The sequence below is a fragment of the Epinephelus moara genome, chromosome 4 (genome assembly GCF_006386435.1).
Source record: "Epinephelus moara isolate mb chromosome 4, YSFRI_EMoa_1.0, whole genome shotgun sequence".
Classification (NCBI taxonomy): Eukaryota; Metazoa; Chordata; class Actinopteri; order Perciformes; family Serranidae; genus Epinephelus; species Epinephelus moara.
Window position 1 is genome coordinate 15,855,421 of NC_065509.1, and position 101,963 is coordinate 15,957,383.

The following is a 101,963-nucleotide window of genomic DNA, read 5'->3' on the forward strand; positions in this document are numbered from 1 at the left end:
TCTAATGAATCTAATTCATTAATGCATTACTGATGGCATAGTGAACATGGTTAGCCTGACAAGTTTCCTCCTAAACATATTAGTTAATGATGATTCCAAGGTTATTAATTGCGAACGCACCAGCCCACCATAATTGAGTCATCATTTGCATACCCGGTCATCAGCAGAAAATTAATTTCTTTTTTATTTTTTGCATATCTAATTTAGGGGCCTGCGATTGGATTAGCTTGTGAAAATAGCGGATCCCAGGATTCTGCTGACCTCAAAGTGTTCCAGGGTCTCCACGGTAACTGGAGGCTTCCGCAATGCCGAGGGGGGGAGAGAGCAAGACGACCTGGAAGTACTGATGAAATGAGGACTCGTAAACAGCGTGCGTGCTCGTGTGTGTTTGCCTCCTTAATTGCCCAAAGGTTCCCAACTGCAGCGGGCTTTTTCTCCTGTATATCTAATAACAGAGTTGATAGTTTGCTGACAAACAGTAAAGTGGGCTGTATAGTGTGCACGATTTAGCAGTAAGAGGTGGGATATTGAATTATGGAGGTTACACACTCAGTGCCGGAGAAAATGAGTCCTGGAGCCTAATGTTTTTGATTAGCGAGCCGAGCACCGCTGCCATGTTGCACCACGCAGCTCCAGGGATTCCGCTTCCCCAAATGCGGCTTGCAGAGCAACACACACACACATTCAAACACGCACACTCATAAATCATAAATACACATAGACAAAAGGTGAACCCACTTTGCTCTTTATTTCCAGCAGCTTTTCAGGCCCAGATAGACTGGTCAGTGTGGGAGGAGGACAATAGGAGTGGGAGGCCGAGGGCAGCGCGGAGCCAGCAGACCTCAGCCCTCTGGAGACATAACATTAGACACTATTCCTGGAGAACTGCTCCTCTGGATACAGACGGCAGAGCCTCCGCACATCAAGAGAGGTGCTGTTCAGGAGCTTCTGTGCTACGAGTATCCTAATGAAATATATTAATGCACATATTCCTCACCATCCCGCTCTCCTCCTCCTTCTTTTTCTCATTCTCCTCCCTGCATGGACGCATGAAGGGAGGAAGAGCGGAGAGGCATGTTTGAAAGAAAAACAGGAGTCCCCATGGGGATCCCGGATAAAGAAAGGAAAGGAAAGAAATGGAGAGGAGAGGGGGGGGGGGGGGGGGGGGGGGGGGGGGTATTCAGAATGGAGGCAGACCTAGACAGTGAGCAAAAGACAAGGAGAGGAGGAATGAATATTAATAATATTCTATGTTGGAAAATAGTCACAATGGACATCATAAAAAGATGAAGAGAGGCAATGGGAAGCAAGTTCCATTCCCGGGCCTTGCTCAGTATATGGGTGTGTGTGTGTGTGTGTGTGTGTGTGTGTGTGTGTGTGTGTGTGTGTGTGTGTGTGTGTGGTTGCAGGTGCACACTTTCTGCATCTGCATGAACACGCCTGCCAGCAAGACAGAGCATATTTGAGTGCAGGCATACCTAGTGTGCACTCACATTCAGGTTTGTGCTCTCGCTTACGAGGGTGTGTGGTCGTTTCCCACAGTAATTATCCACGACGACTGTGGGTGTCTGTCTATGATCTGTGTGGTACCTGTCAGAGGGAGCCCGGCAGAGCCCGTGCTTTATATTCCCTGTAATTGCTGCTGCTAATTTACTGTGCGTTGGCCTAATGAGTAGGGAGGTGAGGGGCTGGGGTATGTAATGGATGTTAGAGAGATAGCGATAGAGAGATGGATTTCACCACTGCCGGCAGAGAGAGGGAGAAGGGGAGGAGGCCGGCGAACTGTGTGTGTTAAGCAAGCATGTAGAACACTTATCTTTATTGTTCTACTAAAATGAAAAAAAAAAAAAAAAACACAAAAGATAAGCTATTTGCCCCCCCTTCTACTTTCCCTCTCTCTCTCTCTCTTCCTCCCCCTCCATCCTCCCCTCAGCTGACAGTACAGTGGCGACTGCAGCGAGCACATTAGACAAGCTTTTTGTTATGTTGATTAATGATAAAAGCAAATCCATAAATAATATAGATTATTTATTCCATTCATTCACATGCTAATTAGTGCTAGAAGCAGATACCTCAGAGAGATGGCCTTTTTTTTCTCCTCCTCATCTGTTCCAGTGCAGCCGGATAGACCGACTGACATTCAGACAGAGGCAGAGACATTCACATATTAATGTCATTCACACTTTGAAGCACCAATGGTATCTTGTGATGGGGACACGTCCACCCTTCATTTCTCCCTAATGAGGTCATGATAGAGGCCAGTGGTTTTCTGCACACACACACACCCTGTGTCTTTACTCTCTTCGCGCTCTTGACGAGCGCTGGATTGACAGGGTCGCCTTTGATTGATGCACCGCGGTTCTTCCACATGTTCTACAGCTCAGTCATTTAATTATGTTTCCTAAGCATCATTAAGTACCATTATATTCTATCATATTCTAATGAGAGAGGTGGCCAGTCGCAGGACAAGCTAATTGGTGATTAATGTTGTGTATCAGTGAGAGACAATGCAAGATTGGCCGTTTAATGACACAACACTGTATTTAAGTGCTGAATATGTAAAAACACAAACAGAGAGGGGGGGAATTAGAGAGGCCGTGATTGAAATCAAAACAGATATATTGGCTCTTAAAGGTCTAATCTCTCTTGGCCTCGCACACAACCTGCCTGTCTCCCACACACACACACACACACACACACACACACAGACTTCCTGCATCATTCCGAATTGTTCACCTCTTAGCCGCATTACACACACTTACTCAGATAATGCTGGAAACCGTCTCTGCAGGCATAACTCACCTGCTCCTCGAGGTTATCCGCTAACTCAGTATTGATGCACTGCTTCGCAGGTACGTCCAAGAGCACACACACACACACACACACACACACACACACACACACACACATACACACAACACACAGACACAAACATCCTCATCTGGTATTGACATGCCGCGCGGCTGTAGGTGTTTCCATTTAAGGTCAGTCGATTGCCTTAAGTATGTAATGTTAGGAGGGGGGTCCGTAAACATGTCAAATTAGCAGTAATGAATGACCAGGCACAGGCAGGGGGAACTGTCAGGGTGCACGCCCAGCACAATACATTACCCTGAGTTATCCTAGTCTGCCCTCCTCGAAACACACACACACACACACACACACACACACAAACTAGTGGGACCCATTCAACAGTCACACAGTCTGCTTTAATGGGCTGTGCGGCTGATTGGTGTCCGAGAGATGAAAAAAGAAAAGGCTTGAAGTAGACGATGTTAGAGTATGGAAAGTTCAGAGGAAAAAAATATACTATATAAGTCGAAAAGATTGACGGACAAGACCGTGATGATAGAAAAAAAAACAGAGCAAAAAATGTATGAAAATAGATAGAGGGAGAGATAGAGGACCAAGCTAGAGGGAGAGAAAACAAACTGTGGTATTTATTTTTTCTTCTCAGTGTTGAAACAGGAAAAGGACCTCTGGTTTAATAAACCATGAATCCTTTCACAGAGGGTTTGTATGTTATTCTTCGGAGAAACAGATACGTGGGGAGGGAAGGGGAGACAGAGGGAGAAAGAGAAGCAGAGAGCAGCAGGGGTGAAAAAAAAGAGAGAGAGAGAGATGCTCTGCAACCATATGAATTCTGCTCTCACCAACACACATACATACATACATACCCCTCAGCCCACTTCCAGGCTGTATGTTAGTTTTGGGTTGGAAGTGTGTGGGATGAGGAGGAAGAGGGGGGCCACACATCCTCCTCAGTCCAGCCTGACAGAGAATGAGCATAAATGAGAGGTAAAAGATATACTTCCCATCTGTAAATGATTAAATCCTTCTCCTCTTCCCCTCAGCGCTTTTTAACAGTTTGTGAAAATAGCTCTCTAACGTATTCGCTCCACACAAAATCCCCCCACAACAATGCATGTACACCGCTATGTGCCGCATGCATAAGCAAGGCGAAACTGTCCACTTGAATTCTAAAGCGTTTTACTGCGTGCACTGTGGATATAGTGATAAATAAACATGTACACAAACATGAACCTACTGTCTCTGTATGTTGTCTCCTCGCCTCCCACTCTCCTCCCCCTCTCCCCTCTCTCTCTCTCTCTCTTTCTCCCTCTCCTTCCTGTAACAAAGGTTACATTGATCATGTTTCTAAAAGAGACTCTGTATTTCCACATGGCCCTGCCTCTGATATGTTTTTCTTGGCAGGTCGGACTTCTACTTTTGTCATTCACTCAGCATATTTTAACAAATTAGAAACATTAGAAACCAGGATCGCGGCAATGTTTTGGTTTGGTTTCGAAACTCTTACGGTCCCCACAATTATATTTCAAAACACGGGAGAATTGTTTGACAGCCGGGCGGAATAAAACCCTAAAACAACTTTTTCATTAGAAACACATGCTCCAGCAATTAGAGCCCAGCATTATGTTAATGTGTGTTTGCACTGGTTCATTTGTTGTCGTGTGAACGGTGACGCCGCAGCAGTGTGTGCATCTGCGTGCACACGTATGTGCTCTTATATACGTGTGAGGGTGTGTGAGTGACTGTGTGGTTGCCTGCGTGTGTGTGTGTGTGTGTGTGTAAGGGACAAAGGGACACAGTGCTCCACATAACAGCATTACAGATGGCTGTTGTGAGTGGTTGTGACAGTGAAAGCGAGTGAGTTCCCACTCCATACAGATGTACTCTGAGTGACCTTACAAACACAGTGGAACTAAAACAGGCCCCCTACCTCTTGCTCTAACTCTGGCACACACTGTCAATTCTCACTCAGCCCTTGCGGGGCACTAAAAGTTGTTTCCTGAGCCAGGAATACATCAAGGGCCAAGAATATATAAGCAGGGAGCAGGAGAGATGCATAGCTAGGGTCCAGGAAAGCATAACTTGGACTAAGTAAATATTGGACTGAAGGATTAGTAGCTTTTGCCACCTATAAAAGCAAGACAGGTATGCCAGCCTGACTTAACGACCACACGCTCTGACTTTACCCTGGATTGTTTTACCAATGAGCTGCTGTGGACAAAGAGGACATTTCAACAAGTTCGCTTTATGGAGAAAAAGTGGGAAAAACTAGAAATGACTTTTCTTAGCTGAACAATTGGCCCCTTCCCTTCACCGACTCAGGGACTGTACGAAAATGAGTGGAGTGGGGGCGTCGGGGTTGGGGTGGACTTTATGTTTTACTTTACTAAAAAGCATGGCCCTGCCCAGCATTCATTCAAATGTTTTTCTTGCAACCTCCCCTTAGGTAAAAGAAGCAATTCAGCAAACTACCCTGATGTCTCAAAATAATGTGACAGTACTAAATTTGTACAATTCATGTTGCCATTAATAACTTAAATAATTTAAAGGTGTAGTGTGGAGAATTTAGTGGCATCTAGCGGTGAACTGAAACTCCTACCATGTGCTAAACATGTTGGAGAACTATGGTGGCCGATAGCCAGTATGTGATTTGTCCATTCTGGGCTACTGTAGAAACAATATGGCAGACTCTGTGGAAGAGGACCCTCTTCATCTGTAGATATAAAAGGCTCATTCTATGGTAAGAAAAGCACATTTTTTTAGTTTCAGGTGATTATGGACTAACGAAAACATAGTCATGAATATTATATACCATCTCTGCCAATAGATGCCCCTAAATCCTACACACTGGAGCTTTCACACAGTGTAACTAAATTAAAGTTTAGTATTTTAAAGTGGAACTCTGATATTGTGGCTCTAGATGGAGCTGTGCAAAGTCTGATCAAGTGATGTCACTTAAGGCAGTGAAAGTTAGGGCTGAAGGCTAAAACTCTAGCAGCTCGAGACTACATTAGCTGCTACTAGAATAACACAGCTGATCTGTTGATGGTTGCATTGCATTGTGGGCAATGTAGGCCCCAGGTTTTTACAAGGACGAACAATGAAATAAAGAAATTGTCTATCATGAGTCCCACAATGTTCTCGGAGTGCAATGCTAACCTGGTGAAATGTTTTAATGGAATGATAATATTCACAAGGCCACCAACCTTATCTCCTGTACCCTGGCTTCCTTTTACAGTCCAAAGAGCATGTGTGTGGACTGTGGCAGAGAGCCAGAAGAAGGTAAGGTTAATTGTTGGCTCTAAATTGCTCATAAGTGTGAATGTGGGTGAGAATAGTTGTCTGTCTCTTTTGTCTGCATGGTTCAGCTTAACTCTGCACAACTCACTTTTGGTACCAGTTGCTTTTCTCTGTTTTGTTTATCACTGCAGATAGTACCTGGTCAGTGTAGGCAAGACTCTTTACTGACCGTCATGGTGATACTGTGTGAAAGTGCAATGACATCATCTTCAGCGTGACATACTGTAGCTCATGTTGCTCCATTCGGCTCTCACTGGATCTTTTCATCGGCAACCAAACAGAGGAATGTTTGCACTTTGTCTATTAACCAGTCCCTCCTGGGTTTCACAGGCTTTTTTGGGGATTGCTGACAGCAGCTTTTTAGAAAATTGCGATACATGTTGTGATTTTTTTAGGTGTTCTTTTGCAATGACATTGCCACAGCAAATGTTTTTTCTGAAAGGAGAAGAGATTGAAGGCAACTTGTTACAGTGAGGAAAAAACTGCATTACTCTGAGTTGGTGATTTATACTACACTAATGTTACCATAAACCATGTGTATTTTATCTTACTCACCTTGATTCTGTGTCAGTCAATGACTTTCCTTTGTGTTTAACCACAACGCTGCACATAGTGCAAAACAGTTTACTCTACTTTCATGCAGAAAAACAGGGAATTGCCTTGAAATGTCTTTAGCAGTACTTTTTGTTGGTAAATCTAAGATGATGATGATGATGATGCACATGTCTGCATCTTCACAACCAGAAACAAGAAAGTGAGTTTGGTCTCATCAATGGGAAGATTGCTGTGATTGGTGAAACTCACAAAAAACTATGATGATGGGTAAAATTTGTGGAAAAGGTGCAGTTATTGGACAAAGTTGCAAAGTCGCGCAGATTCCACAAAGATTTATTGAATTTGCATTAATTGTTGCGATGGCACCATCACAACAAGCTGACTTACCATGGTATGGTTTTGCGGGCTGCCATTTAAAAAGAAATAACTTGGCAATTTAAAAATGAGGAGTTTATGCAGGATGCATGCAGGACTCGTGACAGTTCTCTCTGACCTGCAATGTTTTAATTCCACCTTCTTGTATCAGCTCAGCTTGCTTGGAACCTTGACTGCGATACCGTAAAACTTCAATTAATATCCTGGGCTATTATTTGCTTAAATCACTGAAATCAACAGGCCTATGTTTTAGAGCTTAGATCAGGCCCAAAAAATCCAGCCCGACCCCACCCGAGCCCGTGCATGTTCTGTCCAAGCCCGATCTAACTGTAATTATTTTTTAAGGATACGAACGTGGACATTGAAGGCTGACTCTCGTCTTTCTTTCCATGGCAAGCCTTCGTCATGTGCCTCTTAAGTGTCGAGGTCCCCGTCTTTTTGCTGTCATATACCAGCATCGTGCTGCACTCGGTACACTTGACAAAGCCGACACACACGTTGTCACCATTGACAACTCACATGTGCGCAGCCAGTGGCGCCGTAAAGGGGGGGTTCCATAGCTTAGGTCTATTATGAGGAGCCTGACCCGTCCGAGCCTGAGGATAGTGGCGGGAAATTACGGCCCGACCCGGCCCTGACCTGGCCCCGACCCAGCTCTGACCCGACCCAGCTCCGGCAGAGAATCTAAGCTCTACTATGTTTGGGACAGGCCTTTGATTCCTTTCACACAAAAATGAACTACTTGCCAATCAGACCAGGCGTCTAATTGAGATAGGTGTTTATTTGTTAAAATGTGTTGTGCCACACTGAGCTAGTAAAAGGGAATGACGTTTTACAGTAATACCAAAAAAGTATCAGGTACCATGTAATACCCACAAGTTTTGCCACAGTTCTAACTGAGTTGAGTCAAGCCGTGCCAGTACCACGCAGTGGAAATGAGGCTCATGTATCAGCCCTGTAACTGTCTTGCAACCTCTTCAGAGTGTTACCCTGCCTCTCACCCTATGTCAGCTGGGAACTGTGGTGCAAACAAAAGCCATGTAACTAAAAAAAAAACACACAGTAAATCTGACAACAGATTTGAAGTGAGATGAAATATAACTCTGGAATTGGAAAAAGTTAAAAGACCCTCCCATACTGTCGACCCTCTCTTCAGCTGAAAGATAATATATATAACCCTCCACATTTCTGACCCCCCTAATAATTTTCGTACAGTCCCTTGTTATGCTTGTCTCTTTTTCAAATACAAATATATCTTAAAAGGGTCTGTCTCGGAGCATTCCTCTGCCTCCTGTGATGTTAAAGCTGATTTTGATTTTTGTCTTTGCTTGCTCATTCTTTTATTCCTCCTCTGAGCCAGCTCTTTTCTGGTGGTGGATTGTGAAACAACAAGAATGTTTTTTATTCTCGTGCGGTCTCACCCACAACATTTGTTTCCAATTTGACAGATTTTGGAAGAGAAATTCTTGGGAGAGAAAATGATGGTTGCATGATGGTTCAAAAATAAGCTCTTTACAAAAACCCTCCACCTATCCCTCAAATCTCTCTCCCACTGCTCTAAGGCTCTCTCCCCTTTACTTCCTTCACCTCCTCTCCTTTTTTCCTCTGTTGGTTTAAGTCCAAACAAAGTCACCTCATCTTGTATTGTGGGAGAGATTGTAAAGTTTTCATTGAGCCCATGTGGAAGTGATTTAGCTGTAATCTCCAGTAATTGTGACTGTAACACAGAAACAGGCTGGAACAGATTGGCCTCATATTTTTCTTCAGGGTCACTACGGGCTTATCTCAATATTTAGCGTCTTGCTTGATTGAGTTATCATATCACATTTGCTGTTAAGAGCTGAGTGATGTCAACAAATGTAACCAGAGAGCACAAAATGTTGCTTTAAATCACAAAGAGGAAGGTTCCTGTTTGAAGAAAGCACACACATCAATGTCAGCGCAACCCGCCGAGACCTGACTTTTTAAAATGCATGACATTTAAGAGCGCTGTAGAGATGTGAAACAAAAGTGCTGTTAAAAAAACCCACACCATTACAGTGTGACCTATCCTACATCTGAACCCAGTTTCCCCCGACCCATGTCACACACACTCTCTCTCTTTCACACACACACACATAGAAGTCAAGAGCACTCTGCTCAGTTGCTGCTGAGGTGCAAATGGTTTGTCTCTACGCATCACTGACCCAACGCTGCTCCTTTACCTCCTCTCTCCTCTGTCTGCTCCTTCTTGACTCTGTGCATCAGTGCTCCACCTCAGTCACCCCTCTCTCCTTTGCACTTTTGTCTCTGTGCCCTCTTCCCCCGTCTCTCCCCCCATACCATAATTTGTCTCTTTGTCCTCTGCTCATCATACTGTAGTTTCCATTTTTTTTTTGACTCACGATTTGTTTTCTCTTCGCCTCCCCAGCCCCGTGGCCCTCACTCACACATCCTGATGAATGAGTAATCTTGTTGCATTGTACTCAGCCATCCTTGTCCATGTTCGATAATGGCTCATTTGATTCTTTCCTACCAGTGTTCAGACGATGGCGGAGACTGAGAGCTGGAAGCCACGCAGTTATCATAAAGAGCATGTCAACTGCGAAGCCACAAAGCCTACAAGTGATTAAAACCCTTCAACTCAGGGTTACTTCATCACAATCATTAGTCTTTTCTTGTCCTACCTTCTGGCTGTAAAATCCACAGAGCCTCACCCTCCCCGTCCGTTAATAATATTCACTCTGCCTCTGATACATTAGCCAGTGAATGATAGGGCAAAGCCCTGGCCTAATTGCTTTCTTCTTGTAAAGTCTCAATTCATTTTTGCTGAGGAGACACAGAAGATGTGTGCCTATAGTGCGCACACACATGAGCCGACACACATGAGACGCACACACAGAGCCTGGCGCGCACACTTTCACACACTCGCACTTACACTTACACGCAACCCCACCTTCCCACTGCCGTTTTATGATGGATGGGGCTGAGGATGCACAGAGGAGGAGGGGAGAGAGACTATAAGACTGCGTGTGTGTGTGTGTGTGTGTGTGTGTGTGTGCACGATGCAAGTGTGTGTGTGTTGGTTGGAAAGAAAGAAAAAGGGAGAGGGAAGGAGAGAGAGAGAAGCTGAGCTGAGAAGCTCTGATTAACGACACAGAGAAGGGGTCCCAGAGGAGCTGGGGGAAGAGCAAAACTATCTAGGGCCAGCTGAGAGAGAGCGCGAGAGAAAGAGTGTGTGTGTGAGAGAGGGAGAGAGAGGGCACAAAAAACAGAGGTAGAAAATGGGGGGGGGGGGGGATGTTTTCTTTTCATATGTTTCATTAAAACAGACTCACAAACACATGAAACTCTGCATATCCATCTTCATCATCTGCAAAGAGGAGTATGAGCTTTATCCCTGTTAGCCTCGCTGCTGCACAAATGCATTCCTTCTCCTCTACCTACCAGATACGACACACACCCTTCAGATTAAATCTCCTTGCCTTACAATCCTGGAGCCCCACGTCTTGGGCTTCTGTCCACAGCGCTGTCAGAAGGGGAAACAGGGTGTGTGTTGCCAGAGCGCAGGCCATCACCTCTCCCTGATTGCACATGAGAGTAGAGGTAATGGGAGTGTAATAGCACCTTAAGTACCCTGCTCTCACTGACACTGGCTGTATAGCATTACCCCTTGGTCTGACTGTGTGGCAAAGTGTGTAGATGTGTGTGTATGAGGAGGTGTATCCATTGGAATATGTGCAAAGTTTTTTTATGTGTCAATCTGTTTGTCTGCGGTGGATAAGTGTGTGTGTGTGTATCTGCTGAAAAGACCGTGGTTTGAGTGTGTTGTGTTTTCCCTGAGGGTCGTCTGAGCCGCGGCGATCAAAGAGAGAGATGGAGGTTAACTGACCAGACCCGAGAACCTCCACAGAAGGACCTGAGGGACTCCGCTCTGTTAGCCCAGGTACCAATCATCTGACACACGCACACAAACACACACAATCAGCGGAGCGGTGAGTGTAGAAGGGGGCAGTTTGAGTGATCCAGGGGGATTTAAAGATCTGTAAGGCCCAAACTAACTTTGTCACTTCACTCACGCAGCCATAGCCTTTCACACAGTATCCATTACCTCAGATACGTTCTCTACAAAACATCAAATAGCTTTATCCCCACTCCTACCTCAGTGCTTTCACAGAGAGATGCCTTCCACTGATATGGAAGTCCTGTAAAGTGAGTATAAGTTATATAGCAAGGGTCCCCAGAGAGAGACTCAATGACTAGTCTTGTACTAGAAAGTTAGACTGTATTCCCGAGTAGCTCAAAGTAACGACTCCCGCTGAAGGACTGAGAGTGGCGCGCTCCTGCTGGAAGTTAAGCTGGAAGTTGTGTTGTCAAAAAGGGAAAGGGAGAAAAAGAACAAGCATGTTCGAGCGTGTGAACGTGTGCGAGTGTGCAAATGTGGAAGTGCGCGAGATGCAAGAGTGGGTGTGTAAACGTGCGTGGGTCTGAGTGTGAGTGTGTGTGTGTGTGTGTGTGTGTGTGTGTGTGTGTGTGGCTGTTTGAAAATGAATGAGAGATAACCATCACAGGCAGCTGCCGTGGTGAAGAGAGACGACCAGCACCAGCTAGATGCTGCGGGGAAGTTTCCTTGAAAACAACACTGAGTACTTGTTGATTCCACGGGTGCTTACATCTATGACATATTATTGCGGAAATCAAAAGATCGTGGGTGCTTTAATTCCAAACAGCCAGTCATATAGAAACTCACATCACAGTGCGGTGGTGGAAGACGTATTCAGATCATCTGTAGCAATATAACAATGTAAAAATACTGCATTATAAAATAGAGACATTCTTGCAGCAAAATATTTTAAAGTATCAAAAAGAAAAGTGCTTATAATGCAAAATGCCCCTTTTTGTTGTACATATATTACAACACAGAATTATTATTCCTGATGCCTTAACATCTTGACAGTATATTACATTGTTCTTATTGTCAACATATCCCATGAAACAACCAAAATCAACAATATATCCTGCAAACAAGTATCACTTATAGCCAAAGCCTGATACATCTTACGTCTCGGTGCCATAGACGTCCATTGTTGACCAAAAATGAATCAGTGAGCCACACCGCTGCACCGGGTGACATCTTCCTTCATTACTATAAACACACACTGCAGTTTATTTTGAGTCGATCCACATACACCGTCCTGCTGCTGGAAATACTCACAAGAGCATCAAATATGTATTAATCCCCAGCTGAAAATAGTCCCCAACAAGTGCACTATTTTATCCTGCTAGAGAAGCATTTGCAAAAGAAAAACTACAGTGCGCACCTGTTTTAGGAGATTACTTAGTCCATTAAAAAAATTTAATTACATTTTTGTGACCTGTTTTTTAAGGTGTCTTCAGTAGGAACAATGGTCAGTGTCGTTTTGTGGCATTTATTGACAACAACAACAAAAAAACATCTAGCTTCTGATTACTATTCTAGGTGTTACACAGTTACACACTGTGTCACCTCACATGCACTACTGGTTCAAATGCAGCACTGGTTGTACTGTAGCCTTATTGCTCTTGTATAGTTTCTATTTTATTTCTATTTTGTATACTTGTAATCATTTATGGGATTTATTTATTACATTTTTCTGTTTCAATTTATCTGTACTTTCCTCTGTCCATGTGCTGCTTCAACACCTGAATTTCCTCTCTTGGGATCAATACAGGTTTATCTTTTCTTATCACAATGCTAGCTCTATGGATTCAGTATGTTTAAAACAAGCTAGGCTGTAAAACGTGGCTGTCAACCATGTGTAATAAAAATGTTTATTTTTAATTATTTCAAATGGCCACACTTGAAGGCTGCGTGAAAAGCCTTCTATCGTAGCCTCCTCCTGGCTGGATACCACCAAACCTTTCTCCAAGAACTCAAAACAAAGATTTTGTTTCTGTAACTTTGTAGTTTCGGTGTAATGAATCGTACAAATGGGGATAACGGTGCAGATTCTGTACTTGAAAACTGATGGGAGTAGTTGTATGAGACAACTTTTCTGACACACTTCTGCACACCTGGCCAAATGCTGCAGAAAGTGTTGTACTGTTACCAGAAAGTTACAAAAATGTACACAGCACCCCATGTTCAAAAGTGTCAGCATAGAAGGTATCAGACGTTGTCAGATCATCTAACAGGCAGACTGATGCCCTTGTGCTAAATGCTGGTCAAGGCTGGCTAATTTTAACTTTGTTTACTGTTGGATAGTTTAAACAGGGGTGTCAAAGTCATTTTGGTTCATGTGCCACATACAGCTTAATTGGATCTCAAGTGGGCCGCACCAGTAAAACCATTGAATCATAACCCATAAATAACAACACCTCCAAATTGTTCCTCTTCTTTTGGTGTAAAGAGGTATAGCAACATTCTGAAAATGTTTTTTAGTTTATTCTTTACTGAAAATCTTGGGGTGGCACACCAAAACCAAAAGCCGTAACTGAATTTCAGGATTTTGATTCTGCTGCCTTGGCATATAGGCTTGTTGAAAACTATAGCTATGTTTCCATCCAAAAGTGATTTGAATCATTGGGAAATGCGCATTAAAAGAAATACGTTTCCATTAAATGTACAGACTTTGGTGAAAACTATGAACTCGCGCGAGTTTTCCACAGAACTGGAAACAAAACATTATTCTTCTACGTTTTCTGGCGGTTGGCAACCAGCTTGTAAATGCATTACCGCCTTCCCGACCCGGAGTGTGGATAGCACCATGGAGAGAGGTGTGCTACGTCAGACTTAATTTGAACATAACTTTCCATCCCCCGTTTTGTGAATCAACCAAAACCCAGCTAAAGCGAGCGTATTTTAGTTTGTGCGAATCAGGGGATTTTAATTCGAATTTTGGTATTTCCATCATAATTTTCCGATGCCATACTTCTAGATGCGCATCTAAACAGGCTGATAGAAACATAATGATTGCAAGAATTTTATTTTTTTTTACTGGAAACAAGCCTTCTCAGTTTAGGTGAGACTCGTGGCTAACCATAGAACTTCATTCAGATATCTTGAGGTGAGAGTTCAAGGGACCACTTTGAAAATTGCCATGTCAGTTGTTCCCTCACCAAAATTCTGCCACTACTACTACTACTACTAACTTTGCCATACCACTACTGTGCTGTCTTTAAAAGTTAAATGAATAATCTAAATAAGTGAGTGACTGAATAAGTAAAATAAATTAGTTAAAAATTTGTTAAAAAGTAAAAAGAAACAGCGACAAAGAAAATGCTCTCACCGCCCTGTCAGCCTATCTGCGTATTTTCTCCGTGTACTTTGCTAACGTAACATTAGCCTCTCCTCAGTTGAACACAGTCAGTGAAGGACAAAGCATTCAGCTTTGTCCTTCATGATGTTGATAAATGTTTTTCTGATACGCTTCTGCCTTGGAGATTATTTGTTTGTAAGTAATATGTGTACACAAGCATCAACCACACACATTTTTAGCGAAAGTCATTGAACTTTTCTGTTGTTTTGATGTTCTGTAGGTGTTAGCTTACATTGGTAGCTTTTAGCCGTTAGCTTATTACAGTAGCTAATTCTGTTAAGTATTTCAGTTAAGTTGTAGCTGTTTTGCAGTCAAACAATGTGTATACAGTATACTGACGCTATATGTTGGCAGAAATTTGATATACATCTTCTCATAGTATAAGTGTAATACTTACCTTACTGTTTGTATTAATTAGTAAATGCTTGTGCACTGATTTGTTTTATTTTCTCTGTAATGTTTCAGCTTTAAAACAAAACCTACTAAATGAAGACTTCAGTAAAATACAAGAAAGGCAAGCCTTGTGTGTTTGTTCGTGAACTTGGAGATGTTAACTGGCTGTCTAGCCTCATACAAGATTACGCGCTGCAAGGGGAACTGCCCATTGGTCCGACAGCCCATTGGTCCGACATCCCATTGTTCCGACCATATTAAACCCACTGTTCCGAAGTCCCGTTGTTTCGAAATCATCATGATGCCCTGTGGTTAAGGTCTGGTTAGGTTTAGGCACAAAAACCACTTGGTTAGGGTTAGGAAAAGATCATGGTGTGGGTTAAAATGAAAAAGAAAGTGGCAAACACATAAGCCGTGAGTCTGCTTCGCCTCAAGCCTTTCCCAGCTGACCCAGAGCCGGTCGCGGCGCACCATCAAGGCAAAAATACACCCGCCGGGAGCCGTTCAGCACCGCGGACCGTCGGACTAATGGGATGTCGGACCAATGGGCTGTCGGACCAATGACATGGACCCGCTGCAAGAGCAGTACAACAACCTTCACGCTAGCTAAAAAAATGAGTTTTCAATGTCTTTAAATATAACCACGATATGTATTCATTGTTTGTATTCTGGTCTGCATTTTACATGAAGTAGTCTACTCACTGGCTAGCCTGCTCCTGAAACCTGACACATCTTAGCCTTCACAAGCGCCTCAATATTAGGTGTCCCAAGTATTCAGTGGGCCAGATTCGACCCCTTGGCAGACCTATCCTAGCTCACTGGCCATATGTTTGACACCCTTTCTTTAAGCTATATAAAACATGTCTCATCATATGTTCTGTACGTACAATCTCAATCTGCAAAGTACAGCTGTTAATAGGAAATGATTTGGGGTAAAAAGCAGAGATGTGGTCACATGACTTGGACTCGAGTCCGGCTTGAGTCACAGATTTGATAACTTTACACTGGACTTCACAAAATTGTAAAAAAGAATTGCAACTCGCTTTTGATTGTAACACCACTGACTCATGACTTCACTTGGACTTAAACCTTTTGACCTAAAAATACTTGACACCTTCCCCCAAGTCAATTTATGATTAAGTTGCACCTGTTTTAACAACCTTGTTTTAACAAATACAAATTTTAAAAAGCATTTATGATTTTTGTAAATGTAATATATTATTACTATCGTAAAAGTGGCATTAAATTTGATGAAGAGTGCATTATGACTTGTTAAGAGCTCAAAACTCCGGTCTAGGACTTTGGATTTGGACTGGAGTGCAGTGACTTGAGACCTATTTGTGACTTGCAAAAACATGACTTGTTCCCTGATAAAAGTACAAAATTTCATTTTAAAATGTAGTGGAGTAGTAGTATAAAATATAAAGTAAATACATGTAACTCAGAATGTGCTTCAGCACAGTGCTTGTTAGAGTAATACTTTCCATCACTGCAGCAGTGTAGTGTGACTGTTGTTGTCCTGTACAGTTTGCTGCATTTCCTGTATGTGAGGAATGGTCAACTGTCCTTTCCGTGATATAAACAAAGTATATCCTCTTCTCTCAAGTTAAACATGACCCAAGCGATGACATTGAGAGCGAGGCTGTTTGGGTAGGTGATGGTGGTGTGTGTATGTGTGTGTGCACGGGGAAAGGGTGGGGGCAGTGCTGCAGGGTAACATCTCTGTCAGGACGGCTCTGCTCCATCAGCACCCCGCCACCGCGCACACACACGCACACACTCCATCAGCACCCGCTCAGGGCTCATCAGTCGCAGCGGAGCACATGTGGCCGGAGTATTCTAAACAAAGCTTTATAAAGAGCTCAACTAAGACGAACCGGTGTGACAGTCAGAGTACTAATGACGCCTGGAGACCGCTAAATACGCCACTGACAGACCAACGGCCTGCATGCCATCCACACACACACACACACACACACACACACACCCTCACATCAGTTTTCATTTTGGCATGCACCGACAAACTCTCACAATCACTATGGCAGGATGGAACACATGCTCGCAGTGGCAAACACACAGATGCACACAAACACACACACACCTTGTGCCCAAGGGCATCTGTCCGCAGCCTAAGAGCTCCCAACTGTTGAGGAAAAACAGCTCAATTAGCTCAGTGGAGGAACTAACGAAATACATCTATACATGCACACACACATCACCCACCCACACACACACACACACACTCAGAATCGCATTGATCCTTTCCCAGTCTGTGGCTCTAATTGGTGTGTTGATGATACTGTGAGAGTGTGGGATCCTTCAGGCAACCATAGAATGACTTCCAGCTCTTTATTTCTCATTTAAAGTTGAAATACACCCACAAACCTTTCGCAGTCGCAACACTGCAAACTATATTCCACCTGATGTTTCTTTTGAGAATCTTTTTCTTATGTCTGGGTTTAATCTAATTTTTTCTGGTATGTGGTAATGCCATGCCTGAGATCACTCTAGGATCACACAAAAAAAAAGGCACACTCTGCAGCCTTAAAATCAGAGCATTCCACTGCCATAAATATCTAATAGCTTGATGATTTTGTTACTCCCAGTAGATTGAACAGTTGTAAAAACCATCTATCCATTATGTGCATGTCCATTAAAACTACGCACGCAAATGCTCAATGAGCACCTTCAATTCAAATACACACAAACCTCCACTTGCACACACACACTCAAAAAATGTTACAGCAAGTTATTGAGAGCAAATGGGGTAGAGTTATTTCCATAAAGGGTCTCAGTGGGTCTCAAGGATCTCTACTCCCGCCGACTGGGAGCGATTTAGCGAAGCACACACTGGTATATTAGTAACTGAAGACGTCTGGGGACAAAGCTGCTCTCTCTAAAACCCTATCCCTCCACTGTGACCTCTAGAGCATTCACAACTGGGACTGGGAGGCACTCTCCATCTTTTGCCTTCGCTCTTTCGCTGACTATCTCAGTTTGTTCTCCTTTTCTCTTTGACTTCTGGTTCTCTTCTTTTTTTTTAACTCTATCTTGAGAGGAGGGTTATCTTTTTTTATCCATATTATATTTTTTCCTTCTCTCTTTCCATTCCACCCATATTCTACCCTATTTTTCCACATTTCTCTCACTCTCTCGTACATCCATCCTCTGTCTCTCTCCCTCTCCCTCTTTCTCTCCATCCCTCCCTCCCTCCCTCCCTCCTTGGCCCCAGGGACGGACTGCTGATAGACTGTGTACACCAGCTGCCCAGGGGCTATTTTTAAGGAGCATTTGTCCTTCTCCTTCCCTCTGGAGACTGACTCAACCCAACAACATCTCGTGCGCACACACTTGCATGTGCGCACAAACACACACAGGCATTAACACATGCACTCATTAGCCCATGAGCATGCATGCCCCACACTTTCTCTCTCACACACATCCTCCGTCCAAGGGCATTCTGTAAATGTAGGGGCAGCTTGTAGCGCCGGAGCCCACTGCTTAACTGCACAGGAGCCCAGGCGCTCCCCAGCCAGCCTCAGAGGGCTCATAAAGCTACCCTCCTCCCAGGGCCTGGCTAATACTCTCCCTTGTTCTAACCCTGCCTTACAATAGTTTGTAAAACAATACTGTAAAACACTGTTGCCGTGTATTGCGTCAGGCTGCTTTCATCACTAAACCCACAGCAGCCAATAGGGGCCCTTGAATAATACATACAGGAAGTCGGAAGATTCGAGTTCCGTGGCACCCTGCAAGCTGCAGCTTAACACTGTTGTAGTCTGTCTGATTTGACCCTGCTTTCCCATCATGTTGTATAAATATAAAACAGACAGAAATAGACACCTAAAGCCTAAAAATACTGCAAAGAGAGTGGTTAAATGTGTGGAAACAGAGAGGGAACATGTCATGAATAATGCAATTAGTCTGCTCCCTGCTAACACAATCCTGAAAAATTCAGAAATTATTTCAATTTTCATTTGTAACCTTGGTAATAATTGTAAAGGAATTTGTTAACAAGCTACTAAATTATGTTCAAAGCGTAAAAATCTAGGCTGTGAACCTCACTTTTGTGTTGTGTTCAACCGCCGCTGCTCAAAGCAAATGTAAAATATAAAATGAATCCTCAAACAACTGCTCCAGCAACCTCGTTAAGACATTATTTACTTTCATCGTTAGCCAAGGAAGAGGACACTAAAAATCTGTCAGCAGCCTGAAACGCCTGCTCGAGTGTCTGAGCACTGTTTAATTGTGCCATTTATCAGCCAAAAAAGCCTACACGCTCATAAATAAACACAATGCCCGTGCAAAGGAATTATAAAAATGTCACAGCGAACCCACAAGTAAGGCCAGTGTTGATGCATATTAAGCGATTTAGTCAGTGAAGGAGTGGAGCAAAAATATGATGGTTAATTTAAGAGTCATTAAAATTGTATGAATGTGCATTGCGCTTGCTTAGAGTGGGATTTTCTCTGATCGGTAACGAAGAGGGAGAAAGAGCAATACAAGCTGCCACACATTGTGGTCTATAAACTCACTGATTGATCATGGTAGAGGCGAGCAGACCTGAGAGGGAGGCCCAATCAATGTTTCTGAGACTGGGGAGGTAGTGTGTGTTTGTGTGCGTGCGTAGGTGCAAGTATGTGTGTGCATTTATGTGTACTTACATTCAAGGGTGCACTATTTTGTCCGTGCGTGTTTACAACCTTGTGAGTTTCATGCATATTGAAGTGTGCGTGCGTGTCCGTGTGTGTGTTTGTGGATATGTTTGTGTGATTGTGTGCTTCCCTCATTTGAGGAAAGACAATGTTCTACATTCCACAGGGGAACAGAGTCATTACCGAAGCAGGAACTCGAGCCTGGAGGCCACGGCTCTGCATGTAGCGTGAATAGATCGAGCTAGTTTCTCGCCGAGACGTGCTGTAGAACACACACTCCGCCATTACCAGTGCCCTGCAGTTCAAGCCTCACTCCTACCTTATTTCAGCTGGGGAAAAATAGGTAAAGTTGACAAAAACAAACAAGTATCTCAGCTCCAAGGTGAAGCCATCATTGGTTTAGGCACACACACTGCAACTCATTCAATAATTTTAAACGAAATATAAAGTGAGTAGACATTTGTGAGGTGATATGTAGATGTAAACAATTCTCTATGAGTCTGAGGCTGAGCTTTTTGACCGGCCTCTGAGGGGGACATGTCAGCTCTGAAGCCCTCTGCTGCCCTCTGTTGGCGGCTGAACCTCACCCACCAGTTCCCACGCAGTGCAGGTGTGGACATATGGCAGCTGTCTATCACTACATAACAGGTGTGTGAGTGATTCTTCCTTCTCCCACTCCCGCTCCTCTCCTTTTGTCAATTTCCCTCCTGACATAAAGCAGACAAAGTATGGCTTGGGTTAATTTCCCCAGTTGCTGACAAACACAGGTCGTTAGCATGGCCCACAGGAAACTATTGTTCCATCATAATAGATGGCAATCAGAGGTGAGGTCTGATAACGCCTGCTGTCACCTGATGCTCCGTCTGTTTGCCGCTCTGTCTTTCTTTCCCACTACAGCTCTCTTCTCCTATGTGTTGAAGCACAAGTGCAGTTGCGTTGTGATGTACTCATACTTGCAGATATATTGTACATTTTACAGTAATTTGTACTTTTTTCTCCCCTTTTTCTCTTGTACTCTTAGCCACTAAATTAAGCATGACATATCTGGGTTGCGATAGCCCTATAACACAATAGTTAATGCCTCCATACTGCACTGAATCTCTTTTGATAACACAAATGCACACATATTGAGCACACACACACACACACCAGCCCTAACCCACTCACAAAGCTACTTCCTTTAATAACCTCCATCTGTGCCTCCGTCAGAGACTCTTTCTTTCTACATACATCCATGAAGTTACTTCATTCGTTTCAGCCATCTTCAGCCATTTTCAGTCCAGATTTCTTTTTGCATTTTTTGGCATCCTTCTAGTACCAACAATGGGTTTCCAGGACCTGCAGTCATAAACATTGTTATAGACTCCCCGTGTGCACACAGTATGGCACAATAGTGTTGATTTTGATTGACACCACTGGTGATGTGTGAAAAAAATATATGAATATTTACAGTATTAGTATTAGTCATGGTAAAAATTCCAGTCACATCACATACATACGCTTAAACCACCCTTGATCTATAAACAGACTGAGAATGAAGGGCCTTGATTGGCTGAGAGAATGATTGACAGCTGAACGAGTGGAACCTTTGAATGTGAAACTCAAAGGAAAGATGGGAAGCGTGTTTGTGCAGGTCCCAAGGGGGGAAAAGCCTGGGTTTCACACGCGCACAAATGCACGCACGTACACACACACACGCACACACACACACAGACACACATTGTGATCTTGCTCTACTTTGGGCTGTGCTCCACATGAAAGCGTCGATGCTTCCTGCTGTTTGAGACGAGCTGTGTGTTGCGCTGCAAAGGAACGCACAGGTCTGTATATACGTGTAGACGGACAGGTCTGTGTGGAGACCAGAGCAGGTGAGATTGTATCCATCTACAGTGCCTTGGCCTTTGTGGAATATCTTTATCTCTCTTTTTCCCTCCCTGCCTCATTTCCTCTTTCTCTCATCCTCTGTCTCTTTCTTTTTTCTGTCTTTTTATATTTCTTTTTTCTCCTCTTTTCCTCTCCTCTTCTTCTGTCTCTTTCCTTTTTGTCTTCTTCTTGTCCCCAGAGAGAGAAATGAATGAGTTTCATTCACATCCTCAGATACACACAGGTAACACAAAAACAGCAAAATAACATTTTCCCCCATTCAGTTTTTGGCACGCATGCTGTTCATTCCTATCTTTACCATTCCAGATCATACAGATTTAAATTACATACAAAACTGCAAGTATAATTACAATCATATTTCTTTCTGTCAGCCCGCTACTGACTCATCACTCCCTCAAAATAATATTTAATATAGAAAGTGAACGTATCACCGTGTTCTACAAATGGCACTCCACAAATGTGGAGGCACTGTGCCCTTGACTATCCCCCTGCTGAAAGTAAGTCTTAGCCAATTAACAACGTCTTCCACTACATCTACACACACACACGCAAACACACATGTGCGTGCACTCACACACACCCAAACCTCACAGCTCATGGGACTAAACCTCATTAACTGCTCTGAGACAGACACTCTCTCTTTAATCAATCCTTTTCTAAGACTGCGCGCACATGGAGGAATGGTGACAATACAACACAAACACACACACACACACATATATAGGGGGAGAGAGAGAGAGAAAGAGAGAGAGGAGCTTAGATACATTCACACACAGATCTCCCAGAGAGAAAAACATGGTCATTTGCCAGGGTGATTCAACTCTAAAACACCCTAATTACATCGACAAAGCCACTTTGTTTTGGTGCTGGATAAAATGTGAATGATTTAGCATATTATTATTATGCCTCTGAAATATTAACCAACCCCGAGGGACTTTATCTGCTCTTTTAAATATATGCAAATTATTTTATTTTGGTTTGGTTTGTTTCCAGTGACTTTTGTGAATTGTGTTTGGATAATTAAATGAGTGCGTGCAGATGTAGAATCGCAGGCAGTGCCTACGCGATATGATGATCTGCCAGATTAGCATACAAAGTAGGAACGTCGCACCTCGACTGCTAATCGACTAACTTTTGTTTTCATGTCAACCTTGACCTATTTGAAGCATCCACCCAGTGTCTGGCCTTGGAGTGGGAATGTAAACGGACTTTTAATTGATAAGACTCATTTGATATTGTCCTTCATTGCAAACACTTCTCATTTCGCTTGTGTCAGGCTCTTTCAATTATGACTCTCACTCTATGTGCTTTTTCATGCAGCTCCACTGGATTGATGTTGTACTGGAGATCTATTACAGCTGTGGCTCTACACTGACTTAGCACCCTCAACATCGCCAGATTAGTGGGTGAAACAGTCTACTTCAGGTACAATCATCTCCTATCCAAGGTCGAGAAGTTCTTTCAGATGACGTAGTGGACCTGGAACAGTTGATGTGCAGAGCGCCAACATTTCAGCTCTGCCTTACTTCACTGATTGCCTTGTGAATCCCTGATGGGTTCCGCTTCGTACATAATCATTTCCCTAACATGGGATAATTTGATTCTATTACTCTAACAACAGCGCAAACAAATTGCCTACGTAATTTATTGTGCCAATAATAGCAAAAACAGATGTGGTAATGGTGCTGCGGCTCTCCACCCTCACATTTATATGGACTTAAACCAAACTGGATGTAATCATTAAAATACATTTATGAACACCCAGCTTCACGTTTACTTTAAGCAGTTTTCTGTGTCCAAACATGCATAATTATGGTCTGGCAAAGTGGTGATCCCCAGTCCCTGTTTCTTAATTCGACACTCTTAGGAATAAGGGCTCCAAAAGGGTTCCTACTGAGGAACCAAGGTTATACCCAGAAACACTCACTTCTGAAGAATCCCTTTTTTATTAAAGGGTCTTTTATGGGTTCATCTCTGAGACTAAGGGTTCCATTAAGCAACCTTCTTGGAAGAAAGAGAAATTATAGGTGTTTAAATATCCTCGCCCTTAAGTATTAAAACATCCACCCATGTCTCAATTGGTATTTTTGAAATGTAGATGTATCTGGAATCCCATCAATTAATTCATCTTACTTGTGTTTGCCATAGTAGATTTTTTTTTATCATCATTTCATTCCATACAAAAGTTAATAGCTTATCTGTATTTGAACAGACACTAGAATTGCTTAATGAATGGAGATACTGTCCTCTCTGCCAGTGAGCATCCTGGTAGAGTTGGGATCCACTGCGCCACTGTTATAGTAAAGGCTGCAGTAGTAGTAGTGATATCACAAGAAATATGCCCCCTAAAAACATGATTGTGATCCATGATTGTGGTGGATTTGGCTGAGCCCCATCAGCCCTGGCCCTCTAGGAGCATAATGGATGTGGTTCCCTTGGCCCCAGGCTAAAGTATTATATTAAACTATGATTAGTAGAATACAACTCAGTTTTCCGTAAACCCCCCTGGGTGGTTTTTAGATTTAACCCTTGTCATATAAAAGGGTTCTCAGTAGGATCGTCTGGGTGGGTTCTAGATGAATCTCTTAGGGTCTGTTCAGACCTGGTATTAACATGCATTTTGATGATCCGAACACAAGTGGACAGCCAAAACACATCGCTGTTAACACATGTCTATCATGCATCTCCAGCAGACCTCTTGTATTCAGACTTCATCATTGCCTACATCACTTACCTCAGAAGGTAAAAAAGCCCAGTGCACCATAATGACATCCACACTGAACTGGAGATATTGCTTTCAGCAGAAATCAACGTGTCTCATTCCATAGGGCAAAACGATGGACGGTCATGCAACACTTCGTCCAACTCATCAATGGGCAAGCTATAGAGCATTAGCCCCTTGTCACCGACACAACCACCATGGCCAGCATTGATGATGTCGTCCTTGTTGGGGACACATCAGGACGCATTAGACTAGAAAACTTACGTGGTCAAATGCATCCCAGACTACCTCAGCAAGTGGTTTGAGTGGTTGGACCACAGTGCGTCTTGGTAGTTGTTCATGCCTGTATTTAACGCTGTCCACTTGTGATCGGATCACTCAAGATGCATGCTAATACCACATATAAACAGGCTCTTTTAATATAAAAGTGTTCCCAGTAGCTAGGTTTTTGTTAGCACTCTTAGAGGGCGAAAACAATCTGTATAGAACTCCACAGAGGGTCCTGGGTGGAAACATGACACTATAGAAGGGTTCTCTGTAGGCCCTCTCATCGGGGGCTCTAGGTGTATATATTTCCAGGTATAACCCTTTTTATTGGGTTTTAGGTACAGCACTCTAAATTGTTTTCAGGTGGAACCTTTATAAAAGGGTTCTCTTATAGGAACAAGCTGGAGAACCCTATGGTTCTAGTTAGCACCTTTATTTCTAAGAGTGTAACACCCACACAGCTCCAGTTTTTTTTCCCCAAAAAAAGAAAGAATAACTGACTTTTTTCACAACTTCCCCTCAGCTTTTCCACAGATTTCTGTCTGCTTATCGTTTCCTGCGAGGAGGTTCAAGACACAAACAACGTCTATGTATCTCCCCAGTTGTGTTATCTTTGCTAATACTGCATTTCACTCCCCTACAGTATCTCATCGGCCCTCTCCTGTGCTCCCCCCCGTACGCTCTACCTCTCCATTCACTGGTGTTCCATATGCCCTCTAAAGCCCTCTGCTCTGTCCCATTTCTCCCATTGCCTCGGGTCCTTTTTGACACCCCTGGCATGTTAATGGGCCAATCAGAGACACTGTCCTTGAGAATCTCACTTTGGCTCATTTTCATATGCCCCCACCCCTTCTCTCTCAGATTTATAACCTCTGCTGCTTACAGCTCCAGATGTTTTGTTCTGTTTTTTACTCTCTGTAATTGCTAATTCAATCTGGTTGTAAAGGAGCAGATGCTCTCAGGACTTGAGCATACCTGTGTGGGACTCTCTGCATGCACATGTATGCTTTCTCGCCCATGTACAAAGCAACAGGATTTACTGTAACATCCTGACTCATAAACATAAGCCTCCACAATTACACCAGACTCATTTCCTCATGTAGGGGAATAAGACAACCGCAGTTTTAAGTTGCAAAGTATTGCACACTAGCATCAACTTCCATTATGCATTGAATTACTGTCACCTTTAAATCAACGCCGCTGAGGTTCGCTGGTTTAGCAAGACTGACAGTTGGCTTAGGAGCTCTAAACTGTGGTGGGAGCCTCTCTCATCAGCCTCTCCGTACTTTTTTTTATCATCTCCCGTCCTTTTTCTCACCAGGAAAAGTGGCGATCCAGTCCAGTTTAGAGAGAAAAATAAACAGACTGGTTATCCACAGGAATGTGAATGCTACTTTAGTCCCATTAGGAACATCTGCGTGTGTGGTTTGAGATCACAGCGGGTTGTCTTTGCAACTTTGAACATGTGACAAGTGGCCTCATTGTTTTAGCATATTCAATATCTACACACTGTGCCAGATATGCTCCGTGCACATACTCACATATCCATGCTGTACAAGCACATATTTACTACACATTTACATGAAAGCACACATAAATGCACACATCAGTCCTCGCTCACATGCCCACATGCACGCACCGCAGTGGACCTGTCATGTGTCATGGAGACAGGGGTCAGATACTGTGTGATGTGTGTGGGGGTTATATCGCTTGGGAAAAGGACTAAAGATCTTACCGGGGCTGCGAGAGGGCCAACAATAACAGCCTGAAATATAACAGCAGTGAAGGAACCCTCACTCTGACAGGAGGAAAGCTGGGCCCCATGCGAGTGACTCCACAGATCAGAACCTCTTCTGTGGGCACAGAGATGGGCGGGATCGTTAATTCATAGCTAATGTGCAAAACAAAGAACATTGTTTTCTAATGACATTGTAAAACTGCAAAGAAAAAAACGTGCAGAGTGTTTCAAGAGATTGGAAGCACATGTTCGCAGAGAAAGAATAATAGCGGAGTTGTAGAAGTCTTTTTTGTGCACATTCCCAAGTCGAGATGATGTTTCTGACCACATTTGTCATGGGAACTTCTGCCATGTAAACACACAGCCTCGACCCCCAGCGGTCAAACTGACTGACACACACACACACACACACACACACGCACTCGCTTGTGTGCAGACACTGAACACACTCACCCCCATGTGCAACGCTCCATTACCAGAGAAGTCAGAGTGCCCCCTAGTGCTGCTTTTGTCACAATTACATCATGTTTATCTGGCTTACTTTTTCATCTCCTTCAACTCAAAAGTTGTTAGTGACAACTTGGTCTCAGTAGACCAAATTGACGATCAACCGAAGAGCAAGATGATGAATGGATCGCAGTTATAAAATATGAAGTATCAAGGAAAGGCTGACATTTTTTTCCATATCTAAAGAGAGAATATGGGTCTACATGATTTCCTACAGAGAATGTTTTTGCCTCTTTCTTTCTGAATATTTAAACCGTGCAAAACAAAAACAAACTCAAAAGCTTTGACACCACAGTTTAACTGCATAAATATTGTTTGAGATTATATTTTTACAATTAAATTTCTGCCAGCTCCATTTTTTCTGGACTGCATAGTATGCCATATTGTATTTAAAACACACACACACATATACACACACCCCTGCATTCACACACACACGTGTATCCTATACATCAGTGTACAGAATTCTGATCTTTAAGGACACAGGGGTTTTTCAATCAAAGCTTTGATTGAATACTTTGCCATCCTCAGCACTCACACACTCACAAATACACACACATTGTTGACAGAGAGTGTCTTGAGCAACATCATTTACCACTTAGGCCCCTCCCAGAGGACCGTGCCATTCTTAATGCGTGGCAGATAGGTTGATAGCTCTGGTTTCTGTCGAGAAGTGCATGTCAATCAACAGCTCGCGTCAACGTCACTGAGGCAAAGTGTTTCTGAAAGATCTTTTTACTGAGTGCCTTTCTATCCATCCTCCTCCAACCCACACACTCGCACAGAAACACACTCACACATGCACAAACACACACACACATACACTCACAGCCATTTCCATCTCAGCAATCACTTCTCCCGGAGTTCTCCTCTTCGGACGTGTAACAGTAATTGAGGTTGCTCCCTTGGGTGCAGTGCATTCTGGGCTGTTAAGTGCTGTTTCTTGTTGTTTTTTTCTCAAATGGGTTGTATTTTGGCTATTGTGTTGTTTCTTCCTGCTCTCCTATAGAAGTGTAAGCCGTGGGCCATATTTACACGTATCATTAGAGAATAGAGACCCTGTTGGATGTAGGGCATCTGAGGGCGTATCTTGCCCACTGGAATATGAATCAATACGACAAACAGTCTTAATACTTTTTGTTTACGCCCAGTCACAGGAGAATTAAAAAAAAATTCAAGGTGGAAAAAAATCGTTCAATTCTTCCTTTACAGAAATTAACAATGGATTACCAATTTCTTCTCACTCATAAGTCGACTGTGCCTATTTAAGATGATGCTCAGGCAGTCAAGGGTGTTCAGTTGTTACGCTGACCTCCCTGCTCACCACATCAGGCCTGGCTTGAGTACACCCTACGACCTTTCTGCGCGTTGATGACGTTGTCCGTCCAGAAGAGGGAGTGATTGATCTGGATTGACACAAACAGCCAGTGCCTTGCCTGGCCTGTCACACAGCATCACTGGGTCACTGTAGCATGCCTGAATGCCAGATGAGGAGGGATGGAGAACACACAGGGTGGTGACCTGCTGATGAGGATGTAGGCCACAGTTTTGAGGAAGCTGGAATACATTTGGACAAAAGGAACAGGTTTCACAATAGAGTACTGTTAGCAATGTGAAGTGTGAAGTGAAAGCCAAAAATGTCATTTCAAAACGGAAACGAATATAAGTGAGGGTAAAACATCGGAAAAGTGTTTGTTTTGGATAATAAAGCCCAACCAATTAGATTTTTAAACACATTACATACATTGAATGGGATCCTGTAAAAAAAAAATTCCAAGAAAAAAAGTCAGGTACCAACAAGAAAAAGAAACAAAATGATTACAAAAAATGACAAAAAAAAGGGCACACTGACCCACCCACAGATCTACCTTAACAAAACAACTAAGAGGAGACATAAAATTACTATGAAAAGGGGAAGAACAACCAAAAAGAGACTCAAATTGACCAAAAAAGACACAAAATGACTCCAGAAACACACAAAATAATCACAAAATGATGCAGAACAAACAAAAGGGGCAACAAAATGATTACAGTGATACAAAATGACCAAAAAAGACAAATTACATTTTTTTTAAAACACATAATTTAGGCAAAAACATGAAATAACTACAACAAAAAGAAACCACAAAGTCTGTGTGTGTGTTTCCAATCCTATGTAGAAGAGGAGGTGGGGCCTTTTATATGTCTGTGCCCAGGGGCCCATTGTCTCATAATACGCCCATTAATATCAGTCATACTCAACTGAATACATGGACACTAGAAACAACAATATGTATCAAGATATATATATGCAAAACTACATTTTGACTGCCTCTTGGCTCAGAGAGAGGTAGTATTGTTGGACCACTTTTTCCAACAAGGATACATATTGGCTGTATGAACTGGGCTCTCAGGATATCTAAGTTTTTAAATCCTTAAAATCTACTTTTTTTCTAACCCAGTCGACCCCCATGGATCCTGGATGGGATTGTAGTGGTTTTGGAAATGAAGAACAGTTTAATCACACTGTTAACTGTTGGATAGCCTATTTGTGTACCGAGTTGAAAGCTGTTTGTTTCTCCGTTGAGTGTACTTACATTATCAAAGGTGGTGCCCGGTCACTAATTAGAAACTACAACTCCAATGCTGCTTTACGCAATTCTGTGACGTGACAGCGGCATTTCCCGTAGTAACCTTGCCTGTCCGCCTGCTGGTGCGTTTGCGCCTCCTGTCTTGAGAGTGAGGTGAAGAAGAGTTTACTTTCAGAGAGTTCAAGGTTTGGTTTCGGTGTTCGTGTGGAGTAAAGGGTTTTGTCGAGGCAGAAAGCCCATTTTCACGGAGCCAAGATGTTGAACATGTGGAAGGTTAGGGAGTTGGTTGACAAAGCGTAAGTATCACACAGCTGCATTACGTCTATTTCGTGTTATTTGTGCTCGTAGTTTACCTGTTTGAAAGAGACACGTACCCAAAACTTTGACGTCACGTCACTCGAACAAGTTAGCTAGCCCGTATGCTACTAGCAAGATAGTTAGCTGACTTTGACAAATACTGTTTGTCTCAAGTATGAATGCCTCTTCTTTGTCACCGTTGTTTTGCGAAGGCTTTCGGTTAGCGTGGGATAACGTTAGCAGTGTACTGAGGTCACTTTAGCTTGTTGTTTGTGCGGTTTGTCCGACAGTGCAAGCTAACTCACTTAGCAGACAAGCTAGCTAATTACCTAGCCTGCTGGCTAGGCAGCTAGCCGAGCCAGCTAAGCTAGTTTGACAGCTCCTGAGCTGAATAATCTGCGGGGAATGTTTATCTAATGATAAAAGCTAACCGTTATACGTTAACGCACATAATCGTACAGCCGTTTTTAGCTACGACTGTGTGGAAGTAAATACAGAACTTCATTGTAGAAATGTGTTACTCCCCGGCATGATTGTTATGGCACTTGTAGCTAAGTTACACCTAGTGTTACAGTAGCCAGACTGTACATTAATTCAGTTGTTAAACTTCAAGCTAAACCACGTGGCTGGATTACTTCACAGCCAAATTGTTTTGTTTGTCTTACACCCTAGACCGCTTGTCAGGTGGAACTAGTCAACGTTAGAAGGACAAAATAAAGTAAGAGTTGTCAAAGTGTCTGACGTACTGTTTCACAATACTGTCAAATATAAACACATCTGTTGGCTGCTATTTCTTTAATCAACTGCTGCAGCAACTATCAAGCCTTCAAATCTTTATTATATCACTACACACGGTAAAACTGTAACAGCAAAGAACAACAACATAAACAACAGTGCTACAACAGTGCACTTAATAATCAGTGACTAGTGATCCTGTAGTGTTTTGCAACTTGTTGGTGGATGTCCAGCTGCTAGATAAAGTTCAAGGATTTTATTTTACTTCAATTTTACACATTGGTTACTGTTTACCTTCCCACCAGGTTTGACTGGGAAGAAGAGGGAGTTTGGCAGGCAGAATGTAAAGAAAGTGACCATAAGCATGTAACATATGTACACTGCTTGTGCATGTGTCAGATGTGCGAGTCTTTGCATACTTTAATGGCTGTGTCAGTCCGTTACTGCATGGCCGGCAGCAGTAATGTAGTGCCTGAAATTATCTACCAGCCAGCACTCAACTTGAGCAACACCTTGGGGATAGTGTGTCTTTTGTTCTGCTTTGGACTCTGGTTTACTTTTAGCCACTAACTAAATGTGAGCATGCTGCTCTGTACTGTAGGGTTGTGGTAGGCTATTGCTCAATTATTCCTCCCGTCAAGGCTTTCATGGCTAATTTTGCAGACCCAAACAACAGGGTGTTTTTTTAAGTTCACCCAAGAAGGCATTCCTGCTGAATGCACTTGTCTCCCTGGAGTGTGACCTCTTGGAACATGGATTACTTTCATGAGAGAGAGAGAGAGAGAGAGAGAGAGAGAGAGACAGAGAGGGGAGCAAACCAAGAGCGAGAAAGAAGGAAGGGTTTGCGTTTTTAAGATTAAAGGGATGGGAGTTTCCATGTTTCTTTTCCTCCTGGTTTCTTTGAAATCAAGGGTGATGAAAGCGCTTGTGTTTTGTGACATTCAGATATCGTCACTTTCTGTATCAACTTAAATTGTAAATGATTTACATTAAGGGTTAACTTAGTTGTGAGTCATTCACACTAACATTGTGGCATAATGCACCATTTCCTGTTGTATGATTAAGGTGAGGTTTTTGCTAAGGCAGGATATGCAAGCAAATGTTTCAAATAGCTCTTGCAACGATTGAAAGCAACATGTATTGTATGAAGAATAAGATACAATTGGGTTAATGAGTAACAGACAGCAAGGGAAAATTTCTGACATGCAGCACTACAGCAGTCTAACGGAAATCTGCTATAGTCTGGCACTGTGAGAGAGTATCACAACTTCCGTTTTATCTGGCCGATATCTAGGACAGGATCCACGAACAGATAAGATGTTGCATCACTACATTATATCCTCTTGTGTTTTGAGTGTCATTCATGCAAGCATGAAACACTGTGCACTATTGGTAGCTAGAGAGACTCAGGATACTTACATTTAGGAACACAGCACACAAAATGATCAAAGAGACTAAAAACTACATGAACCCTCATCTAAAAATGATGAATACTTTATTAAACAAAGTAGTTTTTGGAACTAAAGTGTTTAATATGAAGAATATTGCCATCAGAATTCAGTTTGATAGAGGACGAGGCTTGATGTCTGTCCAGGATCTTTTACGTTAAGTTAATGTAACCCATCATCCAACTTCGAGCTGATTTTATCAGGTTCGAAAAAGCACCTGGCATGGTCATTTTCAAATAATTTTTTTGGCACAGACTACATTTTTACAAAAGAGAGTATGTTGTCAGAGTGGTAACCATACCCTGCAGCTTGCAGTAGTAGCACAGCCTTTCTCCATAACCACAGAGAGGGTGTATCTCCACCCATCAATTCAATGCTACTTTTTCAGGCCCTGTACATTTTATTGCTGATGTGGCAGTAGCGAGGGAGGGATGACGAGGCGCAGGGTTCAAATGTTTTGCCTCACTTCGTTTTGGCCAAAGCTGTGACAGGGCTCACTTAATTATTTAATGTTTTTTTAAATGTAGATTATATTTTTGTAGTTCTTAAAGAAACTTTTCATATTCACGCTAATAGACTAAAAATGAAAATGCCCCAAGGTCATTGGGCACAGAAAATGTTGTGGCTATATATGCTACACATACTCTTAGATCACGGCATTGGATGTAAACATACTGCTCCCCAAGCAGCAAGAATTTTCCAGATAAGCAGTTTGTCCAGTCATTGCTAAATATATATACACCAGATAACAGATTTATTAAATCTCTTTTCACAAATAATAGATAGTCCAATTGAGATTCAAAGTCTCTTTTACAATGGCGCCCTGTAGCGAAAATAATGTATCATAAATGGTCATATATCCTTTTTCTTTCTAGAATATCCTTTGCCTTGGAGATCCTTTGTTTTTTCTTTACACCTTTTATGACATACCCCCATTGTTTGCTGGCTGTGACAATTGTAGACCCACAAACAGAAGCTTACATTTATGTAGTCTGATCTGAACAGAATAGATACAGGCCAAAGTTTGGGTTTCCTTAGTTTGTTGTATATAATCATTTTCAATGTGTTCACAGGCTGCAAAACCCACTAACCTTGTTGAACAAGCTCTCTAGTTAGTCTGCCTGATATTATTAGAGAGCCACCTTATGTATTGTCAGTTTCTTCCCATTTTAGTTCCCTTTTTCTTTTCTAGTTTCTGACAGTGTCAACAAGCAAGAGCTCACACACAGTGAGCGGAGCCCTGTGTCACGCAGTGCCATTTGAGGTCTCCATTGTTGTGTTCATATTGAACGCAGAACTGCATTTGCTTGTTTAGTATCCTATTTTTGGTTTTGACGAGTGGTTAGATTCAGAGCACACACACACGCACACACACACAAGCACTCCCTATTGTCCCATTCTCATTCTGTTTAGCCTCTACAAGGACAAGTGGATGGGCGTGGCTGTAATAAGAGTAGTTTTCATCTATTGTTGCCTATGTTGTTAGTTGCCATTGAGGCCACATATTTTGAACTGAAATGCCAAATGCCATGTAGACATGAATAATGGAGTTATTTTGTTTTATTATCCTCCTGTATAGAACCAACGTGGTGATGAACTACTCAGAGGTGGAGTCTAAAGTCAGAGAGGCTACCAATGATGATCCCTGGGGACCTTCAGGACAGCTGATGAGTGAAATCTCAAGGTAAGGATAATTTGTAGTGTTGTGCATTATGTCCTGCTGAAAGCAACAAGGTTATTTGTACCTAAAATCAAACCATAGACAGATGATCTTAAAGCCCTTTTCAATTGCAGGGACTTTTGCAGGGACATTTTTTAGGAAATATACCTCCATTTTGACCATAGGAACATATTTTAAGCTTTGGTTTTCGGGCCCTGCCCACAAAAGTCTCTGTTTCCAAGGTAGTAGTTTTTCTGCCAGCCAGAAACTACTACTGTACCACTGTTGGCAGTACTGAACACAAGCCTCACAACTGCTACAAGACATACAGCACTCATTCAGACTGCTGCAATCAGTATTCAGGCAGAAATAGGAATCTTAAAATGTTCTGTTGTTGACATTTAAACGCTATTGTCTTTTGATGCCGACAAGAGACAGTGTGAAACTAAGTGTGAGATTAAAACATAACTTTGTAATTGTGGTTACATACTTCAGCAGAAAAGGAACTAGACAAACAGACAAGATCTTTGCTGCTTTGGAAATAGTCCCGACCTTTAGGTGTTTTTTAGATTTCCTTTCCACCTCAGCGCATCTCTTTCCCTTCTTTAATTCAGACATGACAGTAAAGTACAGTAAATTACAAACAAAACAATGACTGAACCTGCTCTAAATTTACAGTGTTGTTGTCTTGTTGCATGCAAAGTGACATATGGTGATGAACGCCACTTTTAGATCTTTTATTGGTCTGATTTGCTTAATTCTTGCAGTTCTTTGGACTCAGGGGATGCACAAACAGAAATATACTAAGGGAACCTGTAGCTCCTGCAATACTTATGAGTTTAGTTCCTGGGGCTCTCTAGTACAAAGGTTGAAACAGACTAACTGGTCCGATTTTTGGTTGCCATGCATTGGGATTTTAAACTCTTGTTGCCAAAAGGACGGTTTCTCCCTCTTTCTAATTTGTTTGTGAATGTTTCTGTAATCAGAGCCACCTTCATGTATGAGCAGTTTCCAGAGGTGATGAACATGCTGTGGACCCGCATGCTGAGGGATAACAAGAAGAATTGGCGGAGAGTCTACAAGGTCTGCCACAGTACTGTTGCAACATCATACATACATACATGCACACACAGATGCTTAATTATGACACAGGGCTGAACACCTAAACATTAAATACAGTTTTGATTTGACCTAAAACTTCGGACCAGACCCAACTCAAACAAACATGGCTTCAAATTGGAGCCCTTACAAAATAAGCTATCTTTTAATTTTAATGTCAAACGTTTTGCTCATTACTTACAGACAGGAATAATATATTTAAATAATTCACATAACAAAAATATTTGGCCTTGAATGGAAACACTTAGATACCTCACATTGTTACCATGTGATCCCGTTCATGGAAGAGAAATCACAGCTTGAACAGGTCAGCTTGACTCCATCAAGATTCTGTTGATAATTCAAGTCTCAGACATTCTTTGCTCTGTTGTGTGTCTCTATCTCAGTCCCTGTTACTGCTGGCCCATCTAATCAGGAATGGATCAGAGAGGGTTGTTACCAGTGCCAGAGAACATCTGTATGACCTCAGATCATTAGAAAGCTACCACTTTGTAGGTAAGTTGTCATTCTGGTCTTCCCTCTTTATCTATTCTGTCCTGTATACCATATTTTTCTTCACATGTCAGACGAGTAGTACCTAAGAATACTTGCTAAAGAAAAAACACTTTGCCTTTTCCATTTTGCTTTGATGCTGTGAGGCGCTCTCTACACCTTAGTATTGTAGTGTTTAATATTTATTCACAATAGCTTCAGTGTGAGCTGTAATGAAGGGACAGAGGCCCTAAGCACTGCTTAGTCCACAAACCCTTAAACCACACACTGCTCTAAAGCTGCTTTCACTCTTCCCAACCATGTGTGTATTTCAGATGTAGCTCACAAACTAAAAAAGGTATTGCCGGTGTGTGCCTGTGTGTGTTTGTGTGTGCATGTGTGGTTTCATTACGTTGTTAACACAAGAAGTTGCTAATTCAATAATTATATTAATGTCAATGTTTCTGTGTCTCCTCACTGTCTCTAGATGAGAATGGGAAGGACCAAGGTGTGAATGTGCGTCACAAGGTGAAGGAGCTGGTAGACTTTGTCCAGGATGACGACAGGCTTAGGGAAGAAAGGAAAAAGTCCAAGAAGATGAAAGATAAATACATCGGAGTATCCTCAGACAGTATGGGATACAGGGGTTACTGTAAGTCATTGGTTGAGTTATATAAATGGACTGATAATAAACAAAAACATTTGGGCTTAATTCATGTCCTCTTTTTCTTCCTTCTATTTGCTTTTCCACCTCCTTCAATTCCTCCCCTCCAGCGGGAGACAGGTACGACTCCAGCGACAGCCGGGGAAAGTGGGACGACGACTGGGAGAGAAATAAAGGACAATTCCCCTTCAGCGAGAAACTGGGAGAGATCAGCGACAAAATCGGCAGCACAATTGACGATACTATAAACAGATTCAGGAAGAAGGACAGAGACGACTCACCAGATCGATTCAGGTTGGAGACAGCAGTTGTCTCAAATGTTAATTAAAAGGCGCAAACCATGTTCCAAATATTAAGAAATGAGAAGCCCCCAGCACCAAAAGTCAAAATAGTGATATGAATCTTGCCTTCACTCTAAATCGGTTTTCTGAACCTGTCAAAGGCCCTTTATTCACAACGAATATATCTGTAGATAAAAACAATCCTTCCTTCAGAATATGGTTTGCATCTTATTGATTTATTTATTTATTTATTTGTCCCTTGACAGATGTTAGTAGTATGTTCAAAGAAATCCTTATCCGTATCCCCACATAAGTAGTTGTCTTACCTGAGTTCTCCTGTCTCCGTAGTGACAACGAAGAGGATCGGGGTCGCTCGTCTCACAATGGCCAGTCAGGGAAAGAATTCAAAGATGAAGAGGAGACTGTAACCACCAAGAGTGTACACATAGTCCAAGCAACAGAGACCACAGCAACACGGAAGAGAGGAGGGGTCCCGTCTAAGAAAGTAGACTTGGGGGCTGCAGCCAACTACACAGGAGATAGTAGCCCATCCACTACCACCAAACAGGTAGTAAGAGCATATCTAAACATATAAGATCAAACTTTATTGATAAGCGTACCGTTAGGCATGGACTGAGTCCTGATCTTTCTGTAAATGCTCTTTGTTCCAGCCCCAGCCAGCAGCCTCCCAGCCCAGCACCGCCCTAGCTGACCTACTAATGGTGGACACAACACCGAGCCAGCCTGCTGCTACAGGTATAATGTCACTAACTTCATGTAATACCCCGACACTTTGTGAACTGCACTTGTTGTTGCTGTTTTACAAGAAGTTGGCTGAGAAGATTTGGATCAATTTCTATGCTGAAACCACAAAAACGCAACTGATACCAGACATGTTCTGCATAGCTTAGCACCTTAGGGAAACAGCTGGTCTCTGCCCAAACTGAAAAACACACCTTCCAATAGCCTGTAATATGTTTTATTTACATGTTGTATATTCTTAGCAAACAAGCGAGGCACCAGCAAATCAAGAATAACCTTTTTGTTCCACGTTACAACACTGTAGAAAACAGGAAAGTCCACAGTGACTGCAGGACTAGAGTCTGCAGTGAGGCTGCCCACCTGCTGATGCTAGCTTCAGATTTTGGGGACAGCAGGGGGAGGGAGTTGATGTATAGGAACTAAGTGCACCAGATGTTTTTGGAGCAGTCCCTGGTGAATGGAGAGGGCGGGAGCGTTGAACAGATGTTGGTCTTCTCCACCTATCCACTGCCACCACCCCTCCCCTCCCTCCTACACGTCTGACACTGAAGGAATGCTAACTATGGTGGAATGACACCTGGAGCTCACTTGTTTAAAATTGATGTGTTTATGTCTATTTCTTAATGCAGACCTGATGAGTGGATTTGCTGACTTTTCCTCACCTGCTGCCTCCGTCGGCCTCTCCTCTGGATCGGGTTGGTTTCAAGACTTTTTTTTTTTCTTCTTTTTGTTAGTGTGTGCATGTGTGTGCTGTGCTGTTGCAGCCATACTGCTAGAATATTCAGAGAGATGCTGGGAGGAAGCCCTGGCCATATGGAGCCTGCTACCTGCTCTGCATAACAAGAACAGACACACATCAACTCCTGTTATGGATGACAAGGAGACAGGGACAGAGGAAGAAGTTGGGTGGGGGTGGAGGGAGCTGAGAGAGATTGAGAGGAGGGATAGAGACAACAAGCAGGGCCAGTTCAATGAAAATTTAAAACGTGGCACCAGTGGTCACTGAGAATGCCCTGGATAAAGCCAGACTGGCCTCACTGAAGACTCGACTGCTTATTCTTGATTGCTATGACAGGTTCAAATTTGCTTGAGTGACTTTTGTTTGTAGCATCCTGCAATTATTTACACAGCTCACAATACAAACATCACTGTTTGGATGGCAAATACAGACATTCACGCAACTGTCTTTTTTGCAGCAGCAGCACCTTCCTCGAGCAGCAATGGAGACTTCGGAGAGTGGAATGCCTTCCCTGGAGGTCAGATACCAGCATCCGCTCAGACTGTTGACACCAGTGGAAGTGACCTTTTTGGAGCCATGACAGGTCCTGCCGCTGCTCCCGCCCCCGCCCCAGTCGCAGCTTCAGGCCCAGGTCCTGCCTCTGCAGACCTGTTTGACTTGATGGGGCCAGCTCAGTCCCTCACCTCCTCCCAGAGCCTTAACTTTAGCATGAGCAGCACACAGAGCATGAGCACCACAATCCTGCCCCAGTCTGTGTCACAGGTATGCATGATTGCACTCATACCCACACGCATCCTTTCTTAATAATTTATTGATATACATATCATTACAAGACTCTTGAAGGGGGCTTAAATTATACAGGTGGAGACAAAATATCCTCTGGAAAATAACGATACACTTCATGACAGAACGATGCATTTTAGTGATTTTTAACACTTAAGGATAGAAATCTGTCTTACTTTTGATACATTTACAGTCACATATTAGTAAAAATAAAAGCAATGACTTCCAGCATACTTAATATAGAAGTCCATGGTATAGGTTGGCAGTCTGAAAAGCATCCGAGGCACTCTCACTGGTGGTGAACATCCTTTGTTAATAAATGGATAACCAAGAGAATCGATATAAAATGCACTGGGGACAGGTGCTTACTTTAAGAGGTCATGTGACATGAGTCACATGGCACATTAGCACCACTTGAAAGACATGACAGTGAAAATAACAGAGACAATAGCTGTGTCTCAATTCAGGGACTGCAGCCTTTGAAGCCTTAGCGGTCAACGACAGCCACATCCGTTGAAGACTGCATCAGCCAAACACAACGGTTTCCGAAATGGGACAGTCTGCGAAGGATTTCCTAATTGCATCATCAGTTGTTGTCGCTCTAACCTGTTGGCATTCCATAACAATTATAACAATATAATTTCAATAACATTTCATAACACCTAGCAACCAGCTGCACTGGATGAAAGAAGGAGTAAGCTAGTAAGTTATTTATCCCTAAATCATGGACCCAGAGATTGTTGTTATATTTCTTTTCTTAATTTAATACTTGAGGAGGTGATTTGATTTAATATATTTCAGGCTGATGGAGGAACATTTTCAGATAAACTTACTAGATTAAGATTGTTTAGCTGTGTGCTTTTAGCTAATAGTAATGTTAACAACAGTTAACTGTTAGCTAGTTAACAACTGCTAATCTTCACCGGTGCGGGATGCATCATGGGATAGGGTGGGCCACGAAGGACTCATCTGTTGCATCCTCCAAATTCTGGAGGATTTGAAGGAGCCTTCGCGCTTTTTTGACGCAATCGGTCTTCAAATGCAGCCTTCCAAGACTGCAGACACGGGTTATGTGAACATATACAGTGACTGACTGACATATATAATTTTTAAAAAAAAATAGAATTGCAAAAATCAAATTAACGTCACAATGACAATGAAAGTGAAACACAGTGATAATGAATTAAGAGCTAATATATACTTTAACATGTATTGGATTTTTTTGTCAGATTGTCCTTTAATTTTATTTAGATTTTTTTTTTTTTTTTTGTTTCTTTCTTTGTTACAGTATATGTTAGCTCTTATTTCATTTATGCTCTTTCAGTTTGACCATAATTTCACTGTTTGTGATTCAGCTTCTTTTTCTGCTATCATATACTGTATGTCAGTCAGTCAGTCACGGTACATGTTTACATTTTTTCTGTGTATCTTCACCGTCATGTCTTTCAAGGTTTTTTCTGCAAGTGGGCACTACTAACATGCCATATGACTCATGTCACCTCTTGATGAGCTTTCTCTTGATGATTTGTACTTAGAAATCAGAGTGTCTCAGCTGCTTTTCAGACTGCCAACCCACACCATGGACCTTTACATTAAGTAAGCTTAATGTAAGCTTGACAGTCATTCTTAAAAAAAAATCTCATTTGTCTACTTGCCCTATCCTTGAAGAGCATCTGATTTATTTATTTTTTTACAGTCACCAACACCTAGATTGTTGACCGTGTTGATCCAGTGCAGCACTCCCTATTTTCTGTCCAGCCAAATATCAGTATTGGCCCAAGAAAATTACTCTGGTTCTAGATACAAATTGTACTGTCATCAATTTAGAATATTGTTTAAGCCAATGTTGGGTGCCATTTTTACATTAAAATTGATGTTTATAATCTTCTCACCCCAGGCTTGTTAATTTGGCCTTGGCCATTGAATGTGAATGCTATGAGTAATATACTGGCATATCCAAGTAAAGACAAAAACCCTTTAACCATTTTATGCCTATGCGTAGGCTGCAAATATATTGGCGAACAATGAGAGTAATTTAATACTTAGAGTAGCGTTCCAGTCCAGAATTTAAAAGACTTGACACGTTTACTCCTGCTTTGTGCTGCTTCTGGACCACATGAGTCAGTATGCCTGTGTGATAAAGACATACCTCGTGTGATTGAAAGATGGAGGACAGGCATGATGGTGGAGGGTTAACATGCAGCCTCACCAGATGCTCATCTCCCCCAGAGACCGCCCACTAACCACCCACTCCTCCTGTTACTGACACACAGAATGAGAAGAATCAGTTTTGAGTTACAAAAACATTAAAAACCCAACAAGAGCCTGTGGATGTCTACTGTATTTCCATGTTAAAAGGTTGTTGACCTAAAAAAACTCATTCTTTGTTGCACTGGGAAGACGCCCACCGCTCCCTTTTACTCTAGTTACTTTAGATGGTAGGTTTTAATGAGCTCAGAAAGAGACAGTAGCAGATTTCTCTAACGGTATCGAGGTTAAGTGGGGGTTTAAGGCCTTGAATCAGAAAAGGAACTGTATCTTTTCATCATGCATTTCAGTATTGGAGCTGTTACGTATCTCATCACTGCATATTTCCGTGATTTTTAGCGTGGCTCATCTCCTTCTCTAAAATTGTATCTGTGCTTGTCTTTGTCTTTGCCAGCCGCTCCCGAACATGGGGGGTCCTCTACAACCGCAGTCTGTGCAGCCCCTCCAGCCTGTGCAGCAGGGAGTGGCCTCTCAGGGTGCCGGAGCCAAAGCAGCCCTCCCCTCCACTTGGTCTGACCCCTCAGTTAACATCAGCCTGGACTTTCTGGGCCCAGGCATGCAGCCACCCAAGCAAAACCAGCCCACCCTCAATACCCTCCAACACGGTGAGAGTAATGGTAGCTCTCCGTCAAAGCACCCCATCAATCAAAAATGATTTAAAATTTGGCATGTTTATTTATTTCATTTGTTCTGTCATTTCCAGGCAACCCGGCACCTGCCAACATGCTCTCCCAGGGATTTTCCGGTATGAGCCTTGGACCTACAACAGTCAGACCGCCTGCAAATCCTATGATGCACCCTGGTGCTGGCATGGGAATGGGAATGGGAATGGGCATGGGAATGGGGATGGCCCCCAACCCGGGCATGATGGGCATGGGCATGAACATGGGGATGCCACAGCCAGGTATGACCATGGGGATGCCCAGTGCTATGGGAATGGGAATGGCAATGAACCCTTCAATGGTCGCACAGCCCAAACTCGACGCATTTGCTGACTTCGGCAACTTTGGAAAGTGATAGAGCGGGAGAGCAAAGATCATCTGGTGGAGTGGTGTTGGTCTCTCTCTCTCTATCTCTCCGTCCATTGGTGAAGGATTGTTACGAGCTGCAAACAAAGAGTACTTGAATAATGTCAACTATCACAATACCAACACCCTGCAATCTCATCTTCTTCTTTTTTTTTTTTTATAAAAGAAATGCCGTGTACTGATATGGATCTAAATGAATGAATGTGTTGTTTGAACCAATGGTCTGTCTGGTCTTGGGTGACGGTCCGACACACACTGATGTCAGTGTGCCCTGTTGGTTTCGTATGACTCAGTGAGAAGAAGGAAGAGTGTGCCACCAAGAGAATGTCAGAGGGGATGTGCTTTTTATAACCTCAATCAAGTGAAATCACCAGAATAGCAAAAAAAAAAAATCAGTAGCTGCATTTTTTTTTTTTTTTTTTTGTGAAGATTATTTTGCTGAATAAGTTTGAATAACATGATCAGCCATTTTAACTTTCTAATGTACATTTAAGAATGTTGTTACCTCTTTTTTTGTCATTGCTCTTCCTTTGACCTGTAAATAGAAATCTGGAGCCCTTTACAAATAAGTTATGAAGTTCCTATATGAGAGGCAGTGACAGTGTGTATCATACAGACCAAATCTGATATGAATCAAGACCCACAACAACAAAGCACATTGACACCTTCTATTTGTACATAAGCGTCCACACGCTCCAGATGTGACCTGTCAGTGCTATAGTTAAAGTAATGAACGAGTGTTTGGAGTGAAGGCTGTTAATTAATTTGAGGGGTTTCTTCCCTCAACAGACCATCATTTGTGGCCTTTCTTATTGCTATATATATAAATATATCTATATATTTTACTTATGAAGAATATTATAATCAGTTTGCATCCAAATGAGATAATCAGTAGGTAGAAAAAGCCTCGCACAGGGGTCGTGGGTTCTTTATTACAGCAGAGTGCCTGAAAGACGTTTGCCTTTTCTCTTCAGTTAACCTCTTTGAAGGAACCAATGTGACTGTGCAGTGTTGGACAGCTACCAAAACGGAGCTTCTCTACCATGTACAAACATCTTGTGTTTGTAATAATGCCTCAAGCCAAGCGTACTGTCTGTGATATCAGATGCAATCGTTAAAAATCACTTCACTTCTGTGTTGTTTGTCCCACGCACACTTTTATGGTTCCGCTCTATTCAGGTCAGTGATAACTTCAGGGCTCAGAAAAACACACAGGATGAAAACATACTGAGCTCAACTTTAACTCAACACCTTCAAGTGTTGATGCAGACTGTTATTGCATCATGCATCCATCTGTTATGTGTTAAATATCCAGCAGTGCATTTCAGTAAATGCTGCCCTTTCACCTTCCATCTTTTTTTTTGTTTTTGCATATTAAAAACAGCAACTTTGAAAAATAGTGTTTCTGTCATAGCCGTCATCAGTGAAAGTATGTTTTGCAACTTATCAGGAATATTGTAAGAGGAAGCACTTTTACCAGTTGGGATGCAGTTTATACACACCCAGTACTTTATGGTGGTTGGATGAAGACGTGTTGTAATGAACAATTCCATTCAGCTGTACGCCCGCTAACTGATCAGTTAGATGTACAAAACATTGCTCTTCTGTGGTTCAAGTGCCTGCCCGTGGTTGCCTCCTGACCCTTGTAATGAGCGATAAGTAAATCTCGGCTGCCTGGCATTTTTGTCATGTCAACGATTAAATAAATAATTCACTGACCAGAGGAGAAGGCAGTGGATGCTGCAGCCCCCCTGAGAGGATTGAAGTTGTGCTTTCCTGCTCTCCCAAGGGCTCAAGAGGCGGAGCACACTAACACATAGTAGCCTTGTGTCGGAGTCTGAAGCATTAAAATGACCAAAATCTGTTTGCTGTTTTTTTTGTTTTTTTTTTCTAAAATATATCAGTAGAGGTTGTTTTATTCATTTCGTTTTCTACTTCAGATTGTTTTGATCTTCTCTAAAAAAATGGGATTGTTACTGAAACACTAGCATATGCAAATGTACAAAAAAAAAGGAAATCCTTTGAGAAAATTAAATTTTGCATTATTCCCATTTTGATTTGATTTACACATCGATTCTTTATCTACAACATTAAACAGTTGATTGAAATTTGTTAATGGTGTGTGTTATTTGGTGCGCTGTGTCATTAGCCTCATTCAAAAGAGCTTCAAGCAGCAAAAGTGGAGCCACCGCGCTCGACTTTGAAATTGCATTTAGCTAATGCGAGTTTGTTAACTTCATTGTTTGGGGTAATAAAGAGAGGTCTTTGATAAACACGCATATTGACAATTTATTAATAAGGCAGGGAGCCAGGAGAATAAATGGAGGGAAACTAACAATACAGCCAATAAATGAGTATGATGGATACCAAATCCATAAGTTGCAAGCATCTAATATATATCACAGTGCATGTTAGGGCGGCAGCTAACAATTACTTTCTTTGTAGATTAATCTGTAAATTGTTTTCTTGTTGAGTTGTTCGGTCTATAAAATGTCAGAAAATGGTCAATCAGTGTTTCCAAAAGCCCAGGATGATGTCCACAAACCAAAGATTTTCAGTTTACTGTCACAGGGGAGCAAAGAAACCAGGAACATTTAAGCTGGCTGGAATCAGAATATTTTGACTTTTTTTTTCTTTAAAAAAATTACTTGCCAAATAATAGTTGACAACTAATCAATCATTGGTTGCAGCTCTATGGCATGTTGACATACAGGAGTAGAAACTAGATCACATTATGGGCAGCAGATGTAACAGCAAACAAGTAAACTGCTATAAAACACTGTTGGAATATGGCAATATCTGACACTTCCTGTGACAGGTGCAGCAGTGAACGCAACAGATGCTTCGAAATGTCAACCCTTCATTGCTTTAAGCTTTTGTGTGATAACAGTTGAATTCTGGGTGATAACACAAAGAACTGTTGATACTTTTTGCCCTTTAATATCCATTTCACTAATGAAATTTACAGTTTGCCCTAATGAGATGGATGGCCTGATTACTGTGGTATAATACACTCAAGAGAAAGATCGTGTAGTCTAATTGTGGCCCGCCTCTTTACCACCAGTGCTGCCTGCGCCCTTCTCATACTGTATCAGGGTTTGTTGGAACACACTGGTGTGACAAACACAACGAAAACACAGCTCGCATTAAACAATTGACCCCATTTTCACTCTCTGGAGAGGAAGACTGTTAAATGGGCTACACTAATAATATATATGAAAAGTAACAGTATACAGATGAACAACAGCTCACCTACCGCTGGAATTTGTCCTATTTATGGCATAAAATATATAGAAAGGAGGTCAATTAATGTGTGTAGTTAAAAAAGAAAAGAGTAAAATACGACGCTCAGACCCAGAAATGTTAAAGCAACATACAATCACTCTGTGCCACTTGTCATCCAAAAGTAACCTCTGCCATTTAAAACAGAAAAAAGCAACATCTTTACAACTTCCATGAGATGCAGTAAATTGTGCTTTTATGGGTAATGTGCCCATTAAAGAGTAAAAGCAATCTGAGACGTCAAGACAAATGACAGCTTTTGAGTGCCATCTGCAATCTCTAGCTTCACAAACTCAATTATTCATAATGCATTTATGAAGTCCGCAGAGACTGCGCTGTCATTCCTGTTCAAACTAACGGGGAAAAGCAACATAAAGGGACAAGCTCTTGGAGATGACAATGGCCTCGCAGATGGCTCTAATGTGTTTATGCTGCCACCTGCTGGGTCGTAAGCATAACACAAAGGCCGTCATTATTGCTGCGGCGTAACGGTGTCGCAATAAATTTCTTTTAGTGGCTGTCAGACAAAAGAAAACAAGACAAGAAGTTACTATAATTAGAACTGAGATTCTTTTATTCCTCAAAATCATGATCGGCTCTCTTGTGGGCAGAGAAAAATCTCAATATCAATATGATATAACAATAGTTCTTGTTTGATTCCTCTGAATCTAATTAAGTCACATCTCTGGCAGTTTATCTGCCATATCTGACACTGACCTATCATTACCCAAGTTCAGTGTAAAATAAAACTTGTAGCCCACCTTTCTTCCATCCAGGCTAAATATCAAACCGAAGACGATAATCAGAGTGGCTGTGGGTTAACCAGGATAACGTTCTCTCCCCGGATGAAAAGCTGGTTGATGTGGCGTGTGTGGACCCTGCCATACATCTGGGAGTCTTTCCTCTGACAGGCCTCTGGACCCTGGGCCTTCAGCAAGCCTGCATGTTTATCCTGTTTGATTTTAACAGTGTCTGACATTTTGGACTCTGTCCTGCTGTCCCCTTTCTTGCTAGTACTGTGAGCAGTCAGGTTTTTTGAAGTACTTTTTGGGTCTGCAGGCTGATGCTTGCTGGTCGTTTCCTGGGTCCCGTGCTTCTTTGCTGGCTCCTCGCCTCCTCGACTCTCCTGGAGCTTCAGCTTCTCAAAGAGCTGCACAGAGATTTCAGTCACATTAACATTCGTGGACTAAATGTAGAGCTTGAAGTTTATTTTTTTTCTAAAAGGTCCAGTGTGTAGGATTCAGGGGCATCTATTGGCAGAATTGGAAATACGAATTGTTGAGTTTTTATTACCTTATAATGAATTGTTATATTACGGAGCTCATCCTCTTCTACTGAGTCTGCCCTGTTAATTTCTACTGTAACCCAGAATGGACAAACCAAACACAGGCTTTGGGGCAGTTCATGTTTTTGTGTCATCATAGCTCTCCTACATGCTTAGCACACAAGTTTCAGTTCTGCAATCTCACTGCTACATGCCACTAAATCCTGAACACTGGACTTTTAAATCCTGTTTTAATAATATATATGGCTGGCACCTTTCAGCAGTTGCCATGCGACAAATGTACATTCTTTAACTGGCTTTACTGGCGGGGTCCGCCATTCACTTATAGGAACCAAATTACCTATCTATGTCGGAAAGATTCATAAAAGCACTGCATGCTTTTAATCCAGCATTACTGTATTCAATTTTATCTCATTGAGAAAAGTCTCACTGTTTACTGTTGGCTCTCCTGATGCACTATCAGAGCTGTACTACTGCTAGCACACATGACAATTCCTACTGCTGCTGGAAGTGGCAGGGTGTAAATGTAATGCTTTTTAAGACATTTCTGCGACCATTTTTAACCAAATTTAAGATTGCTTTTTTGACAAATCATCTTTTTCTAATTCAAGGACTGCAGGTAAGTATAAAGCTAAATAGTATATATGCAGACCCATATAGAGGTAAGTTTTATGTCGGGATATGGTAATTAGAGTGAGTTTGTTTAATCTGCATTTTTGCAACAGGTAAGTGCAAGTATAAAGTAAAGAGACAATATAAGGTTCAGTGGTAGGTTTAAAGATAAAATGTGGACTTTCATGCTGAAGAGTTTTACTCATTTTGACAAAAATAAATTAAATAAATTAGATCAAATGTGGCAATCAAGACCTCACAAATTCAAATGTGAGACTATGTAATGACTTTTAAGGTCTAAAATTTATATAATTGACATTTTAACACTCTTTAAGGACCTGCAGACACACTGAGTGGAGCAGCTTTTATTGTGAAGCAGTCACAGGAATCATTATGTATTTGTTTGGTTACCGTTGACAGTAACTGTTCATCATAAATGTGCCCACAAAACTAAACAATAGTCATTTTTGGCTTTTCTTTGACAGCGGATCAGTTTTAAATATTTCAGGGAGTGATGAAACAAGAAGGAGCAGCCACAGTAAGATGAAGAGCTTCATGAGACAGGCTGCACGCATCCATGTCCTCAGTGGGGTAACAAAATTTACAATGCCCTGCTACTGCATGGATATCTACTCACACCGTGCACAGTGCTAAGTTGGTATGAAGTTGCAATTATGATTCACGGGCTTCTTTATCAGAGCAACATGAATTTGTTTGGCTGTTCGAGCATCACCAAATCAACCAGGACCAAAATCTTACAGATTGCATCTCTATCTATTGCAGAGTAAGAAATATATTTCAGTAGACATACAATGTAAACCAGTGCCTACCCGTGATATGGTGAGGGCCTTTTCATGGTAGAGTGCCTCTCCAAACAGAGGCTCTCTGTACGTCTCATCCACATCCACCATTGCCTGACAAAGAGAAAAACAACAAACAGTGAAAGGCCAATATTAAGACTTCAACTTCATGGTTACAAGTACATTGTGGATTATTTCAGATTCTGTTAAGTGAGAATTCAATAAGAAAACATGAATGTGAGAGCTCACCATGTTCCAGAACTTGTCGAAGGCCACCACAAAGCCAGAGCAGACTCCTCTTAGCCCCTTAAAGGTCCTGATGTGAACTTTGACCCTTATCCTCTCTTCAATGCATCGGTACAGCTCACCCAACGGACTGCCTTTACATACTGAAGACACATGACAAATGGGTTACACAGCTGTCTCTACAACCAGTAAAATGTAGAAGGAACTCAACTGTAGCACAAAAAGATCTCTGCAAAAAAGGCCACATGTGCAAATGTTACCACTAGATTTAAATTTTCAGTCGGTGTACAAATATCTTTGGTTCCAGCTTCTGAAATATGAGGGTTTACATTTACATTTTTTTCCCCCCAAATTTATAGCATTGTGAATTAAGTTTGAGCTCTGGACTGTTGACTGGATATAATAATCAATTCAAAGACATCACATTAGGCTTTCTGAAAGGGTAATTTGACACTATTTTCTCATATTTATAGACATTTACTCGTAAAAAATCACAGATTAATAGTAAAAATAAGTGACAATATCTGACATACAGTTAAATCAACTATGTAAAATAATCCTAACTTGCAGCCCTAGTCATCATAACCAACTCAAATCTGTGTGTTCTGTTAAGCCATCGCTGCCTAATGGTAATAATTAGGAGCATTGTTATCAGGGTTGGGAATTAGCACCAGCCACCAGCCAAATGCTAGTAAAATATGCACGTGGCTGGTTCACTCACCAGCCAAAAAAAAAAACAAAAAAACAATGGTAATCTGTTCAGTGGTTGGTAGATTTTAGAATCCATCAGTTACAGTGGCAGGTGGACAAAAAAGTTAATTTCTAACCTTTATTGTTATAATTCTTTAGTGCACTGAAAACTGTGCCATGTGAGAAAGGTAGAAAATGTTTCATTTTCCATTTGACAGAACAATATCCTGCAATAAAGTGGCTTTAAAGGTAAGAAAGGACGGTAGGTTCATTTATTTTCCGTAATCGCTTATCCTGTTAGGGGTCGCGGGGGGGCTGGAGCCTATCCCAGCTGACATTGGGCGAGAGGTGGAGTACACCCTGGACAGGTTGCCAGACTATCACAGGGCAGACACAGAGACAGACAACCATTCACACTCACATTCACACCTATGGGCAATTTAGAGTCACCAATTAACCTGCATGTCTCTGGACTGTGGGAGGAACCCTCTTGCTGTTAGGCAACAATGCTAACCACTGCACCCTAGCCCCTAAAATGAAAAATATGATGAAGGTAAATTATTATTTGAGAGGTTTTGAGGAACATAGAGCAACCACTGTTGAGTAGATGCAGCTCTCAAGTTAGAGTATATTAGGGACCGTTCGTTACTTATGAATGAGTGATGCAAAAAGGGGAGGCATATTGAATAATTTCTTAAGCACTGGAGAGGGACTTGTGTTTGTTTCTATTTTGGCACAGGCGAGGAGCATACAAGTGTAAATGGTTCTATATTGTATTCATTTTACCAGATTTTTTTTTTAAATATATGGCATAATTTCTTTAAAAATCGCCAAAATGACAGAATTTATTGTAGCCAGAAAATGTATTAACAGAAATTATCGCTGGATTTTCAAACTTCTGACAGTCTTTGGACACATCATGTGCGACAAATCCTTCCATCAGGAAAAAAAACATCCAAGTCTGAGTTTTAACAGTGATACTTCATCAAAATCACTTTATTCTGCATCTAATTTAAAATTTGGCATGAGTGGAAAAACCCAGGTGTTTTTCAACTTCAGGATTTCATCTTCAACTTTTAACTTTCAAACATCAAGGGTAGCCTAAGTTTTAAAAATCTAATAACTAATTTATGATGGCGGGAGGGTGATGCATTTTCTTCAATCACTCAGGGAAGCTCAAAGAAAAAATACTTGTAGCTTTGAGGAGGATCAAAACAAAAACACCCCAGCCACCCCCGTCCTCTGCTAAGTAAAGAACAGTCCCTCACCAAATTCACCCAAAGTAATGGTAACAGCAAACCCATGATGGTCCCTCTCGGGAGCTCCCAGCAAAACTATACTGATGTAGTAGTAGTAGTAATGTTGGTTGAACCTACAGGGCATCCTTGTCAGGACATTTTTCTGGGGCTTCTGCCCCCTCCTCCTCCGCTGTGTGCCGCTGCTCTCCCCCTCCTCTGACCCTGACACCGGGTTGTTCACCATGAGCTTCTTCAGCCTCTCGATGCGCTCCGGGTCCGCCACCCCCTTCATCGCCTTCTGCCGCCTCTTCTCCACATTCTCCGGTTTGGCTCTGCCCCGGCCGCCCTTCAGAAAGCTCTCGTACGCTGCCACATTGTTGAAGCATTTGATATTTGGAAAAGGAACCGACACAGTAGGCGAGTACAAGGCCAACAGAGCGTCAAAGTTCTCAGAGCAGACATTTATTTTATCGGCGTCATCGCCTCCAGCTTTACTGTCCGCCTTTGGCTCGTGCTCCGGTGCTGGTGGCGCACTCGAACAGGTTGGAGTGACCGTTTCTTTACTGTCTGACTCTGCACTTTTCCGTTCCCTCTCCTCCATGTTTGAAACAACCGCAGAGATGCACACACGGCGAAGTGAAGAACCCTGGGAAAGTTTTTGTCGTCACTGAGCGCTCACTTTGTGCCTATTTCAAGAGACCGTACACAACACAGAGCACGTCACTCATGTTTCAACTCCGGAATCTTTATTTTTGTGTAGTTTCCCTACTTTTTTCCTACAATAATTTGATAGAGAGGCCATATCATCAAATTATTCATACATTACTTGTGTACAGCCTTAACATTTATGCAAAAACCCACCCGGAAATAGCGTAGTCTGCAAGTGGACTACAAGTTCCGTTAACGTGTTTCCGTAACTTCTTTTTAATACACGATCTTTGGGTGCACTTCCCCTCTCACAACCACAAGATGGCGCCCAAACACAGATGATGTTGAGTTGCTTCTGGGTAACTTTGCTCGCCTTAATAGATTATCCAATGCCGTAGCACAATAACATATTGGTACACAATGATGGATTTTTAAAAGGGGTTAAGAAACAACTGAGAGCAATATTTGTTTTTAATTAATTGTTTGTTAATTTCAGGCTTGAGCACCGGAACTTTTGTTCGTCGTGTCGGCGGCCCCACTCCGACAGAATTCGTTGACGGACTGTGTACATACCAACGTTTGTGAGCCAGAAACAGTACCGGGATAAATGTACATATCGTTCTATGACACAGCTTTATTACTTTACTAAATTAAATTTTGGTGTTTGTGTAACTAGCGGTATAGCCAGATATTAACGCATGAAGTAAACGGGTTTCCAAGAAGTATCTAACTTGCTGGTTAATTTGCTGGTGTGTCGGACTAACACTACAGATGGCATCACAGTGTAAGTAATGACTAATAACTAATGTTATCGATGAGCAGACGAGCAGGCAACATTAATTATTTCATAATTAGCCTCGCCATGAGTTGGGTCTCTTTTTAAATTGGCTTTGAGGTCTGAATATAGTAGTTTATGAGAGAGAGGGCGTTACCACAAAATTAGGTACTGAATAATACCAGGGTCACATATGTCACTTTTGTTATTGTTAAAAGCTGCCTATGTACCGTCATGTAAGGTAGAGGGATATGCAGCATGTTGTTACATCACAAAATAAATGTAATTGTGATAAGTTACAGTTACCAAGACAAAAAATTATGGAACAAAATTACAGTTACTAATCAAAATGTTGGTGATTACAATGGAGTTACATCAAAATCTGTTCTTTTCTGTTAAAAGCATTATGTAGAATGAAACATTTATTCTGTTGTTTTGCATCTTCGCCATGCAGGAATGCCTTGTTTTTGGCATCGCTTATTTTCGGACATTTTTCAGCTTTATTGTCAAATTTAAAACATTTGTTAGAAAAGTAAACAAATGTAATAAGTTGCAGTACTTTACATTTTTAACAGGGTACCTAGTAATCTGTAACCTGTCACATTTCCAAATTAACCTTCCCAACACTTGGAATGTTGTGATTTCTGAGGTGAATGCATTATAAATACACTACTTATGAATATATTTCAGATACCACCACCAAATCATTTGCCAAACATGTTAAACACAAGACAGTTTTTAATGGTTAACAACAAATGTAAAGTCTCTGAATTAAGTAGGTAATCACTGCGTACATGCATACAAGAGCTGCAAAGATGCAGATATTGTGTTTATGTCATCTTTTTTTTTATCGATCCCACTGACACTAATATTGCTAATAAAAACAAGAATTTGTTTCAGCACTATTGACACTTTGGGGATACTTCAGTTGTGTATGAGGAATTATTTTGGCTGCAAATATAACTAGTTGCTTAAAATATAATGTGTGAATTTGTTTTTTTGTCTTTGTCTTTTCAGGACCACCCTCATGTTGATTGGAAGGGCCTGCAGATTTAGTGGATGTGTCAGGTCTTGTTTCATCAAACCTTTGGCCAGTTTTTCTTTCAGTTCCAGCAACATGGCCAAGAGCAAGTTTGAGTATGTCCGCAACTTTGAAACAGACGACACATGTCTACGAAACTGCTACATTGTTGTGAGACTGGATGGGCGTAACTTCCACAAGTGAGTTTCCTGTTCAAGCTGAACATCTGTCATCTCTGTGAGGACATAAGTGATGTTGCAAATCAACAGAGTGGTGCATTACTCTGACGTTTTGAGTTTCTTCATGCATTCTGTTTCAGGTTTGCAGAGCAGCACAAGTTCACAAAACCCAATGATAACAGGGCGTTGGGCCTGATGACCCGGAGTGCACGCTCTGTCATGGAGGAACTAGAGGATATTGTCATCGCTTATGGTCAAAGTGACGAGTTCAGCTTTGTTTTCAAGAGGACCTCAACCTGGTTTAAGAGGAGAGCCAGGTGCCAAAGTTTTGCCACACTGTAGACTGTTGTCATTCCCACAAGCCTTCAGAGGTTTAACTTTATTTTTCCCTGTTTCTCCTCTGGCAGTAAGCTCATGACCCATGTGGCCTCCCAGTTCTCCTCCTCATATGTGTTTTACTGGAAAGAGTTTTTTGGAGAACAACCCCTCTTGTACCCCCCAGGCTTTGATGGACGCGTGGTCCTGTATCCTAGCAACCGCAACCTCAGAGACTACCTCAGCTGGAGGCAAGCAGATTGTAAGATCATACTGCACTTCAACTGTTTTACAAAATCACATATCTGTTCATCAAACAGACAAAGGTAAAAGACTTCAGACTGTGCATGTGTTTTTGTGTCTTTCAGGTCACATAAATAATTTGTACAACACAGTGTTTTGGACTTTAGTACAACAGGGGGGACTCACCACAGCCCAGGCAGAGGATCGCCTAAAGGTGAGAGCGAAACACAGTCTAAAGTTAAAGGGACAGTTCCGCCCAAAATCCAAAATCCATATTTTCCATCTCACTTGTAGTGCTGTTAATCAGTGAAGATAATGCTGGTGCGAGCTGGTGAGTTTTGGAGACATCGGCCGTAGAGATGTCTGTCTTCTGTTGAATATAATGGAACTAGATGGCACTCAGTCACCAAAATACATTTGAAAAACAAAACCGCAATGTCTCTTTCCAGAAATCATGACTTTGTTACTCAAATTCATCCACAGACTGTGTTGTGAATAGTTTCATGTAGGAACTGTTTTCTTTCTTCCTAACTACAACCACCAAATGTGCAGAAGAAAGCGTGCATTTACTCATGAACAAGAGGCTCCTGCTTGTGACAGGGCAAGCTGTAAACATCATGGCATCCTCCTCGGCTAAGATGTAACGTCAGCTAGTTTGATGGTGTCAGGTGAGCAAGCAGTAGGTGCATGCTTCCTTCTGCACGATACAGTTGGCAGGTGCTAGTTGGGTGGAAAGATAATAGTTCTTACATGAAACTGCTCACAACAAGGTCTGTGGATTATCTTGAGTAACTGCTTCATGATTTCTGTTAAGAGACATTGCTGTTGAGTTTTGCAAATGTGCTTTTTCGGCACTTTGAGCACCACAAGCCGAGTGCCATCTAGTTCCATTATACTGGAGAGAAGACAGACATCGCTACAGGCGATATCTCCAACACTCAGCAACTAACGCCAAAATTATCTTCATTGATTAAAAGCACTACAGGTAAAATGGAAAATATGTATTTTTGATTTTGGGGTGAACTGTCCCTTTAATTAACACGCGTTTGTGTGTTCACATATAGGGGCATGTGTATATACAAATGTGTTTTATAATAATATTAAATGGGAATGTCTCTCCTTTGTACTGTGATTACTTTTGCATTTCTATAAATATCAGAATAAAAGAACAAGACCCTTAGAATACAATGAATAATAAATAGCAGGAAACACCTGCATATTTAGAGGTTATAAAACATGAATATTTATATTACCACCTAACACTGTCCACTCATATTCAGTGTTACAATGTTGTTACAGAAAGATGTGATTTGTTTCATAGGTGGACTCCTATTACTTTGTGTACTGTGTGTTTTCACTTGTATGCCATGTCAAAGACAAATTTTCATTGCCTTGTGTTGACTTATTTGGTATCAGTTCCTGGTGACGGAATAAGCTGATTAGTCAGTCAGTTGACAGGAAATAAATCATTGACAATAATTCATTAGAAGTTGAATACATTTGTGTTGGCAAAACTTATCAATTAGCAGATATGACTTCAGGGTCTGATAAAGTTCGATGCTCAGTTATCAATATTGAGATTTTCTCAGGCTAAACAATGAGTTAATTAATGGAAATACAATCAGTAGATTTATTAGTATTAAAAATGATAGTTAATTACAGCTTTCTTATCCATGTTCCAATTTAAAAGCATATACCAGATTTCAACCTCCTTTATCTGAATTATTTTGTGTTTGTAATTAAAGTTCTTCTGTAAACTTTGACTAAATAGCACTTTTCAAATTGTTATGTTACCAAGAAGACATGGTTCTGGATGCAGTTGCTCGTATAGCTGCATTTCATTGGCCCATTGTTTGTGCAATTCATGTGGTCCCCACATTATTGACTTCTGGTTTATTGTCATTGGAGATGAACACATGGCACTGTTCCCTGTAAGTTCTCTGGAAGTCGCTTCATTCTCCAGTGGCCTGTAAGGGAAACTCCGATGAGGTGATGACCGCTGACAAGTTGTGGAAATGTTAATTCTGGCTGAATGTTTGGGCAATATGAATCATTCACAACCCATCAAACCACCGTGCTTCTTCAAACCCTTCATGACTTCCTATTTCAAAAAAAACAAAACAATAATAGAAGCAGTGGGTGTTGCGGTCATTTTAGCTGTTTTCTCAGTGGTGTGAATCATAATATGACTTATTTAGTGAGGCACTGTGTATGAGCTGATTATTGCATACACACATTTTTGTTATATTTGCATACATATGTGTTGTGTCTCCTTCTAGGGAACGTTAGCTGCAGACAAAAATGAGATCCTGTTCACTGAGTTTGATATCAACTACAACAGTGAATCTGCTCTCCACAGGAAAGGCACCACTCTCATCTGGGAAAAGGTGAGCTGCTGAAAAGGGTTTGAGTCTGCGCGATTGTTACTAATTCACTCGGATAACTACCAATAGATATCTTTGGTTTTCAATGTGTGATAAAGAGTTTTAAATCCTTAAAAAACAGTACAAAAGACACACACATCCCAAGAAGAAATGTCTGGCAAAGTAAAAAACAAATAAGTCTGCACACCAAGTAGCTCCTGAGTGATGTTTCAAACCACACGGCTCTTCCTCAAACTTCTGATACATGACAGAAAGCCGCCATCCTAAGTACCCATAGTGCTGCCTGAGACAGTCATGTGACATGCCACACCTGTATCTCATATTTATAAAAAATATCATCGATATTTGGGTACACAGGTGCATCTATATTTTTTTTTTCTTGGTTTATTTTTATAAAGAATATGAGCTACAGGTGTGGCAGCACTACGGGTATTTAAGATGGCAACTTTCTGTCATGTATCAGAAGTTTTAGGAAACGCTGTGTGGCTCGAAACGTCACTCTGCATTAAAATCCTTCTGAACAGGAGCTACTTGATGTGCGGGTTTTAAATCCTTCACTGCACCCAGTTCCACCTCACGTCTCATCTATTGCTCCTTCAGTCAGTGATATCTAACATTTTCCCTGACTTGGCTTCTGTGTCTGAACACAAAGGATTGTTCCTCTGCCTCAGCTTCTGTCCTCTGCAGTGTGTTCTTGTCACATATCAGCAGAAAATGTTGATTCTAGAAACTGTTTTGTTTTGGCTGACACCAAAAATTTAGCTTTACTGTTGATATTCTGGAAAGCTGAAAATGTCTTCAGGTTCATTTACTGCAGCCAGGAGAAAGTTAGCTTAGCTTAGCATAAACAGCTAGCCTGGTCTGTTCAAAATAGAACTGCCCCCAACCAAAAATTTTCCTAGTCAACTAGTAGTCAGTAGTTCACATCATTAGACAACTAGTTATTACATGTTTATGATATTAATGTGATCATTTAAACATGTTTTTGGGGCATCAGAGAATGGTTTGAGATCCAGGACTGAGAAAGAATGTTATGTACCATTGTTATCACTTTGCTACATTACAGATAAATACAAAACCGTAATGATGAGCCTTTAATATAGAAATTTTACAAGCACATGCACAAATATCCTTTTCCACCAACTAATTTTGAACTCTCTGGAGAATTTCGACCAAAAATAAATCGTTTTCCATTACCTGTAGTGCGTCTCACTGACCAATGAAAAATTTGTCAACTAAGACTCGTTTCAGTGACAGTTTGGTTGACTAAAAGGGGGCAGCACTAGTTCAAATGTAAATTTAAAATATAAACGCCTACCAGCCTCTCTGAAGTTCACAAATTAGCACATTACGTTGTGTTAGTTACACTGGACGGTTTCTTGGCGGAGACTTCCTGTCAAAGTCCTGCATGGGGTCAGGCAAGCGTGAGTACCCAAGGGGTGACCCACAAAAAAGGTGATTGGTGGGTGGTATTCTGTGGAGGTTTTTTGTAATCTATTTTTTTCTGGGTGAAAAACAAACAAACATGCAGGTCAGATTGTCAGTGTTGAATGATAAATATATTAAAATAAAAAATGCAAAAGCAAAAAATGTTCATTTAAATGGTATTCCATGAATTCCCTTCATTTTAAAATATCTTAGTTTCACATGTATAAAGTGTCCCAAAATGATCACTTTAAATGCACTGCCTGAACAAATGATTTGAACGGGCCACAGATCTTGTGTGGGCGGATTGGGTTGGGTTGCGGAGCTAATTTGTCATATGTGCGGGTGACAGGGTGGGTGCAGTATTAATGACACGGTTCCAGTTCTGGAGCAGGTCTTGAAAATCAGACCCTGGCAGGACTCTTGTTCCCTTGAGTCTGGAGGTTGCCAGGTGACTAGTGGAGACTCCAGGCACACATGAGAGTGGAAATTTCCTATTATTACCAACTATTCCTTTAAGTAACCTTTAATTGCACTCCTCATGCTGCTCATTCTTTGTGTCCAGCGAGATGAAACCGTCACCAAACGCATGAAGCTACCAAACGAAGAGGAGAAGGATGTGGCTGTAACTCGCAGCAGGAGGAGGGTGGAGGCACACAATTGCGACATCATAGGAGACCAGTTCTGGGAGAAACACCCAGACATCCTGGAGGACGACAACTGCTAACAGCTACTGTGGACAGAGTCTAACTGGAATGGTTTAAGTGGACCAAAACAGCTCAGTGTTTACTGATGTAGATGAACATGTGTGTCAAGCAACACCGTGATGCTTAGTGACCTTGAATCCCCGAACAGAAGACTGAAGCCTTTGTACAATTACGCTTTCACAGCTGTATTAAACTTCTGTCATAATGTTCCCGTAAAGTTTTCTCCTTAAATCGATGGTGATGTCTGTCATGTTCAAAGGGAAGCAGATGATTTCATAATCTTCTAGCAGTGGGTGATGAGGACATACCAGCAGGTTGATACTGACCCAAACATCCTGCCACTCCCAGTCTAATACATGCAGCTCTCCTAAAGTTGCTTTTCCAAAAATACATCCTCATTTGATATCATGAATAACATTTAGAATACTACCATCACTCGATCTCTCGGCGTGCTTAACATGACTCTGCTTGACCCAATGTTTTTTGCTGGGGTTTTATCTGTGTGTTGGCTTTTTCGAATCTCAACTATCCTTTTTGTTCAGGAAGCAGAGTTCCTAATGCCTGAATTTTAATGATTCATGGAAGTCCTATCTGCAAAGTGTTCAATATCACTTACAGTTTGTAGTAAGAAAGAGCAAATCTGAGATAGAAATAAGCAGAGTAAAGCAGAAACCAATCCCTTGGCAGGAACAAGTGGCCTTGTCTTGCAGCCAGGACACCATTTAGAGATGTGAATGGATTCAGCGGCCTGCACTGTCATCAGTGCTAAGAATACCTCACACACCCTGCGTACACTCTATCCTTCTGACATGTGCCCTGTGGCATATTTATCATCGCACTTATAAATGACCGGCTCAGTATGAATGGCTGCTGGGGCTTGAAGTGGTAGAAGCCAACTGTATTTTGATACTGTAGTAGGCTCGGTTACTGTCAGGTATTAGAGTCGTATTTTTGGTCTCCTGACCTTGTTTAAAGCATGTAGCTTCTCTACTGTACTTTATGTAACCATGATTCAACTCTTCTCTTCACATGAAGAGATGAAATTCTTTCGAAGAAGCCTGTCTGTTTTACTAAGACTTCTAAAATGAGTTAATAAACAATTAACAGCTAAATTAATTAAGATGTACAAAGACACATGATTGCAGAAGTTCCTGTTTTCCTAGTGACATAAACCAGCTTTGCTTAGATTACTTGGACTGTTGCCTACACATCCAATGACTCGACATAAGGGCTTATAGTATAGACAGTCTCTTAGTAACCGTAACGTGTTGAGGCAAGTGGTCCAGTTATTTAAAGAGAGCATGTGTTTACATGCAGGGTCTAAACTTAAGCCTGGTGGGCTACCGGATGGAAAAAAACACAAATAGTCTACACTACTTGAATAAAATTGTGCATGTATAGAGTTCCTGTCCTCGGTTCTGATTGGTTGCATTACCACTGACAGGTAAGCTGCATTCATATAATATTGTCCAGACTGCAGTTAGGAGCAAACTATGTTCTCTTAAGCCTTAGAAACAGCAGAGGTGTTGTCAATATGGATGCAAAGCCACCAGCATTAACAGGAACAGCTAAGTAAAATCCACTGTAATATAAAAATAACCAGTTCAGAAAAGGAGATACTGTTCTTATGTGTTTCCGCTTGTTCCACCAAGACCTCTAAATATTTAACAGTAACTGATTAAGGGAATTTTAATGTTGTGACTACAAGGCTAGCATTTGGTATAGCCATCTTGGAATATTGCCTGAACATTCCCAAATCAGAATATTGGGAAGTTTTCTTTTTTTTTTTTTAATTCTGTTAACATTGCTAATGATTTAAAGCATTCATTTTCACACATAAATAACAGGATAGATAGTAATAAGATGTTCTAATTGGGTTGTAAAGGTGTAAAAAATTGTCTTCAGTGGATCTGAGGTGGAAGAGGATAACTGATGAGGCTCGGACTTGGAGACTACACATTTATAACAAACCCAAAATGTGGAGTTTGTAAGACTAGTGAAGTGCCGCCTGTTCAGAACAGGCGTATTGATTGGCCTGTAGTATTGGTTCACACTCAGCACTGCACTTCCTTGGGTCCTGAGCAATACACCTGCCATGACATAGTTGTGTCCCCTAATGCTCTATCAAACACGTCATCACCTAACCATGAGCTATCTGGGACCAGGCTATATGTGGGATCAAAAGCTTTCCTTCCAAAAGTTACATTGCCGATACTTGAAATGTTTGAGTCTGCTACAATATTACATCTCCAGTCTCTTTTTTCATCTATTCTTGAATTTGTTGTGGCGAGCGATGGAGTTCGAGCTGTAACCAACATGCTGTTTGGCAGTGTGACAGTTAACAGGGGGCCCCTCTCAATACACTACTCAGTATGTGCGGAATACACTACCACTGTAGTACGGCCCGAAGATCTCAAGAACTTGCACTGGATGCTGCACATCCTTGGATTCTCAGCAATACACCACCAAGTGTGAAGTCGATTGAATGAATGGTTGTCGACAGAAATGAAGGACAGACAGAAAGTGACTCCTTACGTTTAAGTTAGCCTAGAACAGGGGTAGGAAACCTGCTGCTCCGGAGCCATATGCAGCTCTGTAGCCGCTCTCCAGTGGCTCTCTGTGGCTTTGACCAAAATTTTTATTCATTATTGTTGTTGGCCTAAAGAAATTCTTTCATTCTCCAGTTGTAAAAATGTGTTGCCTTTGCACTTTTTCCTCTAAATTTTGCCAAACCTCAACAGCGGTAGAACATTTTAAGCCTCCCTAGCTAGGCTTGCAATGGATTCCAAATCCACAAAAGTAAAGATCTCAGAGGAAAATACAGAATTATATAGTGGGTGGACAGAGTTGTTTGCTTTCACCACCAACACTGCAAACTGAAAGTACCAAATAATCATAAACAGCCCACTGCAGAGGAGCCATTTTGTGGTAAAACAAAGTTTTGAATGCTCATTTATACTTAATTTAATGTCAATAGGCTAATTTAGACTTACTACACAGTGATACTACAAGGTTCAAATATGTTTTGCAGCTCCAGGCAGATTTATTTTAATTACTTTTCATATTTTTGATAGTTACGGTTGCTGACCCCTGGTCTAGATGTAGGAATTTACCAGGCAGGGAGGGTGTTGCATGATGGGAAATGTAGGATCCAGCATTTTTTGTGCCTGAAGCATACTATAATGGCTTAAAGTGAGGATATCTTGGTCTCTGCTGCTTCAATTTGACCTTGTGTTTTTTCAATCTGTCTCTTGAGAGTTTGCCAGCATTATAGGAGTACAATACAAAAAATGTTGGTGTACCACTTTAAGAAATAATGCTGAATTAAAGAAGACAGTCCTTGAACAACCCTTCAACCAGAAGAATAACCATTTAACTATTGTGTTAATGGTGATTTTTAGCAGAACTATAGATACAGAACAAAAAATGTAAAGATTTTTTCTTCTGCAAAGTCTAAAAGGAAGATAATGCTCCATACACGAGGTGTATTTGCATGTTTTACATCAGTCTACTGTAATGATGATGTCAGTGTCTTGTTGCTCCAACATCTTTTCATTATATCCTGTGTAATCTTGCCTCACCTCAGTCGACAGCTCCGTGTCCCTCTCCCTGTGTGTAATAATGAAGGGGAGGGGTTGAGAATGAGAGAGATGTGCGCCCCGCGGTCTGCAAGCATCAGACGAGCAGCGGCGGCTTATCGCTATGTCACACCGGCAGCGTGTTCTCCATCCGATGTGAAACACCCGGACTTGTTTACCGCACATTTATGTCTCAGTTCAGCGGATTGATTTGGAGCCGCTTGTTGTTAGAATGCGTCCAGGAGCGCGCTCTCCTCCTCTCGATGCTGTGCAGTCCTCTCTGTGCCTGTGCCTCGTAGTTTTCCTCCACTGTGTTGAGGCTGCTCTGAATGAAGGCGGTGTTTACAATGGTGAGTCTGATTGTTTCCCTGAAGCGATGAAATTGGGTTTTTTACATGTCTAAGGTAAATTAGATCGGGGTTGCATTGCATTGGAATGTGGTTTCAGTTTAATGCAAACCCCCACGTGTTTGTTGTGCATGTATAATGTCAGTATTAATAATTTATTTTCTTATTTGGTCAAAGAGAGTCACCCAGTGCACACATAAAAAATAAAATAAAAATAGATTTCAATAGGTAACTGAAGTGCACATGCTGCAGACCACCTCTTACATGCTCATTTGTCATGCTCCCCCTTTTTTCTGTTTACATCAGGAGAGAATAAGCAGGGTTCACAGAGGAGCATCCTTGATCATGTTCAGAGTTATGAGATTACTTATCCCACATGGCTGCATCCTCACAGACACAGGCGGTCCGCCACCAAAGAGGTGAGTCTGTCCGCCTTTATCTCTTTCTCTGTTCATTTCACTAACAAAATAATATTTAAAAAAAACTGACATTAATCTTGACATATGTAAAGTAGCCTAACTCAGCTTCTTGCAATCCCTGTCTTCCCTCCAGCATCCTGCAGAGGCACTGGTTCTGATCTCAGCTGAGGGCCAGGAGCTCAAACTACACCTGGAGAGAAATGAGTGAGTGACTTTAAGTGCACTACACCACCAGTGTGTTTCATGAGGATTAAATGTCTCTGGTAACACTCCTGCAGCTTTGAGCTCAGAGGAGCAGGGCCGTAATCACCTATTAACACTCGGGGGGCCATTTTCAATGTACGCCTTTGACAACCCAGGGGGGGACTTTGGAGATATTTTTAGAAACTTAACAACCAAACTGATCACTTTAAAGCATTTTTCACAAAAATCTTGGATCAAGGGTTCATGATGACCATTTTAGGGAGCCAGCATGTGATTGAGGGCCACACAGGAAAATTGCCCACACTATGACTTCTTTTTTTTTTTATGGCTTATGGCTCATACCATATTAAGACGTTTTTTACACCATTTTTTATGAGGTGCTGTTCTCTGACATTATTCATGTACTTTTTAGGACATAATGAAGCCTACTTTGACTTTTTTGTAACATACTATGTCTTGGCTAGAGCAGAGAGTATTTGAGAGACAGTTGGAGGCTTGCAGCAGCTATTTATTTCCATTCCTAGAGTGCAGACCCTGCTTATCATCACGTCACTTATCATCACAGTCTCGCCAGAACGAGTATCCAGTTTAGCCACGATCTGAACAAGCAGCGAGTCTTTGAACCCAGATTTGTACACCAGTATGTTCTTATAAAATGCATTCAAAGTTCACAGTTTTGCTGGGAAATACTGTGGGATTTTATGCACATTTAGAGAGCATACAATTGTCTGAATCAATACATTATCAGGAGGACAGTTTGATGCTTTCTGAATAGTGTGGGTTACTTGTACCCCCCCAAAGTGTACTGTGATTACACCCCAGCCAAAGTGAGACAAAAGCTAGCTAAACTAATTCAAATAGTCGCTTGTATCAAACTTTTCCCATGTCACTAAACTGAGAATATTCAACATCGAGCTGTGTATTCTACAAGATGACGCGACTGGCCCTATTTATTTGACCAGATGTTAGCTGTCCGGTGGACACATTTATAAGGTCAGCGCCCTGTGGGTGCAGAGAGGGGGATGAAGGGAGGAGAGTCGGGTGACGGTTTTAAACCACAGAGGGTTGACACCCGATCTGTGTGCTGTGGGCAAACAGGACGCAAGACTGTGCGTCTGCACCTAACATCCTGTAATCTGATGGAGCAGTTCCTGTCCAGTAACAATGGGACGGTGATAGAGAGTATCTTGCTTGGTTAATGGACAGCGTGATCACTGGGTGGGACAGCAGGGAGGACCGGAGCAGTGGAGATGTCAGCGGTGACTACAGAGCTGTGGTTTATCACTTTTGGATTTGAGCCAGCGAGCAAGTGGAAAAGGAAGCTTTTATGAACATTAGAAATGAAGTCCATTTTTACCATCAAGTGCATGCTCTCTCTCTGTCACTCATTCACTCAGAGGCACACACATTAACAAACCATGACTCCACTGTGTCTGACTGACCGTCCCCTGAGGGATTTGCCCCCCTGCTCTCCCTCCTCAGCAGGTGGTCCCACTGTTAGATTTCCTCCTGGGCAAGGAATTTTAATCAATCACACACAGTGTTTGTCTACGTATGTCTGGTGAAGAGAGCGACAGACATGGGGAAAGACAGGAAGGTGGTTTGAGATATATTTGACAAAACTTTTACACGTGGTCAGGCTCCTCAACACGAAGTAGAGACGTTGATAACTGATATGTATACATGTAGATCATTTTAAGAAAAGAGGAAACAAGATTCAGTAGAAAAAATCTAATTCATTTTAGTCATTAGCAAGAAAAATATATTATGAAACATTTTTTGTGCAACTTCTCATCTGTTTCCTGGAACAGGAAAACTGTTAATATTTCTTCACAGGTTCTCATCACTTCTGCTACAGTTACAGTGAGGTGATGTGAAAAAATGGAATAGGTAGGCTATTCATATGATTTAAAAAAAATTAATAATAATTGTAGAATTAAAATATATTGTTAATTGTCCTTTTACTGAAAAGGCATACAAAAGAAATTGGAAATTTCAAGCAAAAACAGACACAGTTTCATATTAAATAAATGCATTCCACTTCCTTAGTATTGATCCTTTAATGTACTGTGTCTGAGAGCTTTATTGACGTGGAGAAAATCATGTGAATACTGTTTTCTGTTTCATTCACTTAAGCTTGCACGCTTGTGTGCCACAATTCACTAAGGGACTGTATAAGAATTATTAGAGGGAGGGGAGGGAGAGGGCAGCTAAAATGGGGGAGGGTCATAGGGTTTTTTTTCTCCTCTTTTTTTAAAGAGAGGTTAGTCTAAATTTTGCATTGGAAGAGCATGTCTTTGAATGTTCCTCACGATTTTAATAATTTATTTCAGCCTACCCTTGGTCTCCACAGTTACTATCTGTGTTTCCATAAATATATTTTGATGCACAATTAGAAGTATCACATTAGAAAAGCTGTATGAAACAGCCACATTTGATAAAACTTCCTCAATTACACAAAAAAGACTTTACATTGCTTCAAGTGTCTTTAAAAAAAAGAGTTGAGGAGCTAACTGGGATATGAAGACGCGTTTGCCGAACATATTCCTCAAGACTTCTCCATTTTCCTCCCATAGAGGTGTACGATGGCTAAGGCGACTTGTCTTGTTTCCAATTCACGACCTATACTTCCTCTACTCTGTCTCTTGGCGGATTGTAGAATGTACTAATTCTAATTCATGCACCTTACATTTATATAATTGAATTGAATTGCACCAATTTAACACTGTTATAGTAACCTGAGATGTTCAGATATTTTTCTAAGTCATGGGAAGGATCCATTTAAAAAAAATGGAGAGCCTTGCTTTTTTAAACATTGAACCATAATCCCTATAATTTTCACTTCCAAAAACATAGTCATACAACATTCAGAGAAAGAGCTTTCCAGCTTTCTAAGTAGACCCATTATTTCGCCTGAGGTTTACCGCTTCACCCTGCCACCAGCCAGTGTTTCCCCTCTCTCCAAGCCTAAACAGCAAAACTCACACTGAGTTACTGTGTTTTGATGTGTCCTCTGTTGGCCTACTGTGGCTTTGTGAGACTGTCGTGGGAGTGAAGAAGACAGTAGTTTGTGTCAGCAAAGATCAACGTCTGATTATGGAGAGAAGACAGAGAAAATGTGTCCATCTCTGTGTCATGGCTACTCCCTCTTGTCCTCATTGCCCCTGCAACTGTTATTCTGACAGCCAGCAGATAAGGAGGAACCTAAACTGGCTGTGAGATGGTCTTGATCTCGTCTTGCAGTTTATCCTCTTGTGGCATTTAACATCTAATTTTTTCTCTCCGCTCTTTTCCTTTTAGTCCCAGTCCACCTCCTCTCCTCTCCACTTAATGTTCACTTAATCAAAACCTGGAGAAAGACATAGCTGTGAATGTTTGTGGGCATCAGTACTCCCAGTGGCTGGAGTACAGACTCAATCCATTTATGTCCTCCCCTGCCATACTTGTCAGTGTGCATGTGTGTGTGGGGGTCTTTTTTTGGTTTGTACGTGCATGGGTGTGAGTGTCTGTGTGTCTGCCTGAGCTTTTATCTTAATGAAAGGCTATGGTGAGCCCGTAGAGGGTTGATTTGGTTAAGAGCCAGGGAGCGGCTAGTGTGCTGACTCAGAGTGCAGGAAAAGGGATGTTAAAACATGGAGTGAGAGGGGGAGGAAGCAGGGTAAGAAAGTGAGTGATGGACCGGAGGAGAAAGGTTGAGGTGAGAAAAGTCATGGAAAGAGGAAAGTGGCGACAGTTGGGGTCGGTTTGGGTGTGAGTTATGTTAGTTTGGTTCTGATATGAATCGTGTGGATACTCTTGCTTCCTCTCCTCTGCATGACTTTCTGTGTTCTTCTGTTTAATGCCCTTCCTGCACACCCTTAAGTGCACGAACCTGAATTAAGCACTCCCTCGGGAAGTGTTTGCATCATTGTTCCTCCTCTCCCCTCATCCTCACCTCATTCGTCTCCCACTGTCCACGCTAAAAACGAGCACCCCATCCTTTCTCATTTCTTTCCTCCCTTCACCTCATCTGATATTCCCCAGGGCTCTAGTGCAAACACACATCTCCCACGCGCTCTCGGCGGTCATGGTTTGGGAGACTCTGGCCACACGCAGACAGACAATGATACACACACAGCAGCCCAAAAGAACACAAACAAGGCTGAAAGCAGGACCTGATGGATCACAGGTCTGCGGAGCCGAGAGCAGAGATGCACTCGCTTGTCCTTGTTTCTATGTTTAGTCTCCCAGTGGCTCGGCCCTGTCTGCTTTGATGTCTTAATCTAGGCCTGTGTGTTGGGGAAACACTCACACACACACACTCAGGGCTTCACACAACAGTACACTGGCCTCCCTGTGCAATAAAAGCCTCTTCATCATCCGTTGCCGAGCGGTTCTTTGACTTTGCGTCAGCTTTTTTCCCTCACTCCTCCCGCGTGCGGTGATGTCATCCGATACTATGAGAGAATGCGACCCACTGACCCTAATGCATTACCCCGCGTCCCCTTCCCCTCCCTCCTTCACTATCTCCCAAGTACATTAGCATTACCCCCCACCCCTTCTCTCCCCCCATCATGAGGCTGAACTGAGCCTTTGTCTCAGCCTCACTGCCAGACAGCCCTGATTCAGCCAGTATTGCGCTCCTCAATCACAGCATCTGTCTGGACACTGGACGACATCCAAACTCTGTGGAGCTCTCCCGCCATCACACAGAGGGGTTGATTTGAAAGCTCTCACAGCATATCCACAATGCAATTAGACACAAGGGTCTGGGATATGCCAAGGATGTTTGTGGTTTAGACTAACTTTCTTGTAGAGAGTTGGATGAGAATTGGATTCCACTTTGACGGCTGTACGGTAGCAGCAGCTTAGCTTAGCGTAAAGACTGGAAACAGGGGGATCAGCTACCTCTGTTCAAAGTCCTCCTCCCAGCACCTCTAAAGCTATCCTGTTTGTTTAATTCATACAAATACCAAAGTGTATCAACAACAATTTGTCGCTTTACAGGGGGATTATGTGTCAGACTACTTCTTTAGCCAGGTGTATTGACTGGACTCTCAGCTGGTTGCCAGGCAACCTCACAGTTACAATAAAAGGAAGTCTCTGCACTCGGCCAAGAAATGGTCCTGCTTGTGGTGTGTAAAGTGTGGTCTGTACACATGTGGTTTTGTACGAAATACAATAAGGAAATGAGATTGATGTGTTGAATAGTGAGCTTTAGATGGATGGAGCATGGATGGAGCCAGGCTTGCTGTTTCCGCCTGTTTCAAGTCTTTATGCTAGGCTAAGATATCTGGCTGCTAGCTGTGGCCTCATGAAAGTGGTATCAATTATCTCTTTCTTTTAGGCTTGATGACAAAAATCAGCATAAATCGCAATTTTCATTTATTTATTTAAAGGGACAGTGCAGCTTAATCAACATTTTTGTTTATGTACCCGTGCTAACCAGCTGGGTAACCTTCAACTGCAGTCCTTTAGCAAGATGTTTTGAAACCAGCGAGGTGATGATGAGGTGAAAATCTACAGATAAGAGATAACAAGACGCTGTAAAGTCAGCCACAAAATAAGCATTCTTAATGACACTGCACAAGCCATGCAGAACAACAGGAAACTGCACACAGCAACAGTAGTCCAACAATACAGCAACAACATCCACTGCTGGATACATGTAGTCATGCATGAAACATGAAGCAACAAATCACAGCCAAGCAACACTGATTACAACCATTTTAATACACACAGACATGCAGAGCATTATCATGTTTAATGATATTTTATTGTAGTCACACATGAATCAGTTACTCCACTTATTCCACACTCAGACACACACGTATACTCTTATTGTTACAGATATAAAAGAGTTTGCATGCTTAACTGTATGTGCATTGCAGTTGTTTTCATACTTTAATCACACAGTAAATCATGCATTCACTTGTTTTTTTTTGTTGTTGTTTTTTAACCTCTGGATAGACTGAAGAGTCAAATTGAAACTAAACAGTTTGATTGCACCTGCAGATTACTTTCCGTGGTCGTGGGTGTGCCGGATGACAGATGCAGTGTTTCCTCTTTCATCCATTTCTTTGCGGTCTATATAAGCCACAGCTTGGTACACCTACAATGGCTGTGGCACTATAAAGTTATGTAATAGAAGTTATTTTCAATGCCTATAGAAATTAGGCGTTAACTATATTTAACATTCAATAGAACAGACAGCAGCCATGACTGAATGTGACAAATATATTTCTAGGTTTAAGCTTTTCAGCAGCACTTTTTTTGATGTAGAAAAACAACAACAAAAACACTAAAACTAAGCTGTTAGTATGCTTTCAGTTGCGTCTATATGTCACAAGGCAGCAGGTTATATAGACATCAGTCTACGAGTGTACACAGCTGCTGACTGGCATGGGAGAATAAGGGAGAATGGAGCGGAGAAAGAGTCATTATGTGTCTCCTCGTGGAAGAAGTGATTCTTCATGTGTAACGATGAAGGGTGAAGCTCAGTCAATCATCAGCCGCTCTGCCATTAATTCTGCCTGTTAGAGCGACAGAGATGGTTGCACAGATGAGAGGAGAGCATGATGGGAATATTTGGAGAGTTAGAGAAGCAGGAAAACTGGAGGAAGGCCAGATATAAACACGGGTAAAGGTCACATCACAATACGTTGGGGTTACCCTGTTTAGGGTGACATCAGCCGGATACATTATCACTGAGTGATCATTTTTAGGTCTTCTCTCAGGCTGCGCGTATGTGTGTGTGCATACAGAGTCCCTCTCATACCCCCGCTGCCCCAGAATGGTGATCTGTTAAAGGACGAACTGGCCGTTTTCTGTCTTTGACTCGCTTTGTGACTGATTGCATCAACAGGCTGTCATTGTTTCAAGTGGCTTGTCTCCTTCAGGGCATCTGAGGGGAGAGAAAAGAAAAATCCCCATCTTCCCTTCATTTGTCTCCATCGTCCTTTAAAGGAATAGTTTGACATTGTGGGAAACGCGCTTACTCACTTCCTTGCTGAGAGCAAGACGTGAATATTGATACCTGTCCCTGTCTGTGCGCTAAATATGAAGCTAAAGGCAGCAGCTGATGTAATGGACAGACATAGATAGGTTAGTTTGGAACACCCACAACATGTATATTTTTACACTGAGGGGGTAAACAAAGTATTCCCTTACGATGCTGAAGAGTTGCTGTGTGTCTTTCTGCATGTCAGATAAACTTAGAAATTCAGAGTTAAAGGGTATTTTTCAATCATGACCCTTCCCCATGTCACTAATAGGAACAACATTTTGTAATATTAGTTCAGTATTGAGCGAGAGCGCTGCTCCTGCATTACCAGGCTGCAATGTAAACACTCAGGGCATGTTCGCACCATCGATTTGCGTCCATTAAAGTGCTTGTTTTTGCCACTGACAGGCTCAAATTGTTATTTTAAGTGTTTGATAACATTATTAAAAGGATCCCTACAGACACAGACCTCTTTGTTAAAGAGCAAGATCCTTTTTGTTTAACCAGAAACAGCCCCAAAATTGCTACCTTCAAATCCACCAGACTCCGTTTAAATAAACAGTAATTTTATCATCTTTATACACACTTCATTCAGAGTCAACAGAGACAAAATGAAACCATCAGAAACCATCTTTTAACAACCACCAACTTTGTTCTGGTTGAAATTAGCCCTTAATTCACCCAGTTAGATGTGACAATATGCTGGCTCTAAACACACTAAAAATACAGTTTATTTACATGGAGTCTGGTGGGTTTGGTGATAGTGATTTTTAGGTTGTTTCTGGTTAAACACAAACATTTTATCCAAACAATGTTTGACTGTATTAGTAAAAAACTTTTGAGCCTCCAAGGACCTGTAATTCTAAGGTTTCATATCCCTGTGTGATAACGTTGTAGTACATCGTCAAACACAGGCTAATGTCGTTGAGTAACGTTAGCACTGCTCTAATGTTTGAATGTATGGAATTCACTAAACCAGTCTATTACATCATAGTGTTCATAGCTGTAGGGTACTGATTAAAGCATAAATTTAATTATTCATATCTGTTGTCAATGTAACAGCGTCTCTTATCTGAGTTTTAAGGTGAAGTCTATATTTAGGGGGCTTGGTGGCATCTAGCAGTAAAGTGCAGATTGCAGCCAGCTAGCACTCCTGGCTATTATTCCTTTAGTGTTCATTGTTCAGGAGGTTGTTGGGAGCTGAATTATCCATAAAGGTCTCTTCCTCTCCAAAACAAACAGACCAAGCAATTAAAACTGCTCAAAACACTGAATAAAGCAATTTCACACATTATAAATTAGTGCGTATGTAACGCTGCTCAGCATCTCGGAGATGGGCAGCTTGTCCACAACATGCTATTGTGTGCTCGCCCCTTTTCTCTCAATAGTTTATGTCTGCTCACCTCTTTCAAATCCAGATATTCAAGAGTTTACTGTGAGCCGAAGTATCTGCAGAGGTCTTTTCCTCTCCAAAACAAACTGACCAGGTGATTTAAACTGGTAAAAACACTGAATAATGCAGTTTCAAACGTTACAAATCCATGTAACCTTGCTAAATGTGTGCTAATGTGTGGTCACCTTGTTTCTCCAATAACATAAGATCCAGACAATCAGGAGGTTTTCACCCGAAGCATGATTCACCAGTAAGGTCTCTTCCTCTCCTAATCAAATGGTCTAGATGATTTAAAACTGCTGGAAACACTGAATAAAGCAGTTTCACGTTACAAATCTGTGTTACTCTAGCACTGCTGATTGTAGTTGGGTTTCTTACTATGGTGGCTAATGCAAAAAGCTGAAAACGTGAAAACACAAATGGCCCTTTGTGGAGCCAGTGTTTTGTTTGTCCATTAAGAGCTACTGTAGAAACATGACGGTGCCTGCTCCCTATGTAAATATAAACGGCCCATATCAAGGAAAAGAGAACACGAAAATTCTTATTTTCAGATCATTATACACCCAAGAAATCATACTTATAATATCTACTTACTGGTTGCTTTCCCCAGCATTTACTGGCTGGGGGAAAAGACTGTTTTCCCTTCTCCTGACTCCACATTCACCACACCCCCTAACTATGACTAGACACCAACTGTATCAAGGGGTATCTTCACTCGACAACACAGCAAATAAGCACATTTCCCAAATTTATTCATTTAACTTCATCTCACTGATTTGCACTACTTTTATCCAGCAAAGATGAAAAAGGAAAAAAAAAAGTTAATTAATACATAGCTGTTACCCTGAGGTAAAACCACAAGCTGGCTAAGATGGAAGAAATGAAGATACATGATGAATAATAAAATTATGGTGGGAAATCTGAGGTCTGTCTCGTGTTTATTTAAAACTTAAGTCAAGTCCGGTCTTTCAAGCAGCACCAGTGGGTACATGTCTCTACAGCCTGATTTCACTGCAGTCCCAGCCTGTTTGATGGATCTGAGAAAGACTGCGGGGGGAGATTTAGAGAGACGGCGCAAAAGGAAACCAGCTGTGAGGTGTGCAGAGTTTATGAATGAAAACAGGAAGAATGGATTGAGACAGAGTTGGACGGAGAGAGACAGGAAAACAAGCATCTGTATGAGATGTAAATATTGGGCCGGTGGGTTGACACACGTTTGACAGAAACAGCCGGAATCTGAAGACACTCACTTAATCACACACACAGATGGAGAGGAGTGTAATGTTTAACCACAATAAAATTAATGTTTCTCTCTGCATGTGTATCTTTCACTGATTTATCAGCCTCCCCTGTGCAGTCTGTATTGTATACTCATGGAGGATTTCCAGTAATAGAGAAAAGAATAGGAGAGCATTTGTAAATAATAGCCCTGTCAAACTAATGCAGTCTGGACATATGAACAAACTTAAACTCTCAGCATGGAGAAGTTACCATCTCTAACTTCAGCTACACTCTCCACAAAGTAAAAAGGGTCATTTGGGAAAGGTACATATGGATTTTATTACAGTCCCTACATGTTTCCACTTATTCTTTGCCTTTCCTTTTATCTCTGCGAGGATCTTTGTCTAAATCTTTAAAGCAGTCTGGTTTTGTAGAGTGTCTCTGTCAGAGTGAATGTTTTATGAGCTGTGGGCTGCTGGAGAGGATCTGTCTTCTTTTATCTCCTCTGTTTCCCGCAGTTTTCACTCAGTATATTTTTCACCATTGTTCCACCATATTGTTGCTGTTTCAGGAGATTGAACGTCCCACGCTACATATATTCTCTCCCAAATTGTCTCTGAGTTTGTGCTGTCTTTCACCAGGCAGCTGTTGGCCCCTGGATATCAAGAAATATGGTACACTCCCGATGGAGCCCGCAAGTCCTCCTCTCCTGCCAGCACTGTAAGTCTATGAGACAGTTTGATGTTGTTAAACTGCCGTGGGGAGTTGTAAATGATCATAGAAGAGAAATAGATATTGATGCAGTGGATCAAATCTTGATCAAATGGCAGAAGGACAACAGGCAGTATGGACATCAAGTACTACATTTGTTACTTACATAAGAGGGTCCTCTGGTTGAGTGATGTCTCTGTTATTACTGCATCACCCTGTTTCCCAACATAGAAAGCTGTGTGTTGAGCTTTAACACTCTGAGACCCACCAGACCCAACAGTATATACCACAAAGAAGTGACATACATTATCTGAAAGCAAGGGAACCTGAAGATTAATTTGAGATGCAGCTCAGCTCTGTCTGTCAAGTTTTTCTAGTCATGAATATGTAATTAACATTAGCCCGTTTTACACACAGATCACGCTATAGGGCCACTATGAAGTCCCTTCTTTTTGCCTCCTTTGCATTTTTACACAGAACCAAACAATGATGGCATCATGCCGTTCCAGTGTCTAGTTTTAAACAGCATGCTGGCATAGCAGAATCAAAAGAGGCGTTACGGGCATGGCATGTAACACAACAGTGTCGGCCTTTAGCATGAAATTTAACATATGCGTCAGCAGCACTTTATAAACAATAACAATGGCATTAACATGGCAACGACAATCATTTACCATCCCTGTTATATAGCAGCTGATCCCATCCTCAGCTCAGAGGGTAAGGAGATCCCGGACCTCATTGTTTTCCCAATTTGCAGACATTTTTGGTCACTGTTATTCTTCTTTTCAGTTAGCTGCTAACTGCTACCACCTACTTTTTAAATCTACTGCAGTGGGTTGTACGCATAACATACTGTCTAAATGTCATACCCACACTGCCCATGATCCTGTCCTGCCAACTGTCCTGTTTATACAGACATTGTTTCAGCGCTGTTAGTACCTCCAACTACCTCCTGTCCCCTTATTCCACGATTGTACCTTTTATACATAACAGCGTGGCTGCGTAACAGCGTGAAATTCCCGCCTTGAAGAGGCAGTGTAAAAGGGGCTATTGTGTATTGGTTAGGCTCCTATTCAAACCTTTAAAGTTTAGAGTGTTTAAGGGCTTAAAAAATGATGATGGAAGTGTATTATGTCCATTCCCATGCTGAATTATGCCTCATTAGTGGTTGCAGCAATTTTTGGGTGGATACCAATTTTTAAACAGATTTGGTGCTAAATGAAAGCATTGAGAAAGATGGTCAAAATACCACAGAAAGATTCATGCTGTGATTTGGTACCAAAAACTTTTGACGTTTGGAGATTTCTGTAGCAATAGCATTTTTTTCATTATCGAATGGTGCGCACTGTTGTTCTGGAAACTGCTCCCCTGATATTCAGTATACATATGAAAGCCATACATCCTCTGAATGCCCAAGGTCTCTAGTTTTTGGTTGCAAAGTTTCATGAGGCTGTGAATATCCCAGAGGTCACTATAGGTCATTTTATAAAGTGATGTCTGTGTAAAGAAATGGTCTCACTATAATGAAATGACTACTTGGGTAGCTGACATCATCACACATGAATGAAAGTGAGCTCACTGAATTCACAAGAGTCTTGACTTTTCAGTCATGGCCATTTTATACAATTCCAAGTCTGTTCAGGGACTCCAGTATGCAGAAATATTCAAATACAATAGGCGAGAATAACACATTTGTACTGCATGCAAAATGCTGCATAGTTTTTGCCCAAAACTGCATGCAATTAGCATAAAGTGAGCATGTCTGTAAAGGGGAGACTTTTCATTCAGAGATGTCTTGAGATGAGAGGTCAAGGGACCCCTTTGAAATTGGCCATGCCAGCTTTTTCCTCCCCAAAATGTAACCTAACTTTGCAGCATTATTCAGCCTCCTTCATGACAAGCTAGCATGGCACGGTTGGTACCAGTGGATTCCTCTGGTCTTCTTGCAGCCTGCTACAGCCTCTTAAAGACAGTAATCTCGACTGAGATCACCGGCAGGTGTGCGGGTCTCTAAAGGTTAACTGTTTTTGTCTTGCAGGGACACTGTTTCTACCATGGGGAGGTTCTGGGCATTGAAGGCTCAAGTGTTGCTGTTAGCACATGCTCAGGACTCAGGTAAGTAAAACTTCACCACAGGCTGTATGCGTAAAGTTTCCCAATATTTAGAATTGGTCCCAATGGTGAAAGACATTTCATAGGATCCTAAGAAGTCTCCCATAAGACTTAATCCCACTAAAAGTAAAAAGCTGTTCATGAAGACAGCTCCTAAAGTTAAGAGCAGGGAAGAGGACTTTTCTGTAGCCTCAGAGTTTCTGCAGCAAAGCAGAGCTGCAAGAAGCGGAGCCAAGAGGAAAGTTTTCCCAATGCTCAAAAACAAGGAGTTAGTGCTGCAGATCGTGTCGGGGTGATATTTGTGATTGATCATATAAAAATAGGTTGGCAGCACTCACTCAGTGAATGAAAGCTTTCAGCTCCATTAATGCTAATTTCACAGCCTTGTTTTCCAGCTGACGTGTAAACATCTTGGGCCAACAAAACAGAATTAATGGATACATAGCAATTTCCCCACTGTCTTCTAAGTAATTGATACATTACCCGTCTACATAACATACAGTAATACGTTTGTTCAACATTTCCTATTTGGTAGACTTGCCAGAATGGACGAGGAAATTTGTCAAAATGTTTGGGCCATTTTCACAGCATTCGACATCACTACATACCCTGTCTTCCACATGCAGAGATGTGATAAGCTGATTGAAACCTGGTTACACTTACACTTGGCCAAGAAATCGCCTTTTTTGGGAGTATCTCCTTCTCCAGTTACACTAACCAGTTTTCTCCAATGCACAACATTTAAGAAATCAGGTTATTGCAGAAACGTGAAAATTATCCAGTTATATAAATACAAATGCACTGGTTGCCATTATGGCTACACGATTATCATAGCTAAATGAGTGCAGGATAACAATATTATCATGACATCACAGAGTTTGCATGTTCTCCCCGTGTCAGCGTGGGTTTTCTCCGGGTACTCCGGCTTCCTCCCACAGTCCAAAGACATGCAGGTTAATTGGTGACTCTAAATTGCCCGTAGGTGTGAATGTAAGTGTGAATGGTCTCTATGTCTGTCTCTATGTGTCAGCCCTGTGATAGTCTGACAACCTGTCCAGGGTGTACCCTGCCTCTTGCCTAATGTCAGTTGGAATAGGCCCCAGCCCCCCTGTGACCCCCAATAGGATAAGTGGTTATGGAAAATAAGTGATTGAATCCATAGAAAATTTGACAAAAAATGCCACAGTCAAATTCATCTGTAACCTTGTTTATGGTGCATTTTGTCTCTTTTTGGTGAATGAATTACACTCACAACACAAGTTTAGGGATGTGCGAAGGAGTCTGTTTACATAACTGCACAAAATTGCAAAAAAAGATCAGTTATGCTTAATGGATAGTGAAAAGGCAACCAGGTACATGTAAAGAAACAGAAATTATCTGCAATATTTACATGATATTACGTGTATTGTTAACATGATATCAATATTTCATTTTTACGTGTCATTAATATCGTCAATTGTAGTATATAACAACACCCCTAGCTGCCATATTAAGATCCAAACAAAAAATTGCATGCATCAGGTCAGCTTCATCTCCTCTCCTGAGGTGGGAATCCTTACTAAGAACTCTAAGACTAAGTTAAGAGGTCTCAGAGAGAATCCTCACATTGTTTGTGGACATGATTAATCTGATCTGTAGATAAGAAGAACCCTGCACAACTGTCCAGCCTGTGTTCAAACTATGGCTGAGTGGATAAGGTGACAGGAAACAGTTGTGTGTACTGTCTTGTGCAGTCTAGTAGGTTAGTAGGTCACTGGCTCCAGAGCTGGTTCATTGAGTACAGCTCACTATGGAGATCCTGTGTTTCCTCCTGGTGTGGATCCAAGGCAGCTGACCCTTCCTGCTAGAGACAATCAGAGAGGCCGGGACAGAGGAGGAACTGGCAAGCAGTGACAGAAATCGTAGCCTTTCGTGTGTTTTTGTGGGTTCAATGCTCTGCGTGTGGAGGATGAGTGAATGAATACATCTTTCTGCTGATGAGGATTCTCAGGAGAAATGCAAACACAGCATAGAGGCACACTGACATGTGGGTGTGTGACCTTTCCAGATGTTTTCTACAGCTGTTTGACCAGCGCCTGTGTGCATGCTTTTGTGTTTGTATATAAACGTCTGCGCTCATTGGGGGTTTTGTGAAGAAGCCCAAAGACTGCATGTCGCTCTGTCTGCCCCAGCTGATCTTCACTTATCAACAGCAGTAAATCACATGAGACACTTGGCTGTACTCCGCCCATCCGTAAAACCACCACAGCCAAATAAAAGAATCCCAATCTGACATGCAGCCATTTATATGTTACCCACACCTTAGTCTGACAGTGACTGTTGGAAATTACCTTTAATCTTATCTTTTAAGATTCAGAAGGACGGTTGTTTTCACAGTGTGCAGATAGACAGACAGCAAGATCATTGACCCACATCGATTTTCTCGAGCTATGATTGGATGGAACCATCAGCAGTGTCTTGTTTCCCCAGGGGACTGATTTCTCTGAACACAAGCGTCAGCTACCTGATAGAGCCTCTTCCTGTTTCCACGGGCGCACAGCAGCACGCTGTGTTCAGAGCCGAGAGTCTCCATCTACCCAGAGGCAGCTGCCTGCATCACCATGGCAACAAGAAGCACGAGGAAGGCCTTGACGACTTCATCCGTGGAATGATGTCACCGCAGAGCGTGAGGGTGAGTTGGGGCAAGAATGATGATCAACTGTCTGAAAGCCTTTGCAAGTTTTATGCAAAGCATGACACTATTTTCACCACATATTCTGTATTTTATTATTCTGTCTTTATTCTCAGGAAAAAAGGGACCTGAGCCAGAATATGAAGTACGTAGAGCTGCTGATAGTGGCAGACAAGGCTGAGGTGAGGTCACAGCTGCGAATATGGCCATACTTGGTCACTTTTTAACCAAATAGGGACATTTTTTAATGACATGATTAAATGTGGAAGTACAGGATGTGGCTTTGTATGTGAAATGAGCTCAAAGACATTGCCTGCAGATGCTGTGAATGTGAGCATGAATCATCTCATCTGTCTTTATGTGTCAGCCCTGTGATTGGCTGGCGATCTGTGCAGGGTCTACATCATGTCTAACCCAAATTCATGAGCTATTTATGTGCAGTATAAATAGTATAAGTCTATCTTACACAGTGTTATAAAACTAAATATAACCCATTTCTTTTTAGAGCTAGTTATGGTAAGTGTAGAGTGCTGATTCAAACCCTGAAGTCTGAAATCCCCTTATGTGGTTAGGGAAGATGTAAGAAAGAAAAAAAACATAAGCGTTGGTGTGTCTATTTCTGTGTTTAATGTGGTTTATGTCATTTGCAGTTTGAGAAGCATGGTAGCAATTTCGAGAACACTAAACGGAAATTACTGGAAGCGGCCAACCTGGTTGACAAGGTAATAGTCAAAGTGAAAGATGACAAGCACAAAATGACACTCAGTTTCATCTCACCTAGATTTAGTAGTGACTGTGTTTGTGACTTTTCCTGCCCACACCTGCAGTACTACAAGGCTTTGAGCATCCGTGTGGCTTTGATCGGTCTGGAGGTGTGGACCAGCAAGGACATGATCAGCGTTTCAGACAACCCCCACAGCACTCTGGCAGCGTTCCTGTCCTGGAGAGGCAAACAGCTCCGCACGCTCCCCAACGACAACGCTCAGCTCATCACGTCAGTGTCTCACTCTCTGTCTCCCTCTAATCTTCCTGTTTGTCATTCGTCACCTTCTTCAACACTAGTGTACCCCTCCTCAGCTCTAAGCCTCCAGTCCCGCAGGGCAGATCCCTCAATTGATTTTATGTTCATTACATGAGACAACAACCATCACCAGTTGTATCCCAGTGGGCAGTTGTCCAGATGAAACTAATCACCAGTGGCGTTTTATGTCTCCAGGGGGAAGGGGTTCCAGGGCACCACCATCGGGCTGGCACCTCTCAGAGCCATGTGCTCCGACTACCAGTCTGGGGGAGTGAACACGGTGAGAGACAAGAGTCCAAACAAACAGTAATCCTCTCCATGTGAGTGAACGTCTCGATGGGTGTAGCTCAAGTGGTACAACAGGTCGGCCAGTGACTGTAGCATTGGTAGTTTAATCTCCATCTCCTCCTCTCCATGTGTCGAACTGCCCTTGAGCAAGACACCAAACCCCAAACTGTGTGCTCAATGTGGAGAAAAAAATGTAATGGCCAATCTTCAATTAGTTTTCAACTTGTGACTTATCAAAAATAACTTGCTCTGTGTTTAAAATTTAGATTTTGTTTCTTGTACAAACAAAAAGATGATCCAGTAAAGCTCTTACAGTGAAGTTTAAATTATTTTACGTTAGTATAACACCAGCTTGTATCCAGTGATGACAGTGTCTCCAAAATGCAATGAGAAATCTATAGCATGATATATTTTTTACCTATGTTCCTAAAATATGGACTTTTTCTACTGGTCATTAGGTAAACTTTGACTCTTCTTTTGAATAGGACCACTCAGAGTCAGCTGTGGGTGTAGCTGCCACCATGGCACACGAGATGGGCCACAACTTCGGCATGAGTCACGACAGTACAGGCTGCTGCCAGGCGAAGGCTGAAGACGGAGGTTGTATCATGGCTGCTGCTACTGGGTATGATACGGAATACATTATTAAACTAACAGAAAAGAGAAAAGCAGAGAAACAAGTCTTACATACTATATTTGTGCTTCTTCCTCACCACACCACAGGCATCCATTTCCCCGTGTGTTCAATGCCTGTAACCTGAAGGAGCTGAAGAGCTACCTGAGCTCAGGAGGAGGGAAGTGTCTCTTCAACTTGCCAAATACCAGATCCATGTATGGGGGGCAGCGCTGCGGCAACGGTTACCTGGAGGATGGAGAAGAATGTGACTGTGGAGAGGAAGAGGTGCGTTGTGTCTCTTGAATTTTGCAGTATATATTTTTCTCGTATGTCTCTGCCAGGACTCATGACTCTTTGTTTTTTGTGTAGGAGTGTACCAGTCCCTGCTGTAATGCCAACAACTGCACTCTGAAAGCTGGAGCTGAGTGTGCCCATGGCGTCTGCTGCGATAACTGCAAGGTAACATTAGAATCTGATGGTCTTCTAAACAAATAAACACAAAAACCCTCCCATGAATGATGTGTCCCCCTGGGCTAATTCTCACTACTAGATGAACAGAAATTGAATTATAGCTCTACAATAATTATTTCTTCATGTCTCTTTTCATCCTCCCGTGTTTCCTAAACTCCTCTTCCTCCTCTTCATCTCTCTGTCTAGTTGAAGAGACCAGGTGAGCTGTGTCGTGCTGCCTCGGGGTCATGTGACCTGCCAGAGTACTGCGATGGGAAGGCAGAGTCTTGCCCTGCTAATTTCTACTTAGTGGATGGTATATCTTGTGCAGGCGGGCAGGCCTACTGTTACACCGGCATGTGTCTGACCCTGGAGCAGCAGTGTCGCTCTCTCTGGGGACGAGGTGGGTAAACTGGGTGCTTCTAATGTGTGATATTCGTCAGTATTTTGTTCCAAATGAGCTATATCATCTGTTTTGATCACATGCACAAACACTTGGTTTCCACTTTATTGGATGCATTTAGCTACACCTAATGCAGTCTAATACCTCTATTTATAACACGAGCTTAAAGTAGTACTGAATAGTCAATAGTGTCTCAGTTATCTTTGCTAATTAAGATAACTTCTTGACTCAATATTTTGTAAAATTGGAGATTAGCAATCCTTAATCCATCCTGACAATGTGTGACACCAACACTGAGTGTTTGTATTTACTGTAGGTTGTAAAAGATTAAAGGGGAACAACAGCCATTTTTCAGAAAGTTATATTATTCTGGAGGCTGTGGAACATGATGGAAAAAATACTGCATCCTGCTCATGTACTCGCATGTTGCAAGGGTACTTTGGGAAACCACGAGGTGGTAGCGCCATTACAAGAAGTGGTAACTGCCTGCCAGTGGCGGCATGAAGAGCGTACAATTTCAACATTTGCAATATAAATTAACATGCTGTCACTTTCTGAATCTATTTCATGTTAACACTAAACACTAATAAGACAGGGAAACTGTGTCATACCTTTATAACTTCTGTCGTGTTCCAGTATTAATGTAGGAATTCATTGGAACAGAGCAGCTAGCTTTTAGTTTCCACAGTCAGGAACAGCTCACCAGTAAGGCATCTTGAACTTTTCCTATCCGTGCTCTACTTGGTCAACAAAAGTTAATACTGTATTTATGAAATTAGATTTGGCTAATGCTATTTTTCTACCTAATTAGTTGGTGTTGTGGCAGAAGTGAACAAATAAAGAGTGAAACAATCAGGTTTTCTTTGTGTTATTTACTAAAATGATAGAGCAGAATAATAAGAGTTATAACAGAGCCAGTCTACTCCAGCTGTAGGGTCAGAGCTCTGACACCTTGAGTGTCCTCTATAGGTCTGACAAGGAATCATAGATTCAGTCGCATGATATCATTAAAACTTGAAAAAAAAGGTAGCATCGTGTGCTGAAATCCTGTCATGGATTTCTCCTTTCCAATGGACAGAACTAGTGCAAACCATGACTGGAAGATGAAGGAAGTCAGAAAGGTATGACACAGTGTTTATTGTAAACATAAAATAGATGCAGAAAGTGACAACATGTTTATTTATATTGCAAATCTTGTCTACACTCCATTAATTTTGTCACTGGCAGGCACTTATTGTTTCCTGTGATGGAGCTAGTGGTTTCCCGGCACACCCTTTCAATCAAAGACTGTAAAAGTAATGGATTTAGCTACGGTGACATCAGCCATTGGTTTGCGAACTCCTGTTCTGAAACCTCAAGTTTGGCATTTTGGCAGTTGCCATCTTAGTGTTTTGGAGCCAGAAGTGGAGGCTGGAGCTGTGGAGCAGCGAGGGGTGGATCTGACTGAGAAGTCAAGGACACTATCAGCAGATGGCCTGTCACTCAGAGCGGCCTGCCCATAAATTTGCGCATCTTTAAGCCTTAATAAAATGTAAACAGGTGACTTATATAAATCTTCACCCTGTGTAGTTGTCATCAATGTTTAAATTAGAGATAGAGACCACAGCTGTATACATACCAGGCTGTGAGCATCTTTATTTCTGCTGTTAAGTTGTGCATTTTAACATGGGTGTCTACAGGGACTGACTCGCTTTTGGAGAAAGCCTCAAGTGGCCGTTCAAAGAACTGCAGTTCAGCCTGCACGTTGGCTTTATTTTTAAGCTTGCTGCTTGCCTGCAATATGCATGTACTTGAGCAGGTTGCACTACTTTCCATCATGTTATATAGCCTCCAGAATAATATCAAATTTTGTAAATGGCCTTGTTCCCCTTTAAATTGGATTTTTAATGTGCAATACTGACATTACATTATATTTTGAATAGAATGAAGGAACTCCCTAAAGGATAATCTAATTCTCGACTCTATTCTTCCTTTGTTTTTAATGCCATGATGGGATAATAAAAGCTTTAATGAGATAATAAGTTTAAATGTCGCCTAACTCTCAACTATTGCTTATGTATGTATGTGCAATATTTCAATCATCAAACAATCTCATGGTGTATCTTCAAAGCAGTTAAACATCCTGTGTATGTTGAAGCAGAGAGGGTGGGTAGATTTAGAGATGAGTCCTCAGTGGGTCGCAGGATTAGCCATTGTTATTGGACAGTGTCCATATTCACGTTGTGACAGAGCCTCCCCAGAGAGCCTTTGTAGTACCACAGGAGCCACACAGAACAGTAAGGGATGCCATCTGGTCTCCATCAGGTGGTCACATAACACACTGTGCATGCATTTACTGCGTGTATGTGTGTGTGTTATTGTGTGCATCTGTATGCATGTATTTTTGTGTACTTTCTCTCCTTCGGCCACAGATGGCCGCCCAGCCCCTGACCTGTGTTTTAAGAAGGTAAATGAGGCCGGGGACATGTACGGCAACTGTGGCAAAGACCTGTTTGGAAAGTACAGGAGCTGTAAGGACAAGTAAGGATAAAACATATTGGTTCATTCACTCATTCAGTTTAAGGAGGGGATCTACACTTCCTGAGAGTGATCAGTATCAACACACTGATGATACCCTTTTTTATTATCTCTGCCAGGGATGCTCAATGTGGGAAAATCCAGTGTTTAACTTCAGCCTCCAAGCCCATTGAGAACAATGCTGTTCGCATAGAAACCACTGTCAGTTTTGGCAACAAGAAGATCCAGTGTATGGGAACACATGTGTACAAGCCTGGGCAGGGGGACGAGGAGGGACAGGGTGACACTCTGGACCCAGGCCTTGTCATGACAGGCACAAAATGTGGTGATGACTCGGTGAGTGTGAATGTGTGAAGATATGCTAAGTGGAATTTGTTGTTGTAGCAAAGAGCGTGCTATAGATCTTTCTTTGAGACGTCTTAAGGAACCACTCGATTCTCTAACCCCTTTCTCTCCTTGAACCCCTCCTTCTCTCAACAGATTTGCTTTAATGGAGAATGCCGCAATGCATCTTTCCTTAGAGCCAATGAGTGCAATGCCAAGTGCCACGGACATGGGGTAGGGTTCTTTATGAGATGGATTTCCTAGGAGTGTTGGGGAAGATCTGGCTGCTAGCCCACTGTTATGAAAAGATGGCAAACTTGGCAGTGGTGCAAAAGGATTCAGATCTTTACCTTAATTAAAAGTAGCAATAAAGCAAAGTAAAAATCCTCCAGTACAAGTGAAAGTCATGCATTTTAAATCTTATTTAAAGGGGCAGTTCACCCTAAAATCAAAACTACATGTTTCCTATTACCAGTAGTGCTATTAGATTGTTTTGGTGCAAGTTGCCGAGTGTTGGAGATATAGGCCATAGAGATGTCTGCCTTCTCTCCAATATAATGACACTAGATGTTGCTCGGCTTTTGGGGCTTAAAGCGCCAAAAAAAGAAAGGAAAAACTCAACATCAGAGTCTCTTTCGATAAATCTTGTTCCGGTTTGACAAGATAATCCACAGACCTTGTTGTGAGCAGTTTCATGTAGGAACTATTTTCTTTCTACCGAACTACACCAGCCAACCACATCACCGAGCAGAATGAAGCGTGCATCTACTCAGGGACAAGAAACTCGTGCTCATGACACCACGAGATGTAAACATTAATGGCATCCTCCTCGGCTGAGCTGTAACGTTAGCTAGCTCAGTGGTGCTATACGAGCTAGCAGCAGATATACACTTGATGGAGTTCGGTAGAAAGAAAATAGCTCCTACATGAAGCTGCTCACAGCAAGGTCTGTGGATTATCTTGAGTAACTGGGTCATGATTTCTGGAAAGAGACATTGCAGAGTGTATCTATTTTCATTATATTCGAAAGGAGGCAGACATCTCTACGGCCGATATCTCCAACTCTCTGAATCGCACCAAAACAATATAATGCTTGTTAAGTATTAGTGTTATCAGCAAAATGTACGCAAAGTATAAAGTCTTTAGTCTGATTTTGAAGTACTTCCATAGTCCTAAAGTGTCATTTGCTCCTGTAGCTGCATGTCGATGCAATGAATATAACCGTTATGTTGTAATTTTAATGTGTAATATTTTCTTTCACCAGTTGTGCAACAACAATCATAACTGCCACTGTGACGCGGGCTGGGCTCCTCCTCTGTGTGACAAGAAGGGGTCGGGTGGGAGTGTGGACAGTGGACCTGTCATCAGCCAGAGTGAGATACATTATTTTTAAAACATACAACTGTGTGTTTCATATATTGACAATTCAAGATATTTCTTTGAATTTATGCAGCTCTCTGACTGTAGTTTATTTTATATTCCAACAGGCAGTCTCCTTCCGGTCCTGCTGGTCCTCCCCCTGGTTCTCTTTGTAGTTTTGGCTGCTGTTGCACTCTGGTGCTGCTACAAACATAAACTCCACCCACTGAAAACATCTGCTACACTTCCGGTGCCAACGTATGTAACTCTGGAGCAGGGCTGGGTGATACGCGAATATCAAATATTACAATATTTTTACAGAATACCTCGATTTTTATATTGCAACCATATTGTAGGGTTGGCTGTTGATGCTTTCACAAAATATTTACACGAGATTTTTGATATGTAATCATTAGTAATCAGATACAGTTGGAACAGACTGCTAGGTTCAGAAAATTACATCTCTTTACTGTAATGCAGCCTTTAAAACCAAGACCCAACACTTATATATCCCGATATCCAAAATCTAAGACGATGTCTAGTGTCATATCACAGTATCCATATCATATTGATACACTGCCCGGCTCTATTCTGGAGTGTAAAATGCTAATACTCCACATATATAGTGAGCAGCAGTTTGCCACGGATGTACTTTTGCTGTAGTCTCTATGTTGTCTTGATTTCGAAATGATCTGTACTTTTATATTTGTGTTTCACCCCTCAGCTGTTCAGTCCCAGTTGACAACAAGCCGCTGTTTGCCGACGGTCATGTGAACGGCCATGCCAACCCGACATTCTTACTAAAAAAACAGGACCCAGATCACCTGGTAAAGAAGCCCATTGTGACCAAGACAATACTCTGATTCTCTATTGTCTGTGATTATTAGATAAACCACTAAACGTATGGTAATGGTTGCATTCTTCCACAGGGGAAATCCTCTCCTCGTCCGAGCCCGTCTTGCTCAACTCGGTCCAGAAACGCCATTGTGCGTCCAGCTGTGAAGCCTCCTCCCGTACCTGCGTATGCTGCAGAGCAGACGCCTCAGCCTGTAGCTTCCTCTCAGAGACAGTACTCTCCTCAGGGTTACACTCCACCTCCCGTTAAATCTGCGCAGCTCAGCCAACAGAGACGAACCCAGGCTCCTCCACCACCCTCAGGACCTCCACCTTTACCTTCCCTGCATGCCAAAACCAACTCACAGCATTCAGCAGTACCCAAACCCCGACCAGACCCTCCAAGCAGACCTCCACCGCCATGCCCTCTCAACAGGCCATCAGGGGTGAGTTTTTTGTTTGTTTGTTTGTTTGTTTGTTTGTTTGTTTGTTTTGGAGTAAAGTAGTGAACTGAATGTGAAATCTGTGACTTGTCATTTTGATGTAGGAACAGCAACAAATGAAAGGCCCTCAGGTTAACACCAATGCTCTGCAAAGAGGAAAAGCTGCTTTGGCTCCATCTGCTGGACAGAAAAAGCCAAACAGGTAATTCATCTGGTGGCGTTCTCTAATGTCCATCTATACAGACTCCTCGTTAACTTCCCTCTTCTTTGCTTCTTTTAGAAACTAAAAACTCAGGGAACCGTTGGGGACCAACACTTAAAGGACTGCCTCAGACTGTCTTTTTGAATATCAGCAGCTGACAAGAAAATGTGGCACTGTGGGATATGATGAATACTTGACACTCTGGGTCTGTGGATTACAGTGTGTTTACACTGATGTGTACTGAGGGAAAGTGGTAGAGTCACAGCAAGTCATAGTACATATCACAATGTGTATGTTTTAAGTCTTAAATCTTTAAGATTTAGACTGAAAGCCACAGTTGGTACCTTTTATGAAAATAACTTTTTGCCATATTTGCTGAAACTCTCACTACGTCCACAAAGTATTGAAAGAGACGGGTAGTGTGTGAAATAATAAAGTTTGTGACCGAGCTGCCATGTTGTTGGAGATAGTCAAGTGATGCACCGAGCACCACCTGGCTGCAGCAACTTTCTCATTTTACAGCTAAACAGTACACAAAAATATGTTTCTGAAATATTTTAGGCAAGAAATAGGCAACGCAGTAACAAAATTTTGATTCATATTTGATCAACGCTGCCTAGTTTGACAGGCACCCGGGTACCCGTGAATTTTGTCATATGGATCACTGTAAATTATTCTGTTGATCTGTTCTGTACGACATCTATTGCACAACTGTCCGTCCTGGAAGAGGGATCCCTCCTCAGTTGCTCTTCCTGAGGTTTCTACCATTTTCTTTCCCTTTAAAGGGTTTTTTGGGGGAGTTTTTCCTTATCTGCTGTGAGGGTCCAAGGACAGAGGGATGTCGTATGCTGTAAGCCCTCTGAGGCAAATTCTGATTTGTGATATTGGCAAAAAGCTATTTTTATAAAAGTTACCAACTACAGTGTGAATCTGTGTTGTGTAAATTTGCCCTACGTGTCTGCTTTCACAACTTGAAACAGCGAATGTTGTGGATTAAAAAACATTTTGTTATTATTGTCCCAAAAGTTAATGGAAATGTGAAATTGTTCCATGTGTGCAGCGGTGTTGAAACACTGGTACAGGAGTATTTATTCGCAAAGAAAAAAAATGAATGTTTACAGTGTAGCCTGTGTACTAAACATGGTGTCTCTCAAAGAGCATCAGCTGTAAAGGGATATCTTATATTAAGAAAAGATGCCAATGTTGAAGTGCTTCTGCTTCTTATGTGTGAATCAGAATGGGATTTTAACTGGACTACAGGGGATCAGTGAAAGTCCTGCATGCATGCTGTAAGTATATGCTTATGATGAGAGATACGTGTCTGATATGTAGCAGAAAATGTTAGGGATTTTTTCAGTTTCGCTGTTAGTTTTGTTTTAGTGATTTTATATTGTTGTGGTGTTGCACTTTGAGCAATCTTTTTAATGTCAAATATTCATCCACTGATGCATTAAACCCCGCAGACAATGAGTATTTGACTTTGTCTTCGTCCAGGGCAACATTTCAAATGATTTCGCATTGAAAAAAAAAAGAGCCATAATTTTATTTACATGTATCAGTTAATCATGACAATTTGCAACATCAGTTTTATTCATTCTGCATGTTCATCTGCCGATGCTTTTGAAACTGTTTAGTGGGCGTTCCCTCATGACCAAAATGCTATAAAGTTACTCTAACATCTGAGAAGATATTTCAGGCTGTGTGACGGTGATCATTTTGTAATTATTGTAAGGTAATCTCAAAAACTTTGGTCCCTTTGACTGCTTGGCAGATGACCTGGTTTTATCTGTAATATGGAAATACAGTGTCAGCTGCCATGTTTTACCTTCCTATCAGACCTATGCAAACCCTGACACTGTGCAACACTGTGTCTTCAAATGGAATTCAAATAAACACATGAGAAATAAAAATATGATATTATACACTTTAACTGGTCGTGTTTTGTCATTGCGTGTGTTCATACCAGGATTTAAACACTCCCAGATTCAAGAGCATGCTCAGTAGTAGCTTAGGTCTACTACATTGGCGTTCGTCATCAGATAATCTTGTTACACCTCTCAATGTAGCTGCAAGTAGCAATTCATACACACAGGTACAATGGCTTCTACAACACGTAGACAACACTCTGTTAAGTCCTGTGTGTTGGTGTATCTGTCAGTCTCTGTGACGTGTGGTTGACAGCCATTATCCAGAAAAGTCTAAAGTGTTTACCACTTTATTTTTGATATGCATCATACAAGCATTTCCAGAATATGTTGGCATTTCCAGGCCTTTTGGCAACTGGTAGAGTCTACTGTAAAAACTAGGATCACCTGTTCCAATGCTGCCTCTGCCAATGAGCAATTTGAACTGTGACCAACAGTAAGTTATGTAATCAAGGTCTCAAATAGATAAATAAATAAAGGTCATGCTTTATAAAACAGGCAGATAACGACACAGTTTGAATATCTATCCAAGGGTTTCACACTCATTCTATCATGGGCAGGTATACAGGTTTATGCAATACTTTTGTTTTGCTTCCAGTTTTCGCAGATTTAAGTGAAATACCCAAGACTTTTTATGCACTCAATAGAAGAAAGAAGAAGAATATATTCTTTATTAATCAAGGGGAAATTATTTTTTTCATTCTGTTGTCATATACACACAGGCCTGAAATACACACATGTACAAACAGGATCTATACATGCATTAAATGGAAGGATGTCAGAGTGAGGGGGCTGCCTTGGACAGGAGCCCCAAGCAGTTGGGGGTTAAGTGCCTTGGTCAAGGGCATTTCGTCCTCCAGCTATCACAATGCCACACATGTCCCAAGTTTTGAGGGAGCATGCCATTGACCTTCACAACAGCACAAGTTGGTTACGATGGAGAACTGCTGTCAGGTCAAGACCCTGGTGAGACAATGAGCATGCAGATTAGCTTTCCTGGGACAGTTTCTGATACTTAGTACACAAAATCTAAACGTGCAAACCAATTTTTGTGTCGGCTGGGTGGCTGGTCCCAGATGATCTTGCAGATAAAGACGCTGGATGTGGAAATCCTTGGCTGGTGGGGCTACACGTGGTCTGCAGTTGGGAGGCCATTTCTGCACCAATCTCTTATGCCTGTTTATATAATTAATTAGCACTGCCATTGTAAGTGGGAGGCAATGTAATGAGTTGTTTCTCCATTTGTAGAGATCCATGTTTGCTTGACCTACTTTAGTGCTTACATATTTTGTAAGTTGCTTATACCAACGTATCTGCAAAATAACTAATGTAATGTAATGAGTTGTGTGTAACAGCTATATCTAGGCCTGGAGTGGTGGGATGGATTTTGTCTGACCTTTTCACTTAGTTTCTTGACTTCTATAAAGACAAATAGGGTGTTATATTTTTTTTTTATTTGACAAGTCTGCAGTCTTCATCAGAGGTGTTGCTCAGCTTCTTTTCAGCTGATTTATTTGTCCAAATGAATCAGTTTTCTGATGTGGACTGCAGGCTTTAGCAGTTGGGACATGTCAGTGAAATAATAACATCCTATTTGTCTGTGTAACAAGTCAAGAAACTATATCTAGGGTGATTGTTATGTGTTTATTTTCACAGAAATTGTCACCCATAGATGAATTACTGCTGTTTCTGATGTACCGGTCTCTGTGCCTGCCTCTCCCTCTCAGAGATCTTGCCAACCCTTTTGGTATTCACCACACCACAGCCAGCAGAATCAGTGCAGCCTGGACGCACTTTCTGTGCTATGTTCTTGGCTCCCTCCGCCTGTGGATACCACCAGAAGAAGTCAAAGCTCACAGTTACCACCAGTTTTCAGCATTCCCTGATACACAAGTGGTGCTTAACCGTACAGTTTTTTTCCTGACTCCCTCCTCTCTCATTTTGCAGAGCAAGGTGATTGCAACATATAAATCACACCACATCCAAGGCCATGATTGGCATTGCACCCCAGGGTCCCATCACCTATGTGTCTGCGCTGTATGCAGGTTTTATGAGTGACTGGGAGATTTTCCAGCTATCTGCCATGACCAAACTCCTCACAGCAGACATAGCTATTATGGTGAACAAGTGCTTTCTTGTGCATGTTCCTCGTTCCCTGAAAGGTTTATCAACGTGCCTTTCTTTCAAAGAATGCCCAAATGTGTAGGGAGTGTCACAGTCTATTGCTCCTTTCAGAGTCCATGTCAGGAGGTGTGTCCTCAGGGTCAAAGAGAACAAACTGTTTGACAAAGTCATACCAATATCAGTGGCTGAGCTAGCGGCTAGCAGCTAATGGTGCTAACAGCACGATCTGCGCACAATGCTTACAGCGGCAACAGTGCTGACAGAGCTAACTGTGTTTACCTGGGTGGACAGGTGGTTGCTAGCGGTTAACACTGTATGAGCGCAGTGCAGAATGGCGGCAGTTAGCTAGTTACTGGAATACACACACAGGGAATCACATGCACTAACATGCATGGACAGCAGGTCCAATTACAACACGCACAGAGATAGCATGATTTGATTTTCTGCTCAGGATGCCATTACTCTAAAATATATTTACATGGTAAAGTTGTTTGCTGCTATTTTGATGTTCTGTATGTCGTATACAGCTCCTTTAAGAAAATGACAGGTGAACAAGTAATGCCTTCTTTAGTAAAGAGGATGAAGAGGCACTTTTAAATCATTTCACATATTCTAATGGCTTATTCTAATGCAAAGTCAAGTGGAAAAAACTGTTTTCAACTCTTTAACTCTTTTTGTACCTTGAAGAAGGCAACAGGGCTAAACCACATCAGATGTTTAAAAAAAAAATACCCAAAGCCACATGAAGGGTTTTTGTCTGATTGACAAACATCTCTTCGTTATAACTTATTCCAATTTCTTTTTTCTTTTCGTGGTTGAGAAAGAAAAAGCAGTTTTTGAGTCTTGTCATTACCCAACACCAACTTCAAAGGATCTGTTGCTGCTTCTCACAGAATTAAACTTGTGTTTAACGATACCATTAAAAAGAGAAAAAAAGGTAATCTCATTGCACTTTAACGTACAGCCAGTCAGGAGCTGTATCTAATTTGGAGTTTCTGCTGACATGTGTGGGAAAATTGGGTATATTGGAGAACAAATAATAAATCCATGCACCACATCTTTGTTTTATATCTGACTGTCAAAGTTGCACAGTGGGCTTTTTTATAAAGTCTGGGGAACCTTACTTAAAGCACCTACACTCCCATCTTCCATATTACAGGGATTTCCTGAATCAGCTTAGCCAGTCTCTGTACATTGCCTGTAAATCAGTCTTCTTATAATCTTGCCATTTGTCTATATAGCCTATTTGTTTGTTTGTTGCTGCCTTTGTGTGGTTGTAGGCAGTGGTGTAGTGGTAGTTGATGAGGTGGGTGTACTGCTAGGTAGATAGGTAGGTTATGGATGAGGAAGTGGGCATACTCTCCTATATATTACAATGGCTGTGAAGCTGATAGGTGGATATATACTGTAACTGGATAGAAAAAGAAGTGGGTATACCCCGTATACCTGAGTATACCCTCCACGACACTACTGGTTGTAGGAGGTAATGGAGGATGGGAATGGATGTAATGCCCACTATTTTTTGCCCTCTTTTTCCTTTTATTAACTACAATTTTTTTTTTGTCATGTCATGTCCAAGCTGCTTTGTTCCTTATTGTATGAAAAAAAAATTTAATAAATATATTCCTTAAAAAATGCACAGCACAACACTAGAATTTGAGATATGTATTTTCATCCTCATACTGATTGCCCTAGTTTGACAACAATCAGTCTTAACCAGCTGAATACTGGACTGACTTTGTAGAAAAGGCTAAATTATAATTGGAGGAAAAAAAACTTTAGTTTAATTATTGTTTTGGCCACTTGGGGGCAGTGTGACAACCTAAAAGCACAACACTGACACATCAAATAGAATTGATAGGGTGAATGTGCTAGCACACAGGAGCTTGTTTGCACATAAAGCAGGAATAGTGCAACATCAGTATTCATTTGGAGTCGTGTTATTGGCCACCTGAAGAATGTAAGTCTATTACTCACTCTCCTTTTAGTTCCATTTTAGTGTCTACCAACTACCAAGGGAAATATCTGGCTCTTTATTTGCTAAATGCTAAATAATGAGCCACTGTTTACCTGCTCAAACTTTGTCCTGACCGCTGTGTCATGCCTCACAGGTACAGAAGGTTAAAGTCAGTTAACTACATGCTGTGTCTGAAAATGACCTGATGAGAGCAGTAAGACTGAACAGAAAGGTTTCGGACCTTGTCGCTGTCCAGCTGAGGGGAAATGCAGAGCTGGGTGAGAATTTTCTGTGGCTTTATTAGTGACGCCTTTAATTATTATACCGATATATGCCAGATTAAAATAGTAAATTAACAGAATTTTCTTTATTTTGTCATAGGAGAAACTTGTTTTTTGGTCGTGTTGTTACAAGAGGAGGCCTTTGCTTTTTAAACGATCGATTATGAATCGATAGTGTATGTATAAGTTTAAATGACACCCCCTCTGCTGGAAATGCTGAAAGGTGCCTGCCCTTTAGATCTCCACATCCTTCACTGAGATGAAAGCTCTCTGATTTATTCTAATCAAAAGACTGCTAAATACCAAGGCCAGACCCCCTGAACCAACCTTCCTCCAACACAAACACACACACATACACATACACACACACTTCCTGGTCGGCTCTCTGCGGACTGCAGAGCCAGGTGATCTTCCACAGGACCAAAGGGAGGCGAAGGTAGCTGTGACTCAGAGGGAGACGTGGCATTGGCAGGCAGAGGCTTTAGCATGAGGCTTAATTGCAGCCAGCCCCTCCTGCTGAGCATAATTAGCGTTAGCAAGCATGTCACTTCCTGTGGAGTTTCATTTATTAGAGATGATGATTGGCTGAGGGATGAAACGCAGGGGTGACACCCCCGCCTCCACTCTCAGCGGGAGGGGGGCGCAGCCAGGAGGGCAGTGAGGAGAGGATCTCACCTGCTGAAAGCTCCCCTGCCTTGTATAATGACCTAATTAAGCTGGGCTTGTTTTTCCACTTGTAATGCTGATTTTTCCATTTTTTTTCCCCAGTTTCCTTTCAATCAGTTCCTCCTTTCTGCTCAGATTTTTTATCATAACTTCAATATAAGCCTCTCTCTTATTTCTTAACATTTTTTACAAGTATTTTATGATAGTCTGCAGATAAACACCACAAAAACATTCACCAATACCAACTGACAACTGAGGGCAAACACCAGCTGATACATCAGTAACTATGCATCCTAGCAGTCCTGCTTAACTATCACTTCCTTCGGGGGGTAAAAATCTATATACTGATCTATCATAAACTATTTTCCACAATGACTAAACTACAGTCATCTGTCATGCATTTTAAGCAAGATCCTAATTTGTTTTTAAGCTCTGTGGGCAGCAGCAGAACTTGTGAAACGAGGCACTGCAATATGTCTCTAATATAGAAGGTCATTAGTCACACTTTGACCTAATGAGGTCCAGCTGGAAAAATGCCTTGTCACCCCGCACACCTGCTTTCTGCTGATTACATAAGTTGTGCTCAGCAGAGCTATGCTCACCCTGCATCAGGGGCATCGTAGTGAGGGGAAAAGTGGGACTGATTACCCAGCTCCCCACTGGGAGGGAGGCCCTTCAGAAGCCTGGAATAAAAAGTTTGGTATTGTTTATAGTTTTTTTATGTAGTGCCATAACCAGTGTTCCACTGCCAGGAATTTTTGGCCCCATGAAAAAAAAAATCCCATTGGGCCCCCCCTGCACAGCTGTCACGACATCTCTAGGACCTAACTGATCCATTAAAAGCTTTAAATATCTCTAACTTTGAAGGCTTGCAGCTGTCTCACTTCTTGTAGTTCAACACTACCAGTACATTATTTACTGCTAGTGAGTTGTACTTGCAACAATCTGCATACGGTATGCAATTCACTATTTGATGCAAGATTAAAAGCCGCCATAAAAAATGTGCTAAAGGCCATCTTTTACAGTCTAAATGTAATTTTTTTTGTAAAATCCCAAAATGGAAAATTCTCTTAACATTAATGAAAGACTTGAAAAAATAACTTAAATATACATTAACTTTTCAATCAAAATAAATTGAGATCATCATCTCAAAATAATGAAAACAGCAGATTTTTGAACACAATGCATGTGATATATACAGTGTATGTATATGTTAAATTATGCCATATACCAATAAATGAACAACACTAAATCCTACAGAACATTGACCCAAATTACCTACAGTTCTGTATCACCACCACTAGATTACATACATTAGATAAATTATTATTTTGTGTGTGTGTGTGTGTGTGCAAGCTGCTCAAATAAATTGCCCTTCGTGGGAATAATAAAGTCTGTATCTATAGATGTAATTTAACGGCCAGTGCAAAAATAATTTGTTAAATACTGAATGAGTGATGAGGACTTCAGACAGAGTGTGATAAATGTGTAAGCTGTAGAGGGAGAGGTCTGTTGCTGTCGAGGTCTAATCAGACACAATACGTGAAAACACTTGGGATGGTGCACCGTGGTTGTGTAGGGACTTTCAAATGCTCCAGTCACCACTAAAACAGGTCTAAGCTCACACACTTCACACACTGGAAAAATGGCAAAATTAAGCAGTCTTAAAACAGTCAGTGGCCAATGCTTTATTTTTTGAGTTTGCTGATGATGAACACTCCTGTCCTACGTTGTCTCCAGAGGAAATGGATGAGCTCCTCCACAGCTGCACAAAAGTAAAATCAAGTAATTGTGGTGGTAAGACAGCTACAGAAAGATCTTGAGAAACCAAAAAATACACTTTGAATATTTGGAAAAACATTTTGGTTCATTCCTGTGTAGTTTAGTTAACAGTACAATTCTATATCTGATATCCATTGGCAAACGTATTGCCTCCTTCGTAGTACAGGCCTCAGGTGTAACTAATAACACAAACAATGGCTCTGTTCTATTCAAGTGTTCCCATGAGTGTGACAGTGGGCAAGTACAATACCAGGACCCTGAAACTGAGGCCCAGTCTATACATACAGATATTTCTGAAAAAGGATATTTTCCTCTACAGTTTGGGCTCTTGTCCACACGCAAATTTTAGGTAGTTAAAACTGAGATTATTTAAATTGCTTTTTTAAGGTGCAGATTTTTCCAAACTCTGGTTACTGTTTATCTGTATGGACATGTAAAATGTAACATTTTGGAAATTTGCACATGTTCAGTGTTGCTTTGTGTATTACAGCAACAATAGCAGACTACTGCTTTGTTTATATTTTATCAACACTGCTTTCAATAACTACTTCATACTTAAACTTAGTACTGCTGCACCACTTCACGGACGAACAGAGGCATCTGTTGCATCATGGCTGTGCCCAGTGTTATTTGTGCCACCTCAGCATCTGCAGTTTAAAGCCCACCAGAAACAACAATTTTGGATCAGGTCCGGTTGAACCAACAGTCCCTTGTGGGACACTTTCCAGTGTGGGATCGTTGTTGATGACGAATGAAAAGAAAACGTTAGCATGTCCAGAACCTAAAAATCACTCGTCTTTATGTGAGCTCCTTCATCCTTATGTCGAACGGGAACCAGCAGTGATGAAATCTGCAGTAGATGTTTTGTAAAAGGTAACATTAGCCTGTACCCTATATTTCCTTTGTGATAAGGGGAGCCTGCTGAGGACAGCTAGCGCTAGTGTTTGGGGTCATTTTTGCATTCTATGTGGACGATGATGTTTTGTAAAACAAAGGTCATGTGGACAGAATTAGTTATTTTAAAAAAGGGGAAAATAATATCAGAAGCGTTTGTTTACATGCAGGTAGGGCCTGAAGCAGCTAAGTGGAATTCAGCCACCATTCATTTTGTTATTGACACCTGTGCTTTTCCTACTGTGACATGTCAAGATGTCTGTCGTGAAAAAGGCCTATGATGGTGCAAAGTGAGCACAGGTGATTTGAGTCAGGTGCTTACTCACACACTAATCAGGCAAAACAAGTCAAAACACCTGTGCTCATGCACTACAGGCATGTAGGAGCTTATAGAGACATTTAATATGTCTTAAATATGGGACGTCCTGGATTGCACCAGTTGTTTACCAGTGATTAGCAGCTTCAGGCCTTTCTACTGAAATTGGATAAAATCCCACAACTGCAGATTTAGTGGCTCATTTACCTGAGTAAATGCCAGAGCCCGAGGTGTCAGGCAGCACCAGCTGGAAATAGTGGTCACATAGTGTATTTAAAGATAGTATCATAATGTTCACACTTACTGCTGTATACTAACCTTTAATAATTTCTCTCTTTATACAGTGAAGATTTAAATTGCGGTCCAACAATGAGTGCATAGATTTTTGCCTTTGGTGTTTATGGCCAGGTCACTACCGCAGGGACTGATGCTGGGTTATATAGTTAAGTGTTCCTCTGATTGAGGTACTTGCCTCTGGCAATAAAAGGTCGACATCAATGATTAATGAGAGGAAAATGTCATAAGGGAGGGGAGGGAGTAAAAAGATGTGTAAGGTAACTTGGGAATAAGTCCTGCATCCTAAAATTTTCTTCTACTCTCTTTTGTACGTTGTACATTTTATCATGCCAACCTTATATGTTTAACCCCATTTTAAATCTTTGATTACAGTAAAAGTGGGGTTGTTTACATGCAGTGATCAGCACACGCGGGTTGCTGTTACATCATACGGACAAATCGATCACAGATTAGCTCAGCCACAGTTTCCTCTTATGTTTATCCCTTTAATTGTGAGGTTTTGACCTATCATGCATATTCAGATCAATGAATAGAGAATTCCATATGAGGCTCCCACAGAGGAGAGTCCACTGACACGACTCCATCTGAGTTCAGACGAAAGCTCTTTACCTCTAATTAGAACTCTTGGCAATTCTAATAGATGCCCTTATGAAAATATATTTAATGACCTGATGTCAGCAGGAGCCCATCCGCTGATGTCTGATTCATCTCATTAAGACTCTCCTGTACATGTGTGTGTGTGTGTGTGTCTGTGTGTGTGTGTGGGTCATTGATTGAACATTCCTGACTGATATGAACACAGATACACACCAAAAAGCTTGTGTGTGTCGATATTTTACTTCTTATCAATATTATTTTAACACCACAAGACAATTTTGTCACACACAGTCAACACTTTTATAACTGTCTTTATTGTAAACACATTTTGATGCACAATAGTTACAAAATATTCTCTCTCACAACAACAGGAAGCACAGACTCTCTCAAAACTGCCTACTTCAACATCACCAATGTCCAAATACACAATGATTGCACAAGAGTTAACATTTATCTCCAATTAAGATTTTTACCAGAGGATGTCTTGCAGTCTTTTAAAACTTTAATCAAAGGGCAGTACTGTGTCTGGATACTTCAAGAAAACTGTAATTTACAATGCTCATTAACCACACGCTACACTGAAAATATATGTAGCTATAGTGTGTATTGAATTTACATAGTCATCATTGCCACAAACTTGAATTTACAGCCACCGAAAGTCATCTTACACTCATTATGATGTAGTTCTTCCCTTTTTAAAACAATAAAAAGACAACATTATGTATAATGTTTATCATATATACAGATGATACTGCTCTATTTATAGTCCACCCTCGTGTTCCAAACTGATTACACGTCTTACCTTTGAATAATACCATGAACACAGCTGACAGAAAACAAAATGATTTACGGTGCAGCACTCAGGAGTCCATTCAACCCACGTCTCTTATGATCAATACGAGTGTATTGAAGATCGGCTGGATGGTGGTTGTTATTTTTCCCCCTCTTTGTTCTGGTGCTCCCACGGCACGGGATCGTTTTCCTCTGTGTGTGATCCACCCTCCCTCTCGTGCCAGAACTGCTCCACATCAGGCAAGACAATCCCATCTTTGAGGCTCGCCCTGTCTACTTCTCTGTCTCCTCCGTGCTCCGGCTGGGGCTGAGCCTCTCTGCTGGGACCCTGGACGGAGTTGGATCGAAGGCTCCTCTCCCCACCAGGCTGGCCGGAAGTCTCTGGTCTGGGGCAAGGCGACTGGAGAGTTGTAGGGTTGTGAGGTCCCGGTTTTGGCTTTGGGGGAGGTTGCTTGCGCAGGGTGAGGCGCCTCCACAGCCCCCTGTAGCCCTCTCTGAACTCCTCGGAGAGAGAGAGGACAATGAGAGGGTTCACCAGGGACAGAGAGAAGGTGAGCAGCTGAGCAGAGAGAGTTAGAAGAGGGGGAAGAGAGGAGACGAGAGGCTGAGCTCCTTCGATTTCTTTCTCTGCTACATGACGCTCCCAAACCCAAACCACCCACTGTGGAAGCCAGAGAATAGCCATGGCCACAGTCAGGCTGAACAGCATCAAGGTGAGCTTCCTGGATCTGATCTGTGTGCGTAGGTTCTGTGTTTTACTGGAGCGACGCTGGCACTGGCCATAAGCCCTCCAAAAATATATGAGGGCAAAGCTAAGAGGTGCACAGTAGACCCCCAGGGGGTATGCTTTGACGTACACAGCCATGAAGTCCCGGGCTTCAGGAGGAACAACCAGCACACACACCAACCCGCGGATCTCTCTCTGCAGCGTGGCAAACAGCCAGTGAGGGATGGTGACAGAGCAGGCAGACAGCCAGATAAAGAAGAACACCACCAGGATGGAGCCCAGGTGGATGCTCACCTGCTTGGTGGGGTTGGACACATAGCGGTAGCACGCTTTAGCCATGACAGCCACTGTGAAGCTCTTTGCTGCCATGCAGGACTGGAGGAACCAGTCGGCCGTCTTGCAGACCACCCAGCCCAGATTCCAGCTAGCTTTGGAGTAGGCGGCAGCCCTGAATGGCACCGTGAACAACAGCACCAGCCCGTCTGCAAACATCAGGTTGAAGATTAGGGAGTTGATGAGAGACAGTTTGCCTCTATGAGCGTTGGAGAACAAGATGACCATTGCAGTGAGATTACAAGCCACACCCAAGACACAGATGACTCCCAGAATAGCTGGTACCAGGACCCTAAGCTCTCTGGGGTCCAGGTGTTGGTATGAGCCACGTTCGTTGAATGGCCACTTGTCTATGGAGCTGTTCGCCACTGTGGCGTTGTTCCCACTCAACGTATCCATCTTTTCCAAAAGGATGGCAAGCTGATGCGAGAAGAAAAGATGAGAAAAGTAAAAGGCAGCCAGGGGAAGAAGAAAAGAGGTTCTGGGTCGAAGATTTCCAAAGACTGAAGTGCTCGAAAGAGAGAATTAATATATCTAGCAACACTCTCACTCTAAATCTAAACCTGTTGGAGTATTAGCATCAGAGAAGGCATCGATTGACGATCAATAATCACAGTGGAGCTCTTGTCTGTCCCCGGGTTTATCCTGAGACACAATGATGCAGCTTCTGCAGCTGGTTATAAAGATGCAGTTTGATTGACAGCTGCTGTCCCCAGCTGACAAAATGTGCGTCGACTACAGCCTCACGGGGCCAATTAGAAAAACTCTGCATAATGTGCACAGTACGACAGATGAATGTATTAGATTTGTAATTTGTGTAAATGTTTGTGAATAAGTAATCGTTACAGTCAGGTTTTCTAAGAGATACGGACGCTTAATTGCTTGTGAAATGTGTTTTTCTTATTATAGCTAAGGCATTTTTGGATTTGTCACAAACAGTACATGAACTCTAACATCTGAAGCATCCAACAGCAATCCAGATGGATTCTGTCCTTTGTTGTATGAGCTGCATGGATCAGCAACCTTCAGCTGGATGCTGGATTTCTACTCTTACAATGTTACATCAGTATAATATGAATAAACATGAATAATTTAAAGAAATTAAGAAAATTGTGACTGTGGCTAGTTATTTGAAATCAACCACCAACTGTGTCCAACTGATGAAAATCATCTTCCCTACCTTTTTTTTCTTTTTTCAGCAGCTAGATAGCCTTCACATGTCTCTCTTCATCCACAAGAGGGCGCCATTACACCACAGGCAGCAAGGTATCGTTCGATATAATACATTCAATTTGAAGGTGTAGCTGGTAAGTTTGATAATATCTGTTGAAATTGTCACTATATCCACACTGTAGAACATTAGACAAAAAAACAGCATGTCTCTCTGCCTCCTCATAGTGTTCTAGTGGCATTTACAAGAATCCACTGCAGCTGAGAGAAAACAACCAATCAGAGCTGAGAAGTCTCTAATGTAGCTGTCAATCATGTCAATCACCCCCTAGGAACTGTGGTCAAACTGTCAAACTAGGCAGTGCTGATCAAATATGAGTCAAGATCCTGCAAATGCATTACCTATTTCTTGCCTCAGATGTTTTCAGAAACATATTTAGGGTACTGTTTAGCTGTAAAATGATAACCTTTGTGACCCAGCTGCCATGTTTTATGCAGTTATATGGAGTACCAAGCACTGCCCGCCAGCCAGACCAACTTTCTCATTTTACAGCTAAACAGTACACTAAAATATGCCTCTGAAAACATTTGAGACGAGAAATGCAATAACATAATAATAAACAATTTCCCCTCGGGGATCAATGAAGTATTTCTGAACAGAATCTTGATTCATATTTGATCAGCGCTTCCTATTTTGACATTTTGACCGGCGTTCAAGAGCAATGGATCTTTTTCACAGCAGACATTTTAACTTGTCATAGTAGAAAAACCACAGGCAAAACTGATAAGGTTAACAATGGCTTAGTTCCATTTAGTGTCCCAGTACGCTATTCAAGTAAGCCAGCATGCACAGTATCAGGGTCTCCCTAAATGCAAGTGAACACACCTGTGCTTTTCCTACTATAACATGTCAAAATGTGTTTTCCTTCAGACCCAGTAGATTCTTGCAAATGCCATTAGAAGCACTATAAAGAGTTGGAGGAACATCATTAATTCTATTTGTACAGTTCTGTGTGGATGTAGTGGTTTCAGCAAATATGACAAAAAGTTATTTTATATAAAAGTTATCAGGTGTAGCTTTAAGTCAGCAGCATTAACAGAGGAGGTCCAACAACGCAGGCTTTGAACTTGCACATCTTTATTCTTTTTTATTCAAAGAAAGTCCAGTAAGCATAAAGACTGCATGGTAATTAATTGCATTTCAATACATTCTGAGCTATAAAAGTTTTTTTTTTTTTGTTTCAATTAGAAGTGTCACAAAGGAGGTTGTTTAGAAGACATTACTGTTGAACGGAATCACACTTAATAATTCCCTGATTTCACAGAGTTCATTTAGACCTTTGACTGCTTTTCTTTAAGGGAGTTGGCTCTTAAAACAAATCTGACACAAATGAGGGCCTCCAAACCGGTCAGAGCCGAGCGCCAAAATACGAATCTGCTACTGCTCCCCGTCACCCATCTTCCACAAGACAAGGAACGTGGACAGGCACTGCAGCAATCTTAAATCAAACCTTCTTTTAAAACTCGCTACTTCTGGAGAAAGCCAAATATTTTACTTGTATAGTGCCTCAGATGATCTGTAGATGTTCAGATATCTATATGCAGGCTGTCGGTTTCATCAGAATCAGATCCAACGCATGCAAAAAGAGCTATGCTAGCATTATGTTACGCCAAGAAATCTCAAGTTCAGTAATTCGACATGAAAAGTTTACGGTTCTACCATCTACAGATCATTTTCAGTACAATCCAAATAAGGTAAAAAGGAGGGGTTTTTTGTCCAACAGGGATTTTGCAAAACAAAATTTAATGTGGCTTTGTCGTGTCTCTTGCAAACTGATGACATCAGACTGACTGCAATGTGATAAGAGCAACAATTACTTTGTACATATCACAGCGTCCTCCCCGGAACTCACAAGCAAAGTAGCCGATGCTATAATGTAATCATGACTACATCGCTTCAAGCACTTTTTTTCCACTTGGGACGTCAGTGGAGCTTTTTTTGTTTTTCTTTAAAGAGAAAGAGAAAAAATAAATCAAAAGAAAAATTTCTAAGTTAACATTTCATTTGAAACATTCACACTCCTGCCTTGTACTCAGTCCCCTCCCCCCTCCCGCTCCCACTACATCAAACCCCCACATACCAAAAGAAGGCACCACAGCTTCTAAACAGACTCATTGACCGAGCGAAGGACTCAATAAAACAACAGCATTAAATAAAACCATTGACACAGCCTGGAAGGGCTTCATTCACATTACAGACTACAGCACTCTCCCCAGGGAGACACAGAATCGGTACTAGAAAGACTGACCACGTTTGTGTCACAGGCAGAGAGACCTCTCAGTTTCTGGGGTCAGAGATTAACAGTCTCTTCCTCTTTTTGTAGGATTTCTGCAGCAGGTCACACTGCCCGAAACGCCGCCTCAGGTAGAGGCCGCAGGGTTGATCACATGCACTGGAGCATGAGCAGAGTGGCAGAGAGGGGGCACTGTTGCTACATGACAATGAGCCACCATCATGTAAGCAAGGTTTCTGTCTGTGTGCTCTACTTTGTGTTCAGTGTACCCACATCCAGCCCCTTCCTGCAGGGTCCGGACGGCTGCTACATCATGTCACTCATGCAGCAATCCTCTTGTTGCACGGGATTCACTTCTCCAGGTGTCCACATGGCTAAATAAATTAAATTAGAAGTCAAACTGAAGAATGAAAGTCCATTCTTGATTTCAAGGAACCTTTTTCCTTGCGTGGTATCCAGGTTGTTTCAATTTCCTGCTTCCCAAAATTCGTCCGCAGTTCAGTCACTGGACACTCATCTCTTCACCTCCCCCAGCAGAGCGGCAAATTTCAAGA

General features: G+C 41.8%; 5 protein-coding genes across 9 annotated transcripts; 3 read left to right on the forward strand and 2 right to left on the reverse strand.

Moving 5' to 3' along the window:
* Nucleotides 1-29,171: 29,171 nt before the first annotated feature.
* On the forward strand, nt 29,172-43,425 carry clint1a (clathrin interactor 1a). Of its 2 annotated transcripts, none has more exons than XM_050041784.1 (12): nt 29,172-29,350; nt 33,114-33,218; nt 34,181-34,277; nt 34,700-34,808; nt 35,272-35,436; nt 35,559-35,742; nt 36,078-36,297; nt 36,401-36,485; nt 37,121-37,186; nt 37,691-37,992; nt 40,676-40,886; nt 40,985-43,425. In XM_050041784.1, the coding sequence occupies exons 1-12, from the start codon at nt 29,310-29,312 to the stop codon at nt 41,296-41,298; spliced, it is 1,899 nt and encodes a 632-aa protein (XP_049897741.1). In that variant the 5' UTR covers nt 29,172-29,309; the 3' UTR covers nt 41,299-43,425. The 2 variants fall into 2 exon arrangements, with proteins under 2 accessions (XP_049897741.1, XP_049897740.1); XM_050041783.1 differs by having other exon boundaries at nt 29,173-29,350; nt 37,688-37,992.
* Nucleotides 43,426-45,138: 1,713 nt separating this feature from the next.
* lsm11 (LSM11, U7 small nuclear RNA associated) lies at nt 45,139-50,271 on the reverse strand. Its single transcript, XM_050041785.1, has 4 exons — nt 49,601-50,271; nt 47,538-47,677; nt 47,319-47,402; nt 45,139-45,741 (listed from the first exon to the last, which is right to left on the reverse strand). The coding sequence occupies exons 1-4, from the start codon at nt 50,061-50,063 to the stop codon at nt 45,394-45,396; spliced, it is 1,035 nt and encodes a 344-aa protein (XP_049897742.1). The 5' UTR covers nt 50,064-50,271; the 3' UTR covers nt 45,139-45,393.
* Nucleotides 50,272-50,422: 151 nt separating this feature from the next.
* Nucleotides 50,423-57,390, forward strand: thg1l (tRNA-histidine guanylyltransferase 1-like). Of its 4 annotated transcripts, none has more exons than XM_050041788.1 (8): nt 50,423-50,469; nt 50,607-50,894; nt 51,903-52,106; nt 52,226-52,402; nt 52,493-52,662; nt 52,769-52,857; nt 54,923-55,030; nt 57,018-57,390. In XM_050041788.1, the coding sequence occupies exons 3-8, from the start codon at nt 51,913-51,915 to the stop codon at nt 57,177-57,179; spliced, it is 900 nt and encodes a 299-aa protein (XP_049897745.1). In that variant the 5' UTR covers nt 50,423-50,469; nt 50,607-50,894; nt 51,903-51,912; the 3' UTR covers nt 57,180-57,390. The 4 variants fall into 4 exon arrangements, with proteins under 4 accessions (XP_049897745.1, XP_049897743.1, XP_049897744.1 ...); XM_050041786.1 differs by having other exon boundaries at nt 50,426-50,469; nt 50,607-50,719; XM_050041787.1 differs by lacking the exon at nt 50,423-50,469 and having other exon boundaries at nt 50,584-50,719.
* A 3,397-nt stretch (nt 57,391-60,787) lies between these two features.
* Nucleotides 60,788-87,184, forward strand: adam19b (ADAM metallopeptidase domain 19b). Its single transcript, XM_050042101.1, has 23 exons — nt 60,788-61,087; nt 61,391-61,503; nt 61,637-61,707; nt 71,945-72,023; nt 74,053-74,129; nt 76,596-76,797; nt 76,914-76,979; nt 77,448-77,519; nt 77,625-77,791; nt 78,014-78,098; nt 78,592-78,731; nt 78,830-79,007; nt 79,092-79,181; nt 79,380-79,575; nt 81,987-82,095; nt 82,212-82,428; nt 82,573-82,650; nt 83,681-83,789; nt 83,904-84,033; nt 84,500-84,602; nt 84,705-85,055; nt 85,157-85,254; nt 85,333-87,184. The coding sequence occupies exons 1-23, from the start codon at nt 60,970-60,972 to the stop codon at nt 85,337-85,339; spliced, it is 2,856 nt and encodes a 951-aa protein (XP_049898058.1). The 5' UTR covers nt 60,788-60,969; the 3' UTR covers nt 85,340-87,184.
* Nucleotides 87,185-96,407: 9,223 nt separating this feature from the next.
* gpr151 (G protein-coupled receptor 151) lies at nt 96,408-98,966 on the reverse strand. The gene has a single exon (XM_050042102.1). The coding sequence runs from the start codon at nt 98,342-98,344 to the stop codon at nt 97,025-97,027; it is 1,320 nt and encodes a 439-aa protein (XP_049898059.1). The 5' UTR covers nt 98,345-98,966; the 3' UTR covers nt 96,408-97,024.
* Between the last annotated feature and the right edge of the window lie 2,997 nt (nt 98,967-101,963).

Bases quoted from the DNA above. Each gene is read 5' to 3' on its own strand.
- clint1a (XM_050041783.1), top strand. From the start codon at position 29,310: ATGTTGAACATGTGGAAGGTTAGGGAGTTGGTTGACAAAGC. The intron at 36,298-36,400 runs GTAGTAAGAGCA...TCTTTGTTCCAG, and splicing joins CATCCACTACCACCAAACAG to CCCCAGCCAGCAGCCTCCCA. The intron at 37,187-37,687 runs GTTGGTTTCAAG...TCTTTTTTGCAG, and splicing joins CGGCCTCTCCTCTGGATCGG to CAGCAGCACCTTCCTCGAGC.
- lsm11 (XM_050041785.1), bottom strand. From the start codon at position 50,063: ATGGAGGAGAGGGAACGGAAAAGTGCAGAGTCAGACAGTAAAGAAACG. The intron at 47,678-49,600 runs GTAGGTTCAACC...ATGTGTCTTCAG, and splicing joins TGTCCTGACAAGGATGCCCT to TATGTAAAGGCAGTCCGTTG. The intron at 45,742-47,318 runs GTAGGCACTGGT...ATCTCTGTGCAG, and splicing joins AGGCCCTCACCATATCACGG to CTCTTTGAGAAGCTGAAGCT.
- thg1l (XM_050041786.1), top strand. The intron at 52,663-52,768 runs GTAAGATCATAC...TGTGTCTTTCAG, and splicing joins CAGCTGGAGGCAAGCAGATT to GTCACATAAATAATTTGTAC. The intron at 55,031-57,017 runs GTGAGCTGCTGA...CTTTGTGTCCAG, and splicing joins CCACTCTCATCTGGGAAAAG to CGAGATGAAACCGTCACCAA.
- adam19b (XM_050042101.1), top strand. From the start codon at position 60,970: ATGCGTCCAGGAGCGCGCTCTCCTCCTCTCGATGCTGTGCAGTCCTCT. The intron at 74,130-76,595 runs GTAAGTAAAACT...TTGTTTCCCCAG, and splicing joins AGCACATGCTCAGGACTCAG to GGGACTGATTTCTCTGAACA. The intron at 83,790-83,903 runs GTGAGATACATT...ATATTCCAACAG, and splicing joins TGGACCTGTCATCAGCCAGA to GCAGTCTCCTTCCGGTCCTG.
- gpr151 (XM_050042102.1), bottom strand. From the start codon at position 98,344: ATGGATACGTTGAGTGGGAACAACGCCACAGTGGCGAACAGCTCCATA.